This window comes from Crassostrea angulata, chromosome 1, assembly GCF_025612915.1.
Source record: "Crassostrea angulata isolate pt1a10 chromosome 1, ASM2561291v2, whole genome shotgun sequence".
Lineage (NCBI taxonomy): Eukaryota > Metazoa > Mollusca > Bivalvia > Ostreida > Ostreidae > Magallana > Magallana angulata.
This window is the reverse complement of record NC_069111.1, coordinates 8,810,012-8,946,946: the sequence shown is the minus strand read 5'-3', so window position 1 is coordinate 8,946,946 and position 136,935 is coordinate 8,810,012. Positions and strand designations below refer to the sequence as shown.

Genomic DNA, 136,935 nt, shown 5'->3' with positions numbered 1-136,935 from the left:
AGTATAATTCGCAAAGTTGCATTTTTTGCAAAATAAAATTTCAATTTTTTTTTCTTTTCCTTTTATGTTCTTAGAAATCCTTGAAATCTGGATGTAACCAACCGTAAATAATGATATACACAGATTCAACCTAAATTTAATTGAATTAGAACTGACAAATATTTAAAATATAAAACAACTTTTAAAAATTTTAAAAACTTATTAAATTTGTAAAATTTAATAAATTTAATGTATTTATGCATTTTATAGATGAAAAGTTTCGTGATTGTGTTGGCTAAATGAGTCTCTGCAATTTTGTGTATTTTGGAGGTTAAATCTATTCCCTTTGAATTAATCACAGCCAAAATGCAGAGGATCTTTAAAATTTTGGATATAACTGTAGAGAATTAAACGATTTTTATGAATATTTTAGCATTTATTTGGCAGAGTAATTAACTATAAATAATTGTAAGTAAATACAAGTTACCAACTAATTGTATGATGTATGAAGGTTAAGTTTATTATTCTCTAAGCCAAATGGCTCATCAGATACAAAGAATACATACATATTATAAGAAATAATACGTAGCAAAACACGTACTAAATTCATCAAAGTTTTATTGTAATATCAACACTAAAAGTAATAAACATCGGCTGTATTTTTTAATTTCGCCCATGTTGATGATCAGTGCTAACAAAATGATTGTTGTAAAACGAAAAAGTAGTTCTGCGTAAAGCGGATTCAGGTTAATTTAGATTTCAAAGTTTATCTTTAGTCAATGTGGTAAAAAAATTATTCAGTCGGCGGGATTTAATTGGGTCGGTCGCGTTGGGGGGGGGGGGGGGGGGATCGAGATTTTTATTTAGGCCCAACCAATTTATTTTATGAATTCGTTCCAGCTTTAACCAGCTGATGTTTTTTTAAAAAGACTTTCCGAAATTAACAAAAGTAATACTTTATATTAACAGATTTACAGATGAATTACTATGTACGATGATTTTAAAGTAAAAAAAATATTCATTCAAATTGTTTAATAGAAATAAAATATGAACAAGTAAATATAATAATAAATGAAAGAAAAAAAATCAACCGACAATATAAAATAATACATCTGGAAATACTTTAAAAAGTTCAATACAGGTACAGAGATACAATTATATCACCGGAATATCGTTCATGTGGGTATATCTACTCTCACATAGTAAATCTGATAACAATCCAAACTATTTATAGTAAGTCACCACCGGGACCACACCTCACAAGAAAACATGCATTTTTTTTTTTTACACGCATTTCACACCAGTTACATACATTGTATATGACAATTTGTCTTTCTTTGACATACTAGTGTATTTACAAAATGTAGGTTATCTTGCAGGGCAATGTAAGCTTTAATAATATCCAAAATTGGATTTACAAACATCCACTGAACTATAGATTACATATATTATACAACAAAGACTTATGGCTACCCATTTTTTAGTTCATTATGACATCATTTTCTTGTGATTGATTGGGGAAAAAACCCTGATGAATGACGGTAACAGAGGTGAATCAACGTCACTAAGATGATTATTGGCCTTTAAGGTCTGTTATTTAGACCATATGCTTTTGATGCGCTGCCACGCCCCAATGTCTGTATCATCCTCCCCACTGTCGGTCTCTACTGCCTGTGGTTCTACTTCGTCACTTTCCTTTTCAGTTTTGTCTGTGTTTTCAGTTACTTTCTGTCCAGAGGCCACATCGTCATTTTGGGTTGATTCTGTGACATTTCCATTTTGGGCTGAATTGACAATTTCTTCTTTTTCGGTCGACTCCGTGGAATTTCCATTTTTGACTGAATTGACAATTTCTTCCTTTTCGCCGGAACCGGAAGCATCCACTTTTGGGGTAGATTCGAAATTTTCTTTTTCTTGGCTAGATTCGGTCGTCTCCTCATTTGAGGAATATTCGGTTTCTTGATCTTGGCTAGATTCGGTGGTGTCGTCATAATCAGTGCTGTAAGTATCCCAAAAATCTGTCGATTCTTCTTCGTTCGATGATTGTTCTTCCTCAGTGGGTGTGTCTCCGTCTCCCTCACTTCCGCCTTCCCCTTTCTCCATGTCTGACTGATCTGTGGCATTGGCTAGAATTGACCCGGACACAGGGATATGTTCATCATTCTGCAGTTCGCTCTTCTTAGAGACAACAGCGGGCATCTGCAGTGGTTCCAAACCCTCAAACCTGTCGGCGTCTTTCCATCTGATGGTGATGTTGTACGTCAAAATGGCGTACCGGTTCGGAAAATAGGCGTACTTCTTCAGGGTCCGTTTTACAGACGAGTCAATGATAGCGATCCTCGAATTCTCCTCATATTCTGACATGTCAATAGCTCCATACGTGTTGTTTATGTCCAACTTTTTTATGTCGTGGGTCCAAGATCCAAATGTCCAGATGCAGTGGTACACATCCCCGTACGGTTGGCATTGAGTGGTCAGGCGGGTTGGGGGAACATAGACAACATCCCCATCATATTTAATCGTCAGTGGAAGGTTATCGTAGATAAGACCCGAGTTCCCACCAGCACTGAAATTAACGAGTCAGTATCATTTTTTTTCTTAAAATATTTTTATGTTCTTTTTTGTGTGCGTAACAATGAATTTGTTTTTATCAGAACAGTTTCGTATTTGCTCATTTTTACCAAATTAGATATTCGTGAAAGGCAACAGCTCATTGTGCAGCAGACATAAAAAAAATCAATTAAACATAAAAACTTCGTAGTGAATCTTTTAACAAGTGTTTGTTCACACTTGTTTGTTTTTGCTTTTAAATTATTGTTCACCTTACCTCATGAACATAAACACTTTTTAATTTTTTAGCCATAAATATCTAGAGAGCAGAAATTGTATTTAAGTTATGTAAAGTTGTATTTACTTGTGGAAGTTGACAATGTCGGGTTTCCAGATTTTGGAGGGATCCACATTGATGGTTTCAACAAAGTCATAGTAGTTCCTGTCCCACACCAGACGGGGGTCCCTCCAAGAGATCACCTGCCAGGTGTCAATCACCAGTAGATCCTCCCTCTGCAGAGTACATTCAATCAATCAATTTCATATGAAAACACAGCTAAATTACAGGATATCTTGTCCTATTTCTTTTGGAAGATGTTTAACAATAAAATTCGCTAAATTTCGATATATTTCTTGTGGTTTTTTACACAATCAAGAAACTTTTCAGAAAACGTGTAATCACAGAAATAAAAAATTACGGAGTTTTCTTACACAGCCTCCTCTTAATTAAATGTTAATTTACACGTTTCCTTTTTAGTACTGGTTAATATTTTCTATAAAGTTAAATTTAACAAAGTCTTGCGATGATATTGATACCTTGTTTTTAGAAATCCGTCCACTATAAACAAATCCATTTAATATTTTGTGCAACATGTATTGATAAAATTTGCTTACCGGTCAAATTTGACTTGTACGAACGTCAAAGGGTTAAACAAAAGTTGCAAATGTATTATTTAATACTTGTAATAATATTTTTCTAGGAACGAATTCGAACACACCACAATTTTACCAAAGGAGATGGTATTGTAAAAATATTTTGATTAGTTTTCTGATATAGCATTGTTATCAAAATTTTGAAAAAAAAACTGTTGGTTACAATTATAATTACATCTATATAGCTTTGCCAAGAGGAATTATGCAATATCAACACTTCACTAAGATTTAAGAAAACGTCGTGTAAAATAGTAAGAATAAATGTATACAAACTGTACAAGTCTTATAAATGATTTGAGAAAGGCAAAAACATTATATCATAATAAGTTTCATTTATTGAGCATTGGATTGCAATACATGTATATACCAGTATGCATGTAATTTTAGAAATTACAGTGATACGTAATGATATTTTAAGTCAAATTGGAATACTAGTATCTTTTCCAGGTTTGTTGTTACATTATTATACCTTTACACAAACTAGTGAATAGAATTTACATATGCATGTAATAGATTCTAATTGAAGAATGACGAGAGAGAGAGAGAGAGAGAGAGAGAGAGAGAGAGAGAGAGAGAGAGATTTTATATTCAATTTAAAAATACACTGGTATGCAAATGCATGTAACTTAAGTTGATATACTCAAGCATATGCATATATCTTAATTAGATAGTTTAAAAAATAAGTAATTATACAATGAGACAGTACCAGGCTAATGATTCTGGTGAGCGTGAGTTGGTGGGACACTTTGACCACGGGCCGGCGGACGGAGGCCGGCCGGGCCTCGCTATTGTACTCATAGAACAGTTCCTCCATTACGCTCTCCTCGGGCACCTCGTAACCCTCTAAAATAAAACATAGCTGTTTATTGTGAGTGCAACACGTTTTGTTGGTAAACATGGGTTCAATTTAGGGAGAAATGTCATAATGTTTAGTGAACATCTGGTAGGTTCTGTCGTCGCTTCGTCATAATATACCGCGGATAACCACATTGATAAAAGTTCTCACCGTTGCCGAAAACGATGTTTGACATTGAAATTACAGTTTTTAGGCTCGACCGAGAAAAAGTAGAAAAAGTTTTAAAGAAATTACCACAGCTTTAAATTATGATGTATCTTTCGCGAAAAAACAAGATACTTGCAGAAAACGTTCAAGGTCTATAATTAATGTGCATTTCCTTTTCCATAAAACCGGCAATTTTCGGGATTCAAAGCATAAAAAGGGATCGAAGCCTTAAATAAAAACGTGTTCGAACACTTAATCTAGGACGGCGTAATGATAAGCGGAGAGAAAACAGACAGGCAACGATAAAAAAAAAATATGTCAGCCTGAAGCATGGAATTTCAAACATTGAACTAATTTTTGAAAATATTCTTGGACGAGCCAAAAGTAAATATATGAAAGGATACTGTTTCTCAAAAATTATGGTTATATATGATATATCCATACTGCAAATGATGCATTCAGAACGGTGTACATATATGTCATTTACTTATAGAAAAATTTTAAATTTCAGTGAGTCCATGAGCAATTTAAAATTGTTCATTAGTAAAGGACATATATATGGATTTTTAATTTTTCACTATCTAAAAAAATATAAATTTGAACAAAGGTGTATTTTCTATACACTACTCACCGCTAAATACCAGTGCTAGAGCACTCAACAAGACATGAACATATAATATAATCTCCATTCCAAATCCCAAATCTCACAGAATGGACTAAACGATATCACATGAAATGATCACAAATGATAAACACTTATAGATGCTTCATACAGATTCAATATAAGAACACATCTAATGTAGAAGGGAAAATGGTAAACTCGCCAAGGCAGAACGTTTCAGAGCAATTAAACTTGTGCGTTGTGCCACACAACCTTTTTATAAACAAATCAATCGGTGTCAGCAACAGAGGGCGCTCATTTCGGAATTTCAACTCACCCCATGACGTCACAGATAGCAGGTCTGGTGGTGTGATGTCAGTTATATAGGTTAATGTGTCGTTCACCCCAAAGTGGAGTATACTTAAAAACAATTGCATAGGGTTGAGAACATACTGGTGTTGTTTTTTTTTAATTATAAAATTATTTTTTAATAAACAAAATATAAGAATTATACGCGATAAAATATTCGTTTTAGATTATAATAAAATTACTTAAATTACCAGATTCATAAAAAATGTTACCAATGTGTTAATGATCACAACGAGTACTTATGGGTCATTTTCTAAACTGAGCTATCTATGACTTTTTCCCCGGGAAAACAATTCACTATCATTGTTTCAAAAATCTAATAAGAAAGGCATTTTTGATCTAATTAGAAAGGCGTATGAATTGATAGAACAACACTAAACAAACGTTGTAGATCTTTCACAACCATGCTCGCATGCTGTACTTAGATAAATCGCCCATTACCATACGCCTAAACACAGTACTTGGGAATATTCACGAAATATTCCATGGATAAAGTCTATAGGACCGATGAATGAACAAAACAAGGGCGAATGTCTATTGATTTGGAAGTAAGATATAAATCCAAGTTTAGAAATTGCTTTATTTAGGCAATCTGTATAATATCAGAAAAGATGCACATGTTTCTTTCTTATGTGTGCGGAGCTAGGGTCTTTTTTTCAAAGAAAAACAAAAATTGTCCGAGGACTTGGGTTTGAACCTGTATACTGAAAAAACATCCAACTAGTTTTAATAAGCCAAATACCAGATAATTAAATTTCTAACATTACTTTGGAACACCATCCTCTAACATCAATAGATACACTGTTTTTGCCAGATTTATAACTGCTTAACAACTGAACGAACACAACCCCATCATCCACTCAAATTCACGAAAGAGCAAAAACAAAAACAACAACAACAAAACCTCAACAACAAAAACAACAAAATACAGAAACTATTGAGACACGGTGAAAATTTTATATCTTTCTGGATTTACATTTATATCAGGCACGTAGCATCGTTTTTGAAAGTGGTGGGGGCAGACCTCATCAAGCTAAAAAAGGGGGGATGCATGGTTACATTACAATATCCTGAAAATCCTAATCCGTTGGGGGGGGGGGGCATACCTTTAAATTCAACTTCACTGTTTATTTCCTTATTTTCAATTCAATTTTTTTTTACATTGTCACAAAAAAGGGGGGGGGGGGGCGGTCAGCCCCCTGATGTTACGTGCCTGTATATTCCTGCATGCACAAAATTGTGTATACGCACAGAACCTCGACTGAGGAAAACATTTAATCGAAACAAAGAGTTAATTAAGTAAAATATAATTCCATCTCAAATATAAAGACAGCTTTGGGAATCTTTAATTAATTGTAGCTTAAAGAAGTGTGCGTATAAAGCTTTGAAAATATTAAACAAGGGTCTTTGCTGCATGTTCTCCCGTGTTTATCAAATTTTATGAAGATACTAGTCATCATGCAAGAACGTTCTCTTGTACAAATGTACATTATTTGGGTTAAAATGCTCTAAATGGAAAATCTAACCTAGTTTCCCCCATTTTTAATCTTAATTTTGACTCTATTGTCTAGAATGACACCATCATTCGATGGCGTCATGTGATGGCCTTAGAACGACATCATAACTATTGTGTACATATACATAAACCATTTAATGGCCTAAACAATTGTGGTTTGTTTATTTATTTTTTAATTTAGTTGTGACGGTATTTTATAAACGATAATGTTCGTCAATTTATTCTATTTTGTCCACAAAATTAGTTCATCACTATTACGTATTTATAATAAGGAATAAAAGCCGCCATTTTGTGCTCGGGCTATCCTTTTACATATATATAGACAGCCAATACCAGTGACTTTTTAGCAGGTTTGTCAAAAGACTCGTTGTTTTAGCCGTCAATTGATCATGCTTGTTTTATAAACATAAACCGCATAAAAATGATATATCAGTGGACTTGTTCGTCGCTATATTTTATTCCAGAGCTTAAAAAACAATTTTTCTCCGTATACCCGAGATAACACTTTTTTTTAGCACTTTTTCAGTAATCATCTTTTGAAATCAGATCTTTGGAAAGGGTCTTTCAATCTTTCCGCAAAAAATTATGTACGTACCGAATATAAATATTAATTTGTATAGATAATTTCCCTCTTTATACATGTACACTAATTAATAAAAACAGACAACTCGGTCTTGTCGTAGTACCACAATTCTGCTGGTTTAAAAAAAAAAAAAGAACTTTGAGGGTGCCAAAAAAAATATTTAAGTACGATTTCTGAAAACCTAGTCAGGTTTGCCAGTTTCATTTCCACTACTACGTTTTAATTAGTTTTGTTTGTGTAAACTAGGCGAAAACGCAGTGGCGAAGGAGGTATTCAGACTATCAGTTTAACTCTCAAAAGAATGCAGGCGTAGATTAGTTGACTTAATATATAAGAGTAATTATAAACGGTCGAGAAGAAGGTGATTTCTATGCATATACACATGAATATTTTCTATCCTTGTTTACATGCATAATCGTATGTTTCTATTTATTTGTGTACGTAAAGACACTTAAAGCAATATGAGCTGTTTTTTGTTTTTAGAATTTACTTTACTGACAAAACCTGTTAGTATGATAAATCTGCATGTACATGTAATTTAGACTTTAATAATAAATAAAAATCGTTAATATTTGTCAGAAGAAAGAATTCTTTTCCAAGGAATATACAGCTGATCAATTTTCGTACAGGACGACATTTATTCAGTTTTGCTCCAAATAAAGCTTCAAAACGGTTTTTCCCCACAAAAATTAACAATTAGAAGTTTTAAAACCAAGATTTTTTTTGGTCATTTTTGTAGAAAATAACATTTTCTTTAAAAAAAATCTACATGGAAATTCAAGCTCATAATGCTTCAAGCTTACTGCTGGTGTTTGAAATAGATCTATGTCGAAACTGCTTTTGTATGCATCGTGCATCAATACATGTATACTAGCTGTGTACGTGTACGTAGAGGTTTCCCGGTCTGCCACCCCCCCCCCCCCCAAAAAAAAAAAAAAGAAAAAAAAAAAGATAAACTACTCAAAGAGGCCGATAAATCAACGGCATCACTAGTTTAATCTGAAGAAGTTTAGGATTTTCATTTTCAAAGAATTTGTGAGAAAATAAAGTATATGAATCCAAAACTAGCGCAAGTTTTTGCGCCCCGTAATTTGCAACTTTTTGACAAGAAAGGAACTGTAGCTTAGGCTCAGACTCCCCAAAAATATACACCAACTAGATATTATACGTATTCAAAATATAAACCCCTAATTTAGAACCCATTGAAAAGTCACTTATTACAATTTTAAAAAATAAGGTGACATACAGTGTACATGCATATCACAGAAAAGTAATTTAACAAATCTTAGTTCCTGACATTACATAATTTTCTTATTCTATAGTCTGTTCCAAGATATTTATGCCGCACATTTTCTTAAAGTATTCCACATTTATAAATACATCTGGGTTCAAAAGAGTATGAAATAATCCCAATAGTTTCCCCTTTGAAACGCCCCCTCGAGTTTATCAGGTTTCAATACACTGCTAAAAAATACAAAGTGTACAGGTATTTTGCATTGCAGAAGAGATGAAAGTACCCGTTTGATAACGTTGAAAATTTTGCGAGGTATTCCAAGTGACTGATGGAGAAAATATGTCAACATTTCCCATTATAAATCTCAAAAAAAAAGAAATCTGTATTTCTTGTCCCTGTGAATTTTTTCGAGTGAAAAATGATAATGTGTCAATGAAGATACTTGGATATTTTCCTTTCCATCGATTACATGTACATGCATGTGTAATTTTATTAAAAATCGTCCAAAAAAGTGTTTGTTTAATACTGATTTTAAGCTAAAAATTTTGGAAATTTGTTTTTAATTCGATCATAATTAAAATATTTTTACTTTGGAAATGATAATTTCACATGTGCTTGTGGACAGGACCATGCTCTACCTTCCCCCTTATTTCAAGTTTTTTCTATAATCTATTTTTATTTTTTATTCTTTTTTAATTCATTATCGTTAACAACCCCTTATATACATGTTTGTATCCAGTCGAAAAATAACAGAAATATCACGCGACTCGGTGGCATTTGTTATTCTCACTCTCTTTAAAAAGGCTATAAGGGGTTGTTAACGATAAAAAAAAAAATATAGAAAAAAAATAGAAAAGGGGGGAAGGGGTGATAGTGAACGATCTGTCCACAAGCACCTGCACCTGTGGATAATTTTATAAATGTCATGAAAGCCGCCGCGCGGGGGGGGGGGGGGTAAAAATTTTGAACATCGACATTACAGTACTAAATAGACAGCCTATGTTAGTCTTGTTCAGAAAATGCGATTGTTAAATAAGAAAAATATTAATCAATCAGGTTTGAAAGGGAAAATTTTAGGGGAAATTTTTTTCCCCTAAATCAAATGCATGTTTAAAATTCGCGCACATTTTAAACTTGAACATGAATCTCATACCATGTCGTCATAACGCGAGATTACAAAATTAATCCGCAAGCCGGCATATTTTCGAGTAATATACAATTCAAAGATACATGTTACCTTTTTTTAAGACATTTTTCAGACAATATGTAAAATTATACACCACTTTGCTTTATATATATGGAAAAATAATCGTTATTTATGAAAATATTAGAACTATTTAGTGTCCGCCATTTTGCGGAATCGGTTAAGGTCACCGCCATAGCTTCAAAGATGCCGAGAAGTATGGATACAAGATGTAAATTACAATCGAATTCTACGTCTTCTTGTTTGATATAAATGGTCAAATCTGTTTTTATAACCAACATCAATTCGATTAAGATAAATTGGTGTGTTAAAGACCAACGGGGATTGTTTGGTTGTTCAAAAACCTGTCTGTTTATGTACTAGGTAGGTGTGCCTGTTTTTATAAACGTCGAATCTAACACCGCCCCTATTTTTGTGTTGTAATGTAAGAGAGTGGATATATGCGTTTTTCATCGCTTTGTGTGGCGAACCTTCTGTTTTACTTGTAGATCGTTAACTGAATAAGTTTAGATTTCCCTTTTTCTAGCTCGTACACCTTACAGTTTTGGCCTGCTGAACAGGTTTTTGTTTCCTGTTTTATTGTAAACGCCTCGTCATAATTTCAAAATGTCCCAATAACTTTGATTATATTGTCAGGTTAGCACTGAAAGGTTTTTTTAAATGTTATGATTAGATTCTGTATTATTGACATGTTATCATGCACTGATGTATCATATCTTTTGTAAAGTGTCCTCCTTATCTTGACTCGAAAAAGCCTGATTTATTTGTTTATATGTCAGTGGTAGTATGAATTGCTAAGTGTATGTCAAAGTTGTGTAGCACTCTTTCCTGAGCTGCAGATTATTGCCACTGTTTTCATGTCAAGGTGTGCTGTACTGTTTTGGGTTTAAATTTATACCTGCATTTTCACATCTATTTCTGATACTTGCATCCCTCTTTTTCTCTATGCCTTTTAATTTCTAATTAAAACATTTTTGGAATCAAGGAGGAATTCACTTGTAAATCCCTTTTTTTTTCAAACACTCCATGGCCCATCCTGATTAATAACCAAGAAGTGCCATTATGCTTTACTTGTATAATGTACTAATTTTAAAGAAGAGAATGACAAGTTATGATCAATATGATGTAATAATATGCTTTACAAGTTTTTTAGCTTAGGTACTATGTTATAATTTCAAGGGTGTTAACAAAATTAGATGTGTATTAGTCTATCCAGTACTTGAGTTGATCTTTTAGGCCTAACAAAAAAAATAGTTTGTTTCCGCTTTCATGCTGAAAAAAAGTAGGTTCGGTCGGTCGGAATTTTTTTTTATTTTTTCAAATATTTTTTTTTCCTTTAATATTGCAGTATCCATACATGCCGGTTAGATACTGACACTGCTGAATGGTATAAAATGAGAAATACTTTTAATATCATTCCTGATGGTCTTAAGAAAACACAAAAATGATATTATATATCAGATACTTCCTCTGCCAACGATGAGAGCATTATTAAAATTTACAACACATGGAAACATACAGCCATTTTGATACAAAATGTTTGAGTTACACTGATTTGAGAAGAGAAACTGCTTCAAGCGTTTTTGTGACCAAAATTTTGAGTAATTTTTTTTCCAAATCGGATAAAAACGAAAATAAACGATTTTCCATCAAAAATCCTTTAAGAAAGTTTTGAGTCGGGGGGTAAAAGCTAGGGTCGGTCGGGAAAGCGGAAACAAACAATTTTTTTTCTTAGGCCTTAGGCAGTTAGGTAAATTTATGTGTAACTGCTGTTGGAAATTGTGACTACACATTTCTCCATTTCAGTTTTGATTTTGCCTTTTTGTCATTTTATTCAGCATGGGTAGAGACCAGTTTACTTTTTTGTGTATTTTGTTGAAAACATTTTCTAACTCTGACATAATGGACATTGATAGTATCAATAGGATTTCCTGGCTTAAGTTTTTGGTTTAGTTACATGTACCTGATACATTCAATAATGAAAATTCATTTCAAGTTCCCTACTTTCATCTATTTATCAAAATCAACTTTTAACTTAAAAATGCAATATATTGGGTATGTGGAATGAAACAGTAAAAAATGTGTAATCTGTAATGTTTACTCATTAGAACTGTAGTAAAGAGTGAATTTCAATTTCCAATAGGGGTTATGGCAATCGCAACATACTTTCATTACCCAATGTATAGCATGTATTTACAGCAAGAAGTTCGCCAACCATTAACAAATACTTTAGTTTAACAGCTACCTATAGGAGCTTTTGTCTTTCTTGTACTTGAACAGACTACCATCTATGTAACTTTAAGAGAATGATGTAATGTTCCTGATTCTTAAATCGCAGATCAGTCTTGGGAGCATTTACATTAGATTTAAATTAGTACACATTAAAATATATTTTGATACTTGGATATATCTTTTTAACAGGTTTAAATAGTGATTGAATTATCTATAAACCTTTTTTTCGCCTAGAAATTAATTTTTTTTTTGAAAAAGTGCATTTGAACAACCCATGATCCAGTTTTCAAAATCCAAATTCCTTGTTGTAGAATTGCTACCATAATTGATAACTTGCTGAGTCATCATGTGTTCAAATTTAACCCATTTGTAGTCATTTAATACAAGAAAGGCAGTCTCAAATTGTAAACAATGTGTCTAGTCAGTACTGTTTTGTAGTAATTTCACCTAATTTGTACATTAGACTAGATTTACTGCACAATATCTATTTATATAAAGAAAACAGCATCCCATCATTGATTATACGAAGGAAGCGTGTTGTTCTAATTTTAGAAATATCCTCAATGTCCTGTATGTTATAAATACTTATTACACATGTGCGTGTGTTAGTGCTCATGTCAAATGCAGCAACCTGAACTATGTACAGTAATTATCCAGGTGTGAGAAATTCACATACCTTTAATGTTCCTTTAATTATCTTTTCTGCCTCCGAGCTAAAACAGCTTTGTGATAATTGTTGTCTTAACATCTGGGGGTTGTTTTAGTGATATATTTATGATATTGAAGCTGATTCTATTTTCAGATGCCAAACTCTGCTGAATCAAGATGGGGAAGCTACTTTCAAAGATATTTGGGAGCAAGGAGATGAGAATTTTGATGTTAGGGTTAGATGCAGCAGGAAAAACTAGTATCCTTTCTCTTGTGATGAAAACAACCACAACTGTACTTGTTGACTTGTGGTCTATGTTTTACCTTGAGTCTTATACAACGGTGTGGTGAGAAAAATCAAAGTATTTCTAACAGAATGTGAAATATCTAGTATTTACATGTACCTGTATTCAAAATGTTCAATTGATTTTATTAGATTGTCAAGTTTGTGTGTCATACTACACCAGAAAGGATAATTTGAACTGAACTCAATAGCTGATAAAATTGCATTATTGATATCCCAGTATAAAGCAGCAAACTAAATGATTTTTTTTTCAAGAGTTGTCAGCCTTACAAACTATGATAAGTATTATTACTTTTTCATCTTGGGAATTTTTTTTTCCATAAAATATTCCTAAGTGGAGAATTCTGTAGACATTTGTATGTATATTAAAAGTGTGATTGTCTATTGGTTGCTCTCTGGGAGAATCTTACTGGTGAACAATGAATCATTTTGTAAAATGAGGAAAGAATTCATCGTATAAATTTTAACATTCTCTCTGGTATTTTCTACTTGAAATAATGTTGTAACCTGCGAGAGTTTCTAAGTTTGTAGCCTTAACACAGAATAGCTATACTTTACAAACTGAAGCTGGGCCAATCCGTGACCACCATACCAACTGTAGGATTCAATGTGGAGACAGTCACTTATAAAAATGTCAAATTTAGTGTGTGGGTAAGTAGAGAGTTGGACCTTATACACATAGTGTATATATATATATTTAACATACATATTCATACACACACACCCTTTCCCGTCACCTATCTCACACAGTATGAATCGTGTTTCTAAAAGGAAGTGTTATTTTGTACATTTTGATTGCTTAGTAAAATGAAGTGACCATAAATTACAGTGTTGGTTGTAAAATTGTTTCACTTCCAAGTAATTAACAATATTTCATTATTTCCTCTTCTCCACACCCTTGTTCCAGCTTACTATGTGTTTTACATTAAGATACTGTGTTCTTCAGTAGAGGGGAAATGAGTCATCGCATGAGTAGATATGTACATGTATTAATGGAATCTTCGTGTACTGTATGTCTAAGTACATAGGGGAGTAAAATGGTCAAAGTGTATATAGATACAGATTTACTTACTTCAGTGTTTATTTATTGTCAAGAGTGTTCACTCTAACTTCTGATTATATGCACATACACACTTGGTGAAATATTTCAGTGTGACTATTTACAATTGGAGAACTTTTAATCAATATGTCATGATTAGATTGTGTAACTGCTATTTATAGGATTTATAAAGTTTTGTTGAATAAGGCCTGTCTGGACATCCTCAGTGCCAGCTCAATAGATATTTCGCAATTAGCAGTATGATAATGAGATGGAAAAGCTATAATACACTTGACCACAGTTTTAATTGTGTGTTTATGTTATGATAGGAATGCATGTGGTTATATTCCTGCATTGTGATTCAACATTTCCTTGACTCCTAGCAACATTAAGGGAAGTTGTTTAAGCGAGAAACAAAAGTAACATTCCATGATATGGTATAGGCTATGGTGTTTCCTGTTGGTCTCTCTAAATCGTGTGATAGCTAACCAAGTGTCGTATTTCAGCAGGAACTTTTTGAGCTGGTCCTATTTTTATCCCTTAAATACAATGCTTTATATACAAAGCTCACTTTAATGAAAGCTGTTGAATTGGGGAAGTAAATTGGTTTAATTGAATAATTATGGATGTGTATGCTTTGTGTGTTTCAATATCATGCACATGAAGTGGACAACTTGAAGAGATGGTTTATTAGACAATGGTTGAGGGCCAGAAGCAGTATAGGCAGTTAGGCAGTCAATAAATAGGAGATGAGTCTAGTCTCAAGGTCTAGGTGTGGCTTGACACAGATATTGATAGTCTTATTAAATACCTGAGGGAGATAGGGGGTGTCAATAGACAATACATTGTGGACAGATTCCATCAGGAATTAAATGCTAAGAATTGAAGTCTTGTTTGATACTCTAGAAGTCAGGTTGGTGTGTTTCTGACTTTCTCTTTAGTTTAGGAAAATAGATTTTCATAGAGAGTAATCAGTATGCACATTCCCAAGGTTTATTAAATTCTGTTTGTTTTGTTTTTATACTGTCAGCAACCTTTTCTAGTTACATTGGAGTTATAATTGTAATAAACAGAAATGGATTTCTGATTTATGGTGGCTTGAGATTCAGTGTTATCCATGTTATGATAGATATTTCGTTCAACTGTTGTTGACTGTATAATTACTACATGTATAATGGTAAACACTGATTTCATGAATATGCAAACAGATTAAATCCCCTCATCATAAAAAAGTACATATCCAGGTACATTTATGACAGCGTAGCCAATAACCACTGTACACAGAATTATGTTGCCTTATGTTAATTAATCCCAATGGCATGCAGTTGTAAAAGATTTAACCCCATTTTGAATTTTCCCTAACAAAAAATTATGTTTAAAGATGTAAAACTTTATGATACCATCACGAATAAGTCATATTTCTAAATGGTCCTCTGATATACTGGACAAATAGGGCCAAATCATCCAAGTATAAGATGAAGTAAGACAGATATAATCATAAGGTATATTGATTATGTATTCCTTTTCTTTTACAGGATGTAGGGGGGCAAGACAAGATTCGGCCGCTGTGGCGACACTACTACACGGGAACACAGGGCCTTATCTTTGTGGTGGACAGCGCGGACAGAGACAGAATCGACGAAGCGCGACAGGAACTACACCGTATAATTAACGACAGAGAGATGCGTGATGCCATCATTCTTGTGTTTGCTAATAAACAAGACTTACCAGATTGTAAGTATCAAAATAAAACTCTATTTCTAGATCACGTCATGCAATGCTATGTTTAGCTAACTTCTTTCATAGGACTAGGTATGAAATGAAAATAGTTACTTTAGGATTGCTTTCTATAGTTTAATTAAAAAAAACCCCCACATCTTTTTTCAATTTATGATACTAGTAATTGTTATCCGTGCTATTCCCAAATCTCAGAGTAGAGGATATGAAGTTTAGAGGTGTTAAGTATTGTGATTTCCTTATATTATTTCTTATAGATTTAAAGTTGAAATACATCCTACATTTTCATAATTAATGACATGAGAGATAAATTTTCTCGTTTTTCATGTTACACATTTAAAATGAAAATCTTTCGGATATTTATTGTAACTTGCAGTCTAATTAATTTGTTATACAAGAAAAGGTGTCAGAAATGTTTAATGTTTTGGCAATATCAGTTTCAAAATGATCATCAATCAGTGTCTTTATCCTTGTACATGTATTTTAAACAAATTAAGGCCCATGGGCCTCTTGCTTTCCTAAACTATAGAGAAATGAAATTGATATGACGGATTTTTTCATTTTTACTTTACAGCAATGAAACCTCACGAAATTCAAGAGAAATTAAGTTTAACAAGACTAAGAGACAGAAACTGGTATGTTCAGCCAGCGTGTGCTACATCGGGAGATGGACTGTACGAAGGCTTGACGTGGTTAACGTCCAATCACAAATCTTGACCTGCTGATCATTCTTAAGTCTTTGTATAACCTATGTATGCATAAATTGATTCACTTTTTACAACTTGAGCAGTGTTAAAATCTGCAAGAAAGACAAACATTTAGTCAGAAAATATTGAAGAGGTCGCAGGAGCATGGCCCCTGTTGACTTTAAAATGGAGATTCTGAGAGATGACAGAGGACAGAAGAAAGAATTTTAAGTGATCAATGGCATAGGACTTTTACTGTTTCAACACAGATCTGCAAATAAACCAGCTTCCAGGCCACAGAGTAACCAAACACTGATGCCCACATAATAGGGCAAATCAATTTTGTTTCATTTGGTTTCATATTATTGCTGATTACTCTGCTGTTTTTCTAAACCTAAGTTCATAAGTACTGTATATCCTACGAGGTACCAAGTAATTCTTTGTGTTTTCCAATTTTTTTTAAAAAATAAATCTTCTTGGTATAATCCAGAAATTAAAGGTAGTAGAGTTACTAATTAATTTTCGCTGTAGTGTGATTCTTGTGTAGTCTAAGTGATCTAACTATTAACCAGTAGGTAACTGACACAGGTGAGGCGTATGTATGCTCATTGATGTGTGTTTTATGTTGGAGAATTTTAGCTCTTGAGATGAAAGCTGTTTTTACAATCTTTTTTTCGACCTTTTATAATTGACATCAATCGTAGTCTGTTGTTGAGTTTAAAGATTCAGCCATTATCATTTTGCTTTCCTTGTATTTTTCCCCCTATTTTTTTTTTCATGACCTCTTTCTCTATTCTGTGGTGCTTTTTTGTAATACATTGTATATTGCTTTGTGTCGTTAACAGATTTATGTCATGAAGCTTCATGTAGTCAGACTGTTTTGCCTATAATCAGCTCACTAACAGATTTGTATGGGACTATTTGTGCTTGTTCTTATAATGAATGATTGTATTTTTATTTTGGATATTAGAATTAGCGGTGAACATTATTTATGTAAATTGCATGTATTCACAAGAGAAAGAAATTGTTTTATCAGTGACTGCATTTTTCATTATATGGAGTAAATGGAAAATATTGTAATGTTTCCTGTTGAATTTAGCTACCTTTGTATGTTGAAAATATTTTTATTAGTATGATTGTAATTTTGATGGTAAGATTATTGAAAACTTGTCTTAGCAAGCACTTCAGAGTAATATGCTTAAATCGAAGCACCAAATATCCATAGGATTTGAAAGCCTGATTTGTACATTGTTCGTCGTAGAAGTGAACATAAAAAGATGCTCTTATAACAACACATTCCAAGCTGTGGTAATTTATTGGCTTTTTTCATTTTATAAAGTGGTTATATATGGCTAGTATCAGGTGGTCTAAAGCAAGACCTAGCTTGAGCTTATCTGAACAAGCACTTTATCACTATATGCATTGTACACTTAACTACAAATAGATGAATATATTACTTGATGAACTTGGTAACTTTAGTTATCTTGCAGATGTTGGGTAGAAATACTTACCACGCTTTACAAATCCAAACAGAACTGTTTAATTTTGAGTTGTGGATGTACGTCATTCGCGGGAGTTGTTGCTCTTTGTCCATATGCACACTACACGTTACGCTGGTAACGAGACTGGGACTGGGGAATGCACTTGTCTGTGACTAAAGTACACGTGTGTGTGTGAAGCTTGTTGCTAATCGTATACTGATATAGCTCTCCGTCGTGCAATATTAACCTAGATCAAATATGTTTGGCCAAATTGATAACTTGTGAAGAAAAAAAGTGTTCATTCAATAAATGTACAAGCTGCAGGAATCGGAATCACGCTAACTCTACGAAATTGTAAACAAAAAGAAAACAGTTGGAAAATGATATCATTAAGGTATTTCCCCGTGTTGGTAGGTTGTATTCTGACATATAATTATGTATGGATGAAGGATGTAAAGTTGAATTTGACATTTACTAATATTTCTTTTCCTGAAACTGTGAACATGCTGTTTTGTATTCTCTATGTCTGGTGAATGATTTGACATTTTTTGTTGCTTTCATGCTGTGTACGAAATATGCCCCTATAATACCCTTGTTCAGTTACTGTCAAATTTTGTTTAAAATTAACTGCTATTTAATTCAAATGCAAAATTGTCTGGAAGTGGTTCATTTGCTACAGATGTTGATGATTTTATACCAGACAATAAAACATTGTTACTCTACCACTGGTGTTGGTTGATTAAATTTATGTGATGGAAGCCAAACATCATTTAGTTTCCATCATACTTAAAGGGGCATGGTAACGGTTTTGGTCAAAAGTTATTTTTCCAATTTTAATGTTTACAGTGCTTTACTAAGGCAATTTTAGTAGGCAACCAAAATTTGGATGTTGTTCGTTGAGTTAGCGAGTTACAGAGCTTAAAAATCTTTGCTATGTAAACAAAACTTTTTATGTTTGGAATTTTAAAGTGAAAATTCCAGTTGAAGACCTACAATGAATGTGTTAAACGTTAGGAACTGTTTATTTGTGATTAAAATTAATATAAATTCTGATAAACGAGTTACAGAGCTTGAAATTCTTCGCTATGTAAATAAAGCGTTTGTTTACATTTTGAATGTTAAACTTCAAATTCCAGTTTTAAACATTAAACGAATGTGTTAAACGTTAGGAACTGTTTATCAAATGTGCTTCAAATATAAAAAAAGGCAAATAAGCTGGAAAAAGATTTTTTACTGGTATATACCTATGTAAACAAAAACAGGGCACAAACCTTGTTTACATGACAGAATTGTGATCCCTGTATCTGGCTTATAACTCTACGAATGTCTCTTCATTTCATCATTAGCAATGCTTTTCTAGAGCATAATAACAGAAAAATAGAATTTGACCAAAATTGTGACTATGCCCCTTTAATCGCCATATTGTGGATGTTGTGTCATCAAAATTATCATAAGCCTTGATTTTCTTCTCTTCAGAAAATGGGAGATTTGTAGTTTATCTCAGGATAGTTTTTTTTTCTCTCCAACTGGATCCACCCTTATCAGGGATCTCTTTTTAAGTATTTAATTTACTTGAATGAAAAATTGGGCAATTTGAGGACCCATCTTTTAGATTACATATTTTAAAATGAAGAAATGTAATATTTTCCTCCTTGGGTCTCCTTGGGTCTGTGCTGTTTTACAACGAAACACCGATAAATAAATTTACAATCTTATTTTCATAAATCCGAAAAGAAATTTCAATTTCGTATAGGAAAACTACATGTTCCAATTAAATTCGGGCATATGCACTTTTTATCCTGAAGGAAATGCAATAACTGTAGAATTACAAAAAAAATCTCACGATTTTCAAAATATCTTGTAGGAAAAAGTATGGCTTATAGAAATTTTAAGTCAAAAAAATCTTTAAGAGACACTGCAACAGAAAAAAACCCCAATATTTAAACCAAATCTTCTCATGAACTACAATACTACAATTTGTGAGATTACTATGCGAGCATTCTAAGATGTGTACAATCTAAATTGTTCAATCTGTGACCCTAGGCCAATACTAAGGCCTCAGGAAGAGTTCAAAATTCAAATATCCATGTGTAGGGAAAATGTTCTACTCAAGCGCTGCAAAGCTTCAGTTTTAGTATATATTTTAAAGGGTCACGATTTTGGTAAAAAAAAAATTCGATTTTAATGTTTGCAATGCTTCAGTAAGGTATATTTGAGTGTCATTTGATGAGTTATACCTAAAATGAATGTATTAATCGTTAGGGTTTGTTTATTTATGCTTAAAATGAATAATAAGATTTTTTACTGGTATATTGAACCTATGTAAACAAATACAGGGCACGAGCCTTGTTTACATGACGAAGAATTGTGAGCCCTGTATCTTGCTTAAAACTCAAAGACTGACACTCAAATTTCATTTGATAATTAGAAATGTATTCCTAAAGCATTACAAATACTAGTAATAAAAACAGAAAAATAAAATTTGACTAAAATCGTGACCGTGCCCCTTTAATGTATACATGTATTCAGTTTAGATATTTTAAAATACTTCTAGTATGCAAGCAACCTGAAATAGTGTTAAATATGTTAAACTTTGAACAGCACTTGGGGCCCAAGTATTAGTCTGGGGGTCACGATTTTAACAATTTAGAATCTACATTATTTGAGGATGATTGCATACTAATCTCACAAATTGTAGCACTGTAGTTTTTAAAAAGAAGATCAAAAAACATACGGTATTTCCTATATATTTTTCTCTTTGGGGCCCCAGTAATAGTTCAGGAGCTACGATTTTAACAATTTCGAATCTTCCCATATATACAAGTTGTTAATATCGGCGTTTCTGGTGCAGTACGTGGTTCTAAAGAATACTTTTTCAGATGCGCCCCCTATTTTCACTGTTTCGCAATTATCTCCCTTTAATGAATAGTTGTGCCCCCTATTTTAAGGTCAGACGACACGTTCCTCGAGCATCTTTTTTGTATCTCCTCGTTATAAAGAGTTCCAGTAAAATTATTATTATAAAAAATCGTCCTTAATTTGATTTAAATTTTAATTATATATAGATATATGCATAGATGACCAAGTGGTAAGAGCGGTGGCTGCTCCCTGCTAGGATCGCAGGTTTCATAGGTTGTGAGTTCAAGCCCCGGCCCTGGTGAAGCTCCAGTATAGTGAATTTTCCTGTGCTGTAAATTTTTCATATCAGCAGTTTAAGTGTATTTTCAAAAAGATTATATAGGAGATTGCATATATTTTGCAGAAATGTCTGGTAACGTACCCTTATTTTTTGCAAGAAAGCTTGTCAAAGTAATAGTAAATAAATAAAAAATCCTGAAAAAAGTTATGTTAAATTGAGGAACGTGTCGACTGACCTTAACAACTAAGAATTCCCTTTCCATAAGGATAATTTGTACCAAGTTTGGTTAAATTTGGCCTTGTGATTCTAGAGAAAATGTGAAAAAATTACGGGCGGACGACGGAGAACAGGTGATAAGAAAAGCTCATTTGAACCTTCGGTCAGGTGAGCTATAAAGGTTTAAAAATTTTATAATCAGGATCTAAATTGCTACAGTTTGTGAGATAAGTATGGCATATATTCAAAAGTTTTCAAAATGTGACACCCGGACAAATACTTGGGCCCCAGGAGGGCTGCAAAGTTGAACATCAAATCATACAGTAAATAGTTTCTTTAAATCTTCTGATAAAGAAATTCAATGCTATGTTTAGTGATTTTACGATGTAAATATCTTCATATCAAGGTCACGTATACATTTTTTTCACTTTTTAAAATTATACATGTATATAGTTTCATGTTCCAATTGTGTTATCTTTGATTCGTTGAGGCCTAGAGTATCTATCTTCGATCATCAGATATGATGTCCAAACAAGGAGACTTCTTGTTATGTATTGTTTAATGTATGTACGTATTGTTAAATCTTGGACTTTTTGAGATTTTTTGTTAGTTGAACAATTTTTTTTACTAGTATATAAAATTTCAAAAAAGAATAATACAAGAACTATTATTCCGCTGGACGATGTGACCCATGGGCTTCTTGTTACATCAAAGAGCAGATTTTTCAAACTCAACAAAAGCCCCCCCCCCCCCCCCCCCCCCCATTTCTCATTGTATAAATCACTGATAGACATGATGATCCATTTTTTTTAAATTAGACTTGTATAACGTATCGAGCGTAAACGAACGGGTTTACAGATTACTTTTTATTAGATTGGTTAATTTAGGATCCGATGCAGATATAGATTTGCAATCGCAAAGAAACCCCACTTCCACTTACCACTCCCAACCACACTGTAAGCAAGGAAAATAAACCACCCATACAAAGAGTTGTCTATGAGCAACTCGATCTTGTCATGAAATGATTAAGATTGAAACAATCCGCGGAAACACTTCACCAATCCTCTCGGAAAAGGGAAACATTTAAACCAATTCCTGCTTGGAATGTGTGGAAAACGATAGTATAATTTACCAAGTGGGTGTTATTGTGCATTTCATTTACAGAAAGCTGCAATGATGTGCCAGATCATGTGCATAAAAAAGATCGACAAAAATAATACTAGATCTTTTAAATACAACAACCATGGTCTCACTTGTAACCGGATGAGAAAGGACATTATTATATATGTATGCACAGCTATTTATGATAACAAAAGACCCCATGGTTTCATTTCCCATGCCCATGCTTTAAACTTACGCAAAAATTATCCCCCACTGTGGCTTAAATTCGCAATAATTTTTCAACATAAGTTCTCTGTATCTTGTATTGATAAAAAAATTAATAAACATGTTTATTAGGACAAACATTGAGCATCATGTGCAAAGTGACTACCTTATTAAAAATGACAAGATTAGTTAATTCTTAGATTTCATAGGCAAACTAGGAATATACATGTAGTAATTATTGCTTGAGGTTGACCATACATTGTGCTGCATCTCCTCCTTTGGTTTCTTGTGTCTATGTGCGACTACCTTTTGATTTTTCGCTGGTTTAAAATTCAATAAATGTATGTAGTGTTTTTCACCACTTTTCCTGGCCTCTATAAGCGATTTGATTTGGTTTTGAAATTTTTACACAAAAAATGTTAAGAGCACATTAAATTTTTATTTTTATTACTTTATATAAACAAAAAATGGCAGAATGATATTATCCTTTCTCTTTGTTCAAAGTTTAAAAATGAAATAATTCATTTTCTGAAACGTCTCTGGCAGAAAAACCAAATTTGATGTCAACGAATGCAACTTAGCATATAGTGCGAACCACTTACGTACGCACACACGTGTTTCTGTGTACGTGTGAAACTCCCAAATTCGAAGTAAAGTGGTTTAGGGTGAAAATAGTTTTTGTTATACTGTAAAGTAAAAAGTGTGGAAATGAAAAAAAAAACCAACAACTACACAAGGATCACTTATATACATGTATGTGTTCCGGTGTGCACAGGAAACTTTCCATCTTGAAAAGTGATTTAATTAGGGTGAAAAAAGTTGAAGCCAACCCGCAAAAATAAAAATTGAAACGATTTACAAATTTTATTCTTATCGGTGAAAGAAGATGGGTGAATAAGGCGTGTAAATTGCCCATATGAGGAATGGTTAGATACTGCCAAATTAAAATATCATTAAATCTTTTTAATTATAATAATTAAAAACAATGTATATGTAACGTAACATCGGTTTGTAACCCTTAAATATTTTAAATACTTGAAATAGGTTTATTAAAACTGGTGTATGTGTGTCAAAACCTCCAAATAGTGTCATTTTTATAACTTTAATGCCTTTTCTTTGATAGAGTGGGTCTGAGCTCCATATTTTTGTCATAGTCTTAATGCGGTTGAATGGAATTTAAACCGATTTTAATCAACAAAAATGTGGAGAGATGACCCACTATACTTCAAAAATGTCATTTTGTAGCCCAACAATTGAACGTTTAAGAAAATAAATGGAAGTCCGTAAATTTGTGGCCAACGTCTCATTTAGCATTTAAACAACGCAATTTGTTGTGAATGAAATGACTCGGTGGTTAGAGCACTAGACATTAGATAACTTTATAGAACTTGGGTTTTTATGTTGTGGGTTCGATACCACCAAAACTTTAGGATATTTTTTTTTCTCATCGTTTTTTTTTTTAAATATTTCAAACTAAATATAGTTAGAAATTACCCTTTTGTAAACTTGTATTATTAATAACATATTAAATATATTTAATTGAAAAAAAAATGTTAAATTTGAAATTGTATTTTACGACTAAGCCAAATGGGCAGTTGCGCCATCTTATTCCCCACTCTTCTTTAGAAACGTTTATGTACTGGAAAAAGGGATCTTTTTCTGCTGATGACGTTTCGGAAAATGATTTAATTCATGTTTTTAACTTTTATCAAAGAGGCGGACCTGTTAAGATACACTTCGTTTTTAGGAAACTGCAAAGTTGCTCCAAGATCGAGCATAAATTAAGCCTCGCAACATGATATACGCTCAGTGAAATGCTACATACATGTGTTCTGTTGGTACAAGGTCTCACAATATAAAATAAATATCCTCATGGAAATGTTGAGAAATTATGTGTTAAATGCAATTGCAAGTGATATATAAAATGAACTATTTGCGGAAGGAGGAAGGATTGAATTTGTTTTGGAATAGATGAATATGTATGTACGAGTAGGTACGTGATTAACTCAACTGATAATATATATGTTGTTTTCACCCCATTTTCATTCACGAGAAAGAGCGGGAATAGTGACCACCTTTTCAAGATTATTCCCTTTGAAAGCTGATATCAAAATGTGCGAATTTCATGACAAAACTAAAGATAGAATTTGTCTTTGGAGGTGGAACACATTTTGTCAACAACTGCATATCGTCCTGTGGTATTTATGTCTTAGTAACTATCATTTTGCTCGGGGTACCGAAACGCCGTCGATAACTTTATCATCAAGTTTGGTGGCAAAGCACATTTTATTTATTGAATCTAGTAGAAGAGGTACTGATCATTCTGTTCCATTCGTTGACATTAAACAAGGTTTCGATATTGTACAGCACACACCAAATTTCATAAACCAAGTTGATGAACATAGAAATACACGGAATCGACACATCTTCTTTGTGACATCAGATACAAAAGCGACAACGGAGGATCTGAGGCAAGCCTTCCTTGACAAAATCGAGCAGCGTGCTGTCAAAGAGAGAAATACACACGATTTTATTGTGTACAAAATCTTGTTGAAAGAACTTCGGAGTCATGGCGTGGATGCTTTTGACTTGGATATTAAGTATGGCAATAAGAACTACACTATCAAAAACTGCAAGCAATCGGATTCAGGAACTTTTAACTTGGGCGCCAAAGTGAATTGGTCTACAAGGCGGTATGAAATAAACCACGTTGAAAAAGTAACATTACAGAATTTTAAGTCTTGTAAGGACTTCTCACTTCAGAACCCGCCCGGCACCTGTAGAACATAAGGAGAATTGTACAGCACATACTGTGACCCAGTCTTAGGTGGGGATGTAGAACCCGAAAAGGGTTTGAAACGAACAATCTTATTTGAGGCACATATCATATGAAAGTGTAAAATCAAATGTAGTTTATTGTTTTTGATTATATGTATTATTTAATTGTTTTATTGGTGGCAGGGGTGGTTTTTTTTTTTGGGGGGGGGGAGGAGAAGGAGGAGGGGTGTGTATGTGAACATTTACACTACATTTCTAATCTTCTTTCTTAAAACGTGATACTCAGGAACATTTGGTCGAAAGTTTAGGTCTGGTATTATGATCTATTTAACATAATGGGAAAATATATCTATACTTTGAATAGTTTTTATTGTTACCTTTGGGTTTACTATCAACTTAAAACGCCATGTTATTATTATTATTATTATTATTATTTTTATTATTAATAACAAAATATGTTGGATATATACTTTAGGGTCATTGAGATGATTGAGCTGTACAGCGTTGTGTTGATAATCTGCAGATCAAGTTTTATAACCAAGAGGTACATAGAATGAATATCATACAAATGCTAGAGACTACATGTAATAGATATCATACAAATGCTAGAGACTACATGTAATACATGTAATAGATATCATACAAATGCTAGAGACTACATGTAATACATATAATAAATATCATACAAATGCTATAGACTACATGTAATACATATTATATTTATCATACAAATGCTAGAGACTACATGTAATACATGTAATAGATATCGTACAAATGCTAGAGACTACATGTAATACATATTATATTTATCATACAAATGATAGAGACTACATGTAATACAGATAATAGATATCATACAAATGCTGGAGACTACATGTAATAATATTACTTATTAGGTTTGTTACTGACTGTTTAAAGAAATTTGTGGGGTCGGTAAAGTCCATAGAAGGCGAGGCGGAGCCGAGCCTTCTATGGACTTTACCGACCCCACAAATTTCTTTAAACAGTCAGTAACAAACCTAATAAGTGTTTTGTTTTGTCGAGGACCTAAAGTTTGATATGTAAACAAACGTTTGTGTCGAAAATCAGTTCAAATAACGTTACGTCCGCCATGTTGCGCTATAAATTTTGACGCTTGCCTTTTAAAGAAATTTGTAAGGCAGCCACGTGACGCGTTTCATCCAATGACGTCGCGACATTCTAGTCCGAGGCAAAACAATGTATGATAAAAGACGTACTAGTATTTGTTGTTGTTATATTCAGTAGTATATTCTCACTATATAACTCTATATAGACAAATAGTCAATAACTGTAATATTAGCTCGTCCGAAAAATATTGACCGGTCAATATTTTTTTGATATTGACCGGCTAGGAATAATATCTAGAGAACATTCCCTCTATTTCAAATAATCGCCTCTGATTTGTTGATTCGTAAACGATGACGTAAATAACTCTTCGCGACTCCAAAACAAGGTGACGTCATAATAGACAGTCAGTCAAGGCAAGTAAACTAAAGACGCGCATTGCGACGGTTTGCTATCATAACAGATATAAGGATTTGCGAATCATTTAATATTTATTCATTTGATGAGATATCAGCGCTTCTGATAGGTCGAAAAAAATTTTTGATACCTGCATCAATAAAATTTTTGCCGGATCTACTTTTCTCAACTGTTCTGATCTAACACTATTTATACAGAACGGGAATTTCCAAGATAAACACTGTCAAGAAAATGTAAAGTTGTGTCTGTTTTATTGTCAGCAAACAAAATGCAACCTTGTGAATATAAAAAATTGAAAGTTTAACCTTCAAAAATAAACAAAACACATTATTTGATTCACGAAATAGAAAATTAAGCGTCTTCTCACGATTTCGTCTGCTTGAGATCAATCAACATTTACAGCGAGGCTGGCTGTTCCTTTTCCAGGAATATTATAACGAACATATAGGCCTATACACTTTCACGGTAACACTGCTGTTCAAATTTGGTAACGATAATTTTAAAATTTACACACGTACATGATCGGTCATCAGAAGAAGCGTCGTAAAGAAAAGCTATGAGTGATGCATCAACTCCTTCTGCGCATTCCAAGCGGCTGATATACCATTTTAGTACATCACTGGCTATCTAGTTACCACAACGTTTACAAAAGTCGCTTATACATACTATTCTCTGTCGACATATCAGCTATTTTCATCCACGATCGCCTTTCCTTGGATGGTTATGTCCAGTTGCATATTCCAGCGATCTCGCATGAAAACTAGTTTTATTACGAGTTTTTCTGCACAGTGAATAATATCACAAGCTATCGCATGTATTTTCCCTTCGTTTTCAATTCAGCCGGTTCAGATTTTAACTCACTATTTGTGTTTAATCCTTTAATTCAGCTCAATAGCTCTGCATCAGCTGAGGCGCATCCATTTTGAATATTGTTGCTGTTGTTGTTTTGTATTCATACGCGCCGCTTCATTTACATTATTTACATTTTTGATCAATGACGCATCACATTTTTTTATTTGAAAATGTTTTATTAAATGATAAGAAATGAAGATAATAATTTTTCTATTGATCGACGTATCAAAGAAAAAATTGACCGGAAAACTTTTTCATCAATGCGCTACGCGCATTGATGAAGTTTTCCGGTCAATTTTTTCTTTGATACGTCGATCAATAGAAAAATTATTATCTTCATTTCTTAAATTACTGTGAAGTAAAATCAGGTAGAACATCTGTATTTTAATTCCTCCGGTCGGCGGAATATCACCAGTGACCGTTTTATGCTGAGGATATTTTGGAAATGAACTTTGCACAAAATTGAATTCGTGAATTCTTTTTTGAGCTGAGAAAATTACGGCGATCTGTTTTCAATTACTTTCTTAAATTTTGGTTTGTTTCTTCATATAACAAAACAAATGTTGACTGTGTTTTTGGGCAACATTGATTATATTAGCCCCCTTGGGACGAAAATATTGCCCTCCGCTTCGCGTCGGGCAATATTTCGTCCCTCGGGGGCTAATATAATCAATGTTGCCCTCAACCCCAGTCAATATTTGTCTATTATTTTGTCGTGTTAAAATTGAAAAAAGCCTAAGTATATTTTATTAGATATATATATATATATATATATATATATATATATATATATATATATATATATATATATATATATATATATATATATATATATATATATATATATATATATATATGTATTTCGTGTCCATACTGAAAATGATATAGAAATATGTTAAATGAGAGCGGACTCGAATAATCTCGAATTTAAGATTTAGAGCCCGTTTCACAAACCATGCTTAATTAGAACTAAGTTAAATTAAACCGGTATCTTAGGAAAGATAAAGGCAGGTTAGTCGATGTTTTAGGAACAAACATTATATGGCAGCTAGCTATTTTATATAACATTGAAATAAGTTGTATGCACATTAAAGTTAAACATAAAATACTGTATAACATTTCAAGAACTTTTAGTTTTAATTCTTAAGTAGAAATTAGAACCACAAAAATATATACACACATTATTTTATTTAGTTCTTTGGTGTATACTTAATAATACTCTATTCTATGCCATTAAATGTCTTCATTTATTGTCGTGATTACTATGTGCATAGCGACAATACGCAAGGTACTGGTATTTGTACCCACTGACGCGCACTCAACGTATTAAAAATACCTCCCTAACTAGAGAGAAGATATCTCGGAACTTGCGTTATTAGAACACAGGGGGCTCGGTTGTCAGACTCTGAAATTTATAACAATTTTAAAGTACTTCTTTTAAATGTACATATGATACACATTTTTTAAAACGACGTTAAAGGGCGATTTTAACGACGGATTTTATTTCGATACCATAGAACATATATTGAATGACCATTTATGTATATTTTTTATTCGGCAATATATTGTTATAACTTTCAGTGTCTGATAACCGAGTCCCTGTGTATTAGAATAGAATTAGAATTTATTCCCTTTTGCTCTCGTTTCTCCTATCAGCTGAGGTGCATTTGTTTGCGATTAAAAACGCTTTAACTTTAGGTCAATCATTACAAGAAAACACGCGCCAAAATTAAAGTAAGATAAAAAAAAATTCATCTTGCCTCCTTTAAATTCTACCTGTCACTGCATCATGCCATGCGAGTACTGAACTCCACTTAAAATACAAAACATAGAAAAAAAGTCGTAAAATTTGGATTCCTCAACTAAAAGCACATCTTTAATTCAGGAATTGTCATAGATTTGCATATCTTACCACAGACAATGTATATATGTATATAATATATGTTACAAAAAATTATGATGAATGCACTATCTTTCAAATAAAAAAGGTGCAGTGTTGAAAAAGAAATGCGAGTAAATGACGCATTTTTTAAAAATGTAATCGTGTGTGTATGTGAATTGACTAGTATACAATATTTCACTATATTTTAGACACCACGTCTATTTACACATTTTTTAAAGTCCAAGGGACGTTATTGGGTTTCAAATATGCACAGCATAAAACATTTTAAAAAGCCTTGAATTTATCAAATGCAGTGGTATATAACTTATATGTGTGACTGAAAATTGTTCCGTTTTAGACGACTAATTTTTGTGAGTAAGCCTTATAAAGACCTGTGTTGTTATAACAACCATACGACAAGGGCTGGTTCGCGGCAAGATAAATTCGCGACGACGATGATCTCGCGAACATCGCGAATATTTCTCGCTCGCGAATAAAAGTTGGTTTAAAGTAAATAAAAGTACCCTACGGCCTCCTATGGTTATTCACCAAAATACAGGAAACTTAAAAAATCTAAAGCTTTCATAACCTTTCTGATCACAATTTTTAATTTTAAATGCATGAACAATGAACTCAAAGAAGGTAAGGAAAAAGAGAGGAACGGGGGTCCTCGACAGTCAGCAAGTTTGATAAGCAACCTCAATTTAAAAAAATATCAATGAATTAAAAAGAAATGGAAATGGGAATGATTGGACTGGACTTGAAATATGTTAAAAACAAATAAACTTTAAGACAAGATCACGATAGGAACTTTATCTTCCGATCCACTGATTCTACGCGTTATAAAATTGAATATACTACATGAACAGTGTAGGAACGGAAGTGTACGGATTTGGTAGCGCTGTTTGTCGAAGCGAATAAACACTGCAATCATTCGAAGATTTTAATCGAATGATTTGATAAATAAATGTAAAAAAAGAAAACTTCCTTAACAATTCAATACGTTATAGTAATAAACTGGCACAAGTTTAAAAAGATGTTTTCCTTTTGCTACATGATTTTCAATGAACATTTTGACAATCAATATCCAAAGTCACAGTCAAAATTGAAATGATTATTATGTACAAAATACAATCATAACGACTGAACAGAGGACATATAGAGGTATATAGATATATTCCTTTAAGGTGCATGGTCACATATTTGGTCAAAACTTTTTAGAAAGAAATTTAAGTGTTTTTTGTTGAGTTATGAGCGAGTTTCAGGGCTTGAAATTCTTCGATATGTAAACAAAGCGTTTGTTTACATTTTGAGTATTAAACTTAAAAATCCAGTTTTAAACCTTAAACGAATGAGTTAAACGTTATAGTAACTGTTTATCTAATGTGCTTAAAAAAAAAGACAAATAAGCTGGAAAAAGATTTTTTACTGGTATATTAAATCTATGTTAACAAAAACAGGGCACTAGCCTTGTTTACATGACAAAGAATTGTGAGCCCTGTATCTGGCTTTTAACTCTACGAATGCCTCTCAAATTTTATTTGATCATTAGAAATGCATTAAATTTTCTAAAGCATTGTAAGTAATAAAACATAAAAGTAGAATTTGACCAAAATCGTGACCATACCCCTATAAGTGAGTAATCTGACCTGGAGTTTGATGTCATTGCAAACAAAAGTAGAAAAACTTCTCAGAATTACATGAGTTGTCATTATTTCATACTGTACGCGTAGCGCTATTTATAGCATATATTTAGGATTTTACTGTACGCGTAGTTTTATGATCAAGAATTGATTTCGAATGGTAAGTCAATAGAATGACCATTGTATGAATGGACTCATTCAAAAAGAATTTCAATGATGAAAAAAAAATATTTTTGTTGCGATTATTTTTGTAATTTTTTTTTTACAGTTCTCTACTAAAAGGGGTGCCTCTCGCGATTTTACGCGGATATTAATTCTAAGCGTTTATTTGTGAATCTAGAGTATTACATTGAATGCTTCATTTGGCTGTTCCCTGTGTGCACATGATATGAACATTTTGTATAGCTTGTAGTTTTTTTTTTCGCAATATGTAGAGTTTCCATTCGTTGGCATCAAATTTAGCATTTCGATGTAGACGTTTCGAAAATTATTGAATATATCTTTTAAACTTTGAACGAAGTCATGAACCTGGTGGAGTACACTTCCTCCTTATTGTTTAGGAAACTGCACCTTAATGGAGTATATAAATTAAACCTCGCAAAACGATACATTGTTCTGTTAGCGCAAATTCCCACAATATATTAAACTAAGTATTCATTAAAAAAAAAATTGAATAAAATATGTGTTGAATACTATTGCGAGGGGGAGATCAAAATTAACTATTTGCTGATTGAGGAAGGATCAAATTCGTTGCATTGTAGATGTACATGTCTATTTTAGTGTATATGTGATTAATTCAGTTGGAAAAACTTTTTTTCTGTTCACTTCACACCATAGTTAACATTTTTATCTACGAGAAAAAGCGAGAATAGTGACCATCTTTTCGAAAAAATCTTTTCAAACCTGGAATTAAAATGTGCAGATTTCGTGACCAAACTAAAGTTAGAAGTTGTCTTTGGAGGTTTAACACGTTTTACCAAAACCCGCTGATCATACTGTGGTATTTATTTCTAAGTAGATACCATTTTGCATGTGGCATTGACACACTGTCGGTAGATGTATCACGAAGTTTTGTTGAAAAACATATTTTATTTATTAAATCTAGTAGCAAAGGTACCGACCATTCTATTCCATTCGTTTACATAAAACAAGGTTTTGATGTTGTACAAAACACAACATATTTCAAAAACAGTAATGGCAAAAATACAAGGAAACGACATCTCTTCTTAGTGACATCAAACATCGAAGGGACGAAAGAGGATTTGAAACGGACATTCAGTAAAAAAGTAATTAATGGTACCATGAGAGTAAAGGAGAAGTATGATTTTGTTGTGTACAGCATTTCCTTACAACGACTTCGGGGTCATGCCGTGGATGCTTTTGACTTGGATATTAAATTTGATACTATGAACTCTAATTACTCGATCAAAGACTGCAAGCATTCTAATCGTGGAACTTTCAACTTGGGGGCCAAAGTAGATTGGGGTATAAGGGATTTTCAAATAAACCACGTTGAAAATGTAGCATTAGAGGATTCAAAACCCTGTAAAGACTATTTTCTTCAGAACCCACCTGACACCTGTAGAACATAAAGAAAGCTTAGAGAACATACAGTCTTACATGTATAGATATATGAGAACAGTCTGCATACATATACAAGTGTCTACACGTAGATGTTGTTTTTTCGCATTATGTAGAGTTTCCGGTTCTTTGACATCAAATTTAATTCTACCGCTGCAGACATTTCGAAAATTATTGAATTCATCTTTTAAACTTTGAACGAAGTAATGGACCTATTGGAGGGCACTTTTGCACTTTGCACTTTTTTTTTTTTTTAGGAAACTGCAATTAAATCGAGTATAAATAAAGCCTCGCAAATGGATATTGGATCAATGAAATGTAACATACATTCGATCTGTTGGTACAAGTTCTCACAATATGAATTAAGTATTCGTGTAGAAATAGACAAATTGTGTGATGAAATCTATTGCGAGGGGGAGATCGAAATGAACTATTTGCGGAATAAGGAAGGATCAAAGTTGTTGTATTATAGATGTAAAGGAATTTTTTTAGTAAATATGTGATGAATTTAATTAGAAATACTTATATTTTGTTCATTTGACATAAGTTAACATTTTCATCCACAAGAAAGCGAAAATAGTGACTACCTTTACGAAAAACCCGTTTGAAAATTGGAAATAAGATGTGTGGATTACGTGATCAAACTAAAGTTAGAAGATGTCCTTGGAGGTTGGACACATTGTATCAAAAATTACAGATCGTCATCATGATGTGGTTTTTATGTTTATATAACTATCATTTTGTGTGGGGCATCAGACCATCAGTAGTTTTAACACGAAGTTTTGTTGAAAAACATATTTTATATATTGAATCTAGTAGCAGAGGTACCGACCATTCTATTCCATTCGTTTACATAAAACAAGGTTTTGATGTTGTACAAAACACAACATATTTCAAAAACAGTAATGGCAAAAACTCAAGGAAAAGGCATCTCTTCTTAGTGACATCAGATATAGATGCGACAAAGGAGGATTTAGTACTGGCATTCAGTGACAAAGTTATTCGTCGGGTTAACAAAGTAAGATGGACAAACACTTTTGTAGTATACACCATTTCCTTAAAAGAACTTCGGAGTCATGCCGTGGATGCTTTTGACTTGGATATTAAATTTGATACTATGAACTTTAATTACTCCATCAAATATTGCAAGCATTCTGATTCAGGAACTTTCAACTTGGGCGCTGAAGTGAAGAATTGGACTGCAAGGGAGTATAAAATAAACCATGTTGAAAACGTAGTATTATCGAATCCAAAGCCATGTAAGGAGTACCCGCCTCAGAACCCGCCTGGCACCTGTAGAAATTAAAAAGAACTTTAAAAAACATGCACTGTATATACGTACAGTCGTAGATGTAGAACTACGACGAGATATCACAAAGAACTGTCTTATTTGGCACACAAATAAAAGTGTATAATTGAATGTATTATGTTATTTTTTTTATTATCTGATTCACTGAGTAAACGTTTTGGTATCGTTTTTAAAAGCTCAGCGCTTTATTGTCGTTAGACTTCTACTTCCGGTGCAAGGAATAACCGCCCCCTATGAGCAGAAGTTTACATCATTTAAACTGGTTAGGGAACCAGTTTCAGGAGCTGCAGGGGCTAGTACGGGCTACTGTGAATTTGATGTACAGGGCTTACATACATCATTGCAGGGGCTGCCACGCAGTGATGAGGAAATATATCGCGTATACAGAAACTAAAATGTTATATACATACATGTATATCTTTTACAAACAGAAGCTGGGTTAGCGCTTTTCAGTACTATGAGTACTTTGATTCTTAGTCGGGGTTGTACGTGAACATTCTTGGAAAAGCCTACTTTTATAAGTTGGAATTTCCATTCGTAATATTTGAAATCTTTTCCAAGACTTTAGTTGGAAATTCTATGATAAAAGTTGAAATTTCAAAGATTTACACTGGAATTTTGAAATGTAGCGCCATTGTTACTACAGTGTCTTTACAAAAATTGTTTATCTAAAAACATTTGGTGTTATTACTACTTTTGTCATGTACAAATCTTGTTTCTTGTCTGTGCTTTCAGAAGAGCTGAATTTGTTTACCTTTGTTCATTTCAATTTTTGTTTCTCGTCAATCTAATGTTTCCATAAGTTTTAAATAAAATGTAGTCAATAATTAAACAAAGTCAATTCCAATATCCACAGATTTGATTCTGGGTGAAAGTTTTCGGTGGTCATGAAATAACCTGTGTTTTCCTCTACTAATGCTTGTTTTTGTTAGATTTATGAACCTCTAGTTTTGGTTTGAATTCTTTGGATTACGTGCAGTTAACTAATATACTTACTTGTATGATTGTTATATTAACATCCACTGACTCTTTTCTCTTTTATTTCTTAAGCAAACAAATTGTGATTTATAGCTCTATAGAAACTAACAGTACCGAAATCTACACGGTCCAGTTCTGAACAATTTATTATCAATCGGTCGAAACATTCAGTAATCTAAAATCACGGACTGCACAAATAGATGATGCAAGACGTCCATATAAAACGACTTGGCTATTTCTTTTATCTTACGAACTGTTGTACATTAACAATAATTTAATTACTTTTACTTAATTACAATACTCTTTATGATTACTTGAATTTTACATCTTTTAGAAGAAAGATGTATTTTAATAAATTTTTACAATAAAATGCTTTCTTTGATGATTCATGCGGGCTATGAAGGTAATAAAATATATAGAAGATCACATTTTTTAAATGAAGTTTTAAGAAAATGTCATTGAGTATTTTTATATATACTATTACATTCTATTCAAATTTAGAATGAAAACTCCAAAATTTGAAGTGTTTATTTTATCAATTTTGTTGTAAAACATTGATATTGCTATGCAAAAAGGCCAATGTTGTAATTGATTTTTAAATCTATTTATGTTTTTTTTTAAATTTATTGAATCAAATTTGCCCAAAAATTCCATCAATTTATTAACTCAGAAAATTGAAATTGTCATAAAAATTATCAAAGGTAAGAAAGTGAGTGCAAATCTTAAAGTTATAGATACTTTAAATTTACACTGCAGCGTCCTGATCCCCTTTAAAGATTCCACATACAATAAAATAAATTGAAAGCCTTAAACTATTACTCAAATTTTATGAGACTTGTCAGAATTAAAAAAAAAATATTTAATTCATAAAACGAAATTCATAAAATAAAATCGAAAGCATATGGCAAATGCGTAAATATCTACCAAAATACGTCGATAGAAATATTTTAAGAATCGTGAAATATTTTTTTTCGAAATAATTATATTAAATGAAGATATAATTGTATCTCAATGCATGCGCAAAATATATGGAAATTGAAATTTGTTAGGAAAAGTTAGGAAGCTAAAGTTACAGTACTCTAACATTATTGAATTATTTAAAATGTTCATTAAAAAAAAAAACAAAAACAAAAAAAAAAAACCTTCCGCCGCCCGCTAACTTCAGTTTTTTTTTTACTTATTGTATCATACATGTGTGTATTAAAAAATAGGATATTGACGGTTGTTTTTAATTAATGTTGGTCTCTAATCGAATATGACTTTATTATTATATCTTATTCACTGTATTAATCAAGAATAATTACATGTATTTAAATATCGATCACTAATGAAAAAGACACGTTTTTATCATAGAATTTTAATAATAATATATGACGATCGAGCAGTGTGGATCTAGATACACCGTTAGTTAATTTTGTATTAGAGTTAAAATCATAGAATGGGTTTTTTGGTTAGTCCTTTCAAAAACATGAATATATTTTAAAGTAATTAAAATATCCAAAAACATTTGTTTAATAGTTGGTATTTTTTTAATACCAGACTTTGCATAAGACATGCATTTTTCTCTTTTTTTATCGCATGATTCCATTAATATTTTATTAGTCTTGCAAGTTGTTGTGTAAGAATTCTATCATCAGAATACTTTTTCAATTACTTAAAAAGATTAAAATGGCGGATACATCATGAAAAAAAAAAATAACATTTCCTTCTAGACAAATTTCTGTTGATCTTTGATACTTCTAAGAAAATCCATTCTTTACTTTCACTTTAACATCGGGATCGGGATTACAATTTTAGGGAAAAGAAGGGAATTTTGTTGCAGTATTTGTAAACAAACAACGCAATAATACACGATGGAGATGCAGAAACCTTTTAAAGAAAGGAGATCATTAAGTAAGTATAACTCAATATAATATTTGACTTATTTGTCAAAGGATGGGTTGACGATTTCTAACAAAAAATGAAAAAAACTTTGACCAAACAGCATCATCAGTATGAGTAATGTATTGAAATATTGTGAAATGTTGCAACTAGCCCATCTTTGATTGTCAGTTTCATTAAATTACATGCGGTCATTGTATTTTTGTTTTTCATTATAGATTTATCTATATTCATTTAACTTGATAATGATGTAAGCGTAGTAAGTGAGTGTACATATTAAGTTTACATTGTCATTGTGTAATTGAGCAGCTGTGGAGAGGAAATGGAATTTCCAGTGTGGGTTGATGTTTGTTTATAGTCTGAGGAGACGGAGTTTATGTACAAATAGGTTCACCAGGATTGTGTGAAAATGCTTACTCTCATTTTCACAAATGGGATAGACATTGATCATGTAGTGACTAGTGTTGTAATTTGAATACATGCATTGTTCAGTTTTTCCAGAACACACTTTGCTACAGCAGACTGAGACTCTAACATTCGATCTTTAAATCTGACTTATGAATTCGGAATTTCAGCTCAGCGACTGAAAGATGTGGAATCCATCCGTACCCAGCATATGGACAAAATTCCAGTAAGTTTTGTTTATGAATAGCAACTTTGAATAAAAACATTAATTAAGATCAATGAAAATTTATTGCGAAATATAGTAGTTTAATCTATAGTTAAAATCAAATAGTTAATAGAGATTCAGGTGTATATATTACAACATAACTCCTTAGAAGCATTGTAGCTGCAGAACTGTTTAATGGAAATTTTTACCATCAGATTTCATGAGCTTAAATTCTTCAGCCAGAAGTACTATCTTAATGTTTGGTCGGAAAAATTAATTATTCTGATTATGCATGCATTGAAATGAATTAGAATAAAATGAACAAATATGTAGAAGATGAAAGAACTTTTAAGCAATGAAATTGAGTAATGTAATTTTTTTTTGACTGCAGAAACATTGAATTTGAAACTATTTTATAAAGGAGTTGCATGTTTACTGCAAATATATCATAAATATGTGTCCTAGAAACTTCAAATATGCCTAAATACATCAGCTTTCATATGCCATATCTGACCAGCCAACGTTGGAATATTGCTCAGGAATATATACGAAGGGGCGCGCTTTAAAGAGGCCCCAAATCCTCCTGTCATTTTATCTTAAAGCTTCTATACTGTTCAATATTTATAAATGCATGATATGCCACTGACAGACAAGCAAAAAAATTGACAGAAAAAGAACACATTTTGTAATTTTTTTAAATATATGTATGATAGCTAATTTAAAAGAATTTGATGGTTTAAAGTTCTGAGAATTCACCCTGATATATAGAATAGTTTGAAATGATTTGAAATTTCAAAATAATGAAATTTTTTTAATATCTTTAGACTAGTATGTCTTTTCATCAATAGCACAGATAAAATTAGACACCAACGATTTAAATGATCAATTACCAGTGACAAAATGTCCAAACATTAATTTGGTATTTTTTCTGTGTGTGCTTAATATATTAAATTTGCTGTTTATTTTGTTTTCTACATTGTTTTAAATACATGTATTAAGCAATCCAAAGGAAACATTATTTTTGTAAGGGTACGCGTACGTGTGTTAAAACTACACGTACACATACACGTTTTTGTAATTTATCAGTTGAGATTTCTTAACTTGTAGGATATAAATGTGTGCGTAAATCGACGCAGTTTTGTGACATGAATTTATTTAGTTAATTCCAAATAAATGGTAAATTTCTTATCAATTTTCATGCAAATGAAGTTTAAAAACTATATAATGTATGTCTTACGTGTAGACGATTCTCTACAAGTTTAGAGAACGTGTAGAAACCATGTCGTCACAAAAACTGATGACGTAATACGCGAAGTATTTAGGTGATTCCCCTAGTTCACGTACACGTACCCTTACACGTTTGAAATCTCAACCTCTTTATTGATACAGTCATTCATTATTATGAGTGTGGGATAGTGAAATTCCATCGAGGGGACAAGATTGATGGTCAAGGACGAGGCTCTGCTGAACGAATCCTAGACTAGCTGGGAATCTAGGCCCTGAGGTTGAATTTCACAATCCCACATGAGTATATTATGAATGATTATTTTTCTCGCATTGTTTTACATTTAAAAACAATGTTTGACAACTTTTATTTATGATGTTCAAGTTTAAATTCAATTTATTCTTCCGCACACTACTAATAGCGCATGTCAAGAAGAGAGCATACACCAATTTTTTCAATGAAAATATACTCAGTTGTGGCTCGTCTTTAAACCCCAAGGAACCCCATGGAACCCCAAGTAATAAACAAATTAAAGGAATTATAAACAAATTTATAACTCTTCACCCATTGGAACCCAACAGATATACCCAAACAAACCTTAAGGATACCCAAACAAACCCTAAGGATGCCAAAACAAACCCCAAAGAACCTCACAAAAACTTAAACAAAGCTCAAGGAACCCCAAGGATACCCTAATAATACAAAATTTAATCTATGAAAATTAATAACTCTTGATACCCCTTGGGACTCGTTGGTATTCCACAGATACCCAAACAAACCCTAAGGATACCAGAAGAAACCCAAATGATACCCTAATAATACCAATCTATAAATATATATAACTCTTGATACCCCTGGGGACTCGTTGGTATCCCAGAGACACCTCAAGGTAACCCATGGGACCCCACAGTAACCCAAACAGCATGATGACATTAACATTTTGGAAGAATACATGTAGGTTAGATTTAAACATGAATCATATTTTCAAAGTAGGAAAAGACTATTACATGTAATTTACCAGCATATGATCGACTTTTAAAGCAAGCCATCTACTGTATTTTGGCCTTAAAATTGTCACTGAAGAGCCTGATTTGGATTGCATTATAACACTTGCATTCTTTATATGAGCACAAGTTTCATAGCCTGTAAGTGCATGAAGGATACATGTACAGTAAAACACAGTTATAGCGAACATGCTTATAATGAATTGACCCTTATAGCGAAGTGATTTTCATTCCCCGATGACTATATTACATGTTGTAAACTTGACGGATATAACGAATTACGCTTAAGACAAACCAAAATCGCCCGTCCCTGGCGCTTCGTTATAACCGTGTTTTACTGTATCACAATTAGGGTTGCCAAAATTAAGCTATTTCAAATGCAGCATTTAGATTAAATTTCACATTTTCAGTACTGTTCAGAGTAAACTGTATCTGTTATACGTTTCATAGCAGGAAATTGAGATACAAGTACGCTCTACAGATATTAACTGATATTTTACATATTTAACTCAGGTTATCATAGAACGATATAATGGAGAGAAAAGTTTGCCAATGCTTGACAAGACCAAATTCCTTGTACCTGATAATGTCAATATGAGTGAACTCGTCAAAATCATAAGGTAGGCAAATGTTCTACCTTGTTTATAACTATAAATGTATAATTATGATATGCATGTATTGGTACTACCGGTATTTAATTCTATAATTTATGATACTGTGTGTGTTGTACCTGCATGCTTGATATGTAGCTCTATGGGAAAATTTGGGTTCACATGACAGATGCAGCATTTCTTAAAGAGCTATTGATCTGCAGCTATGTACTCTATGTAACTTTGTGTGCTTATAAAATGTTATTATGCTAACTACAAATCTTTGATATAGCTTAAATTCATGTTTGAGATTGGTTGTGGTATTAGAAATCAGTCCATATAATATGATTTACCATGTTTTTGAAAACTTATGCAAGAAGATAATAATTATTCTGCTCCATTAGATCTAGTTTAAATGACAATTTTTGAAATGAGTATGAAATTTTAAGATTTTGAAGTCGGAGGTAGAATCAAATTCAGTTTTTAAAAAAAGCCAACAACTATTTTTGACTTGAATATACATGTATTGAATATTTCATTGCAGGAGGCGGCTGCAGCTTCATCCATCGCAGGCTTTCTATCTGATTGTCAACAATCGCAGCATGGTCAGTAATACTACACCAATAGCTGAAGTGTATGAACAGGAGAAAGATGAGGATGGCTTTCTCTACATTGTGTATGCCTCTCAGGAGACCTTCGGAGGATCTTGTCACTGAAACATTTTTCACCAGTTTGCTTGACAAACATTTATTTTTTCAGTATTTACTGAATTTCGACTCCATGGTTACAAAATTGAACATACTGAAGCTTGAAAATGGGATACATATTTCAGAAAAAGGAGAAATAGTACAAAAGCTGTAAAAACCCCCCAGAAGAAAGCTTTTCAAAAAATCTTCAAAATTTGGTACATGGTATACCAAATGATCATTTGTGTATCTATACATTTATAATATCACTCAGTGTTTTCTCCATTACACTGAAAGCACTGAAAGAAAGAAAGTGCAGTAAAATGTACATCTATTTCAAACTGTATAAGGCCTTAAAAGGTATCAATTCTATATGTGAATAATAATTCTATTAAGAGATAGAATACTACAATAGAAAACTTGTTAACTTGCATACCATTTTAGGGTAGGTGCTAAGGAGAGAAAAATGATGAGAAGAACTTAATATTCCAGTACAATTTAATCTAATACAAACTATATATCGAACTCTCATTTTTTTCTTTGTTGTGTGCAATATTTGAACAGCGATATTTTTTTCTTGGTGTAAAAATGTTGTCTTTATCTGCTAGCATTAGAGCAAACTTGCTTAGGGGATTTTTAAATGTTTTAAATTTGTATCAACATGATGACACTATGTGTGTGTGTCTGTGTGTCTGTGTATTAACCGTTTCTGAGCATTCTATTGTGTCATTGTTAATTCATGGTAGTTAACGCTTATATGAAATGGATCACTAGTGCATCATGTCATTTTGTCATCATTGCCAAATTCAAAATTCAATATTATTTATAGATATTTTAAAATGCTTAATCTTGTGATCTGATTGTAATGAAATTTAATTAAAAAAGTACCAGGTATATACACAGGTAATTTTGCCAAAAAGGTCCACAAACATGTATTGAATTACTCTGATACGAGTCATCTATTTTTTCTTTATTTTTGTGTTTAAAGATTTATTATCCTCATCACTCGGTTACTAGCCATATTCTATTATATAAAACCCTTTTTTGATTGCTTCAAATGGGCAGTTCCTGGGATGTTTTGAAAAACAGGCAATGATTTCATACAAAATTTACAACAAAAGGGAATTCAAGCTAATGATTTGAATTCTTAAAATTTTCAGACAAAAACAAAAGCTTGTTGAGTACAGCTGTTGTTTTAAGATGGGTGTTCAAATGTATAGTGTTCATGAATCAAATGATTGTTCCATTTTACAGATTGTATTAATGACATTTGGAAAACCAATTTTTAAAACCATTTTTATATGTTTTCATGCATATACATGTATGTCTGTGATATGTTAGTTGAATATAAGTGAAGCAGAATAAACGTAAGCTTTGGTTGGGTGTTTGATGATCGTACTTGAGTTGTTGAAGTACTGTACTGCGTGATGTAGATAAACTGGACATCTGGTGGGAACATGTGTTTATCAAGCTGTTACGGATGAGGTCAAATTCAGGTCATTTTATGTGTATTTTACATGTAAGTGCATTTCACAAAAATTATTTTCTCTTTCAAAATCCCAGAATTAAAGGAATTAAATACATTTTTGACATTTCGTATGAGTATGAATTGTATTTCTATATTTTCTACAATGCCCGCAACTAGCCATATAGAAATATAGTTCCAATTTTTCCCAATGTTTGATACCTATACTCCGTATGACCTAAGAGAGCATTTCACTTTTGATACATTTTTGAAATGATTATGCAGAGGCGGATCCAGCAATTTGGAAAAGGGGGGGGGGGTTCCATTCGATGATAATCAATATGTGCAAAATTCATCATTTGTCAATAAACAACGTTTTCCGTGCGTATACAACTGTAGTTAATAAACATTTATCTCATCACTATCTATTTCACATCTATTTCAAAATCAAAGTGCACTCCATTATTGAGCGTTTTGCCGTTTTGATTTAGGTCAGGAAGATTTGCATAATATCTAGCTTTAAGAAACCCAAGTTTAATACCAGCAAGGAGAAAGTGCGTCTATGCTTGATAGAAAATAAACACTAAGAAACAAAAAACAACTCATACTAATTACGACAAACCATTAAAAAAGGATATTTTATAAAAAATTTATGTCTTTGATGTTTTTAAATTCTAAACTATTTATCGATTTTGATTTCTATATATCGATTGCCTTCTTAAATAAAGGTCTAAATGATAGGATATGACAAAAGAATAGGGACAATTTATCTGCTGAAAAGATGGTACGTGTGTAATACAATGGTAAAAGCAATTGTCGTCCCAGGGAACTTGATGTGACCTCTGTAATGGGTGCGCTATATCATCCGGCCTAGTACAGATGCGATCATATTTAAAAAAGTTTTGAAAAGTTATGCATTTTGATAATGGTTTACATATAAACCGTTTACACGGTATTTTTGTAACATAATTTACGATTCTTGGAAACAAAACAAAAAAGGCTTTCTTTTGTGTTTTATGTGGGTATGAAGGTAGCTAGCATTCCAGAAAAATAGCATAACACGCGTAAGCGGGTCATGTAGTTTTCTTTGTATTTTTCGTATGAAACGAAGTTAAATTCATCTATCATAATTTAAGTTAATTAACTATATAATACATTTGAAAGCGGCTTTTTAAAGTAAAACGAATGCGTGTACTCGTACTTGAACGTCGTTTTATTCGATGGCTTGTCAGTTCAAAACTATATGAACTATAATCGATTTTTTTTTTAAAGAAATAGAGTAGAAAATACATTGTAGATGTTATTATAAATCTGTGATACTGCTTAATTTAATGTATTTTTTCTTTAATTTTCCACATGTTTACTCAGTGTAGTGTCCTTTCTGATATATTTCATTTTATCAAATAGTCATGTTGTATATTTTATTTGATAAAATGAAATATATCAGAACGGACAGTAGTAAACACCGGATGCTGAAGGGGGGTACAATGTACTTTCTTTCGATAAAAATCGATAGGGTTTTTTCATATAAGAACAAAATTATGGAACGTAGTACGAAATTCTTTAAATAAGCAATTTTAAAAGCATTTATTTAAGATAATAATAGTATTTCTTTCATAAATGGGAAAAATTGCCTTTAAATACGCATTAAACGTTTTCAAAAAAAAAAAATCATATGTTCCAGATAAAGGGGGGGGGGGGGGGGTTCCGACCCCCGGAACCCCCCTCTGGATCCCCCACTGTTATGAATGGGGTGGGGGAGTGGTGGTACCCCACCACCATGCATTTTGACATGCAAAATATTGTACATGTAAATTAAAAATCCCCATCCTGATGGGTTGGGAGGGGCAAAAATGTTTCATATTTTAAAATTTTGAACGATCTAAATCTTAATGTTATACGTTCAGCTTACCGACAGTATAATTTTACACTGACACTGTCCAAATAAAAGCTGATTCATTTTATCTTGCATAACGCATCATCTACACGATGCGGTAAAAGAAACGCAGACAATTTCTTTATTCCTTCTTGATATTGTCAAGTTGCTATAAAAAGCACATTCCAAATCATAAACATAGAAATTCAAAACCGCGTCCTTGTGATAGTCAAGATTTTATGATCGGGTTTGGAATTCCCAATAAAGTAGTAACTATGACGTCATCTAAGCGTCATTGACCAAAATGCAAAATGGATTTTTATCATTGCATTGTTTTGATGCACTGTTTCATTTCAGGTAAAATTTGTGATTATCCTCTTCATAACTTAAGCCTCAGTCCCACCCCGCCGAAAAACGCCGACGGACTTCCAACGAAAAACATTTTTTTCAATATTGGCCCCAATTCCGATTGCTCGCGATCGTAAGTCCTGGCATGTCGCGTTGTTTTCTCTTGAAAGAACGACGCAACAAGACTTGTCGCTTGTTATGATGCTTGAATTAGTAACATACAACGACTGACTACGGTATCCGTGAATATTTTGCGCGGATCTAAAGGGGGGGGGGGGTGGTTGGGTCGAAAATATGCCGTTCCGCAAACTCAAAATGTCATTCGGAACCCCTTCCCCGAAAAAATACTTGATCCGCGCATGTGTTTGTTTAGACTAGGTTAATTAGGGATTTTTGTTAATCAATCAAAAATAAAGAACCTTTTCTGTATGCTTCTTTTGATGTCCATTGGCAATGGATCCGGATCACGAATTACTTGCTCTACGACGAAATAGGATTTGTTTAACATTGATTCAGTATTCATTTCGAAAACTTTTCCCCACATTTTTACAAGCGGCTGCGTTGTGCATTCAAGATAGTGTTAACGCTAAGTCCGATAGTTAATCAGATCCTAAAAAGAACAGTTACTGTCCGTTTTATACGCTCCTCTGATTACGAAGACGGGATCGAACTCATCTACAGACATCCGAGGCGACCAATGGATTACGTTATTTCGCCGTGTTTATCGTTCGTTGGACGTCCGGATTCGGTATCCGTATTCGCGAGACACGTGCGCTATCTTTTTTAAAACCATCTCAAAAGTTCATGAAACGAAATTCAAAGCAGAGCAACACGGACCTCCAAATAGATAGAGGTAGGATCGGGTGCCTAGGAGGAGTAAGTATCCTCTGCTGACCGGTCACACCGCCGTGTGCTTTTTGTCGTAATCGGGGAAAAAACGGAAAAGTCTGTAGACAAATAAGTGATTAATTATGGTTTAACAATTAGTATGAAAAATGTTAGTCAGCATTCGACCCAGTGGAAGATTGTATTTGCTGACAAGGTCGTTGTATCGACCTTAGATCTTCAAACGAAACTGTTGATAGTCCTGTTTTATCAACTTTGTCAGTAGCTTGCCTCGCCTACGAAGAGCACGCCCTTGCTTATCGAATTAACTGAGAGACAAAAACACCATATGCAGGTGATGAAGATATATTGCTACATAAGTAGGAAAGTTGACTATAGAAAATTGAAGTCATCGCGTTTATCATAAAGTGTTGTTGTTAGGTTACCATCAATGTCCATTTCCAGTATAATATCTAAATATGAAACGGATGACGCAGACTCTGGTATCTTTTATTTCAAGTCCACTTGGATATATCGAGTCGACGTAAGAATGGAAATAACGATTGTTAATTGATAGTGCGTCGTCGATTTACCTTATTGATGAGTTGAATGCCACAGCGAGTGATTTATTTTTTTCACGTACAAGTTTTTGAACAAATTCTGCTTCATAAGAATACAAAAATAGGTCTGCTAACAATCGGGCACAATTGGTACCCATTGAAATTCCAACAGAATGTTGGAAGACTTGATTTCTAAAAAACTACATAGATGTTGTCTATCAGAAACTCAAGCATCTTTTTTTTCAACCTTTTTTTTTTAAACTCCAACCATTTTACATTTTGCAGTCTCGGCTGTCCATGTTAGAGTGCGGGTGGACCATGAAGATGGCAGACCTGTGGAATTTTATGAAGAGGATTTGACAGAAGACGGTACACGACACAATTTTAAAACACTTGTTTCGAATGAAAAAAATTGTTACATTTATGTACTAGTTTACATGCTGAATGAACACAGTTTAACGACATAATTTCTTACTCATATTGGAGATCTATGCACAACTTTCTAATGCTATATATCGCGACTATATACACTGAGTAGTCATGAAATATAGCCTCAGGAAATTGTAAAGAACCATCTTAACAAGACCTTGGACTTTCGGTTGGACGTATCTTTCTATTTCTTGCGTCAAACAAGTTAAAAATGACGCAGTTTCAAGCGAAATATACACCGATTGCGTAGTCTAAGCTCAAAAGCAAGACAAATCTTGTTGATTTCAAAGAGCCATGGCTGAGTGGCCAGCAATGAAATAAAGAGGCCAACGTCACATTGCTGTTTGACACAACTACCCTAAGTCCAAACTCTTGTTAAAATGGTTCTATATGGCATTATAATGCATTACAGTTTACGATCAAAAGTATAGTGAAAATGCTGTAGTTCGTAAAATATTCTTACGTCTTCGAGAATTTACTTTGAAAATCATAGTTAACAGAATATATTCCTTATTCAACTCTTTTTCGCGATTCCCCGTTTTGTATCAAATGGCGAGTACAAAAAATTGCGAGCGCAAAACTTTTGCTATAATTTCACATGTCAGAAAATAAAACGAGACGTAGAATTCGCGTGGAATAGTTCTCGCGATTTTACAAGTGTAAAATATAATTTATTTTTGTCTAGATCTGTGATAAAACTACAACAGTCGCTATATGTTCAAATCTATCATAAAGCCATTCGGTATGGTGTCCGGATAGGGCCATTTGCGGTAGCGCGACATCGCGTTCAGATAAACGAGACATCGCGCTAACACACAACACGCCGTCGTGCTAACGCAACTTTGCACAACACGCCGTCGCGCTAACGCAACTTTGCACAACACGCCGTCGCGCTAACACAAAACATGCCGTCGCGCTAACACAACTTTGCACAACATGCCGTCGCGCTAACACAACTTTGCACAACACGCCGTCGCGCTAACACAACTTTGCAAGTTTCACAGTCTATAGTAGGAAGTCGTGTCCGGAAATATTAGACTGCGCATGCTGAAATTTGTAGGCCTGCATGCAAGCATGGATGAAAAATAAATAAAATGTACATCTACATGCTGGTTTATTTTCTGGTGAAATTTCGATGATTTATCTTTTTTCCAATGGGAGTAAGAGTAAATGTCTCAATAATTTCCGAACAACCCTCGTACGTCATTATACACTATGCATAAATGACGAAATGATCAAACACACCTACAGTGGAGTGTTCGATTTCCGGAAATGGGAACTAATGCTTGAAATAATTCATTAGATGTACAAATTTAAAAAAAAAATAAAACTTTAAAGGCCTTTCAACATAATAAAAAGAAATAAATCTCAAAATTTTCAGTGAGGCATTTGCCTCACTTGCTTCAATGGTAGTTACGGCCTTGGTTGTGTGTTAGCGCGACGGCGTTTTGTGCAAAGTTGCGTTAGCGCGACGGCGTGTTGTGCAAAGTTGCGTTAGCGCGACGGCGTGTTGTGTGTTAGCGCGACGGCGTGTTGTGCAAAGTTGCGTTAGCGCGACAGCGTGTTGTGTGTTAGCGCAACGGCGTGTTGTGCAAAGTTGCGTTAGTGCGACGGCGTGTTGTGCAAAGTTGCGTTAGCGCGACGGCGTGTTGTGTGTTAGCGCGACGGTGTGTTGTGCAAAGTTGCGAAAGCGCGACGGCGTGTTGTATGTTGGCGCGATGTCTCGTTTATCTGAACGCGATGTCGCGCTAACGCAAATGGTCCTATCCGGACACCATAATTCGGGCTTTATTGGATTTGATCACGTTTCCGACTGTAATGATCACATCATAAAGGTAAAAAAAAAATGATTCTTTATCCCTGAAGTTCTATATTTACCAAACATGAATTATTATTATAGTACTATATATTTGTCACAGGGATACAATTGAATATAATGTAGTATTTAGTAATTCATTTATTTACTCATTCATTCATCCATACATTTCATTATTAACTCATTCATAGTTTACTCGTGTTTGACTGGTATTCGTGTTCTGTCACGTGCTTGTGTTATTTTGGGTTGTGATTCACCAAATACGGTAATAGCTACAATATGTCTATATTTAGTAGTGGAAAAACAGGTTTTCATGGGTGTGTATGGTCAGTGCGCAAGTGTGAGTGATAACACTTAATTTATAATGTTTTGCACCATGATTTTAGAACATGACTCGTTTGCCAGCAGACAGCGACAGTTTTACAACTTGTCTGGTTAAATAGTTTGAAACTGTCATTAGTTTCAAACTATTACATTTAAGTTCTACTGAAGGCGAATTTGGTGAGAAATACTTTCTTTAATTGTTTTTATCTTAAAGTTAAAATATTATAAAAACGTATGCGTCAATTGTATGAGTGTTTTCATTTCAGGTCACCTTCTCATCATCATTATTATTCACCAATGCCATAATAAAGTAATGTTGGAAACTGGACCATCCTTTTATTTATTTATTTTGTACGAGGAATAACGACCCCGTGACATATTTTAGCAAAATTTACTATGACATTAATCTACAGAAAGATAAATTTACATTAAGGTGGCTCGACACACCAATGCATTATTTGATGGATCGATGAAGAATTCTCTTTGAGAAATGATTAATCAAAAATGACACCTATATCGGCCTCTGATTATTAGTCCCCTACCGGTTTCACCGGAGGGGACTATAGCTTTCCTCTGCATCCGTCAGTCCGTCTGTCCGTCCGTCCGTCCGTCTGGCCGTCCGTCAGTCCGTCTGTCTGTCTGTCCCACTTCAGTTTTCCAACCTTTTTTTCTTTATGCATTTGATGAATAATATGAAACTTGCTGAACAGCTTCAAAATGTCAAACTACAGATCAAGTTTACACTTTTGTAGCGTCTGATTGACATATTTTCGAGAAAATTAATTTTTTATATTCCAATTTTTTAATGTTCGGGTTCGTTATCGGGTTCGGTGTGTAACTGAATAAACGAGGTCAGTATGTAGTCAGTAATAATATCGTGCGTTACTTGTACCATTCCTTTTCCTGTACCATTCCTTTTAACATTTCTAACAAACAAATAAATTCTATAAAATAGTGTCAAGCATTGTGTTGTAAATTTAATCGGCAGGGTTTTTTTGTATTATTACAATCGGGTTCGTTGTCGGGTTGGGCTGTTTAACTGTTTGGTTTGATTCGGGGTACAGAAGAAGGTAAGAAATGATATTGTGCATAACAGTGCATTGTTTTCACAAATTTTTACCAGCGAATACAAAATAGACTTAGCGAAATTACAGGAGATGAAATAAAGAGTATTATTTTACCTATTTCCTATTTAATTTCTATATCAACTATATAGTTTTAATTTCCTCTGTTCTTTTATCTCTGATTAAGGCATGACATCTCGTTTACAATAGCTCAGAAGTAGTTGTGTGCTTGGAAGCTTTCATAGAATAATACAAACCGGTAGGGGACGTGTATTGCTTATGCAATACTCTCAGAATGCTTGTTTTATATGAATTTTTTTTGTATTTTTTTTATAGAAACCGGAAACATCGTTTAAGCTGCGAACAAGATATATTAGAGCTAAAAATGTGTTATCAATTAATGCACAATACAATTATCTATAAATACATATCAAAAACGGCCAGATTAACTTTGAAATATTTTTGTAAAAAAAATATTTATGAAAATGAAAAAAAAAAGGATTGTAGATATTTTTTAAATCTATGGATAAAAACTGCAGATAAACTGTTACTCGCATTTAAGAATTGTTGTACAATCATATTTCAACAAGAAATTGAAACCAAATAGTGAAATTAAAGTATAAATGGAAAATTTTAAAATCGAACCGATCCCGATTGTAATTAAACTGATCCCGAACGAAATCACATAAAGTTAGAATGAATCAGAATTTTGCAAAAATTTCAGGTTGTTTAGCTGTAAAATGGTTTCGTCTTTTACTAACTTTATAATTTATATCAATTACTTAGAAAAAAACTGCAGTTTATTTGTAAAATTTCAATTTTGAAATAATTCTGATCGGGATCAGGTTTTTTTCAATCGGGATCGGTTCAAATTTGATAAATAGCAATTTTTCCAAAATTTCATTTCAATTTCTTTGTAAAATATCATTGTTTAGTAAATAGTTTATGTGACTATATGTTATTTTTAAAATTTTATCCATAGATTAAAAAGATAATAAAGAATTACAATTTTGATTTTCAGAAATATTTTTTTAATTAAAAAATTAAACACTTGACCAAACGATCTTTGGCATGAATTTATTTATAATTATATTACACATTAATTGACAACAAGTTTTAAGCTCTAATATATTCTGTTTGTCTGCAAAACAGTTTTTCCTATTTCACTGAAAAAATACAAAATATTCGTATAAAATAACTGAAAGCCGATATTGATCTCTGTTTTGTGGAATCATGTTTCAAAAAAGATTCTCTATCGATCCATAAAATAAAATTTTGGTGTGTCGAGGAACCTTAACTTATAAGTGAACTATATTATAAGTAAATCAATTTCGTTTAGCAGACCAAGAATAAAAAAACTATAGTTTATAGTCGATGAACATAGTTTATAAACTTTTAACTCATTTTTGTTGAGAACAAAAGTTTGCGTCTTTTTGCATGTAAATGCACGTAACATGCCTACGTACGGCAAATCTATATATACACTATTATTTTTTTTTAAAGAAAGTGAGCGCACAAGATTGTAAGTTTGCAGGAATCCTCGACACGAATCAATTGGGATTTAAATGTCTATAACCTCGAAAGGCTATGTACAGGTTTCAACAAAAATATATTATGTTGAGAGTCGAAGTATATGGCTATTCCGGTTATTAAAAAACTCAAAAGCTTTCAAAAAATGGCAATGAGAGGTAAACCGATAACTAGTTGGAAATGTTAATGCAAACATATTTTAATGAAGTTATATTGTGTATATCCTAAAAAAGCTACTAATAAGAAAAGAGAATTGTGTTCATTCAGCAGATCTAGAAATCAATAACAACAAATTAAAATATACCGGCATATTATAATTCAACATCATGTTATAATGACAAACATTTAAAACAAAAAAGTTTAAATTTTTTTTTAAAAGACCACCAGTTGGATTTGAACCCAAAACACTGAATGTTTGTATTCACTAATCCAGAACGAAACCACTGAGCCATGCGAGACTTGTCAATAAGCTCTATAAAGTACTGTTTGAAACAACATTGTCATATCAATGGACTTTGTTTTTTATCCTTAAAAAAATAATTTGAAAAAGTACATAATTAGTCATCTCTGGGTCATCTCTCCATCTTTTGTTAAAAAGCGACATTTTTAACGTTGAAATATGTTATCTTTACACGTTTCAAATATGTGGAGAGAAGACCCAGAGACAACAAAATCATTTAAAAACAGTTGTAAATAAGTAGGATTTTGCACGAATTGCATCGTGTTGCTATATTTAGACCCATATTATGATAAAACCTTTTGCATTTCAAATATTTTTCCACTCATTCCACACCCAACAGAAACCAAATAACGGTTATAATATGAAAAATATTCAAAATTAATTGATGAAATTTTCACTCTCCTTGTGCGCCCAGATTCCTGCCGAATGTACATCTTAAGCGCCCACTTTCTTTGTATATTAAGTGTCATACGTTTTTAGCTCACCTGAGCTAAAAGCTCAAGTGAGCTATTCTGATCACATTTTGTCTGTCGTCCGTCCGTCTGTCCGTAAACTTTTCACATTTTCAACATCTTCTCAAGAACTACTGGGCCAATTTCAACCAAACTTGGCACAAATCATTCTTAGGCAAAGGGGATTCAAAGTTGTGAAAATTAAGGGCCACACCCGTTTTCAAGGGGAGATAATTAGAAATTAATGAAAAATTTCGAGAAATTTTCAAAAATCTTCTTCTCAAGAACCAGAAAGCCAGGAAAGCTGAAACTTGTGTGGAAGCATCCTCAGGTAGTGTAGATTCAAAGTTGAGAAATTCAAACCCCCAGGGGTAGGGTGGGGCCACAATGGGGGGTCGAAGTTTTACATAGGAATATATAGAGTAAATCTTTAAAAATCTTCTTCTCAATAACTAAACAGTCAGGAAAGCTGAAACTTGTGTGGAAGCATCCTCAGGTAGTGTAGATTCAAAGTTGTGAAAATCATGATCCCCGGGGGTAGGGTGGGGCCAAAACGGGGGGTCGAAGTTTTACATAGGAATATATAGAATAAATCTTTAAAAATCTTCTTCTCAGAAACTAATCAGTCAGGAAAGCTGAAATTTGTATGGAAGCATCCCCAGGTAGTGTAGATTCAAAGTTGTGAAAATCATGATCCTTGGGGGTAGAGTGGGGCCACAATGCGGGGTCGAAGTTTTACATAGGAATATATAGAATAAATCTTTAAAAATCTTCTTCTCAGAAACTAATCAGCCAGGAAAGCTGAAACTTGTGTGGAAGCATCCTGAGGTAGTGTAGATTCAAAGTTGTGAAAGTCATGATCCCTGGGGGTAGGGTGAGGCCACATTGGGGGGGGGGTGTTAAAATTTTACATAGAAATATATAGAGTAAATCTTTTAAAATCTTCTTCTCAGAAACTAATCAGCCAGGAAAACTGAAACTTTTGTGGAGGCATCCTCAGGCAGTGTAGATTCAAATTTGTGAAAATCATGATCCTTGGGGGTAGAGTGGGGCCACAATGCGGGGTCGAAGTTTTACATAGGAATATTATAGAATAAATCTTTAAAAATCTTCTTCTCAGAAACTAATCAGCCAGGAAAGCTGAAACTTGTATGGAAGCATCCTCAGGTAGTGTAGATTCAAAGTTGTGAAAATCATGATCCTTGGGGGTAGAGTGGGGCAACAATGCGGGGTCGAAGTTTTACATAGGAATATATAGAATAAATCTTTAAAAATCTTCTTCTCAGAAACTAATCAGCCAGGAAAGCTGAAACTTGTGTGGAAGCATCCTGAGGTAGTGTAGATTCAAAGTTGTGAAAGTCATGATCCCTGGGGGTAGGGTGAGGCCACATTGGGGGGGGGTGTTAAAATTTTACATAGAAATATATAGAGTAAATCTTTTAAAATCTTCTTCTCAGAAACTAATCAGCCAGGAAAACTGAAACTTTTGTGGAGGCATCCTCAGGCAGTGTAGATTCAAAGTTGTGAAAATCATGATCCTTGGGGGTAGAGTGGGGCCACAATGCGGGGTCGAAGTTTTACATAGGAATATTATAGAATAAATCTTTAAAAATCTTCTTCTCAGAAACTAATCAGCCAGGAAAGCTGAAACTTGTATGGAAGCATCCTCAGGTAGTGTAGATTCAAAGTTGTGAAAATCATGATCCTTGGGGGTAGAGTGGGGCCACAATGCGGGGTCGAAGTTTTACATAGGAATATATAGAATAAATCTTTAAAAATCTTCTTCTCAGAAACTAATCAGCCAGGAAAGCTGAAACTTGTGTGGAAGCATCCTGAGGTAGTGTAGATTCAAAGTTGTGAAAGTCATGATCCCTGGGGGTAGGGTGAGGCCACATTGGGGGGGGGGGGTGTTAAAATTTTACATAGAAATATATCTTCTTCTCAGAAACTAATCAGCCAGGAAAACTGAAACTTTTGTGGAGGCATCCTCAGGCAGTGTAGATTCAAAGTTGTGAAAATCATGATCCTTGGGGGTAGAGTGGGGCCACAATGCGGGGTCGAAGTTTTACATAGGAATATTATAGAATAAATCTTTAAAAATCTTCTTCTCAGAAACTAATCAGCCAGGAAAGCTGAAACTTGTGTGGAAGCATCCTGAGGTAGTGTAGATTCAAAGTTGTGAAAGTCATGATCCCTGGGGGTAGGGTGAGGCCACATTGGGGGGGGGGGGGTGTTAAAATTTTACATAGAAATATATAGAGTAAATCTTTAAAAATCTTCTTCTCAGAAACTTATCAGCCAGGAAAACTGAAACTTTTGTGGAAGCATCCTCAGACAGTGTAGATTCAAAGTTGTGAAAATCATGATCCTTGGGGGTAGAGTGGGGCCACAATGCGGGGTCGAAGTTTTACATAGGAATATTATAGAATAAATCTTTAAAAATCTTCTTCTCAGAAACTAATCAGCCAGGAAAGCTGAAACTTGTGTGGAAGCATCCTGAGGTAGTGTAGATTCAAAGTTGTGAAAGTCATGATCCCTGGGGGTAGGGTGAGGCCACATTGGGGGGGGGGTGTTAAAATTTTACATAGAAATATATAGAGTAAATCTTTAAAAATCTTCTTCTCAGAAACTTATCAGCCAGGAAAACTGAAACTTTTGTGGAAGCATCCTCAGACAGTGTAGATTCAAAGTTGTGAAAATCATGATCCTTGGGGGTAGAGTGGGGCCACAATACGGGGTCGAAGTTTTACATAGGAATATATAGAATAAATCTTTAAAAATCTTCTTCTCAGAAACTAATCAGCCAGGAAAACTGAAACTTGTGTGGAAGCATCCTCAGGCAGTGTAGATTCAAAGTTGTGAAAATCATGATCCTTGGGGGTAGAGTGGGGCCACAATGCGGGGTCGAAGTTTTACATAGGAATATATAGAATAAATCTTTAAAAATCTTCTTCTCAGAAACTAAACAGCCAGGAAAGCTGAAACTTGTGCGGAAGCATCCTCAGATAGTGTAGATTCAGAGTTGTGAAAATCATGACCCCTGGGGGTAGGGTGGGGCCACAATGGGGGGTCGAAGTTTTACATAGGAAAATATAGAGTAAATCTTTAAAAATCTTCTTCTCAGAAACTAATCAGCCAGGAAAGCTGAAACTTGTGTGGAAGCATCCTGAGGTAATGTAGATTCAAAGTTGTGAAAATCATGATCCCTGGGGGTAGGGTGAGGCCACATTGGGGGGGGGTGTTAAAGTTTTACATAGGAATATATAGATTAAATCTTTAAAAATCTTCTTCTCAGAAACTAATCAGCAAGATGATTCTTTATAATTGTTAAGACTTTGGCTCCAGGATAATTTCTTTGGCCTCACAAGAAGGTTCAGAGTTTGATGTAGCTAAATATCCCATATCTAAACAATTGTAAAGGATCTTTTTTGAGAACTGCAATACTCAACATGTGATATGACTATAAAATAGAAGCAGGCAGCTATTTTTTCATTAGAATCTTTTTGTATTACTGTATTGGGTTATTGCCCTTTTTATTGATTCTTGATTATTTTAATTAATGCATCCACTGTTAACAAATTATTGTGATGATTATTTTTATACAATAATAATATTCAATGTATATAAGTTGTTCTGCATAAGTAGTTTTTGGTTAGGCCGGATTAGTTTGTTTATTTTTTATTTCCAATTTTTAGATACTATGAATTATTTTAGGCCGGCACATATATAGGGACAGTGTCTATTGCAGTGCGAGGAGCGACTGTCTGGGGTTAACCTTGAACAGGTATGGATAGATTGAGTGTGTGGACATCCCTGCTCTATCTAATCTTCGTGTTTTCTAACGTACGATACAGAGTGTGCGGTCATTCCTGCCCTATATCGCATCAATACAAGTGTGCAGTCATACCTGCTTGTATTGGTGGTGGTTGCGGCGGAGCACTAGTGTATGGTCATCCCTGCTGGTGTTCTGGCCTTTCTAGCGCAAATGTGCGGTACTCCCTGCTTGCGTTAGGTTGAGCTGTTGGCGCAAGTGTGTGGTCATCCCTGCTTGCGTTAACGTTGGTACCTGTTCAGACGCGTAGGTGTGCGGTCATTCCTGCCTGCGTAACGTTGAGTCCCTATATATGTGCAGGAGCGGTGATTAAAGTCTGCTCTTGTAAATAATGGCAGCAATCAGGGCTATCCGAGTTCCAAGGGGAAAAAATGGATTTTATTTATACAGGATCTACATGTATTATTGTACATTGTCCAGATTGTTTGTATTATGACTCCATTAAGCTGACTTTATCATACCTATTGTTCCTCAGGTGAGCGATGTGGCCCATGGACCTCTTGTTATAGATTAAGATCGAATTACTTGCGATATACATGTATGCATGTTATATATTTCGGTATGTTTAATGATCTTTATATCTTGAAAAGATTTTGTGGAAAAACCACCATTTGAAATGGTTGACCGAAACAAACGTGCTTCTTATGACGACAGACCCCCTCAACCTCAGAGCAGATACAGGAGAGACATTTACTCGCAAGACCTTAATAGTAGGAATTCTTTTTCAGTATTGGAATGAATTTATTAGCTACAGAATTTATACAACAAAAAACAACTGGATTGGACAAACAATGATAAATAAACCACGCGTGAAGCTTTCATAAAGCGGTTTATAAAATAGCACTAACTGTTACAGCAGAGTTGGTTTGAGTATATATTCTGAAGCTTATTGAATTCATTCATTATAACTAATTCATAACAAGATATTATCCAATCAGGAATTCATAAAAAATGTAAGTTTAATTAATTTTATATTATTGAGAGAAATAGCAAGTTTCAAACTGAAACTAGATTATAGATCGATTATGAATATAAATTGCTTCATGCAAGCATAAAATTATTTTTCAAGTGAGGAGGAAACCAGAATGTGATAGGGATATGAATAAAATGATTAAGGAAAACAAAAATAAACCCATTCAGCTGGCCTATGTTGTGGAGCCGGGAGAAGATATTAAACTTATGTGCCATTACTGGTAAGAGTCTTCCTGTCAGTGCGATTTCTTTGAATACTGGTCTCGCTAATGAACTTACTACACAGGTGAACATCTCATTCCAACTTGGTAGAGAATGGTAAAAAATAGCGATAATATTGAAAGGTTTGAATATTATATCATATATGTTCTAAACACAGATCCATGTATATAACAGGCTTAATAAATGTTTATTATCATGAACTACATTTCTTGGTTTATTGAGTTTATATAAAAGCTAAATTACATGTTTGTCTTCATGTACAAAGGGAAGAGTATAATTCCTTGCAATCGTTATGGTCTATATTTTGTAGTACGTGTTAAATATAGAGTTTCCCGCCATATGTTGTAATAATTTATTTATTATGATCAGTTACCACTATCTTAACTTGACATCGTGTTTGTATACATATTATAGTGGGGATTCGTCAGCATACACTGGGATCATTGAGTGGAAGCGACTTATTCGCCAGACTTCCGCCGACGGTCAGTTTGTGATCAAGACTGTAGAGGAGGACTTCCATGATATCGAGGCTCTGAACCGCTTCACTAAGACAACAGACTGGAGCTTGGTCATCAGGAATATCACGGAAGGTATATATCATGGGATATTAAGGAAGGTATCATGGGATATCACGGAAGGTATCATTGGAAATCATGGAAGTTATACATCATGGGATATCACGGAGGGCATATAATATTATAACGGAATATCACTGAACTTTTTCTCTGAACCAAGTCTTATTCAAAACTAAAACTATGTAGTATACTTCGAATTATTGGAGGCAGGTCTGATATGCCCTGCAAAAAATATTTCTGCAAGATTGGAATTCATTCTTATACTTTATATAAACAACGTGCCACGTTTAAACCAATGAAGTGGGTCATTTCAGTCCGAGGGAAAACAACACTAATTGTTTTGCCTTGGACTAAAATGTGGCAACACCACTGAATATTGAATAAACTGGTCACATGATTGCTGTCTACATTTCTATGTCGCCAAGTAGCAAATATAAGATTCCAACATGGGCGACTTTAACGTCTTTTTTCATCATATATCTTTCTTCAATTTATTGATATACAATAAGTTTGGATCAGAGACAATACAAAACACTTCTCAGGTTTGTTACTGACGGTCTACTGAAATTAATAAGTTGTTAAAGCACATAAAAGACCCAGCTTCACCTTGCATTCTATGGACAATTTGATGTGTAAGCAGATCTATTATTTTATTTGTCAAACAAAACGTACAAGAACCCTGTTATGTCTCTTATCATCAACACTGTCCGACAACAACAATGTATAGGTCTGTCTGACAACAACAATATATAGGTCTGTCTGACAACAACATTTTATAGGTCTGTCTGACAACAACAATGTATACGTCTGTCTGACAACAACATTTTATAGGTCTGTCTGACAACAACAATGTATAGGTCTGTCTGACAACAACATTTTATAGGTCTGTCTGACAACAACAATGTATAGGTCTGTCTGACAACAACAATGTATAGGTCTGTCTGACAACAACAATGTATAGGTCTGTCTGACAACAACAATGTATAGGTCTGTCTGACAACAACAATGTATAGGTCTGTCTGACAACAACATTTTATAGGTCTGTCTGACAACAACAATGTATAGGTCTGTCTGACAATAACAATGTATAGGTCTGTCTGACAACAACATTTTATAGGTCTGTCTGACAACAACAATGTATAGGTCTGTCTGACAACAACATTGTGTAGAAACTATGTAATATCTATACAATACAATTTTTACAGCATAAAAACTATGTTAGCATTGGTACAGTATAGAAACTTTGTAATATCTATACAATAACAAGGTTACAGTATAGAAACAATGTTTTGTCTGTACAATAACGTTGTTATAGTACAGACACTACATGTATGGATAAGAAGCCTGACAGCAAAATTGTATAGAAACTTTGAAGGTCTGATAACAGCATTGTATTGAAACCATGTTTTGTCTGTCTAACTAACGCCACCACTGTATAAGAGCCATGAAATGAATAAGAATGAACCCTGTAAGGTCTGTTATTCAGCCGATGCAGACACCTACTTCTGCATCGATGCTTCCAAGGATGTACTGGTGAAAGACAAGATGAACTTTGCTGGAATGAAGGAGATGTTTACAGCTGACATAACAAGAGAGAAATTTAGACTGTATTATCACCTAGACAGTAAGTATGGATTAATTGATACTCCTCAGTCTGTAAGAAAGGAATTGAGATGTTATTGTTTTTATCACCCAATAGTTGTGTTTGACGAAGTGCAATGTGTTCATAGGCTAATGACGAAATCCAAGGAACCTACATACATACATTGTATTCATGTGAACACACTCACACACGAATGTACAAATACTTTTTAAGAAAGTGCATTATTGAACCTCTTATATCTTCCTTTGCTTAAATAGTTATCTTTAAGAAAAATAAACCAAAAATTTATGCATACAAGTTTTTTTTTTAGTGTATTTGTATGTTTTTACATATAATTACCTTAAATGCTTTATGATTGACAAAGAAAATTATTGAATGTTTATTTTTCCAAAAAAACTGGAAAGATATAAAGTGTTTCAATTTCCAAAGTCTTGATTCAATCTTTCAGTCGTAAAAACAAGTGATATTCCAGCAAAAGTTGGTAAGTAAATTGTAATGAAACTTTGCTTGACGTTTATGTGGTATATGTGTAGTTTTATTTGTTCCATTTAAAATCATATATTTATACGGTTATTTATTTACCATATCTAGTTACTGCCACAGACAGGCTATTGGAGCCAACAAGAGACGGTGAGTAGTGTAAACCTTACACTAACAACAAATAATTTGAAAATGAAAAGTACATGTGTCAAACAAAAAACATGTACTCATTCGAATTCAATTTTTTTCTTCATGAATTTGTAGTCACATTAAATTTGGAGTTTTACTCGGATTGGAAGGAGTGGAGTTCTTGCTCAGTGTGTGGGAAAAAGGGCGAGCAGAGAAGACGAGGTAAGACACACCGGCCCAGTTATACCCGGTATAAAGGTTATTCAGTGGTTTGCCATCACATCTTTACAAAATAATTACACGGGTCTGTATAAGCAGGCACCCTGTATAAATAAGGGCTAAGGCTGTCAGTCATTCTAGGTGAAGACATGGGACCTACACGATACATATGATAGCAGCGGCATATGTAATCTCAGATGTTTTAAAATGATTTTACTTGAGGAAAACTGTATTTCTCTCGTAATTACATGTATAATGACTTTTGCTCTAATATGCGCATCTATGTAACTCTAGATTACTCCAAATTAAGCTCGTAAATGACACTGAAGCAATAGTTATCCGCCCTATATATAAAAGAGTAATTTAAAAAACGTTACATTTCAAAGAGAGGTGCGAAGAGAAATATAGTAATGATTATGAACTTCACGTGTTCATGTATCTATGATTCCAACTGCAAGTTCACAATCTTATCGTTTTTTTTGTGTGCAATAGATGTTGATCAGCTTGTTACTGCCTGAATTTTCAGTGAATATGTTACCCTTAGTGACCGTTATTCTGCTTATACTTTTTTTTTCTTTCTGATAGGTGTATGCACTGTAAGAATTCTTAACAATGAGCAGTACGTAGAGCCTGCTTATGTATACTATGCACTTGGGACGTTCAAGAAAGGGATACCGTGTAGATCTACCATGTTCAATGTGTATGGGGACCGGTTCACGGACAGACCGGACGAGATTGCGATACAACAGTGTAACATGTCTTGTAAGCTAAACAGTTAAGTATAACGGATCCAGAAAATTTTTCCCCGGGGGGGGGGGGGGGGGCGACTGTTATTTGTTTGCCGGGGGGGGGGGGGGGAGGGGGGTACGAGTCATATATTTGTTATTTTTGTAATGTAATTTGAAGAAATTTGAATTCTATAGGGGAGGGGGTTCGGACCCCCCCCCCCCCCCAACCCCCTCTAGATCCGCGCATGAACTAGTCTCTTAAGGTTGATTATTACGACAGAGAGATTCACATTGAAATAAAATCTGGATCAAAGTGACTAACAATTTCCCTCTTGTTCATTTGCAGTTTCGGCCATAAAATTCTCTAGATTGAATTCAGCAGATATAGTCTTTGAAGGAGTTCAAAGAAAATGTAAGTTCTAATAAATCTCTCAAGTTCAATAATTTCAATAGAAGATGCATGTAAATTCCCTTCCGGTTCTGATAAAAAAATATATATTTTAATGAGTTATGTAAAACCCCAAGGGCTGAAATTGCGAGATGTTTCGATTGTGGACATGAACGATTATTCTGAAGTATGACAGGGTGGTCATCATTTTTTAAAGACAGGTCCATAAAAAATGTCCAGGTGTCCCTTATCTGTGTGATGTTAACATTTTGACAGTTTTGAAGATAGAGCAAGATCATATGGCGTGATACCACGCCCTTCTCAATCAGTACTTTAATCAGTCAACATTATAAAAAGGGAATATGAACTCCGTTTGGTTGTTCACAATAACTTAATCAATAGGAAATAAGGTAGCAAAGAAGATTCATATTTCGTCACCATGTGTTCTCCTACTGGTCATAACTTGAGAATTAATTCTACATAATTCTACGGGGAGTTCTTAATAATGGGTAGAAATGAATGTATGTAATTTGATAATTTTGAGAGAGAAAAAAATAGCCTACCGTATTGTCAGCATTGTATGTCTCAAGGGAGGTAGGAATATCAATATTCTTTTCTTCTGATTGACATGAAAGTCGTTAAACCTGTCCGGGCATCGTCATAATGGCATGAAACCAACATACCGGTATTATATATTATGTTACTATCTAACAGAGTTGTTAAACAAGATATTCGGTGTCTAGTATAGAATAACTTTGATTTACAGAATATATATACATTATTCAGGATGCATTGTATGAACTGTAAAACATCACAGTGTGAATTACACAATGCCATCATATGAACCATGAAATATAACTGTAAGATCTGCACAGTAGCATCCTATGAACTGCAAAGTATCAATATACAGTACCATTCTGTGAACACTAGGGATTTTCCTATGAACAATACTGGGTACATCCTATGAACTAGTACTGTTCAGTATTGCCCTATTAAGGAAGGAGTCTTTTCTGGTTTTCGACTCGTCAAACGTAAATTTAATGAATTGTTCATAAAATCAAGATGAAAGGAAATTAAAAAAAATGTGTATTTTTTCTTTCTTTTTTATTATCATACAACTTGGCATAGAAAAAGTAATCAATGTTTAGAATCTAACAAGTACTATATTTTTAACGTAATATATTGGCGTAGGAAAATATCACATGTTTCGCAATTCAGAATTGCTGCAGATTAATGAGTCCGTTTTAGCATTTTAAAAACAATAACATTAATGTTGGATTTTTTTTACTAATGTGAACTAATGATATGATACTTGGGTTTCAGAATATGTTTTTAAAATATGATTTGCCTATGAAATTACATTTTTATAAGCTTTTTAAAGCTCCCATTCTATGCATTGATTTTTGTGAAAAAATCACAAAAATCAGTTTTTCTCTCTTATTAAACGGTCAATATATTAGCTTTTCTGTCAATTTATATCTTTATATAAAGTCTTCATAATACATAAAAATCAGAAATATTTTATTATTGGAAGCATTAAAAAATAATCAAAATTTCTTCAAAATTTAAGAAAATTAGAGGAAATGCGGGCTAAGCAATATTAATTTTAGTATAAATATTCATTCCAATTTAGTAGTATAAGCTTATAGACATTCTTATATTCTATCATTTCATTGAAGAATTGAATCTTCAAATCTTTTAACAAATGTCTACAGAACTACAAAGATCTACTCTTATTTTTATCATCCTTTACGTTGAGGAAAAATGTAGTGACCTTGACCTGACCTTTATGCGAAAACAAAAAGGTCAAATTTGATTAAACTGATAGAATCATTTGGTAATATGATCCGTTTGACTGTGTCAAAATTTCATGAATTTCTTATTTTAAGAAGTATGTTTGATAACGAAAAGACTCCTTCCTTAACTGAACAAGATCATCCTGCGAACTGAGCAGTGTCATTTCTATGAACTAGAAAGAATGCATCTTACGAACTGCAGAATGTATCTAGCTATGAACTATCCAGAATCGTCCGATCAATTGATCCGGATACATTGTTTACACTATAAATTATCATTTTATTAACTATAAAGGAAATTACCTTCAAACATTTTAGTTTCGATTATTTTTAAAATTAACAGAAATGGATAGATACATGTACAATCAATTATAAGCGAAACTTTAGCGAATTGTGGATTTTTAAAGTAAGTTTTTATAAATACTTTCTTTGATGTAGGCCAGTCTTATGAATTATGCAAATAAAATATTAAATAAGACATTATTATAACCTAACCGTTTGTAGGATTCAACGTCACAAATGTACTGTACATGATTATTCATCGGTGTAAAAAACAGTAAAACACCACTTCCAAAACACGTTTCTATTACTGCACTATTTATCGTCTCAGTTTACGGAGTCTTGACATTGAAAGTTGCGATCTGAAAACCCAAAATTCTTTACGAAACTTCCTTTCGTGTGTAAACTACCTAAATATAATATTTTTAAAATCTTTTAATTTTTATTCTGACACATTAAATCAAACTTGCAGTTAGTGTAAACGCTTTTCTCTACGCATACTCTTTCAGTTCCTGTGGATACGGTGAAAGTTCCAGAGGGGGGATCGACGGTCATCAAATGCAAAGGGCAAGTTTTGCACTCCCATTATATCTACCAAAACTCATAAAGTATTGTCTCACTTCAGTGAGACATAGGGCGGGCGAATATGAGACAACAAATTAATATCTGGTCACGATTTTCAGCTTAATGACTAAACGATAAAGAAATAAAATGTAAAAATAGGGAGATATCCATTGATGAATACTGTGACATTAACATAATAAACGCTGTTCAAAGATTGCTATCTAAAGTACACTTTATATGAATAAAACATTTATTTTTACAGGGCCAGTCTGGACGACATAGTATACTGGTTGAATAACTCGGAGTACATGACGTCATTTGCTGTTTCCCACAACACTTCCGGTCGCGTAACCATTGATGTATACGGTAATCTGAGGATAACCGATGCAAAGAGTTACGATGGAGGCCTCTTGGAATGCTGGATCAGAATGAAAAAGACCAGAGCTGTACAGTTTATAGGTATCGCTGCACAATACTACAACCTCTCTGTTGCTTTATGTTTGTTGTTTAAAATCCTATCGAGAATTTTTACCTCATCGTCACCAGCTTATAAAGAGACATTGGATAGGACAATTAATGAACCGTACAAAGACATTATCATGACGTTTTGGACTTCGTTTTTGTCCTATTTGATAAATTACCATCATGTCTAAAACGCAATTTGAATTCACTACTAAGGGATTACGATCAAAACATTAATGTTAACTATATCGCCACGTTTTATTATGGAAATTCCCAACGCTATTTTTCTAAATATAATCTGTCCAGCAAATGTTTTCATTTACATAAAGGATTTGTATTTCTAATAGGACAATTAAGGAAATGAGTTTCCTCAGCGTATAGTTACATATAGTTATTAGGTTGAGAATTTTTCGAGTCGAAGTTACACTGTGTTTGTGCCATACAGTATGAATTAAATTTTATGATAAATCCTCGACCTCAAAGCTCAAACAATCTCTTCATTACGACCGTTACTCCCTTAGAATACAATCACACATGGTTTTGTTCGATGAAACAGATTCCCACCAGGAATGAATTAAATCACGCTTGTGTCTACGAAAATAATTTACTAAATGCACCTTCCAATAAAACAACCAACATATCTGGTTAATTTTCTCTAAGTATACAATATTGAATACAGTTATAAAATATTCATGTAGCAACAGCGGGAATTCTGGTAAAATTAATAACAGTGAACAAAATGAATCAGAGACTGCTAAATCAGTAAATATAACAAACTGAAGATAATTTTTCCCCAAAAATAAAAATTATACGAAAATAAGCCAGAATGTATAGATTTTGCAAAAACAACAGATCATAATATAAATTTTGAAACTTCCATTACGTAAGGAAGAATGTGAAGACGGTAATTAGAATAATGACCACGATAGCCAGGAATGACGCCGCGCAGAACGAACCGGTGTTACAGTTGGCGCATGCGCCGTCTTTCTCTTCCTCGTCCTCCAACTCATCGGTATCTGACACCCTCTGTAAAATGAAGATAGAGTCATCATACAACAACAGCATTTCAGCTTTATATTTCCTATGTCATATGAAAATCTAAAGAATTGACCAATATTTGATACTACTAAGTATAGTTTTAATATTGTTTCCATGGGAACGCAGATATTTCCAGGGGGTAAAACAATAAAGGGGAGAAATCTAAGAAGATAAATGTACACTGATTTTCGAACATTAGTGATTAATTGCTAACAGCTAGCTATGCAAAATAAAGGTCTAGAGTAGAAGGAAACCCTTTTATTAAGAAACCAAGACTTTGCAAGATGCAGTTTTTCCCAATGGAAATTGCTTTTAACGCTATCAAAAATCAGATCTTATGGAAAATCGTTTGTGTAAGCCTGGGGGACAATCTTTGTTCTTGGAAAACACATAAGCTTAGTATAAAGAGAATCATTAAAATCGCTATTTCCGATGCTATCGGCGGTGCATTTTACATGCTTACTTCAATACCAATTAATGATCATGGTAGATAAGCCACTCAGAAGACTGAAAAATGGGTCATTTTAAAAAGTTGTAAAGATTTATATCAATTTTATGTGTGACAAAAATACTATATGTCTGACAGGCAGTTTTACTTTAGACAGTTAGGTCTTAAATGCACCCACAAAATGATGGTTTAAATAATTCTAGCCATTGATGATCTTGTCTAGCCTGGCCCGGCGTTTTCAATCAATATATTTACTGCAGCTCAAAAATTGATGCAGAACTGCAACAAACTCTTTGTTCTTAGCCTACACTTGATTTTAAATGAGTGAATTGTGTAAACCTGCAAACCGAGTCAAGCCTAACCACACCAGAGAGTGAGTGACAACAACACACTGGGAATGTTGATGGACCGTCACAGCCTTACTTGCCACACAGGCAGTGCACAGAATTGATGTTTCCTTTATCTTTTCTAATAATAAATAAGTAACACAAGACTGAATAGTATGGTTTGAGTTTTAAGTCGAACCAATGGTTTTACAATTTGACAAACGGCGGCGTGCAGGATACATTGAACCCGTTATCAGTGAATGATAGTGTGTTGATGAAGCAGGTTTAATGAACTTTATTTATTAATGATATTGCTTTATTGCTTCCATGCATGACATACTGCATGACAATAAAGCATGTATGCTTAAGCTTGTATTTAATTTGGGAAACTTACATTTGCATTGGAGATCATTGGTTCGCGTTCAGCACTATCTTCTGTTCCCGAGGAAACAAGGGAACTCACTGTTCCTTTAGCGGAATCAAAATGTACCGTTACGTCATTTGATACCGATTGGTGACAATGCCCTTCACTATTGACTTCATGTCTTTGCACTTGTGGATGAATACTAGTGTCGGCATGAGTGTCTAACAAATGACGTTGAACGATGACGTAATTGCTGCAATGTTGACATGGCATTGCTTGAATTGTACCGGTCTCTAGCCCCTCTCTTCCACATATACACACATTCAGCCGAGGCACAACACCGTGTTGTGGACACACACATAGTTCAGGGATTCGCGCACCTGTCGAATTAGAATCGGGTGAACTCTGGGACGGATAGGTAAATGAAGACGATGAAGAGGGTTCAGAGTTTACCGCTTCATGGTATGAGGGGGGTGGGGCTTCCATTCCCTGTAAAGATCAGAACAGAAACTAAAGTACACTTTCCAGTCTTTAAAATATACATATTTACTTTAAGAACATTTAGTCTTTTTTTCGATTTCACCCACTTAGGAGTCATTCAGTTCTTTATTTACCCACCGACAACATTTTCCACCATTGTCTCCAGCAAATTCAAACATTGATTAGGCTCGGAGAGTCAGCCATGCAATATCCTTAAGTGTATTTACTTGACATTGTAGTGGGCTTTGAAAGAGCTCTTTTTTCACCACTCGAATCTGAAGCATTTCAAGATGTGTATCTACACTGTTAAGAGTATCTCGGAAGAAGGAAGACAGAAGTCTTCCATCCTCAGACTCAGTATCGGAGTAATTGGCAGTAGCATTTCATTTAACGTGGAGAACAAATTCAATTTTATACACAGGATGTGTTGGAAATTGAGAAATCAATGCCACCAGTGCCAGAAAGTACAACATTCTGTAGTCATAGAAACCAATTAAGTGAATCGTTAAAAGTAAAGAAAACACTTTGGTTTCACTTTACGCATCGCATGTATTTTATAAATTGGGGAACCCGAATCTTTATTCTCGAAATATAATATATCAGATATTTAATGAACAGTTTGAATACTGGAATACTTCGATGGAATATAAAAACAATCTTACCTGTTTTTCCAGAACGACATTTATTCAATATACAAGATGTCGTCTGCATGCCGTGACTAACCAGTACTTTCAGCCATTGTCGGCTGCTGCTACGGCTGCTGTGAAAATGTACACATTATGATAACTATCTTCAAGAACGATAATCACCGCCACCAGGAGAAGGGCGATCGATCGCGCGAGCCGGTGAACCCTATCTCACGCGCATGCACACGGCAGCTGTCAGCACTGGGAAGCCTCAGCATTGATTGCATCCGAATAAATATTGTATAATTCTGCCAGATTTTATTTTGAATGGAGGACATAATTCCCCAATTACAAGTTGATTTTTCATATCGACGGACAGGTTATGTACTTGGGGCCCAACCTTACGCTTATTGATTGTGTTCCTTGATGATCGCGCGTTGTCAAAATCAAAGCAGTTTTACAATGAATTAGTATAAAGCAAATAGGAAAATTATATACATGTATAATTATCTGTTACATACGTGGGTGTTTATATTTGTTTAGGCGTTTGAAGATTTGCGTTAATTGGTTGCCTTTAATTTTAAATTGCTTTGATTTGAAATGATACCTAACTTTAAATATTTTTTTAAAAAGATGGTTAGGGTTTCGCCAGAAAAACCTTCGACAAATAGCTTTCAAAGAGAAAAATCCATATAGAATTCGGGAGCAAAACGAAAAATGTTTTCAAATTGGACTATTTCGTGCCAAAGCCAATTTAGTGTTGCAAAACCATTCCTTACGGCATCGGGTTTGTGGTCTCGTTATATGACGTGACATTTTTTGAGTGGTCTGTGGGTTGCCACAGCCTCTTCGAGATCATAACGAACTATCTGTACATAGAACAGAGTCAACGGCGGGATTAGACAACTTCTCGACATGATGTTAAACAACAAACAAACGAAATTTATTAAACATATTTCTATATTTGTATTATTTTTTGCATACATTCGCTTTGATTTCAAATTTATAAAAAAAATTCCAGACATTAATAACTTATTTATATGCTGTCCTCGTTTTCAGTGACATCAAGCGATCCTGGTAAGTTGTTTTCAGCCACTACATGTACAATGCTGATAATGAATCTATATAATTTTCATCTGATCTAGTCTATTCACAGACATAGGGCTAGATTTTTAGAACCTCCTCAAATTTTTTAACTTCAAATTAATATCTGTCATTTGTGATAATCGTGTTACCCAAAACTGTCCATGATTTAAACAGTGAATATTAGTTATTTCGAGACTCCTTTGACGTTTACTCTTGATGACTCTGGGAGTTTGTGCCAGATTAGTGTTAAATGAGTCTCCAATTCAGGCACCTAGCATAAGGGGAGGGGGGGGGGGGGCACTTTACTCGCAGCAACTAATTTTCTTATAATTTTAGATTTACCTATAACAATTGAATTATAATGGGGTTTTCAAAAACGATGCTACGTGCCTGCAATTATCGACAATCAATAGCGTATGTAATACAAATAAGATGAAGTTATTATTGGGTAAAATCCAGTTCAACTTAATATAAATGACCAATTTTTTTTATTTTTAAAAATGAATTACGGTATGTAGAGAACTTGAAAACCAATAAATCATTTCATCGACAAAAACGAAAACTAAAAGAAAAATTAAGCTAGATGTTCCTCACACAAAAAATAATTATTAGTCTCATATCATTAGAGCAATTCTTACAGACAATCGATCACATCTTAACTAATTTCCCGTTTGTTTTTACCAGACGCCTGGAAGCGACACCTGAAATATGTAATGTACAGTTACTTCATCAATTTCTGTGTGTTCCTCGCCTTGGTCTTCGTCAAACACTGGCACCGCCAGGTCCAGACCGTCACCGGATACAAGTACCATGCGCTCCACAAAGACGACCTGGACTACTATACGGAGGAGGGGGGCAGGCCAGACACTAACGTCAATGCGTGGGACCCGCGCGATAGTACGGCGGAACTTAACGAGTCTGACGTCAGTGCCCAAAGTTATTGTGAGCACGTGCACGGGTTCCACGAGCTGCCGACGTCGGGTGGTGACGGACAGGCGTTTTACATGCGGCACTATTAGAGGAAAATATTTATTGTGATATTTACGTTGTTTTTTTTGGTCCAGATTGGAAATTATGAACGTAATTAACCTTTAAATAAACTTAAGTTACGTCTGTCTTATTCTTGTTTTTTAAATAATTCATCTGAGCTGGACTGAAGGATATACATGTGGTCTTTTTTTTATACACACACACACACACACACACACACCGGTATATCGATTGGTCGACACCTTCATCGATCTAAGAAAAATCACAGACTGCACGAAATAATTATGATGATGTCAGACTTGAATTCATATATAGAGGACGATTTAGTTGTTTCTTTAAACTACCGTACTGATGTAATGTACATTAACAATAATTTAGTTTATTATACTTATTTTATGCTATCAATTTATTAAATGTAATTTGTTAAATGAAGGATGTAAATATAAAGAATAATATGCTTTCTCTGATGATGCATGCGGGTTATGAAGATAGTGACTAGCGATCATTGCAGATAAAATGTACATCCCCCGCAATCGCAGATGCAATTTTCGCTACATGCATTACCCGCAAGAATCACCAAAGAAGCATTTCATTGTTTTTTTAAATGATTTAATCCAGACCCTCCCTCTTTTTAAGTTAAGGTGTGGCCGCAACAGGGGATCAGAGTTTTATAAAGAAAAACTAACTTATAGGGAACTGTTAATATTGAGCAACACGGGCAGATTTCTAGTGTTGAATTTCTAGCATTACGGTATTGACCATTCCTCTCACTATAAACTTGACTGTATTGTATGACAACAAAAACACAATGGATAAATCTGTTTCTATATTTAATCGTTGCTATCGGAGTCTAGCTCTATAGCATCAACCATTGAATTTCCCACACCATTAGTCTCACTACATATTCCATTTTCTCCGTTCTCCTGAGAGGAAGGGGAATGACCAATGTACCGTTTTTTCACAACCAAACTCTCTGAACTCTGTTCTCCAAAGTCAAGGTCACTGTCATCTGAATCAATTATAACAGGCTTCTTCCTCTTTAATGGCAGCTTTTTCTTCTCCGATACCTTTTCTCTCTCTGTGCTTGGACCAGGTTCACTAGAATTCTGTGCCTTCACTATAACAAGTTTAGGTTTTGTGCTGCTGTTCTGTTTTTCACTTTTACTGAGTCCCGTTTTGCATTGGGGTTTTGAATTGTCCTTCGTGGACTTCTGTCTTTGAATACACTCCAATAAAACTGTCGTGGAATCACACTTCAGTAAACTCCTCTTGTCACCTAAAACATACACAGAATTCAAACTGACATGCTTACCAATGTAGAGTATAGGATACAACATGATCAATCCATTGTGAAACTGATTTTTTTCCAATAGAGAAGTAATATGCGAGCAATTTCATCATGATTATCTTGCAGGGATAAAAATCAACCAAAATATATCCTTGACAGTTCTAAATGTCAATAGTGATTAATCTCTGCAAGAGTTTTCTCTCTTTTCAGATGGACCTTTTACCATAATCTTTATCTCACAATTGAATTTACTTAGTAAGTAAGGTATATCTCAAATAGATTATTCTTTTACAGCTTAATGTGAGCTAGCCCATATGCAGAAAAGCCTTTAAAAGCCAAAAAAGAAAACAAAAACACAAAAATGGAGGCTAGCTCTAAACGCTTGAATGACATTTTGTAATTGTTGGTTCTGGTGCTTATGTCTTCACAAGTATTTATATTCACAGTATATTTTTCTGGTATATCAGGTAGAATTAAAAGCAACAGCCACATGTTGTACCTGGCAGCAGATAGCTGATGGTGGTGTAAGCTGTGAAGTGGAAGTCCTCCCTCAGGTAGCCTTTGATCAACATCAGGGCGATGATTCTCTCCAGTACGTCCCTAGTTACCGGGGCCAGGTTGAGGCCACTTACACGGAATCCCCCCACCTTCTTCCCTTGGTAGGCGTCCATTAGTTTAATTGCAGTTAACCTCTCCTCCAATCCAGAAGCCTGATTTAGAATCTCTATCAACTGCTGGCATATCTGTTTGACGTTCTTCTTCTCAGTCTCAACTGTGTAGAAGTTTTTACCATTCAAAAAGATAATTCCACACAATAGCCGAATGTTTTGTGGGAGGAAACTTTTTTTAAGGCTTTCAGTATTTAACATTGTTTATTCTCATTTAGTATAGCAGTTTATTTTGGTGGGGTGCTACATTTTGGCAGTAAATACATACTGTAGAATCCTTATTTTACGCAAGTATTTAACTCCGCGATTCAGCCATTTTCTATCAAATCGCGAGAACATAAAATTGCGAATGCCAAATTTTTATCATAGTTTCATGTAGTTTAAAATGTCCAAAAATTAAAAGCCAGATTTTTATTTTTTTTGATATACGGTTCTTGCAATTTTAAGCAGATATTAATTCCTCTCGCTTAAATAGGAATTTACAGTTAACTTAATTGCCAAATTTAATACTACCAAAATCAAATTACCGACAAGCTTAATATTTTCTCACTGACCTGGATTTTGACAATGGTCACACATTTCTTTGCAGTGAGATCTGTCCCACGATTCTCCGAAGTGTTGTGCAATTACTGATCTCCTACACCTGAAATTTTTTAAATATAATGTGTTAATCAGGTATTTGTATCTAACCGTAATTACATTCAAATGTCAGCTTGAATACAAATTACCCAATATTGTTAGTATCAGAATTTATTTTATGAATATTTAAATTCATAAGAATATTTAACAGTATAGTGATAAAAATTTCCTGTGAACCTTGTAAGATCTGTACAGTAGGCCATTATTCCGTACAGATTATCCAGGCCTGTTTGTTCCGTGAACACCATGCAGCTCTGTCTGAATATGTCTGCCAGTCTGTAATAGACTATGCAGTGGGACTTCTGGTTGTCTCGGCCAGCCCGCCCACTCTCCTGGTACAAATTCTCCATGGACTTGCTCACAGAGTAGTGGATCACAAAGCGGACATTGGGCTTATCAATGCCCATACCAAACGCTGTGGTGGCCACCACTACCTGTCACAAAGACATAATGAGTAAAGTGTCTAATATTATAAATATATACACTGTCAGGATTAAAAGATGGTTGGCATTGGGTACTATGCCTACAGTAGGAAGGATATGAAACTGTTTTAAAAATGGACTATAACAATATTCCAATTCTTTTTTAATCTGCTCTTTGGCATCCTCATAAGTGTAAACATTGAAGCCTATTGATACAATGTGGATTAAGCATATTAAAATCTTCAAATAATGTCATTTTTATTAGAATTTCAATGCTGTAAGTAACTTTGCTTGCATGCTTCCAATGCTGACTGATCTAATTGCATTTTTTATGACTACAATATAATTAATCATTGAATGATGCACTAGCTAAGCAAAACTTTGAAAAAAAATTATGCCGACAAAAAACAGAAAGTTGATTAGATATATCAAAGAATTGCAATTCATTTCATTCCAAACATAAATCATTATGTTTGTCTTGCATGCAAATGAAATTTGTTTTACAGAGGCGTGTTCAGCAGAGCAAGCGCTTACCAAAATTTATGTTACTATTTGCTTTATTTGGAATTTTGGAGAGCTGTGTCGCAAGTACCTGCCCTGTTGAACAAGCCTCTGTATCCACATTTAAAATATCTTGTGATGAGAACAGAAAAGACTCTGGTGCCTCGTTACCTTAATTTGGTCTCTGAGTCACATTTTGTGTACCTTGATTTGGTCTCTGAGCCACTGAATGTGTACCTTGATTTAGTCTTTGAGCCACAGTTTGTGTACCTTGATTTTGGTCTTTGATCCATTTTTTATTACCTTTATTTGATTTTTGAGCCACTGTTTGTGTACCTTGATTTTGGTCTTTGGTCCATTTTTTATTACCTTTATTTGGTCTTTGAGCCACAGATTGTGTACCTTGATTTGGTCTTTGATCCATTTTTTATTACCTTTATTTGGTCTTTGAGCCACAGTTTGTGTACCCTGATTTGGTCTTTGATTCACAGTTTTTATTACCATTATCTGGTCATTGAGCCACAGTTTGTGTACCTTGATTTTGGTCTCAGAGCCACAGTTTGTGTACCTTAATTTGGTCTTTGAGCCACAGTTTGTGGACCCGGCTCCTCTCCTGTCCGCTAAGGTCAGCATGATAACACCCAGTCTTTATCCCCCTCTGTTGTAAATCCATGGTAACATCTTGAGATTCTTTTCGGGAAAGGCAATAAATAATTCCTACAAAATGTTTTAACAATTTACATTTCAATGCACTCAAATATAAAAACTACCTTTACTTGTCAGACTAATCACATTTTTACCTGATTGATTGATTACCTTTTTACCTGGCTAATTAATTACTTTTTACCTGACTGTTTTGTGTAGCTCTTACCTGACTGGTTGGTGAACCTCCTCTGGATAAGCTGCTGAATATTATCCATGGCTTCTTTATATTCAGAGGACTTCTGTTTTATCTAGATCAAATATATCAATTATACATTATAAATGTATACAAAATATTTAAAGAGACAGTACGGCGCATCTTATAAAAAAACCGACTTGAAAAATGTTTCCGTATTTTTGTACTACTCATGAATGTATAAACTTTCAGAAAATTACAAAGTTCTCCATGAAATAAATCTAATTATTTCAATAAAAATAATAATTACGTATAACCTATACATAATAACATCGCAACGTGTTACAGGGTTTAGCCTTCTATACTAATACACATGCATATTTACTGTAAACAAAACACATGCAGGGCTCGTGATGATGTTTATCAATATAAATATGTCATTTCTACTTCTCCCAGGTAATAATTGTTCAAAGATTTTAAAAATAACCACAATTATTATTTTGTAAGCATGTTTTTTGCGTATTTATCATAGGAGTTGCTACAACCTAAATTCATTTTTGTAAATGAGGCCCCTTGAGGGGTTATTCGACATATCTATGTCTGTTCATTTTAAAATGAACCGAAATTGATAAACCATCATTAAATTATCGTGGTAGTGATGTATACCATGATGACCTTGTAGTTTTCAGCACATGTCAATTACTGTCAATCAAAGTCCATGTAGTACAAATAAACGATATACGATTATTCAGGTTTGAACGACCCTTTAATTTCCGGAAGCTCATAATTACGTTAATTAGGTATGTGAAAGGGATTTTTATGTATTTCAACTATTACTATCAACAGTATTTCTTATTTCCTAACGATACAATGGGTAAATCTGAAGTTATTTACACATGTGTTTTTAGCTGTACTGTCTGTTTAAATGAGTACACTGAACCATTTTAAAAAGACCTTGGACTTTCATTAAGATGTAACTATCTTTTTCTAAGTCACAACTACCAAAAGTCCAAGCTCCTGTTAAAATGGTTCTATCTTAAATCATCTGTTCTCTAATAAGTTTATCCATTATATTCAGCAAGTTCTAAAATGTGAATACACACTTTCAAATTGATAAAATCAATGCTCTCATTTAATGACATGTTGCTTTATGACCTCATAATGACATATCATTATTCAGGAGTAATAAAAATCTCATTTTAACAAGATTGTGTAAATACAGATACCTGGTATGTTAATTGAAAAAAGAACCTTTTTTGTGTTTACCTCATAAAATAGATTGGGTCTGTTAAAAGATGCTTTGAATAATGTGCAGACAGGAATATTGAGGATTTTTTTCACGTCCTCAATAACATTTTTTGTGGCTGTTGCAGTGAGTCCAAGAATTGGTACTTCTGGAAATTGCCTTTTCATAATGCCCAAAAACTTGTAATCTTAAAAAGAAATCAGAAATGACAGAATGCCAGTAGGAGTTTTAGTTTGCAAATACAATTTATAAACAAAGTATTAACAAACAAACCAAATCTATTTTTTTTTTAATTTTTGATTTAATACATTAAATAATCCTTTATGCTAGTAGAACAGACAACATGTACATGCATGTATCAATGCAGATACAAATATTAAAAGATTTGATATGCATTTAATACATAAACAAGATTTGAATATAATATCTCTTTTTATGTGCAATTCAAATTTTTCTGTGGTGCTGGCTTTCCCAAGTTACATTTCATCAATCCTGAAAATCTCCATCAAAGGGTATCAGAAACTTTAATTTCTTACAGAAATCATAAAATACAGCAAACAGATTTGATTACACTATGCATAGCATCTGTTACCTGGTCGAAAGTCATGTCCCCACTGGGAACAGCAATGAACTTCATCTATAACAAGGCGAGAAAATCTGCCCATTGCGTACATCTTCTCTAGCTTTGCCATGAAGCGTTTACTTTTGGCCAGCTTTTCCGGGGTCACATACAGAAGTTTCATGGTCGCTGTTTTATCTGTCATGGCGTTCTGGACTGCCGTCACTCGATTTCTGTCTGTGGAGGCATTCAACATCACCGCATCAATGTTGTAGTTTTCCAGCGCGATAACTTGATCCTCCATGAGTGAAACCAAAGGGGAGACAACCAGTGTCACACCTGGCAAAAGATTTTTTTTTCCAGTTTCAGATTAATAGTGATACTGATATTTCAGGTGTTTATTTTTATTCTGATGAGAAAATAACTACCAGAGGTATAAACAAAAAACATGCCCATGTATTGTTTTCTTTGTGACTTATAACCACTGAAAGTTTTATATGCATCTTGAAGATGAGATCTAGGTAAGCATAGAGCTTAAAATCAACAATACATGTATTAAATGGGTATGATTTGTAATACAGAACTCAACTGCAAAACTTTTTTTCAGCTCAGTTTTTGTTTTCAATTAAGCTTTATGAATTTTAATCATAATCATCTAAAATTGGCCCTCAATTTCAAACATTTTGTAAGGCTAAATTCTTGTGAATTTATTGATAACAATTAAGGTTATCGTCTTTCTGACAACATTTATCTAATTAATCTACATAAAGTAATTCAATTCAGGTTAAGTTCAGTAAGTAATAGAAATCTACTGACGTGCATGTTTAAAAACAAGGACTGGTAATCCCTACACTTTAAGAATAACCAAACAATTGATAAACCTTTGCTGAGCAGAGCAGGCAATTGGAAACATAAGCTCTTTCCACCCCCAGTGGGCATGATCAGAATGCAGTCTTTACCAGACATTGTCACATTCATGGTCTGTAGCTGCATGGGTCTCAGTTCACTGATACCAAACACTGACTTCATCTTCTGTTTCAAAACAGCACTCCACTGAAAATCTGAAAGAGAAGATTCTTTCCTTTAAAAAACATCTATACAAGAATAATGATTATCACCAATCATGAATAACGGGCATCAACTACATAATCTAACCAAAGTTAAACATTCAATTTGTTTCAAAATTATTGTGAAAACTCGTAGATGTTCATCTTTCCCTACATTTCTACATTGCTTATGTGATGATCAGATAAGTTTGAATACTCCGTTGGTATAGGATCTGACTTCAGATTCTGGGGGCCCAGGTTAAAATCCTGGTGAGGTTCATTATTATTTTTCTCATCTAGTTACACTAGTCTAATAATTACTGTATACAGGGTTATTTTTGCCCCTGTGTTATTTTCACCCATACTTGCAAACCTTGAATTTGCCCAGAAAAAAGTTGTCACAGTGTTTAAAGAGAGACAATATGAGACATTGTATTCATCCAGTCTTAAATTTGCCCCCGACAATGAGGGCGAAAGAAGCGAGAATAAAATGGGAGGGAATATTTAATATATTTCCCTGTGTACAGTATGTTATCAAATAGGGGGATGTCCACAACTAAGCTCGTTTTTTATTAGATTATTTATTTCCTCTTGTTAAAAGGGATAGCTTTTTCATACATTTTTAATCTTGTGTAGTTAACTAATTTAGATATAAAGAAACATCAATTTTTACATAGTCTTGGAAATGGGGCAAAAACAGGTCTCAGGGTTTAGATATAAAGAAACATCAATTTCGGTTTCGAGAACTCCGTCGTAATTATGATCAGATCAGGGTTATAAAGTACAAATATCAATTCTACAATAATTTCAAGATAGTAAAATCCGGTTCTTAAAATGGTGAAAATGGCGGGCGGGCGGGCGGCTGCCAAAAGGGTACCCTCATTGTAAGGATAACTCCTCCTACAGTTTTCAAGATAGGAAGTTGTTGTTTTGCAGATCAATTGTACATATATCAGAGGTGTGCATATTGCTAGGATTTAGATTTCCGATAATTTATGAAAAAAATACCAGCTTTTGAACTTATTCATTTTTTGGCAAAATATTGCATATAGGGTACCCTCATTGTACGGATAACTCCTCCTACAGTTTTCAAGATAGGATGTTGTTGTTTTGCAGATCAATTGTACATATATCAGAAGTGTGCATATTGCTAGGATTTTGATTTCTGATAATTTATGAAAAAAATACCACTTTTGAACTTAAGTCACTTTTTGGCAAAATATTGCATATAGGGTACCCTCATTGAACGGATAACTCCTCCTACAGTTTTCAAGATAGGAAGTTGTTCTATTGGAGATCAATTGTACATATATCAGAGGTGTGCATATTGCTAGGATTTTGATTTCCGATAATTTATGAAAAAAATACCAGTTTTTGAACTTTGTCACTTTTTGGCAAAATATTGCATATAGGGTACCCTCATTGTAAGGATAAATCCTCCTACAGATTTCAAGATAGGAAGTTGTTCTTTTGCAGATCAATTGTACATATATCAGAGGTGTGCATATTGCTAGGATTTTGATTTCCGATAATTTATGAAAAAAATACCAGCTTTTGAACTTAGTCACTTTTGGCAATACATTGCACATAGGGTACCCTCATTGTATGTATAACTCCTCCTACAGATTTCAAGATAGGAAGTTGTTCTTTTGCAGATCAATTGTACATAGGGTTTATCAGAGGTGTGCATATTGCTAGGATTTTGATTTCTGATAATTTATGAAAAAAATACTAGCTTTTGAATTTAGTCACTTTTTGGCAAAATATTGCATATAGGGGTACACCATTTCACTTGATATGGGTTGACATGGATTATGGAGTAAGTTCACATAAAAGAAAACCCGGTTTGCTGTCACATTGACAGCTTTTCACTTGTTTAAAGGTTTCATAATGATACATCAGGTAACATCATAGATATATGAAATTAAAAATGACCTACGAAATCACGTACCGTGTGATTTCGGCGAGACTTGCGATAGTTGCCTATCCCATTAGTATACAGTAAAACATGGTTATAACGAAGTCTCAGGGGCGGGCAATTTTTAGTTTGTTAAAAGCGTAATTCGTAATATCCGTCAAGTTTTCAGTATGTAAAAGAGCCTTGGGGAATGAAATTCACTTCACTGTAAGCGTTAATTCATTTCAAGCGTGTTTGCTATAACCGTGACTGTATACTGTATACGTCCCTGGCAGTACTGAGCCAATATTACACACTCTATCAGAATTACTTCCTTCTGAGTCCCATTTTTGTGAGTTATCCTGTGACTGTGGGGCTGTGCTGACACTGCTGGTCTGGATCAACGACTCTAGTTGCTCCTTCCTGGCCGCTAGGTCAGACTGGGTCTGTAGAAGAGCCTCAATCTGAATCTCTATGTCATCAAGCTGCTCTTTGATTTCTTCAAGTTCCTTTTTGTGCCCTAGTCACCATAACGTTAAACAATTAAAATATAGATCTATCTCAGTGCGTTTCATGTTGTTTGATTTTATACACTGAGTAATAACAGTAAATTAAATCATAAGTCTACGATCAAAATATGCATTATAAAAAATTCTGATCTACATCATTCCATAAAATTGGCACCTGTCGAAAATACTTTTCATTAATTTGCTTTCACAATGTATCAAAAATTGAACTTGCCCATTGTACGTCACATAATGTTCTACCTACCTTCCATTGCAACATTAATCAGAAAATTGTCCGTTTTAATTTTTTCTTACAAGGGCGCATCCATGTTAGAATTTCCCGGATTTCTTCTAGACTAAATTTAGGTTTTCTAAGATCGGAATTGTGAATTCCGGATTTCAATGGAAATTGGTTTAATCATTTTAATAGATACATTGTAGGTTTAAATAGTGATTATGATATTTCTATACTCTGTGACTGTCTAAATATATATTTGCGTCACATTTTGAATTATTTGATACCAATGCCTCTGTGTACTAAACCTGGATAATGATGTATGCAAAATGTACTTCTGAATAAATATTAGACCTTCATAAATGAACACAGCGAGTGGACATTTCAGGAGGCAATCAGCTGTTTTCCTTCTTGTCAAATTTTCTGGGTGGAAAGAGATGATTTGTAAATGAAAAATCTAATTTGTCGATTTTATATCATTTATTGTAATCAATTGTAGTCCTCTGACCAGTACATGCATGTATATTTCATGCAAAATTTTTAAATTACAGAACTTCAGATAATTCAAATACATATTTCAAATAAATTATATAGCTTCTTGTTTTCCCTTATCAATAACTTCAAAATATAGAAATTAAAACATATTTTTTTCAATATATATATTAATTCATTGCAACATTCTGTTGATATAGCTATATACTCGCATTTATCAGTAGAAAATTATAGTAATCATAAATTATTAAAAAAAATTTCAATACAATTTACATATTTTAGGTAAATGTACATCATTTATTGGATAGTTCTGCAGAAATCATAAAAATAATAAATGTAGTTGATAAATTAAAATTGGACACACCTAACCATGTTAACCCATACTTTGGTCCAAATCATGTTGTAATGGTGAGTATTTTGATGGAGTAAAGGAATTAATCAGTGCACATTCTGAGCTGTACTGTCTTAAGTCAGCACTTTACAGCCGAGGGAGCAACAAAGACCTTGATGTCCTATATTACATGAAGTAGTAGTTGTCAACATCTTTCCTATTCTTCCTATAACATATAAATCAATCACAATGTTCTATTGACCTCCAAGGGAATCATATGCGTGGATCAGGATTGGGGGGGGGGGGGGCGGTGTAGGGATTTCGAGCAATGATCTTTATCATTTTTTTTGCCAAAGGGGTCGGGTCAAAGGCCTATTTTGTTCATTTACAATTTGAATATAAGAAATTTGAATTTATCTAGGGATATGGACACCCCATTCCCAGGGAGAATTTTGTCATAATAACATGATTGAAGCATGCATTCATTCATTTTCGCTAGCCAAGGGTGACAAAGATGACATTCATTTCCTAATGACAAAATTGAGTACTGTTGCTGAAAGAAGAGAGAATAAATTAGTATTTTTATAGTTGTCGAACTACAAGTATTTGTTTTACTTCTGAGACAGTGCCCATGCACCTACAGTACATGAAAACACTATCAGCTCTCTTGTGCATGGTCCAATAGCAAATCATGATCAAACAACATTTTCTTTAAAATCAGTATAAACATCCAATAAAGTTTACACCCATGTTCTGCATACTGGCTGATTTGAAGATTGTTAGTACATGTGCAAGCTATAGTAGATTGTATTTACTACTTGATCAATAAACATAAAGATCAATTAACATATACATAAAAGGACAAATGTTATTGAAAACATGCAGAAAGGGTCTATATACATGTATTGTTAACATCTCAAGTCAGTAAACAATTCAAGAACAATAACTACTTGTATATATCAATTTGGTATCAGTATAAACATATTAAAATGCTGAAAAAAATATTTCATTTCACTTTAAAATTAAAAAAAAAAATACACTACAATATTATATTCAAACACATGTAATGCAATCTTAGCTTTATTACATATCAAAATTAATGGTGCTTAAAGCTAACATAGGAATTATCTATTTAACACATACACAGTAACATAACACAAGAATCTAAAAATAAAATCTCCTTAGTGCAAAAACAAAGCAGTCCACATGGGGGAACCATTCTGTTACTTTAAAATGAATTCTAGGCCCAGCTGTCTAAATGGCAGCTAATTACACATTTCTGGGATTGTGATCACAGAAGGAAAAGCCAAAATTTGTCAAAGTCATTCTAAGATGAAGAATATAGGAAAGATGAATATCCATTTGTATGTACTCATATGGAGTTGGATACATTTTCAAATATGACACATATTTAGGTTTTACCCTTTATGTACATTGCTTATTGTTGCCAAGTGTTGACAGGAAAGCTGTGACTGAGTTATACAAATGTAGTTGATAACTGGTTCTTGTACTTACTACAGATACTTATGACAATAACATTTAAACTGTCTGACAGTTGACTTTTTATTAATTATAATAGTGTCATTCTACAGTATTAAAAGAAATACATTTTAGTTTTGTGTACAAAATTGTTCCCTTAAAACATACAATTTACATCTGAAAGACAGACATATAAGGTAATCATGTTCTGGAATTCACAAGGTAATTCATCTCATTTTCTACCCTTTAGTGTATGTTCTTATCACAGTGCCAAAGTGGCAGTCTGTTCCTTGAAAATTACATTGAACATAAGTGTGCAAACACTGGACCTAAAATTATCACAGAGTTTGTTGCATCAACATTTGAATGTGCATCAGCTGATGGCCTTGACATTTTCAGTGTCCTTGGCCTCTGTGACCCCAGCAGTGTCCCTCTCTGTATTCTCTGTAATGTCACCGGTCTTCTCGTTTGTCTCCATCTCCGACTCTTCAGATGAATCATCACTTGATGGCACCTGTTTTTCATCTAATCGTCTCTTTATTGCATCCAGCCTTTTTTCAATGGATTCATAATTAAAACAGCCTCTCTTTTCCCCAAATGGATCCTTTAAAATATCATATAAAAAGAAATGCTTTTTCATTACAGGTACTTGGATTTTAAAATAATAATTCAGATAAAAATACACACTACAACAAACAAAAGAATATAGTTAAGGTATTCATCTATATGACTTCATCAAAAGTCAATAAGATTGTTATAACCTTTAATTTGCACTCAATTTTATAACAAAGACTAAAAACGAATGATATGCACTATTAATTACCTAAATTCCAATATATAAATATGCTATTTTTTTTTTCAACAAAATCAGTGGTCTGGTTTATTTTCTGTTACTAAAATTTTCAAATATTTGTAAAATACATATTGGCCACACTTAAGTACCTCTACGAAATTTTGCAGGCAAAAGCATTTATTCAATATCTTTCAGTTTTAAAAGTTTCAAAGAGGTACTCAAGTGTGGCAACATTCAAATTTGGGAAATACTGCAGTAAAATCTACAATTTTCAGCTATTTTTAACGACCATAGTATATTTGATGATGCGCATGTGATAAATGGTGGGGCCGAAGTAAAAAAATTTCATATGCATAGAAGCAGAATATTTTGCCCTACATTATAAGTAAATGCAATTTGTATTGTTTCAAACTTAAGTTTTGTGAAAATTTTAAGGCATATGTACATTTTGATGCTTTGTGGCTCTAGCTCTTTGTCTCCCAAAATAAATGTACTTTAATCAATCATTATCAGACATTTATGCATAAACTATTTCAATTCCTTAATAGTAATATTAATATCTACTTTAGGTACAACACAACTGAACAGACCTGCATTGTTTGACCCTGTAGGTGTCTCTTTGAGGAGCACACAGATTTATAGTAGTCATAATACTCTAGAAACGAGGTCTCCATAACCTCTCTGAAAAAAAAAACCCAACAAATAAACATGGCATTACAAAATTCTAAATAAAAATTCAACAGCAAGTTAATCTATTAAAAGCTAGACAATTATCTTCACATAATCATTATGTATGACACATTAAAACTCATCTCAAGGCTTGGAAAGCTGCATAAATCACAAAAGAAGAGTTATACAAGAGAAAATCTTTTTGATATTCAGAAGATAACAATCTTGCAAAATAGACAAGACCCAAAACCTCAGTGTGTCTGGACAACTGCACCCTCCATCCAACATATCACAGACGGCCACCCTCAGGGTTTCATGTTGAATAATCTCATTGTATAGTTTCACATCCCCAGCCATCCTTTCCTGTAAAAAAAACGATTGAATCATTGCATTGTGATGAAAAATCTGCTACTTGCACTGTTGGTGTACCATATGTGCAACATAGTCAATGCAAACCATTGAAAATGCATACAAACATTCAATCACTGTTGTTTTGCCTTGAAATGAACCTCTAAGGAAGTAATGTTACCAGTGTATTACATTGGCATGATATTTGACAAAATATACAATTTGCCATACAATTCAACAATAAAAATAGGGGGAAATTCTCTCTCTCTCCTCTCTCTCTCTCTCTCTCTCTCTCTCTCTCTCTCTCTCTTACATGTACATGATTTTATATTAATTTATTTGAAGAAAATAATAAAATTTTTGAAAGAAACATCCCTAACATAAATCCAAAGAAAAAATGCATACATAAAAAAACACTTTCCAGCTCTGTACAAGATTTCCATTAAAGGAATTGGTCGTTTTTTGACCTATGTCTGATATATATGACAGCAATAAGTTTAAATTTGATCAATATCAGATCCTCAGTGCTCCCGTTTATATGATATAGCGACATATCATATAAACAGGATTTTCAAGGATCTGATTTTAATAAGTTATGATAATTTTACAGTTACCCTTTCAAAACCTGGTTCATTGTGGTATGGTTTTTCATTCATCAAGGATTGGATTGAGATCAGAACGCTGGAAAGACTCTGAGCTGGGCTCCAGGCAGGCCCTGACCAAGTTCTGTGACAAGGAATGAATAGACTCTGAGCATGTTTAAAAGAAATGTCTCTCATTTAATATCAAAGCTATACATGACAGTCACTCTTGAAATTTTTATTTATGACATACCCCAATATGCTGAGGCAGACTTTCCCATTTTTGTACAGATTTGGATTAAATCTGACTTGGTTATCCCCTGTTGTCATGAGCTTCACCCGCGGTGCTCTGATTGGATAATCTGGTGGACAGCGAATCACAAAGTAGAAGAATCCTCCCTCATATGGAGTATCAAATGGTCCCGTTATCAAAGCATGGATCTGGAAATCAATTGCCAATCAGCATACAGCGACTCAAACACATGTATGGTACATGTACTTACATGCATGTAAGTTATAATTCATATTAAAAACAATTCAGGAATTATACGGTCTTCAAATACAAAAAAAATTTCAGAAGTACATGGTTATAAGAATGATGAAGAAAGTTGAATGTTCATACAGTAATTTTTAATATGATACATGTATCAATACATATACACGTTAACAAGTAAAAACTATACCAGCAAAATATTTCTAAATGCAGAAAACTGGAACATAAATCAGTAATTTTGAATTTCATTTAAATTAATGCCCAATAGTGTCACTTCATCAAATTACTTGACAAATAAATTTAAACAACCTCTAAAAATAGTTTAACTTCTTTATTAATAATTATATTATTTATTTAAGAAATGAACTCAATGTCTACCCAAGTTATACTCGTATAACCTGGGTTGGGGCAATTTACGCTTTATAATCCGCGAAGCGGATTATAAAAAAGCGTAAATTGCTCCAACCCAGGTTATACGAGTATAACTTGGGTAGACATTGAGTTCATTCCTTATAATTTAATTTTCTGGAATTTGCTGTACAAATTGAGTCCGTTTTACTTTTAAAAATGATATAAATCTGTTCAAAATTCAAACGTAACGTCAAGTGAATTAGTACGTTGGTGCATTGTGACGTGTCTTGTGACGTGCAAACCAGGTTATACAAATTTAACTAAATTTTTCTATCCAATCAAATGCCGCGTTACAACCATAATTAAATTATTTCCTTATAATGATAGACCTTTTGGTTTACATGAAACAGTTTTAAAATAGCCCCAAAACCATCACCAATTTTACAGATTATCAATTTCCCCTAAACACATGCTCCATCTGAACCATGGCTCAGATAATGGCTCCCTTGGGACAAATGAATTCAGCCACACTTGTCTTTGATGTTCTCATTAGCTCCTAAGAATTTATCATTGACAAACAAAAACTTTGCATTGTCAGTTGATAGAATACTTATAAAAAATAATTTTTTTTTATTAATTAAGACATAAAGACAAAAAAACTCCATCTGGATGTATTTATATAAATATATTTTAGAGTGTTTTCTATTAATTAATTAATAAAATCTGTAAGGATTACCTCCCTTACTTTTCAACATTAGTGTACAATACATAGAATTAGGAAAATGAAAACTGTCATAAAATCATTAAATCTTGTCTGATCTTAAAAAAAATTGCAGGTGCACATCTTCAGATGGTGTTCAACATATGTACAAATTTTCAAACTGTTCCATGCAGAAATAAAAAATTCTATAGGGGGGACAAAGTTGCATCTACAGACAGACGGACAGACGGACGGACAGACAGACGGACAGGGTGAAACCAATATACCCCCCTAAACTTCGTTTGCGGGGGTATAATAAAATCAAAACAGTTTGAGCAAGCACAAGAAGATGAATCATAGTTTCCCTGACAGCATAAGTAGATGACATGGTGTCTTATTCTTTTTATATACTCAACTTTTCCTCAGTCTACTGTATTCATAAAGTGCATGGAACATAATCAAAATGTAGGTCCTACAAAAGAGAAAAGACTAAAACACAAATGAAAGCAAAAACAACTCACCATTGTCATGTCATCTTTGTGTGGCACAATACACATACATGGAGGGGGTTCGTTGTATATTGACATGATGTCTCTGGAAATACATCAAAGAGTTGTTCATTTTTTCTTGATTATATACATTATCATTTCAAAACAGTACATCAAAGGAACAAGAAAAGTGCTTCTAGGAAAATGATTTCTTATTTACCCATTAAACACATTTTAGATTGTAAAGCGCTTTTATTTTTTTAACACTTTGTATCCATCTTTGCTAAAATGTTTGATAAATAAGATGAAGCCCTTTATGCTCTTATGTCACATTCCACTAAATTGATAAACAACCCTGTCAAACCCCCTAGTACAGAGTCAGCAATTTTCCTACCGTTTGATTCTTGTTAAACATTGTGGCGTGACTTTTTCTCTTTCCCAGTCAACAGAGTTTGTTGGATCCCACGAAGAACCAATGTTATTGATCACCTCGTCGATAACAAATCCTAAAGTTTCGTTTCCTTCGTCGTCAGCTTCCTCCATGGAGGCTGCCATATTTAAAGATTCGACTAATTGCACGAAAAACGGCGAGAGGCCATTTACGAATCCTCAATACACAAGATTTAATGAAAATGGATTTTTAAATGCGAGAGAATCATATCACATGAAGGTGGGTATTTTTGCTTTATTTATCTCAATTTTTACATATGGAAAGAGACATAAATAACATATAATCTTAAAAGACAAAATTACTATAAAAACTAATAGCACCGTGCGGCCATGTGGTCATGTGTTTCAGATAGTTTATTTTAGTCACAGTCTTTATGTACTTCAGTGATAGAATATGAATATAATTATATATTGAAATGTCCCTTTTATTGTAATTCAAGAGAAACACTTCCTAAAAAGGTTTTATTATACGATACTAATCCTTAAATTAACCCAAACAGAAAAAATAGCCTACGGGATCATATCAATGGCTTGTGTGTAAATCATGGTTTTGAGATGATTTCGGTATAGGAAAATTTCACATGCAAATGAGTTAATGGATCATGATTCTCGGGTGATCTGTTAAACTTAACGAATTGCAAGAAAACCATGATCCTGGTATGATCTATTGTAACTAACAACTCATATCAAAACCATGGTTCTGGTATGATCTGTTGTGACTAACAACTCGTATCAAAACCATGGTCCTGGTATGATCTGTTGTAACTAACAACTCGTATCAAAACCATGGTCCTGGTATGATCTGTTGTAACTAACAACTCATATCAAAACCATGATCCTTATATGACCTGTTAAAGGACAATTATACAATAATTTCTTAAAGAAAAAGATGACCACTTATATATATAATTAATATTTTGCAACAGAAAATCATATACTTTTAATATTTGAAATACATTGTCAATTACCAAATATGAAAAATAGTAATATACATATATGTCACATGAACTGTATCGTTAAGCCAATATAATCTGAATTAGAACGCAGGATCAAAGTCTTCCATAATTTAGATGATAATTATACTGTTGTTTCAAACTCTTCTAGCAATTATTACATGAATTGTTCAAATTAAAATATCATGTATGCATTTCAAAACCTAGCTGCAGGTCTGTAGCTCCCAGTCTGAACTAATGATACATGTACATCCATGCATTAGTTGCTTGCTTCACTTAAGTCATTTAGTGTCCACACAAAATGTAAAAAAAAAACTACTGCAATTTACGTGTACATTGATTTGTTGATTTACTGTAAATTGTAAAGTATGGTGGTATATCTCTGCCCCTTGTGTGCAAGTTATTTTTCTATTAATTATGTCGACATGCAAGATAAAGATGTTGGCATGCAAGATAGTTATGTCAACATGAAACATGACTATGTTGACAAGCAAGAAAACTGCAACCAAATAAGAGTTATAAAAAATCTCAAGTATCGCCAACATGTGACATCCAAGATGCTAGATACGCTACCTATTGATGTCAACATGCAACTTATTTATGTTAACATGCAACTTCTTTATGTCGACATGCAACTTATTTATGTCGACATGCAACTTGTTTTGTTATACTTTCATGTTAAATACTGAAATCTGATTGGTTAAGACGCAGTTTATAATATTTACTATTACCCTCAGCGTTAGCAACGCACTTGGCAACGGGTAACATTAAAAAATGTTACATGCGCGAAAATTATGCGCGTACGGTTCGCTGTAGAATTCACGTTATTCCTATATAAAAGCAGTAAAATTTTCTTAAAAATTTTAAAAAAGACATTCAGTATAACAAAATAAATAGTGCCTGTTTGGGAGGATAACAGTTGAAATTGACACCCCTCGAAAACCATTGTCAACCTCCGCTTCGCGTCGGTTGACAATGGTTTTCTCGGGGTGTCAATTTCAACTGTTACCCTCCGAAACAGGCACTATTTATATAATGTTAACATGCAAGATAAATATGTCGACATGCAACATATATATGTCGACATGCAACTTAGTTATGCAGATATACAACTTATAAGTTGCATGTCAACATATTTATCCCACATGTAAACCTAACTAAGTTGCATGCCAACATATTTTTCTCGCATGTCAACATACTTAAGTTGCATGTTGACATAAATAAGTTGCATGTCGACATAAATAAGTTGCATGTTGACATAAATAAGTTGCATGTCAGCATACTTATCCTGCATGTTAACATGAATAAGTTGCATGTCGACATAAAGAGGTAGCATCTAGCATCTTGGATGTCACAGGTGGGCGATATTTGAGATTTTTTGAGATTTTGTTTAATTCTTATCTGATTGCAATTTTCTTGCATGTCAACATAGTTATGTTACATGTTGACATAATTATCTTGCATGTCAACATATTTATCTTGCATGTCGACATATTTGATAGAAAAATAACTTGCACACTAGGGGCAGAGATATGCCACCATAGTAAACAATAATTTACAGCATGTAAAGACAGTGAGCGCACAAGATTGTAAGTTTGCAGGAATCCTCGACACGAATCAATTGGGATTTAAATGTCTATATCCTCGAAAGGCTATGTACAGGTTTCAACAAAAATATATTATGTAAAGATTCGAAGTACATGGCTATTCCGGTTATTAAAAAACTCACAAAGCTTTCAAAAAATGGCAATGAGAGGTAAACCGATGACTAGTTTGAAATGTTAAAGTAAACATATTTTAATGAAGTTATATTGTGTATATCCTAAAAAACTAGCAATAAGAAAAGAATTTTTTATAGTGTTCATACAGCAGATCTAGAAATCAATAAGAACAAATGAAAATATTCCGGTATATTATAATCCAACATCATGTTATAATAACAAACATTTAAAACAAAAAAGTTTATTTTTTTTAAAAAGACCACCAGTTGGATTTGAACCCAAAACACTGAATGTATGTGTTCACTAAATCCAGGACGAAACCACTGCGCCACGGAGACTTGTCATTATATGCTCTATAAAGTACTGTTTGAAACAACACTGTCATATCAATGGACTTTGTTTTTTATCCTTCAAAAAATAATTTGAAAAAGTACATAGTTAGTCATCTCTGGGTCATCTCTCCATCTTTTTTTAAAAGCGACATTTTTAATGTTGAAATATGTTACCTTTACACGTTTCAAATTTGTGGAGAGAAGACCCAGAGACAACAAAATCATTTAAAAACAGTTGTAAATAAGTAGGATTTTGCATGAATTGCATCGTGTTGCCATATTTAGACCCATATTATAATAAAACCTTTTGCATTTCAAATATTTTTCCACTCATTCCACATCCAACAGAAACCAAATAACGGTTATAATTCGAAAAATATTCAAACTTAATTGATGAAATTTTCACTCTCCTTGTGCGCCCAGATTCCTGCCGAATCTACATCTTAAGCGCCCACATTCTTAAAGCGTTAACCTTTTAAAAGATAACATATGCTACACAAATGTTAACCATAAATTAACACAGAAAATAACCATGCATTTGCATGTTTATTTTACAAATACGATCAACTTTAAACTACTTTGTGTAATATTAACGAATGCTAATCAATGTACAGTTTAACGTTTGTAAAGAAGACTTTAATAAAGACGAATTTATTTACAAAAATGTGATATAAACACAGTTTTACATTTGAAAAACACATGCAGTTTAAGCACAGATCGAGTGTCTGAATAAAAACTATTTTAAAAATACACGTTTTGTTCGTAAATTTAGACCGCTTTATTTTCAATTATTTAAAATTTGAACATTCGAAAAATACGAACAAGAAACAAAGGAATGCCCTCTCGTACATGTGAAGTAAAATAGTTGTATTTGTACTTTAAAATGGCATGATCACGATTTTGGTCAACTTGATTAATTCCGTTTTCCTGTTTTTATTATTTACAATGCTTTAATTTTGGAATTCATTTCTAGTGGTCGAATGACATTTTAAGAGTCAGTCGTAGAGTAATAAGCAAGATACAGGACTCAGAATTCTTTGTCATGTAAACAAGTTTCGTGCCCTTTTTTTTGTTCACATAGGTTCAATATATCAGTAGAGAATCTTTGTTCAAGCTGATTTGTCTATCTTTTTATTCATTTTAAACATAATAGTGGAGTGACAAAGATACAAAAAGTCGCCTATTTTTCGAGTTTAATGGACCGGCATACCTCACGGCTAAAAGTTATTTTTTCTTAGAGATATCACCCTCTTCAAAAAATTTTGCCCGGTCGTAGAGTTTTCTCATGTCAATCTTTTTTAATATATGGGGAAAAAAATGAAGATTTGAGCGTTTTTAAATGTTTGATTATTTCACAATGTTGTTAACCATTGTTCTTTATTTTCGAAAAGTTAGAATTGAAATATTTTCTAGATATAATAGTAACTGTTGTCTAAATGCCCGATGGAAGTACATTTGTATATATTTCTAATATTTTTCATATAAATAAAACAAACATGATCATCTCAAATTCTGGTGTTCATGAATTGTTGAACGTGCACAAGGCGGATTATTCATGCGATAGAAGTATATGCATTGTATGCTAAAACTATGATTATTTATAAGGATGAAAAACATCGCATCCACAGATACCTATGCACTCCACTAATGATTCATATATGTTTATACAATATGCACAGTGAAGTGATGAAAAACCTATAAAAATATTATTTTTACTTTCGTAAATCGACATAGTGATTGGACTGATTAAAATCAGATCATTTGATCCGCTCACAAAGATCTTAGTGTAGCGATCTTCGTGAGTGGATCAAAGGTATCTGATTTTAATCAGATTGAATTTTCCTCACACTCCTCCTCAAACAGTTTTGTCCGATTTTACAGATTTCTCATCAAATATCAGTCTTATGAGACAATTAAAATGAAGTAATGAGCATATTTCGTATTTTAGATTGCTTGTATAAAGAATTTCTTAAAAAATAAATCATGTCTACTTGTATTTATGATTGATTCACGACGGATTTGAAGATTTCTAATATAACAACTTAATATATCTTACCACACACGAAGAAAAAAAGCGAATAATACTGTACTCTAAGTTTCATTAAAATATGATAAAATTATAATCAGTTTGACATATTTTTTTATAATCTGTAACATTATTATGCAGTTCTTCTTTAAAAACATTCAGAATATTTGAGTCTCTGCATGTATTATTATATAACTATAAATACTGCATCAACAATTTTAACTCTACTTAGATATGTTTTTTTTACAGAGTTACATGTGCATACAATTATCATTCGTAAATTTCAATTTGATGAAAATGATAAAAAAAAAAAATGAATCAAACAATTACCTTTTACTTTTCAATGTTGCAAAAGTTATTAAATTTCTAGCATATTTCAAAATCACTATACGCAGACTCTAAATAACACATTGCATATTAAAAAGTTATACATTCATTACTGACCTATTAATTATTGCATGAATTATCCTGCTGGTTCAAAATTGCTTTGTGTCCCATCGGTAAAAAGTCAAGAAAACTGAAAATTCTTATTATTCCATTGACATTTAAAGTCATAATATTTCCAGGTAGTTCATAAGTAGAGACGAACATATGAAAAAAATAATGTATTTCATGCCATTTTTTCTATCAGGTATAACATATCCCTATGTACTTGGATCACTCGATTTTTTAAGTGTCAATCAAACCTTACAATATATACGGGGTGTCCCAGAATAATATTTACTCTTGCCACTTATAACTTTTAATTAAATTTATGAAAAAGTTTATCAAAAGAAACTTCGTCTTCAATAGACTTATTAAGATCTACTGGTTCTCAAAGTACAACACAGAACCCACGAAAGTTTGTGACGCTGGAACAAAGAGATCCATTAGCATTTGACTCTGGGAGCTAATTTTAATTTATGCGCATAAATGCTGTTTATTTTTTATTTCTTTGTATAATGTTCAACATTTATCTGTCTTTATCTCATTTACAAGCTGTTTTCCAATCATGTTTATAACAACAGAAGCAAAATTCTCTCTTCTATCACTCTCTTGCTGTAAAGCTCTTTTTTTTCATTTGGTGGGCAGACAACTTAGGGGATTTACCTTTTACTTTTGTGTTTAGAGGGAACATCTACAAACCCCGTCTCTGGTGTAATTCTAAAACCAGGAAAAATTCAAGCTTATCCGTAAATATCAACAAAAATTCGCTCTACTAAAAGGTATATCTAATCATATAGACATCACATTTTCATATCAGTATTAATATTTTTTATTGATAGAAAAGTATTCTAACCTAATAACACATTCTCTTTTGAGATTATCCCTGAGTGCGCTTTCAGCGAAGGGTATTTTTAGTATTTATGAGAGTTCCGCTTAAATAAACTTCTTATGTCTTAGAAGCAAAGGTCATAACAAGTTAAGAATGGAACGTTCAACTTATTTTTTTTTTAAAAATTTACAACTGCGTAAGATCATATTAATACAATTTGGTCAAATTATAGCTTTGTATTACATGCAAAGTTAAATGCAAATCTCATTTTACCCATTACCAATCAAACTTCCTCTTTCGATAGCGAAAATATTATTAAAAACTGGGAAGTTATTCCAAATTCCTATTCCGATACTTTTTCAATATTTTTGAAAAAGACATTGTATTGGATAGATAATTTAAAGGTAATTTTCATTTCAGTTCTGCAAATTTCTAGTTTACTAAGACAAGATCCACACGTGAAAAAGTCAGATGTGTAACCTTGCATGTGTACACAACGTCCGTTTGGAATCCCGAAGTAGAGTAGTCCAGAACATGTATATTGACAAATAACGAATATCATTTTGTAAACAATCCAGTATTGTATATGTCAATAGACTATACTTGATACAACCAATATCAAACAGTTGTGTAGGCGGACCCAATACACACTCGCATTAGGCACACCCATTCACTTGTTGGGTATTTCCAAAGTGATCAGAAAACATGTGTACAATTCTGACAACTAGTTTTTGTTTAAAATTGGACATTGGTTATTCATTGGACGTGGTTACTTACATATGTAATTTTGAAATGTAGTTTCTACCATGTAGTATAGGTGGATTGTAGGTGGAATCATTAATAACCAATTGATTGGCAAGCTGTTTATTACATGTGAATAATAGTTAAATATAACTCTTGTAAACAGAATTTTAATGCTTGACACCACATGTGCATGTAGATGTTACTTTGTTGTTTATTTTGTACCAAACCCACTGAATAGCAGGTTTGTTTTATGTTTTCTAAACTGATAAGTTTGAGAGACAAATGAATTTATAGTTGAGTTCATGGTGATATATATATATGCAACATTATGTAGTTCTTAAATGAATTAGAAGAAAGATGTTTCCTAGAGAAAAAAAGAACGCTTTATATATCATATCAAATAATGCAGTATGAGTTAAAAATTTTTACTTTGTTTTCAACAATTTTGTCTCTGAAAGGTTTTTAACCACGAAAAACTCTACTGGTTTTCAGCTGTGTATATAGTATATGTGTACAATTGTCCAATCTATAGCAGACGTTGTAGAGAGACTTATGATCTGTTAATGGTTGTCAATCATTTACCAGACCTTTGTACACCACCGTGATCACTAACTTTAATTCTTATATACAGCTAGGAGAGATTTTTACTTATCTGCAGTTGTTATATCTAATCTAGGTTATAATTTTTTAAAAATTGAAATTGCATGTATCATTTTACATTTACTTTAAACTCACAGGGATGAAGTCTTAAGAATAACTTCATAATTATTCATTTAAACAAAAAATGTCAATGAATTTTCGCAGGTTTTGGAGGAACCACTTTCATGATATTAATAAAGAAATGCTCTGTGGACTAAGGAATCGGCATTCACTACAGTACAGAACAAAAGACATTGCTACAGGTATACACTTGTTTTTTAAAAAATTAAACATTTTGTCAAGTTTTTATAACTGTAAAATAAATGTAGTAACATTTACACTGTAAATGATTTTTTTTCATTTGCTTTAGAGTTTAGACGTCCCAAATAACACCTGTAAAGTCTCTGTACATGATCCTTTCCTTAAACAATCATTTATCATTCATGCATGCAATAGTAGACTACTGTATATGCATCTCATTTACCACATAAGTTACTATACAGTAAATTGTAGTTCTATACAAATATGGTCACAGCTAGTGTACAGTGCTGTACAGACGTCATTCTCTTTTAATTGATGTACATGTATGTCTTCAATACATGGAAAACTGCATGGTAAGACCGCGGAACATTAACTGGCAATATTGGAAATATACAGCTTACATCAGTTTCACTTGTTACAGTCAAAACATTTGAAATGGGTGGGAACAAATTGACTCGGACGTCTGAGAAAACATTGGATTAAAACTGTAGTTATAAGAAATGTATTTTCAATTCACCTCAGCATTTTTTACTTGCTAAATAATTTAAAGCGATCGAAAAACATTTTAATTAGTATCAAAAAAGCGGTTGAAAAACATTAATTTTTATTTCATCAATAAGCATATAATCAGCAAATGTGAAAAGATACCAATTCGGAGATATTATACGCAGGGCAAAGCATTGTCCAATGACTTCTTATATGAAACATTTTATATATTTCATTATTGGATATAATTTTAATCTAATAAATGGGAACTTTGATTGCTCTTCTCTGTGAATAAACCCCGTTTCAACTATGGCCCCACTTGATTTCAGACTTGTGATGACTGATTCTCTGAAGTCATCGGACAGTGCCTTGCCTTGCGTATTATCTCTCCCACATTGAGATCTTCTCATATTTGCTGATTATATACTTATTGGTGAAATAATTTTTTTTCAATCACTTTGCTGATACTAAATATACCCGGTAATGTTTTCGATCGCTTTAATTATCATGTATATGGCAAGTTAGAAATGATGAGGTGGATTGAAAATACATTTCCTATAACTACATGTATAGTTTCCAGGGTTGTCTCAAAAAATTGAAGTAGAAGGGAGAAATAAAAAAGTAGAAGGGGGTCTGGAGGTCTAGCTTATAGCTAGATTGTGTTTGAAATGCAATAATAGCCGGGTAATTACGTCCCGCCTCCCGGGTCTTAGAGACAACCCTGAGTTTCAATCCAATGTTTTCTCAGACGTCCGTGTCAATTTGTTCCCGCCCATTTCAAATATTTGACTGCAACAAGTGAAATTGACGTAAGCTATATATTTCCAATCTTGCCAGTTAATGTTCCGCGGTCTTAGTACCGGTACTATAAGATTCAGATGTTCATCACAGTTAGTATATTTAAAACATCTATACTGGTCTTTATACTTGGACTGGTACTATCAGTTACTCTATTTAGTATGTACATCTTTTTACTCAGACTAGTACAATTAGTTAGGCAGTTGCTTATCTCAGTACTATACCATGTATACAGACATTTCTATGGGTCTCTACTCTTGAACTGAAACTACCCATATTAAATTAGTTATACCTGAGCCGATCCAATAACTCTACTGCACAGGTATCATCCCATATTATGCATCATTCATTTATTATTAGGAACAAGATCAAATAGCCGCATAATTATATGGGCATCAACTGGGTCGGTTAGTTTAAGATTCATAAACTGCAAAGCTTTGTATGAAAAGGTGAATTAGGTCTGACCCAGTTGACATGAGTATAAATTTTGAAGCTATTGGGTTTTATTCCTTACAGTTTATTTTTCTACCTTTTGAATAAGTGTAAAGAATTTAAATAAATTGTTATTAAAATGCCATTAAATTGTGTGAAGTTTAAATCTGGGTAAAAGGTATTTCTAAGCAGTGTGAATTTATTTTAGGATCGTCATATTTCATTTTGTGGTGTAGACAAACCACTCTTTCAACTAGAATCAAATTAAAGGAATTTATGTTTAAAAATCTTGGTACACATCATGTTACCAATAGTATGATTTAATTTGAAAAAAGCATCCATTCTGAGCATTGTGCCTTAAAAATATTTTTAAAAAGTATTTAATTCAAACTGAATTATATTCAGTTCTTGTCAGTTTATAACATATACATGATATATATACCAATACATGTATATGTAGTAACAGTTGTAGAGGCTAGTCTGCAAATTTACCGGTATATGATAAAGATTTTCAGTTGAAGGGGATATTGCAGCAAACTTTTGCATAATATGCTAATTTAAATTGATAAAGCTAATCTGTCAGGTGATTTTTTTGTTTTTAAAAATAGTTTCCTTCGCATTTTTGAAATTCATTCTTCAAACTATAACCATACTAAACATATTAGGAGATACAAATTCATGTGAGGTTTAATTTCATTTAAAAATTATGTAATCAAACAAATATTTCTGCATCAGTGCTTTTTTACAGCCAGTATAGGTCCAAATTTTGGCCCTTTCCCTTGCAAATATCACAGATTTCTTTTTACCAATTTAGCCTGTACTTTTTTCAAATAATTTTATATATTTCCCCACCCTAAAAAAATCCAAGAATTGTTTATTATTTTTAGGAGTTAAAAAAAATCAATTTAATTTACAGTATAGTTTATCCATACATGTATAAACAGTAAGACTAGTTTTCCCCATTTTACCAACACTTCGATTATTTTTCCCAGTTCAAAAGCCACAGTCCACTTTTGAAAAACAGAAAAATCACTGCATTTAATATAGTACATGTATAACTGTAAATTCCTTATTAATTGCAAAGAATTAATATCCATGTTAAATTGTCAGAAGCAACTTTCACTGCATATTCCATAAAATAAAAAATTTACAGAAGTGAAAGAAACATTTTCATATACCGGTACAGTCGAACTTTGTTATCTCGAACTAGATGGGACTGTTTAAAAACTTCGAGATATATCCGCGTATTCGAAATATCGAGGATAAAATACTTTTAAAAAAAGGGGTTGGGACTTACAAATCACTTTGACATATCCATTGTATTTGAGATATCAGTGTTCAGTAGTTCAGCTGTAGTTCAACTGTACTGTAAACCCAACTTTTATTGGTGACAACTTCATTTCCTGATGTACCAGTCTTGGACTGGTTCCAGTGATCCTGGTTATAGATCTCTAAACAGTTGCAAGAGACACCAAAGAGCTGACTGGCACCGCAAATTATGTGGGATGAGGTTTCCTCCTCACAGAATTTTCTTGCATGCCAAATAAATGTTGTTTTTCAGTGATGCAAAACTTTGGTTGGTATTCTTTCTCATGGCCATGAATTGCAATATAACAAAATCTGTGCATGGGTGCACTACACAACCTTATTTTTGAATTTCCTTACATATCACAGTATGTACAAATTGCATGTCCATGTAATCTAATTTGTTTATAGTCAATTTACATGTAGAATCATATTTCAGACTCCTTTCACATGTATAAATATTTGTGCATAAACTATGATAATGACTTAAATCTCATACTTGTAATTGTTTTATTTTACAGAAATCATCCAGGATTGATTTGCCTTCAAATATACCAACAGAAAGACATTCTTGTTGTGATGATTTAATGGATGAACCTTTGATTAGGTAAACTATCTAAGCATATATTTGTGTTCGTAACAAGAGAGAACTTTCTGTATTGTGACATTTTAAAACAGACACATTTACATGTATTATAGATTACGTTGTTTTTTTTCCACATTTATGTATTGTGGCAGATTAAAAAAAAATATTTTTGGTAAAATTCAAATATTTAAGCTACTGTAGAAGAAATAAAATTCTGTCTGCATTTAATTTGATCATATTGTAATCTCTTTGTATTCATTAATACTTTGGTTAAAAGATTCGTCCTTGATTTAATTTTGATTGATTTGATACTGCCAACGAAAATAACGAAATTATATCCTCAACGAATATTTCTGCTTCTACAGTATTTTCACCCCTCTCCCCACTTTTTTTTAGCATCAAATAATCTTTAAAGTTGGTCATTTTGGTATTTTAAACAGATAACAAGAGGTACTGAGCATATTTATCCCCCCTTCTCCCTTTTGTCACCCTCCCCCTCCCCCCCTGCAAAACTCGAAAGAAACATGTCCGAGTAGGAGTAAATCAGTAATTTTAACTGTTGCCTGTATTGAGTGCGATAGGAATATTAACAAACCTTTTTTTTTTCAAAGCTGACCTTTACACTGTTGCCTCAAAAATTGAATGGTAAGTCAAATATCATAATTTTTTATTATATTATTACTTCATTTGATAAAATGAATAAATAAATGTTATATTCTACCATATTTCTAATATTCTATTTTCCTAAAATGTTATGATATTAACTGAAACAATGAATTGCTCTGATATTTTATTGTTGCTATTTTTAAACTTTCCAAGGTTGATGGCAAAAATTGGGAACAGCAAAAATACACTGTAATCTATATAAAGGTGTGTCTCTGTGTTTGAAGGTCTCTTCTTGCTGACAAACGTTTATTTACAATATGTATAATGCAGACTGTTTGATGAGGACAGTTGCTGTCTACATTTATAGGACCAAGTTAAAAGCATTAACAATTACGGTGATATTTTAGTGAAGAGCAAACAGTTTTTATTTTGATTGATTGACAGTCCAAGAGAATAAATAAGTAAACATGAAGATAATATCAGACTGACAAACTTGTCTTAAGAGAGAAGACAGCAAAGCTGATCTAACCTTAGATTGTCCTGCAGTCTATCATTACGTTACATTGATCACTAGTCTATCATGATGCAAGATGAATCTGCACTCTACGAAAACTTTATATGGTTTGAGAACCTGCAGTTTTTGATAATTAGTCTATCATAGTGTAATATGAACCTGAAGTCGTATCATGATTTGAGAATCTGCAGTCTATCAAGGCTTATTAGTATATGGATCAGTTGTCTATCATGGTGTATGGACAAGGGTGCTTTTTACCTCTTGCTTAAAATAAAATAGGTTTTAACATTTTTAGTGCCAATCATTTTGCATTTTTACAAAGATATCAGTCTTTTAGACAAGTCCTTTGTCACTGTGGAAGCTGGCATTGTCCCTCTCTATTTTTTGTTCAAGGCACTTAATGAAGACTCATCTTAAGATTTAAGACTCCTTCACCTAAAACTAGTGAAGTCTGATTGGAGATAACACACTGTACAGTCTATCATGGAAGTACATATAATTGGTCTGCAATCATCCCAACTGATTTTCTTAAGTTTCTCAAAGAGTATTTCCAAACCAACCAATTTTTTGTTAATGCAAATCTCTCAAATTTTGCTAATACAAAAGAGACAGTAAACCCTCAAAGGATTATCATAATTTAAATCATGAAATAGACAAAAGAAATAGTTGCATACAGGTAATTATGCAATTTGTTTTAAGAATAGAGAAAAAAAAGTTTTCAATTACCGAAAAAAAGAGAAAAAAGAGCAAACTCAATTCCCATGTTCGTTAATTACGTGTCCATTCGCTCACCATTGTGCCGTCAGACTTCTGCAGTAGACTTCGCGCCATATTAGGAAGGCGGGATTGGCAAATTTAGGAGTCTAATTTTCTTTACTAACTGTTCGCACGAGAGTAATTGAGAGTTTTTATGCCACAGGACGAATAAGCTATTTTTACTTGTGTGGCTATCTTTATGATGATGAAATGGTAACTTGAAAAGTAGGGTCAAGGTTAATGCCTGGCAACGTTTAAGGCCATTTATCTACTTCAGTGTCGAGTGGTACTGATGGCAGGCATATTGGGGACTCAGCGTTTAACGAACTTTCCTAATTAGATGGAGTTCTGGATTTTAAACTAGGCCATTTCGAATTCCTGACGGTAATACCTAAAAAATAAATCACCATCACTGCCTGTTTATTTGTGCATACTATATCCCGGAAATGGAAGTTTATCGAGTGTATAATGTACACGCCAATATTAAAGAGGCTGCATTTCATTGGTTGATCCGACCGCTTCCGGGATGCAGCCTCGCGACGTATTTATCAATACTGGATTTGATGATGTGAAGTCTCATTCATGAAACACTGGCTCAATAGTATTTCCCATTGATTATTGTGATATACAAACAGTGGGAAAATCCCAGTGATATCGAGGCTCTTTAGTTGCCTCATAGTGACATACTGTAACAGATGTAGCATGTTAAAGGATGATACACAGAACAAACTATTTAGGTCTCGGATAATGTTTATAAACCATATAATCATGCTTCTTTTAATTAATCAGAGTAACAAATAAACAAGACGCGATGCAGTAACTCATCATAGTTATTGATCTACTAGGTTGCATCGTCATATAAGATCCTATATTGGAATGATCTATTTTAAGTTCGTACTTCGCTAGGTGAGCTCGTCACGGATTTAAACCACCCGACAGATAATGTTTGATCTACACGAGGCTTTATATTATGCCAAAAATTTCAGCCAGGACTTATTTACACTTCCTTGTTTTAAAGTAGCAGAGAATTTCACGACTTATTTTGAAGTTCCTGTTCAATAAGCAAGACCGCTTTACAAGCCCAGGATAATAGAGCTTAACCGTGCTTTATGTTTTCAGCTCAGAGAAACGATAGCAAGGATGCATGTACAGAGAAGGGGTTCCAAGAGGACCGTGTATTGCACGTAGTACAAAAAATGACGTCAGAGCGACCTTTGTCGTCTGGTCTCTATGAGTATACCAACGAGCCCCGCCATTCATCTCCCGTCAGTTCCGGAAGCTTTACTTCCGGAGAGGGACTTTCCGGTCGGGAGGAGGGATATGACTTTGATTTCATCATCAGAGACGAAAAGTACGACTGTCCAATTTGTCTCCTTGTTTTGAGGGATCCATTGCAGACGACATGTGGACATCGCTTTTGTAAAAACTGCATCAACAAATGGCTCAAGTAAGTGGATATGTACATCATTAAAATTTCATTCAAAAATTTCAATGCATATTTAAATGTTTCGAGGAAAATCATAAAGCTTGCTGATGAGACGTACATTGTAGTTAAATTTTACTATTTTGGGTAATCAGTTGTGCATTTCAATGCATCACTTTTTTAGTCGATCATTTCCTCTACGTAAATTCCAATTAAAAATGAAGGAAAATTTTGAGAAGGAAATAAATATTTTTTTATGGTGTGTATAAATATACAAACTGTAGTGATGCATTTCCAAAAGAAAGTTTATGAAAAAATATAATGGAGGAAAGAAATAATTTTATGTAATGTAAATGAATGTACAAACCGCGTGTGATGCATTATAGTGTTGTTTCATAAAGAGAGAGAGAGAAAAAAAAGAGGAAAAGTCTTGTCATTTGCTGGCTATATATTTTATTTAAAACCACATCTTCCTGTAATCATCTGATTGGATTCCCCCAATCAGGAAGTGAAATCACAGCTGTACAGGTGCATTCCGCTTTATCTGTCAGATCGGGTGGCGTTCCCCGAGAACACAAGGCGGAAGTAAATCGCACCAGTTCAGCGAACTGACTCTGTTTTATATTTACACTTAGCTGTCACTCATAATTAGGGAAGTGATTTATTCACATTTCTGCAATGTTGTTTTGTCGCGCTAAAAAATGAATACAATGCATTATAGAAATATTTATATTGTAGACGAAGGTGTGTTCTTTGAAGCATGCGGTTAAAATAATTTTAATGGTGTTAAACATGCATTAAATGTATTACAAACGAGACGTGAAAAGAGATGGTAGTTCTTTCCTCACGTTCATTGGTGAATTTGAAGTAGACCTCAATTGTAGATTATGGACTAACTGCTATGAATATCATGTAACATATGGCTCACTTTAATCTGAGCTCAACATCTTGACCTATGGTCTTGACCTTTGATTTTGACCTTTGATTTGACCTGTGGTCTTGACCTTTGATTTTGATCTTTGATTTGACCCGTGGTTTTGACCTTTGATCTAACCTGTAATTTCTGCTCCTAGGGAGTCCGACCAGAGGTGTCCGATAGACAACATGCCGATCACAGAATCCCAGCTGTTTCCGGACAACTTTGCGAAGCGCGAAATTCTGGGCCTCAGTGTCAAATGCCCCAACTCCAAAGAAGGCTGTCAAGTGATCGAGACTTTGAAAAATATCCAGGTATTGTTCATAGAAAGTGATTAAAAATCTTAATGGAATTAATTGATTTAATTTAATTTGAATTGATTTATTTGATAAAACCATAATGATTTATGAAGGATTTAAAGGTTTTTTTATTGCGTCATGTCAAAGATATTTCAGCTTTACAAAAACCTCTATTTAACACATAAAGCGTTATGAACTAACTTGTAAATATCATGTAAAGAACAGTTTAAAAATCAGAGTGCGAAAAGGTTCGGGGTCTTTCTACCCTTCGGATATCTTCAAATGAATAGACTTTAAACTTTTTATTTACTCTTTGTTTTTTTCTTTCCTTTTGAATAATAATTTGAATTTAAATGATTTCATTTCATTAAATGATTAAAAAAAATACACTGTATATTATGATAAGCTGCAAAGTATGAGATTATTTTAAGGTAGACCCACTGGCTTTCGTGTCCGGTTCTTTTTTCACACAGCGTGATAAATTTCCGGTTATAGTTTTGGATACATCAATTATGATTTAAAAAGACATGTATTTGATTTAAATTATTGTAACGCGATGTATTGTTTTTTGTACAGAGACACCTTGACGAGTGCCAGTACGTGCCCATACCCTGTCCCAACAGATGCAGCCACATCCTCCTCAGGAGGGACATTCAGGAGCACCTATCCCACATCTGCCACAAAAGAACCCTCATTTGTAACCAGTGCAGCTCGGAGGTGTTAGCTGAGGAGATGCAGGTAAAATTCACTTCTTTGATATGAATTCTTTATCTTTTTTCGATGAAATATGTCACAATAGCTTTACAATAGCGATTGAAAATTAACTACATGTATATTGTTAGAATACTACGGAACACATTGATATTCCAGGTTACTAATACTTGTTTTCTACAAGAAATGTGTGCTAGAGTTTAACAGAAAATCAGAATATAACAATGATCATTCGTATGCTAATTTTAACTTGTTATATCTCAATCGCAATAAAAACCTAAGTATGTCGATGGTCCCTGCAAATGCCGCTCCGAGATCCGAACCCCGTGTTCTTAATGTTCTGCATCATCAAGTGTGGATTAACGTTTGCCCATTTTGGCTGTTGTAACAATTCACTGGGTCTGTAGGTATTTAATGATTTAGATATTTCTTTCAGGAACACGAAGATGACCAATGCCCCATGGCAATGGTACAGTGTCCGCACTGCGCCATGGAGTTAATGCGTGAACAGGTAGGCTCAATTCACTTGTACAAATTGTATAAATACTCAGTTCACTAGTACATATTGTATAAATACTCAGTTCACCGGTGCATATTGTATAAATACTCAGTTCACTAGTACATATTGTATAAATACGCAGTTCACTAGTACATATTGTATGAATACTCAGTTCATTAGTACATATTTTATAAATACTCAGTTCACCAGTGCATATTGTATAAATACTCAGTTCACTAGTACATATTGTATAAATACTCAGTTCACCAGTACATATTGAATAAATACTCAGTTCACCAGTACCTTTTTTATAAATACTCAGTTCACCAGTACATGTACATAATGTAAAATTTTTATCTGAATAACTGTATGAAGACAGAGCCGTATTCTTGCGTGATTAACTTCTTTTGTAGAAACTTTAATTTCGATTTTTTTACAGCTGCAAAGACACTATGACCACGATTGTATGCGGCGGTCCATAGACTGCGTCTACTCCAAGCTAGGCTGTAGTGTAGGAAAGGTACGAAACTGTCTCTGGAAACATCTTTATTATGCTGTCACTTTCCTGAAAGTAATGAAGGATTATAGACATTTGATTATATCATTCGATGCCCCGTGAAACGTATTGTGGGGATGTTATGTTTTTGACTTGTCCGTCAGTTCTGTTCTTTCAGCGCAACTCATCTTATTGATCTTAACTGTTATTTAATAAGTTAAATACGACGCAATGTGTAGATATATATGCATATTTACAGAAAAAACGGATTCCGTTACTTTTGGGGAAATTTTGCCATTTTTGAACTTCGGTCATAATCGAACATATTACTAAAATAGTTCCTCAGCGCAACTTTGCTGACTCAAGCGAATAGAATTTTGCGAAACTTTGTACTTTATATTGACATTATTTGTAGATTTGCATATTTACAGGAAATTCTAGTTCTGGTTTTTTTTTTGGAATTTTACCACTTTAAAGATTTGGCTATTATTATATAAATATACTATTTAAATAGATTTAGGCACACCTCCTCTTAAATTGCTGCACAAAATTATATGATTTTTATAGTTGAATAAGATATAGTAAGTAGATGGATTAATTTACAGGAAAGCTATTTCCTGATTTTTTTTTCTGGGAATTCTGTTCCTTTTAAAATAGGAGGTTTGGTCACTATTTAAAATAATATTGAAACGTTTGTCAACAGAACTTCTCTTATAATACTGAACTGAATTTCAAGACGTTGCAATTGTAAATAAATTTAAAAGGGCACCTGTGTTGATGTAAATTTTTTACAGGAATTTTTATTTAGTAATTTATAAGGACTTATTTTATTTTTTTGGATTTTATACATATCTTGCCATTCATTATGTGTAGCATTGTGAAATAATATGGGGACGTACATGAGCTTGCTCACATTAATATCATTTACTTTCATATTTTAATGCGTTTTAATATTTTGTTTTAGATTCCTAGAAGCGAAATGGGCAAACATATTCAGGAAAACCTGCACAACCACATGCAGCTTATGTGTCAAGCATTAACCAACATCCACCGGCGGCTAAACATTCCCGCCAATAATCAGCTCACCCACAGCCATTCCTTACCCGACCGAACGGAACCATTCACGCCGGAAGACAGGCGCATGGTCGAGGGCATCGGCAACGGACTAAGCCACGCAGTTAATCTCTTGCATTTATCCGATAATCCATCACTCGCAATACCTCAAGCAGGACCACATTCTCTCGACAGCTTTTGTCCACCGGATACAAGCCTTCGGCAACTGCGCGGTGCCCAGGGAAGTGACGAAAGATTCGGAAGTGAACGAACGCAAATCGATACAGAACTTACTTATACCTCAAATCCGTCTAACAATTTAGAGGGGTTTCCTAGAGTCCCTTTTGATGATGAATTCCAGTCGCTAAAAAGTCAGAACTTATCTCAAGATGAGAGTTTAGCAAGGCACGAGTCGGCACTTCATGACATGAAACACAAGGTGGAGTACCATGAAAAGAATAACGCTGCTCTAATTAAAAGAGTAAAAAGTCTGGAGAACGCCCTCACTGAGCTGGAAGGGCGGTGTAGCAATGGTGTATACTTCTGGAGAATCAAAAGTTATTCAAAGTTTAGAAACGAGGCCGAGTCGGGCGAGGTAACGGCAATTCATAGTCCGGCGTTTTATTCTAGTTGTTTTGGATATAAAATATGTATTCGCGCAAACTTAAACGGAGTTGATTCCGCCAGAGGAACACATCTCTCTATATTTGTTCATTTTATGCAAGGTGAATATGACGATATCCTGGAGTGGCCCTTTAGTGGTCGTATAATGTTAAGCGTTCTGGATCAGAACCCGACCTGTGAGTTACGATCGCACGTGATGGAGACTTTGGTCGCCAAGCCAACGCTGGCAGCCTTTCAGCGCCCCACCACCCCTCGTAATCATAAAGGCTTCGGCTACATGGAATTCCTTCCACTAAGTGTCTTGGATAATTCTTCGTACATTAGGAATGATACTTTGATAATCAAAGCTCAGATCATTGGGAGATCGGAGTGAGTGTAGGAGTGCGCTTGTAATACCCTGGTAGTATTATTATTATCATAGTGTGATAACTCAGTTTGTGAAACCATTATTTTGTCAATATTTAAGTTGATTGTGTATATCATTAACAGAGAATGCTTGATTAAACCCTGGGATATGTATCAGCCATTTTCCTCACTGTTTCTAGTTCGTGTTGTATTAGTTTTCAACTATCCAGAGTACTAGTATATTATTATTCAAGAGGTGTATGTACACAATTTGGTTTACGTGGTTAAACCTTGGATAAACCGTGAAAATCGTGAGTTATGAGCTTATACTTTCCATGGTATTTCTTACGAGATATGAAGGTAGCGAGCATTGCAGGAAGATAAGTGAATATTAACCAGGATCACCAAACTACAAATAATGGTATTTTGTAATTGCAGCTTTCGCTATAGTAAAAGTACGTATGAACAGCCAAATAAAGCTGTATACTTGTGTATCTGTCCTTGAATATTTCAAAATCATTATGGTAATGGAGTAAAAATTCTTAAAATTACTGAATATATATATAGCGATCAGAATGTTCCCAAAACATTTGGCGCCAACCCGCACAGTCCGTTGCTTTCAATGTTACCATATTGTTCGAACCTAAAATAAAGTGCAAAAAAAAAAGACTAACAAAGAATAAAATGAGGCATAGTTTAAAAATGTCAACGTTATAAAAAAAAAAACAAAAAACATTTGAATAAAGTGATCAATAAACAAGTAATCTAAGACTTATTTTTAAAAAGTGGTTCTTCAAGTATTTTGTAAAGGTTATTCGATCCTCTTAATTTCAAAGCACTGTCATAATGTCACTTAAGATTTCAGACATTTTACAAAGTTGTAACATATTTGATGTAAGCTTAAGCTGCAATGGAAAATAAATGAAAAGATATGTATAAAACTTTTGATTGGAGAATCGATCCAACAATCTTCAGTTTACAATTATCTCTGGTCTCTGTGATACTGCAAATGGCAACTCTTGGTATAAACATATACATGTATAATGAATTGTCGTGTAACACCATAACACTAAAACGCGTTTTAAAAAATCTTCATTACTGTATATCAGACGGATTAGACTCGGGTTTTCATTTTCGTTTATAGCTTAATCTGGTGGAAATACAGACATAAAGGTAGCAAACACTGCAAGAAATACATAACTAGCGTAGCGGCTCATTAATCACTTTGGTCTGCAATTTTCTTTACCATAACATCCCGTATTTGTAACCCCAAAGATCAGAGCATGTTTGAAGCAGAGTTGCTGTCTAGACTGGACTGAGGCAGAATTGCCGTACAGACTGGGGACGATGCAGAGGTAATACCGGCTGTACGTACGTGCAAAAACCAAACGAAGATCAAATGAACCAATCAGAAACCTCTTGCCATGTCATAGGATGTTGAACTTAAAATATAGCTATTGATCATTAAGTTGAGCCAATGACGTCTACAGCTATGGAATATCTAAAGGACTCAAGGTCATATGAACCTATAAAAAGGTTTTTTTCCACGCTTTAAGATGATAAAACATCAAAAGTACTAGACCTTAGTCATAGATTGAGCCGTGCAATACATCAGTCTTTTAATTATACATCCTGATTTATCTACTAAAAGTCCATTGAATTAAGCTCGAATACAAGATAAAGCAAAATACTCTTAAAAACACATATAACCACAAAAAAACCAACAAAAAAAAAACCAACCGAGCATAACAAAACAAAGCCTCCCACCCAAAAATTCACCCTTTTATCCAAATCAAAAAAAAATAAAAGATAGAAAAAAAAATAAAAATGACTATGGACCCCCCCCCTAAAAAAAAAACCTCTAAGGAGGCTGGATGGTCAACAAATTACCCATCAAATATGTCTTTATATTAAACATAATATTTTGGGCCATAAATTATATAAATTATTTGATACTTAAAGCAAAATCCAAATATTTTGGATTTAAAATTTAAGTATCTTCATACAGAGTTCTTCATATGAAGGAGATTAATTAATTAATATAATCTTAAAATGGCCACGAAAATCCAACCCTCATGAAATGAATTCACAGTATTGTCGCTGGAAGATTGTGTATGTACTGACAGATCTACTAGTATGTAGATCTAACCTTTATTATTAAACTAAAGTCTTATCAAATATGATTCGATCATTTTTCGATTCAATTTAAAGGGATTTTGTCGTGATTTTGGTCAGAAGACATTTTTCCGATTTTAATGTTTACAATGCTTCAGTAAGGCATTTTTGAAGGAAAAAAATTTGAGTGTCATTCGTTGAGTTATAAGCGAGTTACAGAGCTTACAATTCCTTGAAATGTAAATAAAGCTTACGATTACATTTTGAATGTTTAGATAAAAATTCCAGTTTTTTTTTTTTTACCTAAAATGAATGTGTTGTTTAACATTAGGAAATGTTTATTTATGCTTAAATTGAATAGGAACATAGACAAATTAGCTAGAAAAAGATCCTTTACTGGTATATTGAACAAATGTAAACATCAAGGCTTGTTTACATGACAAATAATTGTGAGCCTTGTATCTTGCTTATAACTTTACGATTGATTCAGAGAAATAGAATTTGACCAAAATCGTGACCATGCCCCTTTTAAAGAGATGCTATGGAACACCTCTATATTGGGACGTACTTCCCATCGAAATAAACAATAAAATCTAGTATAATATTATTATTTTTTCTTTCACAACATTGTTACTGTACCTAATGGGTTTAAGCGTTAGCTTCGAATCAGTAAGTCATGAGTTGGAGTCCCGCTGATAGTCTTTAAAAAAAATCTTAACCTTCCAAAAATTTTGAAAACACATTTTTTTGGGGTCAAATATCGTAAATTTTGAAATTTCTAAAACGTACTTTTATTTACATTAATATCTACAGGTATCCTATACCACCTCTAGTGTTTATTTTTTATTTTTTAGAAGATAAAATTGAACCTTGTCCTTTATCTTTAGAAGAACCAAACCTCCTTTTATGAAATTTACAGGAATTAGAAGTTAAAGTTGTCTTAAAATTATTATTCTTTGAAAATTATAAAAAAAACCCATATGCAATGATATGTGGCGTTTTGCGTACTCCTGTTCCAGGATACCTGAATGAATCTGAAATGACAACACGATGATCTACGGCCCTTGTCACTTTCCACTTATCAAAAGGCAGAAATTCGGAACATACATGTATGTCAAAGTAAAATCTTGTCAATACTCACAACGCCATAGATTGTTCACGTTCTTGCTTTCTGACCCCGCCACTGGTCCAAAATGAAGACTTCAATGATCTAATCACTTGTCAATGGTAGTTGGATACGCTTGCATGCGCTTTTCTACTCTGGATAAAGCATGTCCGGAGCTATTAAGTTCATAATATGGTAAAGTGACCAAAAGTCCCGGGACACACGTTCATAAAAAAACCTTGAACTTTATTAATATATGAAATAATATGAAATAAAGAGGTTTTTCCATGTGAAAAGCCCAACATACCCAAGTTACTCCGTAGAAACTTTTTTTCTGTCCGAGCCGGAATTCAGGGGCATTAAAAAAATATCCGGATCCGCTCCTGGCAATATGTGTATTGTTTGTCATACAGCTTAATTAGAGTATATCTCATTCCTTACAAAACTGATTAATGAGACCACTGCTATGTAATGTTCGGGAAATCCTGTTGTTAGTTTTGTTATGAGTTTTTTGACCGATAGTAAACAACGATAATGTGCTTTGACAAAATGAATGAGATCAAGCAATCGTTCATTTCTGACTTTTACTACTTTTCAGAGAGAGAGAGAGAGAGAGAGAGAGAGAGAGAGAGAGAGAGAGAGAGAGAGAGAGAGAGATATGTTGAGAGGTTTTTATGCATAAACTCGTTGTAACTTACAAATACAGTCACATAATGTTTCCTTAGTAAACTGTACCCGACATCAGTTCAAGCACCAGCTTTAACCTATGAATTTTAGGCGTAGATCGAGGGGGTGGTGAGTAGTCTGCATCTAAATCTATATAATAAAGTAAAATTCCTTTGCAAGTTAAAAAGAAGAGTTATACCTGGTAGTTGAAAAAATTATATGGGTTTTTGGAATTAGGAATAGAGATTTATTTCTTTTGCCAATATGATCGTCAAAATGAATTGAATTCATATTCAAAGCAATTTGAGCTGCATTTCTATGCTGAATTCATTTTTTACGAAAATGTTATTTTTTACTGACATGACAAGAAATATTATAGTTTTAAAATTTCTGTTAGCCATATTTTTGTGAGGAAAGCCTTTGAGAATGTTTAATTAAAGCAAAATTGAATTAGTGTCGTCCTGTACAAAAATTGATCTGCTATATATTCCTGAGAAGAGAAATCTTTCTTTTTACAAAATGAATGTTTTTTTTAAACTTAAATATAATAAAAGTTTAAGTTACATGCAGACTTATCATACTAGCATGTTTTTGCAGCAAAATAAAAATTTAAAAAAAAATGCAGCTCATATTGCTTTAAGTAATACCGGAATATTCATAGGCATGATATCTTCATCTTGTGTTGGATCCAAAGAAGATGTACATCCTGCCTGCCATAAAGGCTAATCAAAATAATCATTTTGTCCGTTTCCTAACAAACACCAGTTTGTACCGGGTTGTTAAAGGATGACTTCATCAGTCTCTTAATTTGTAGCAGAAGTTAAGTAAACCTTCCATGAAATATTTTTAGATTATTTTGACATTTACGACTACATGATAACCGATTCCATTAGGCGATACATCACAAAAAACCCCGATGACTTCCATGTAGATACTGATTTTTATGTTACAAAAGTCATGTTCCTTAATGATACGTATGACATGTACTCTGGCCAAACAAGGTCAGCTTTGTCTTCTCCTTCCTTCTTTAGTGGTCAAATCGGACGCTATAAAAGGGGAGACCCGGTTGTGGCTTGCAGGGACCCGGTCTGAACTGGTCATAGACTGATACTGTCGGCAAAGAATGGAACGGACGCTGTTGGCTCTACTTCTGGTCATTGTTGCCTTCGCCATTGTTGCTGAGGGTAAGCATCGATGTAGCTTTTCTTTCAATCTCTTGTTTTATCAAAAATTTCTCAGCTGAATTTGGTATACTATTTTCAAGAATTGTACGGTATTCTGACTGGAAACACAAGCTGTAGTTTTACTGTAGCTATATATATTGTCTTTATGCTACAGTTGGATTTGAACCATTGGCGTAAAGATTACGTTTTAGCTTGCCCTCCTAGAACTGCGCAACAAGTATACAGCATAGACTGAAGATGACCTTTTAGCTTGCCCTCTGAGCACTGCGCAACAAGTACAGCATAAAATGAAGCGTGCTTCCAAGTTGCTTGGAGCACAAGAGACAGACAGACAGACAGACAGACAGACAGACAGACAATGACTAATCCAACGTATTACATGGTTTTTTTAATTATTAAATAATTTTTATCTATTTATCAAGTATTTATTTTCATATAGAGTACACCGAATTTAAATTAAAGTTATCAAAGAACGGACTCTATAACAGATGTTTTAAAACAGTGAACGTATTTTGTAATGTTCGTTGCCAAAATCCCTACAAGTCATAGGTTCAACATATTTATATGAATTATTTGTACAATATAAGTATAGACATAAAAATAATCACAAACTTAAACTAGAATGCAGGATAGTAATTTATTATTGTTGCATCTTAGTTATATTATGTATTATATAATGGCAATAATGTAATGAATACTATTACATGTAACGAACATTAATTGTAGACGATAGGATAAATTCCTAAAACATAGAAGATTTTTATTCTTATGAAATATTTGCCCAAATAACATTTCATGATTCTTGAAAATTTTCCGTTGACAGCAATTGGACTTTGTAAAATGGACAAACAACTAATCTTTAGACTGTGCTAGCAAATAAAGTTTACAAATCTTTCCTTCTTGAAAAATTTGAAATCTTTCACATATTCTTAAAATAAGAATATAGCAAATAATTAGGTAGAATGCAATAGGAACGAAAAATTTGCTAATAACTCTTTCACACAGTTTATTTTTTCCTATTTCTCAAAACCTTGTTCACAAAAATTCATTACTGACGCAATTCTGACCATCCTGGACATTTCTGTAGGCTTCAACAAATATCAGCCCCAGTACTGTCCGTACGGACAATGGCCGAGGGGATATTGCTATAGCAGCTGGGACTGTTACTATGGCTCCTACTGTTTCCGTGGTTACGGCTATGGATATGGTTCCGGTGTGTGCTGCCCCACCGGTAAAGGTTAGTGATTAAGCAAACTTAACACCAATCACATATATCCTGTCTATTTCGTTAGACCTACCATCAATAGAGTACCAGAATTTTCAAAGCCGATGACGGAAGATTTCTCACACAACAGTAAAATCATTAAAAAGTTACAGACAAAATAAAGAGGGAAGATCTAGTTCCAGACTATTGCAATTGAAACTTGCATGTAGGTCTCTGACTGAACGATGAGATTGATACATCTTATTTGAAATCAGTTTTTTAGCTCACCTGAGCTGAAAGCTCAAGTGAGCTATTCTGATCACATTTTGTCCGTCGTCCGTCTGTCCGTCTGTCCGTCTGTCCGTCCGTCCGTCTGTCCGTCTGTCCGTCTGTAAACTTTTTACATTTTGAACTTCTTCTCTAAAACTGCTTATCCAATTTCAACCAAATTTGGCACAAAGCATCCTTATGGGAGGGCGAATATAAATTGCAAAAATTAAAGTCCGATCTGTATTCAAAGCGGAGAAAACCTTGAAACTGTAGAAAAAGGGGGTGCATTTTTAAAAATCTTCTTCTCAAGAACTACCGAGGCAAATTCAACGTAGTTTAGCATAAATTATCCTTATGGGAAGGAAAATATAAATTGCAAAAATTAAGTGGTAATTTTGTTTCAAATCGAAGTTATTACGAAAATAATAATAAAGGAAAGGCGTATTTCAATCGGGCTCGGCATCCGGTAAAATGGGTAGGCAAGACTTGGCCTGGGCAAAACAAAAGATTGGCAGTTATTGATCTGCCAATCTCATTAAAATTTCAGGATATTTGATGGACTAGTATATTTGTATTCGCTGTAGATATTGCTGCAAAATAATGCGTATTTGGAATTGACAATTGCCGATCTGCCCTGGCATTTATTTTGCAACGGCCCGGGTTTGCATACCCATTTTACCAAGACTCGTATTCCATACTTCTAAAACGAGGTTCTTTGTTTAAAGCAGCCATGACATTATACGAAAAAGGGTCGATCTGACTATGATGAATTTGCTTGTTGTGCAACAGTTCGCGTATGAAGGGAAGTTTTGAAACATGAAAAATATATTGGTGCCGATTTTGTGAAGTAAATTGAGGCTAAATATTTCAATGCGTTGACAGTTTTCACACATGACGTTGGTGTTAGCTTGTTCTGATTTTCGTTTCGTTTTCATTATTTATGCTTTGTAACGTGGAAACTATCGTCTGTATTTCGTGATTTTTCGTATCAAATCAATCAGAGACTTCGGTAAATCAAACAGTTACGTTAACTGTTTACCTGCGCATATTAAGCAAAGTCTGATGTAGGGGTACTGAAATACAATTCATTCTATCGGTAATTCGGCATTATCTTTTGCGTAATGGTAGATTAATGCAATAGGTTTTGTTGAGATGCTCGGCATTTTCTCTAGTTTATTCAGTTTAAATAGAGTTTAATATCGCTTACGGAAATATGTAGGTATATCCATGTATATATATATATGATTCATTTCGAAAAAATAAATTGTTTTCTTTATTTGTTATACATGTAGTGCATGTTGTTTACAATTTCTATTTACTGACCATATTTGAGTGTTAAGCTTCGAATTATAAGCAAGATACAGAGATTTGCTCACAATTCTATGTTTGTACACAGATCTTAAAAGCTAAAGATTAAAAAAGTATAAAAAAAATTGTCAATATTTATTACGAAAATTTTCAAAATCTGTTCTTCCAGAAACCCACTTATTGAAATGTAAACTTAACCTTTTTAGCTCACCTGAGGATGGGACCACAATGGGGGGTCGAAGTTTAACATGAATATATAGAGTAACTCTTAAGAAATCTTCTTCTCAGAAACTAATCGGCCAGGAAAGCTGAAACTTGCGTGGAAGCATCTTCAGGTAGTGTAGATTCAAAGATGTGAAAATCATGACCCCTGGGGGTAGGGTGGGGCCACAATGGAGGGTCGAAGTTTAACATATGAATATAAAAAGTAAATCTTTAAAAATCTTCTTCTCAGAAACTAATCGGCCAGGAAAGCTGACACTTGTGTGGATGCATCCTTAGGTAGTGAAGATTCAAATTTGTGAAAATCATGACCCCCGAGGGTAGGGAGGGGCCACAATAGGGGATCGACGTTTTACATATTAGGAATATATACAGTAAATCTTTAAAAATCTTCTTCTCAGAAAATAATCAGACAGGAAAGCTGACACTTGTGTGGATGCATCCTCAGGTAGTGTAAGTTTTAAAGTTGTGAAAATCATGACCCCCGGGGGTAGGGTGGGGCCACAATGGGGGATCGAAGTTTAACATAGGAATATATACAGTAAATCTTTAAAAATCTTCTTCTCAGAAACTAATTCGCCGGCAAAGCTGGAACTTGTGTGGAAGCATCCTCAGGTAGTGTAGATTCAAAGTTGTGAAAGTCATGACCCCTGGGGGTAGGTTGGGGCCACAATGGGGGATCGAAGTTTAACATATGATTATATACAGTAAATCTTCTTCTACTAAACTAACTAGCCAGGAAAGTTGAAAGCATACTCAGGTATACGTAGTGTAGATTCAAATTTTTGAAAATCATGACCCCTGGGGGTAGGTTTGGGCCACAATGGGAGGTCGATGTTTTACATAGGAATAAACAGAGTTATTCTTTAAAAATCTTCTTCTCAGAAACTAATCAGCCAGGAAAGCTGAAACTTGTGTGAAAGCATCCTCAGGTAGTGTAGATTCAAAGTTGTGAAAATAATGATCCCCAGGGGTAGGGTGGGGCCACAATGGGGGGGGGGGGTCAAAGTTTAACAAAGGAATATATAGGGTAAATCTTTAAAAATCTTCTCAAAAACTAATCAGCCAGATGATTCTTTATAATTGTTAAGACTTTGGCCCCAGGACAATTCTTTGGCCTCACGAGAAGGTTCAGAGTTTGATGTACGTTTATATCCCATATATAAACTATTGTTAGGGATCTTTTTTAGATCTGCAATACTCAACATATGATATGACTATCAAATCATCCTGTTAGAAAAGGGACTAATGATTATAAACATAAGAATATCCAGGGGAAAATGGATTTTATTTATACAGGATTTACATGAATTATTGTACATTGTCCAGATAGTTTGTATTATGACTCCATTGAGCTGATTTTATCATACCTCTTGTTCCTCAGGTGAGCGATGTGGCCCATGGGCCTCTTGTTTTAATTGCTCCTTTTCAGCTAGCTTAATTGTAAGAATAGTCTTAAACTTCTTTTACTTACTTATAGTACAAATAATGTTTGCAACGCAATACTAGTACACTATGAGCAATCTGATATTATAGGTCACAATTAGCGCTATTCTAAAGAAAATTCGATTCATACAAGCATTGTACATGTTCTTACATTAAACACATTTCTTTCTTTCCTTTATTTTTTTAGGAGGTGGATACTACTGAAAACGCAACCAGCATGACCTGCAATGAAGACTGTAAAAGATGACTGTAAAAGATGACGAACCAATAAAATTATCAAACAAGAAGCATTTAGCATTTGTATTACATACACTTTGTTTTAACGTATAAAAACATGTCATCTGGGAGCAGTAGAGGAAATGACCCTCCACTATATTTGGCAAAAGACGTTTTCTGATATTATATGAAACTTCTTTACGACCTCTCCATGGACTTTGGAGTCGGTATATGGCATAGTATACATGATAATGAGCCTAACCCCTCCCTCCAATGTAATTAAGAATTTGAAATTTCGGAAAAATGTATTTGTGGAGTTTTAAAATTTGATTTATCGGATACTAGTAATCATGAATAGGTACCCCCCCCCCCCCCCCCCGTTTAAATAAAATGGTATGTGCCGCTCGTTAAAGTACAAGCCAGGGCGTGTTCATTATTTCTGGTATCTGTCCATTTCGCGTCAAAGAGATACCGCTGATTTATGATAATTAGTTCCTACATACTTAGATATAAGGAAACAACTATACTGGATTCCTTGATCATGATGTATGGCCGGTAAACCGCGAACCACATTAATGAACCCCAGAACCACCACAGTTTGACCGAATCTTAAAAATCATTCACTTTTTAAAGGATTTAAAGATAGTAAAATGATGTTTGATGAAAACATTGTTTTAAGAGTTTTTATAGAATATTATGCATATTTTACAGAGCCAATGATACTAGATTTTCTCTCTGTACTGTAGAATCACTCATGAAATACTGATATTTGAAGCTATTTGATTTAACATTTGATTTGATTTTATGTAAAATAAGTGATTTTTTTCTTGTTTTCTTTGTCCCAAGCCCGTAACATCGTAATTGAGAGTCTGTTCTCTGTGTGTGTGTGTGTGTGTGTGTGTGTGTGTGTGTGTGTGTGTGATTATCCTATTAAATTTATACATGATTCCAAAACAAGTTGGAAATCAGCTCCTTCTAAGTTCAATTATTTGTATGTGAATTTGAAAAAAATTCTGGTGTGAGGAAAAAAGGAATGGGTGGGGGGATACGTGTCAGTAAACACGATTTTAATAAAGTTTGTCAATATGGTGTAAACTTGCCAAGTATAGCCATTCATTAGAAAAGAATATTTCACGGCCTAATGTTAAAAACACCACAAAACTTGAATTATATCATTTTGTTTGAAAACCCAGCATATTATCCTTAAGAAAAAAATGGAAGTTGATAGATCAAAATAAAAAAATAAAAAAAAACTAAAATAATAAAACATAAAAAAAGGAAATTAAAAAAAATGAATAAAAAAAACAACAAAACAAAAACACAAGAACATCTGTTATATGTAAAATTTGATATAATTTCTTCAGAGTATTATAAGCTTTAACACCGTGAAAGTTTTGAAAAGTATAACAGACGAGATCGAAAAACTCAAGGGGGTTTCCAGCCAAGGTATGTATTACGGCGCAATTATTCATAATTGTAGATACACTCTCAATAATGGTCAAAGAATTAACAAAGCGTGTCAGAAATAATCAAGAATTAATGTTCATGATAAATTGATTACCGTATCAAGCAATTACTCACAAAGACAAACAACATCTATTAGGTTTTTATGCTACACAGAGATAAAGGTTTTACGACAAGACCAAAACAAGAGGTTTGTTTGTTTGCATATCAGACAAAAAGTAGTTCATCATTTTTGACCATAACATTTTCCTCGTGATTTTTTTTTATGTCGCTATAGAGTGTATATATATATCGGGTTATCTGGCCTGACCTAATGTATCGGTAGACACAACCTAGCACCATGCACAAGTTCTACGCATCTGCAGTTGCTCTTCTTGTCCTCTGTAGCTTGTTAGTTGTTGAAGGTAAGTGTAAAATACAATATTCTTCTACAAAAAACTTTATATCCGGTAACCCAACGTAAGTATATATTTTTTTTATCGTAACTAGATACCCATTTTAATAATGGATTGTAAGAAAGTCATACCATAGATATCTCTAAAAAAGCCTTCTTGTTGTTGAATTATCATAAGACGAAAATAAAACACCCATGAATATCATTTATCTATCTTTTAAATATGGTTTATAACATGCGGAATATTTATAAATACATGCAATGACAGATAGCAGTTGACTCTACTTTCGATTTTTATTTTCAAATTAAAACTTTAGCTTAAAGAAAGTTTACAACTTAAAGACTTTTATAATCCTACTTAGAAAAAAAGTCCACAATTCTTGAAACTTTTTTTTTTATTTTCAAATTTATCCTCAAATACGCAAAAGAACCCCTCAGATAAAAAAGAATATTTTCTTGTTCTAGAAAACTCATTTGGGCAAAATGCCTGTAGTAGCATCGTTATCATGTAAAAGCCAAACTATCCTCATTAAAACGTATCCCCTCGTATTAAACAGCACAAATCGGCCAGTCGTTTCACGGAGGCGGTGGCGGATGGAGACGGTGCCCGTGGGGCTACCGCCCGCGGGGTACGTGCTATTCTGAATGGGAATGCGGCTATAGAGGCTTCTGCTACAGGGGAAACAACATCGGGTTCGGCCGATACGGAACTTGCTGTGTCAGGAGATGGAGAGGAGGTGAGTTCATGTAGAAACCTCTGTACAGGATTCGTCTTCATACTTTCCAAAATTGCTTACATTACCATTGTTCTATATAACTTCTTTGGACTTAGATTCCAAAGCATAGTCTTGTTAATATGTCCCTTGTTTTTAAACATTCTTTGTATAACTAGTATATAATTGCATTCAAACATGTTCGATTCATTGTTCGATACTTTTTCGAAAAATTGTGAATGTCAGAGCAGTCAGCCCCAGTATTACAAACGCATGTTGCTTATCCTAGTATGATCTATTTAATGTTTTATAATACAATCGATCTCTGCTTTTTGGTTTACCTGTCCGTCCGTCCGTCCGTCCGTCCGTCTGTCTGTCCCACTTCAGTTTTCCACACTTTTTTTCTGTTTTGGTATTATTACAATCGGGTTCGTTATCGGGTTGGTCTGTTGATTCGGGGTACAGAAGACGATAAGAAATGATATTCTGCATAACAGTGCATTGTTTTCACAAATTTCTACAAACCGGTAGGGGACGTGTATTGCTTATGCAATAGTCTTAGAATGCTTGTTTTTTTTTTTTTACAATCTAACCAAATTAATTTACTTGTTTACTGTTTACTCCTTTACACATCAACCTACGAATTTTACCTGTTTATTGATTACTATTCTACTTTTCAGGTTGGAACGACAACAACAACATGTGGTGAACAAATCAGAATTTGTCATATTGACAAATAAATCTCTATTTATTTTCAAATTATGTTTCTTATTCTTTCGTCAGGATGAATCATCTCTTTTTTCTAGTTTGAGATTTAATCTAAAATTAAGGAAAACTACAAAAAGCATAAGGTTGCAGTGAGATTTAAAAACACATCATCTATTACTAGAATTTCAGTTAAGCATTGGATGGCTTTATGCTTATTGGGAGTTGATTTTAATCAACTCTCCTATGCACTTACTCGGGCAAAGCGAAAGTGAAAGTGTTTGGACCTAAGCAAAAATCAATACCGCTGACAACACTTAGTTCTTGAAAATAATCGATAAATTCGATGCTATGTTTTCTGAAGCATTGTTTTTCAAGAAAACTTATTTATTAATACCATGAAAATAATAAGATTTTAAATTGTACAAACAGTTAAAGTCGTATATATTCCTACGCTAGTCTCGTTCAACCAGACGCTCGGCTGTCTCCGTAAATCTCCGACGAGCAGAGAGTTATAGAACCGAGGACATCCAAAAAATAAGCATTCAATCCATGTCTATTTGTATGAAATATGTGTGTTGTCGTTATAAAACCATTACATACGTTCTTAGTCACGGACATGAAACATACACGGAACAGCCAAATTAACATGTTATTTAGTTCGCTTCCGCGACTATAAATATAGTGCCAGAAACTTTTTAGAGAAAAATCTTCTTCATTTGCGAGTAGATATGATTATTCTTAAGCACATATCAAACTGATTATGTAGGATTTAACGTTTTATTTTATCTTAAAGAAATAAATATGCTCAAAACGTGTGGTGAAGTTAATATTATTTTGTGTTCATGGCGCATGAATTAACTAAGTGTATTCAAAGGAAAACATTTACATCTACCAAGTATTATTTCTTCAATTTCTTACTGAAACTTATAGTTAATTCATAGCTCTTTAGAAAAAGCCGGACTGAAATCTACACGCCCCATTTATCGATTGGGCGAAATCTTCAGCGAACTAAGAAAAATCACGGATTGCACGAAATAACCATGATGATGTCAGACTTAAAGTCTTGCAGGAGACGATTTGACTGTTTCTTTTAGCTAATTATTTACAGTAATTTATTGATTTGTGCTTATTTTTCATAATCAATTTATTAATAAGTTACAAGAAAGATGTTAATATAAACAATTAGATGCTTTCTTTGATAATTCATGCGGGTTATGAAGGAAGCGATCATTTCAGAAAAAGAATTACTTAAACGGAAAATCTGATGACCTTAGCGATAGACATGATAGAATGAACGCAAGGTATAGAAGTATACACATACACGATAAGATATATGGTAAAATTGTAAAAAAAAAAAAAAAAAAAAAAAAAAAAAAAAGATGGTACTAACACGAAATGCTCTCACTCATGCTTAATTCCCTTTTTTCTTTTTTTGACCATTTTCAATGGGAAGTAAAAACGTGAGGTTAACATACATGTACGAGTAAATACAAAAACCTGATAAAATGATTAGACAATAAAGTAGTCAATAACTTGAAAGAAATCAACGCGTCCCTGTTCTTGTACATGCAGATGTATGATGTATGATTTACAAAGAAAAACAGAGTGTAGAGCTTTTCTTCTACTCACTGAAACGGAATCTCAGTTTTAATGTAAATCAATTAAGAAATAAACAGCATGTTGAAAAGTTTAACAGCTTAAGAAATTAAAGTGAAGATTTATTATTTATTTTTCAAGTCATTTATTCAGGACAAAGTCCCCAGTTAACATTTATCAAGAAGGCCTCAGTAGAATCCACCTAAAATGAAATTGTTAAATCATTTTTGAGATAATTGTTGATATATAATGATACATCAAATTTGCAGTCAGGAGTAATATACGATGACATTTTTTTCTGTTTAGTCGCAATTATGTACGAAAACATCTTGCAAGCAGAAACCCCGAATAGAGAACTGCCTAGAGCTTATTCAACAAATTTAAACAACAATACACAAAAATATTTCAATCGAGGTTTTATAAAGTGATTTTGAAGCAACAAAATTTAAAAAGAATTAACTAAGTAACTAAAAAATTCAATGAATAACAAGCACTGTTCTAACAAAAACATGATAGCAATGTGTTGAGGCAAAATTAAAAAGAAAAAATATAAATATTTTCAAAATTTCGTGATCAAAAAAGTTTAATTAAAAAAATAAAAATTAATACTTGATATAAAAAGTGTAAAAATTAACTCACGTCCTTTGCAGCACACTCCGTAGCCATTCGGCACTATGGGAATACAGACCCCGAGATTGCACTTATAGTATGGGGGGTAACAAGTACCCACCCGTCTAGTATTTGGGGGACATTCGTCCAAAGGCGGCATGCGAGCTGAAATGAGTTTCATTCGAACATTAAAAACCCCTTTTGTTCCTTTCTATTAATTAAACAGACTACTTTAAAGGCAATACAAGTGTTTATATTTCATATTATCAAAGTCGACTAAAATTAATAAAAATGAGATGAAACTTGTTGCATTTCGCAGACCTTACCTTCAGATATTAACACTGAACAGCTGACTAGGAGGAATACGACAGACAACACAGCTCTCATTGTGAAGGTGACTTAGAAGAAACGATGACATTCCAACTTCAGCGTCGCCCTTCTTTCATTTTATACTAAAAACTAGCAGCAAACGTGACCCCAGCCTGCCGGGACATTTCGTGATGGTTGTGTAGAAGTAGACGATCGCATTTCTGTTTAATGCTTTGTCATGGCGTTGCACTTGTAGATGTTATGTAATCGTTTGATTTACTTTCTTTTTACATTGCATTGTTATCGATTGTCGAATTTTGATAATTTCATTTCAAAAGGAAGCTATCGACCAATAACGACTAACTGTATAAAGTAAATGTATGTAAGGGAATGAGTGTTTTAATTAAGAGAATCTTTGTCGAAATATTTTTGGCAAACCATTCATTTTTTGCTTTAATTTCAGAGTAAATGAACACTCTAGAAAAAAAAAGATTATAAAGCCATTTGATTTTATCGAATGGCATTATGTGTTTTCATACAGTTATATTGCAGTAGGAAATTTCATTTGACATTTGAAAATGGAGAAACGACCCTTGGTTTTTCATATATTGGAGATTAAAAAATTATCAATGCAAAGAATATATGAGAAGAAGTAGAAATTGTTTTTATATTTGATCATCAATAACAGTATAAGTTTATTTTGACCATTTCATAAAACGCGCCATTTTGCTGATTTAAGACGATAAATCCCTGAGTTTCCCTTGGAGTAATTGTCATCTTCCACTTCTCAGAAGCCTTATAAAACGTATGTCCAACTGGGTAACAGTTTTGACTCGCGGGGGGGGGGGGGGGGGGCAAAATAGTCATAAATTGATCTTGTATATCAATGTTTAAAAACTTCATTTACGCATAAATCCTGTGGGAAAAAGTACCATTAGTACATGTACCATTAAATTCTTCATGAATTTACTACTTATTTTACTGTTAACGAAGTGCGTTTTTAGAAATAATATACAACTCTTTTCAAGATATTCCTTAAATGAAATATAGACAGTAAACAAATTGCGGGAAAATTATTTCCTTTAATGATTAAAAAGGCATGGTTACGATTTTAGTAAAAGAAAAATCCGATTTTTATATTTACAATGCTTCAGAAAGGCATTTTTAATAGGCAACCGAAATTTGAGTGTCATTTGTTGAGTTATAAGCGAGTAACAGAGCTTGAAATTCTTCGCTTTGTAAACAAAGCGTTTGCTTACATTTTGAACGTTGAAGTAAAAATTTCAGTTTTAAACCTAAAACATTTGTGTTAAACGTAAGGAACTGTGTATACAATGTATATGCTTAAAATAAATAAAAGGATAGACAAATAGGCTAGAAAAAAGATTTTTTTACTGGTATATTGAACCTTAGTAAACAAAAACAGGGCACGAGCCTTGTTTACATAATAAAGAATTGTGAGCGCTGTATCTTGCTTATAACTCTACAATTGACTCTCAAATTTTATTTAATCATTAGAAATGCATTTCTTTAGCATTGTAGATAATAAAAACAGAATTTAATCAAAATCGTGACCATGCCCCTTTAAACTTTTGCTCCTATCCAACTTCTCTGCATCTATAGCTATGACTATAACATACCTGTAATATATATATTCAAATTTCTTGGCTATTTTACATTCGTTTTAATCAGTTACTATTCATGGCATGCCAAATGATGTAATATTTTGAATTTGCATTACTTTATTTTCGAGGTGTATTATATAATTTTTTTTATACACTATTGTCAATTTCATCGTATGATTTTTACTTTTCGCTGCAAAATCGTTCATTTGTGTTTCTGATTTTTCAATTGTAATTAATTCATTTCTTTAAGATTGTTTACAATTTGTTTGCTTTTAGAGGATTTCGTTGTTTCTAAACGCGTTTATTCGGGATTTTAATAACCTGGAGTTATCATTCGTAACACGAGTTATCTCTCCATTAGAGCAGGTTAAAACACTGTGTTGCATGCTGTAGCCTGTATGTTATAATTTTCTTTTGTCTGTATTTGATTTCATTTGTACTGTATGCCAACATGGTGATGTCAATAAACCATTGAATTTAACCAGTCTAAACAAATGGTTAAGATTAATGTTTTTTGTCTTGTTTAATCGGTTACTGATGTATGTTGTCAAAGTAAAAAGACAATTGTGCAATCAAAGGATGCTGTAATACTACAAAAAAAGTACGGAGAATTCACTTGCGCGTTTAATTGTAGCATCTTTTTTGAAGTGTGTGTGTGTGTGTGGGGGGGCTCATTACTTGTGTGTGGGGGTGGGGGTGGGGGGGGGGTGGGGGTTTAGCGTAGAACTTCGATTTCACTATTTATTTCCTTCTTTTCACAGATTCACTTCAATTCTCCCATGATGCTTCCCAAAATTTGGTTGGGGGAGGGGGAACTTCATGTTTATTAACTTTTTTATATGTAAACTTATGAAAACTATCTGCTGCTAGAAGAGGTGGGGAGGGGGCTCCCCTGCCCCCTCCTTTTCCTTGATGCTACGCGCCTGCCATCTACCTATAATTAATGCAGTTGCTGGCGGTGAGTGCGTGGTTTTAGCCAGCTGATACATGTGCATTATTTTTCGCAGTGAAGTAGACATATGCAAAACAATTATAAAGACATTTCTGTCCACCTCTCTAAAAAAATATTTTATTTTATCAGTAGGTCGAAGTACAAAGGTAGGCATTATACTGTACGTACGTATCTGCAGTGATCATTGGCGGACATTACTATACTTCCACTTGATGGATTTCATTTGGATTAATTAATGACTAATTTCAATTTTATCATGGGAATTTAAGAGATATTGGATGAAAACATTTGCAACTTAGCTTTTGCGTAATTTTTCGCATATAACTTACAATCATGTTTTCATTTAAAGTGCGTTTCGAATTTGATCGACAATATTCTTGTTTATATTTATAAATACTTCATTCCATTGTTAAATTTTCATGAAATGTTTATTCCGAAACATTGTTTTTTATGTGCATGGCTAATTGATATTAATTTTGCTCTCTTGCATTTCTTTTTAGATTAAACTTTAATATTCTCTCACGCTTTACCATATATTTGTTTGCTATAGATGGTACGTAAATAAAGTACAACTCAATTATATAAAGGGCGCTATGATAAATGATAAAAGTAATAAAGTAAGTAAAAGTAAAACGAACAAACTAAAAAAATATCGTGCAGGTATACCTTAATTGAAGACCTTCGATACCTGTTTAGATAATAATAATCACTACGTATACGTCTATATTTGTTTCATGAATGCATTTCGAACAAGTATGCATCTCAACAAGCTAGCGCAAAAATCGTATTTTGAAAGTGTGTGTGCGTGGGAGGAGGGGCAGACCGACCTAGAATCTTGTCGAAAAACAATTTTAAAAATTAAAATCAATAAGTAGTTCACAAATTCCCAAAATCCAAGTCCTGTTGGGGGGGGGGTTCTCATAAAAAAGATAGGGACAATTCGTTAGGACTTTATATTTCTATATTTGATTTCTAGAAAAAAGTTGATTTTCAATTCCAGCCCTTTTTAAAATTCATAACATCTTTTATTTCTGCGTATCAGGTGGGGATGTTTTATTAGAGATATCACTAAACCACCATCCACCCGTTAGCTCTATTAGGTACTAGCTCTAAAATTGACAAAAGGAGTAATAATGTTTCAAAAGTATGAATCAAAATGTCTTTCATTCACAATGTTTCCCGATTGATCAAAACATGTATATCACGTTATAAATGTTATTGTTTGTAATCAAACGCATTCTTTGCTTTCTTATGATATGCTGACTTAATTTTTTTTTTATTTTTTTTTTGAATTTTCATTAACTGTTGATATTTTCTGTTTTCAAACAATATCAAATGTTTTTGTCGGATGAAAACTCGTATTTGTAAACTTCCGCACTACTTACTAATCTTTGAATACCCGGAAGTAATGCATGCCTGCCAAAGGGGAAGATAACTCTTTCAGTAACGATAACTCTAGTTTATTGGAAGACGGAATAGGAAATAAGACAACTACTGCATTGGTAAGAAATATCAAATGAGAAACTATAAAGAACAGACTGAGACCAAGCTACACGTACTCAAGAAACCCCGATCATCCTTTTTCTCCCTGGTGCACTGTTACTTCATCACACATGCGCTGTAGTAGATCCTGCGATAGCTACACGAATTTAAAAAAACCAAGAGTGTTTATTTGTAAACACTGATACTCGTAAATGTTACTCTCTTGGATTTAAAATCGCTTATTTATAATGTTTGATGTAGAACAGGAGTCTACAATATGAAGCAAATGGTATGCACTTTGTATGAATGACACACGTGTTCGATGTACCCCTAACTGCGCAAGAAAATTCGGACACCTGTGGAGTTCATGGATGTTTTTAAGAAAGGAATGTTTGTGTTATTTAATCAAGCTACATAATTTATAAACTTTCTGAAAATTATACACGTAATCCAAAGGCCCTAAAAGTTTTAAATAATTATAATTTCAAAATACCTTTTAACATTCCGGTTCGGAGGTTTGAAATATTCATTATTACATGAAGTCGAAAGGTTATGTTATATAAACAAAAATTCATCGCAAAAGAGTGGTCGGCATGTTTGTAATGGGCTAGCGTATTCGAAAACGAAAGAAAATATACGGAGACATAAGTAATGTTTTGAGTCGAAGGACCAAAGCAATAATATTGACTTTCTCTTTTACTTATTCTCTGATCAGGTATGAAAATGGTGGTCTTTATGTTTATTGATAGCGTTAACATTTATTTTTTTAAAAGAAAATTAACGAAGTCCTGAATAGATGTTTTCTTCTCGTCATTAAAGTATATAACTATGGAGGGTAATCGTGTTCAAAAATCCAGACATGTAAACTTGTAAATCCGAATATGTAATCGTGTTGGTGTGTGAGTCTGAGTATGAATATGTGTAATTCTGACCGTGTAACCTATAAAACTCGGGCATAAACACGTGTAAGATTTGAATCAGTTCCTTCGCATGATGTACAATTCGCAGCTTTATTGCTTTCATCAGTTAATTAAACCTTCAACTTTGCACACTTTCAATCCGTAGTTTCTGCATTTGTATCTTCAGGCTCGGCAATAGCACATCTGACATGATACAAATTGACAAATGTAAAGTCTACAAGTTTGTCGAATTTTGACATGACCTTATATGGCAACTGCTTTGCTGCGGGGAAACGGCATGCCGTAATCGCCGGAATGGATAAATCATTAACATAATATTCAGCTTAAATGTTGCAATAAACTTTTAATGAAGGACACTTATCTATTTTCTATCGAAAATACCGGTATTATTTTTAGAATTTTTTTTAAGGTATGATTGAAACTGGACCAAACAGGAAGAGGGTTATGCACATAAAAATCGTCGCCGATGTGACGAATGCGCTAATTTCTGTAATATAATTCTCATGGTATTGTATGATAAGGGTTAAAAAGAAATGCCTAATATCTTATTTCTCTAAAATAATTTGACATGTAATTTAAACTGGAATATAAGTAAATGCGTGCTCTTTTCTAGAAATGAGACGGATCAAGAAATTTCTTAAGGGGGTAAATATATTTTGAGCGGCATGAGGTTCGGAGACCGCCGTGAGGTCCCATGTTGTAACTCCATTGCTTCTGACTTCTAAAAATTTTTAGAGAGAATTTTAACCGGGTTTTTCGATTATTGAAAAAGTGCAAATGGCGGGCGGGTGAGTGGCTGCCAAAAAGGTACCCTTATTCTACCAATAACTCCTCGTACAGTTTTTGAGATAGGAAATTGTTCTTTTGCATAACACTTATACATAAATCAGAGGTATGCAAATTGCTAGGATTTTGATTTCTGATAATTTGTCAAAAAATATCAGCTGTTGAACTTAGTCATTTTTTGGCAAATGCATTGCATATAGAGTACCCCATTTCTTTGGATAGCTAGTATTTATCAAATTCAGGATTGACAAATGGATTATAATATGGATACTGTAACACAAAAGAAAACCCGGTGTTACATTGTTACATTGACAGCTTTTCTCTTGTTATTTTTAATTTTTTGCGGAAAAATGTATGTAACTATACAATGGCATGTATTTATACTTTTTTGGAAAAAATTCCAAGATTTCTCAGTCGAAACAACCCTGTTAGCTTATCAGGTTTCAATACAATGCTAAAAAATGTGATGTCTACGGAGATTTTGTATTGCAGCAAGCCCGGATGATAACGTTGAAAAATTGTGCGATGTATTCCGAGAGTATTCCAAATGGAGAAAAGATGTAAACATTTCCCATTATAAATCTCCGTAAGGAATCTGTTTTTATTCCTGTGAGTTTTTCCGAGTGAAAGATGATAATGTGTCAATGAAATTATCTTGGAAATTATCCCATTCAACTATTTCAATTGCACTTCTTTCACAGGTATGTGTATTTTAATTAAAAAATCGTCCAAATGTGCTGCATAAATATCTTGGGACAGACTATAGTTGCTTATGGCAAACAATACATGTTCACAATTGGCTGTAAAGCTGTATTATAATAGCTCTCCGGGATTTTTTTATCAACCAATTTCACAAAGTGAGTCTGTATTGAACCGACATTCAGGACTTCATGCTCATATTCCGTAATACTTGCTTGAAATTTTAAAAAATGCCAATTTTCACCTGCATGATAGGCTTTTTTCCCTACATATTGCTGACAATGCAAAATGAAAAATTTCTAAAAATAATTTATACACATTTTAATTTCACGACAGTTAACCTTATCTTTGGAATTTTTATTTATTTATTTTTAAAGGGCGCTTTTTATGTCTCATGTTAATCAAAATCTCAAAACCAATATATGTCTTTATATTCTTTGTTTTTCTTATCGATAACTTTCCGAAAATATAGTACTTTCTAAGAAAAGTTGTTATCCAGAGATATTATGATTTAGACCATCCTTATATTTTTTTGATATTTATTCCGTCCCTATTCCGGCGATTACGGCATGCCTTTACCTGCAGCTAGCTTTTTTCTATCGGTGACGTCACTGTTTCCATATATGGTCATGTCAAAATTCGACAAACTTGTAGACTTTACATTTGTCAATTTGTATTATGTCAGATGTGCTATTGCCGAGCCTGAAGATACAGATGCAGAAACTACGGATTGAAAGTGTGCAAAGTTGAAGGTTTAATTAACTGATGAAAGCAATAAAACTGCGAATTGTGCATCATGCGAAGGAACTGAGTCAAATCGTACACGTGTTTATGCCCGAGTTTTATAGGTAACACGGTCAGAATTACACATATTCATACTCAGACTCACACACCAACACGATTACATATTCGGATTTACAAGTTTACATGTCTGGATTTTTGAACACGATTACCCTCCATATATAACACGGGGATGTAAGGTATTTGACAGGAACAGCATGAAGAGGGGAAGGATCCAAGGCATATCACCGCCTCAGCTTTTTTATTCGATTTTAAGTTTGAATATTCCAGTGTCGATATCTGCGCATGGCAAGAAAAAATATAATTGGAATGACTAATTAAATAATTTAATTTCGACCTCATTTTTTTGTTGTGCAAAATAAACTGATAACAAGAATTTTTTTTCTTTTGCTGGTATTCATGAGTGATATCTCATCAAAATGTGTTTTTCGAACTTGGACTATCAACGACACCTTTCACTTATTGCAATAACAAGACGAACCTTTGACATACACTTTGAGTCTTTCGTACAGTATAGATTGGATTCTTCTGCTAATTCGTTGTTTAATGTTAATTTTTTCTGGAACCAGCTGATATTTCATTAAACAATAAAAATAAAATCAGTAAAAGTAAAAAGAACACATGTGACGTTTATTTTTATTAATTCATCAAAGTACGTGTTGTACATGTAATAAAAGATCTGCCGTGCGTCTTTCTATCTCCCATACCTGTAGTATCCAGCTAAAACAAAACAACGACATATAAATTAATAATATAAATACACAATCTTCTGCAAGTATAAAACCTTAAAGTACTTGCAAAAAAGGTGTTATATGATTGAAATGAAATGAATGATTAGATGCAAAACTTGATGACTTGGCTTCTTTTCCATGCAAGGGTTCTTTTCTATGAAAGGTCATATCCTTAGGTATTATATTACAAATATGTATGGCTGTACCTTAAAGATGTTAGTGGCTTATTGCTTTGCTCATTTTACCTCCCAAAACACTTACTATTGTATTGTTTTGATAGCATCAACCATTGCTTGACTACTTAACTATTTGAGTAGATATTCTCTTATGTACATTGATATCTGACTAACAATACTGATTATACTTACGTCTTACACAACATAGACCACTGAATATGCTTTCTGGGTGTGGTTCGTAACAGTTACCCACGGCACATCCTCCAAACGGAAATGAACATTCTCCCACGAAAACTAAACCCGGTGGACAGCCGCCGCTTGAAGGCACAAGGCGGGCTGTAGTAAACAAAGTGAACGTTGTTTGCAAAAAACAACAACAACAACAACAAAAATATTCCCTTTTCACATAAATATTAATCATTTATCTAATTCATGATTACATACATCGATCAATCTAAGTCGATCACAAGAAGTTAGCAAATTGTAAATCATATTTTCGGATAACAAAACGGAACAACTTGCAAAGATAAACAACACAGTGATCGCTTAATTTAAATCGATAACAAGAAAAAAGCATTCTAAACTATACCTTCGGTTAACAAAACGGAGCAGCTTGCCAACAAAACCCCCACGATGAATAGAGACTTCATTTCTCAGGTTTCCAAGATTAAAGACGTTTTCCTTATTTATATAAAAATCTAGCAGCGAACGTGTTGCAGTCTTGTCGGAACTTGATGTTAAAGTTGCAGAAGGTTATTCCAAAAATGTGTTTTCTCAAATGCTTTCTTTTGCCATCGTGTAATTCATGCACTGATGAGTCAAGTAACACTCTTCAGACACAAAAAGTACTCAGACTTTAACACATTTTTAATGGCCATTTGAGATAACATTCAAGTGAAAAAGATTTTTTAAGAAATAGAGATTAAATGCATTCAATACAACAGCAAAGAGACGATTGAATATTGAATAAAGGCAGATTTTTTAAGCTTTTAACAATTACTTAAAAAATGCATTAAAGTTAAAAAACATTACAAGAACATTACAAGAAAAAAACCATAACTGTTGTAAAAGTCTCATTTTTTGTTGTTGCAAAAATTGTTTCCTTCGTAAAACAACAGTCCAATTAGTCAAAGTGCAAAGGTAGTGGAATATTTTTCATGAACATTTTTTTTATAGTTACATGTATCAATAAAGTACAGCTGTCATTATTTACTTGATGTTAAAAACAGGATAATGCAAACATTTGAAACTTTACATGTATATTATGTACATGTACCATACCATACCAATTTTTCAATATAGCTATGAAATATATGTAACAACCTATGACATAAGATGTTTGCCTTGTGCAAATAAAGAATGAATGAATAGCAAGATAAGTTTTGGCCTACAAAATTTCATTTACAGCACACAAAATATCTATATCAACCCAAAAAAACATTAGCTAGATTGCGGAAAAAAAACCGACAAGAAAAAAATTCTTCTAAGGAACTTGTTTAAGGGACCAGGCAAAATTTATCACAATGATGGGACTGGTACGGAAAAAATGATGAGTCATTTACTGTACATCAGGTGAACCGGCGTGACCCAAGGAACAAGGATATATATGATTTATGGGCGGGGATCTCAATCCCACCCTTGGGGCCCATGACCTATATACTATTTGATGCTCCTTGACACAAGGAACAAGAATATATTTGGTTTAGGGGTGGGGATCTCAACCGTTATCGAGATATTTTGGGATCTGTTCAATGGGGATCAGGACAACCCCCAGGGCCCATAACCTACATACCATTTAATGCCCCTTAACACAAAGAACAAGAATATAAGTAGTTTGGGTTGGGGATCTCATAGGAATTTAATGAGATATTTAAATTATGGCTCTTCCTGTTTCAGGGGTAGACGGAACCACCCCCATATAGCCATAACCTATATACCATATGATGCCCCATTACACAAGGAACAATAATATATGGTTAGGGGTGAGGAGTCACGGTTTTTTAAATATTAAGTAATTACACAAACCAGGGGGGTGGGGAATATATATAGTCCCCAGAGATCATATCTATAATGTACCATATATTGACCATAACACTCAATATATTTAGCATTTGAAAACCAATGTCAATATCTTTAACGGTTTTCAAGTTATAACCATTTACAATATAGTGTATAATTTTTCCCTAAGGATTGAATGTTAGACCCCACCCCTATTTGACCCCCCTCCCCCAAAACTATGGTTGCCCAACCCAAATTAAAAACAAAAGTCGTTATAATCTACAATTTTAAGACCGCCAGATCTATAGTCTTGTATAATAGTTTGTTTATTAACTTTGTGTATTTTGCTTCCCCAAAGATAAAGGTATAATTCTCTCTCAAAGTTTTCTCAGAAGTCTTTACTTGGATTTGGTTATGTAAGTATAAAATGATTCTTTTTGGAATTATAAGGGATTTTATGACAGTTAATCTTCCTAATATTGTTAATTTACGTAGTTTCCACTGTTTTATTAGTTTTTTTTATATAGTCTAGTTTTACATTGTAATTTAAGTTTATCATATCATCTAAGTTTACCGAAAATTTTATCCCTAGCAAGTCAAAGTTTGTATTGTTCCAATCAAGTTTCCATCTCGAGTGATGAAAAGTTTCTTTTGAGAAATTTTTACTTCTTATCCACACCATCTTTGTCTTAGAAAAGTTTATATTTAGTCCTGATACATTTGCATTCTCTAAAAATACCGTCTAGTGTTTCTGGTGATCCATTTGTAAATAAAGTGTCATCTGCATATTGTGAAATTTTGTATTCAGTATCTCCTATTTTTATACATTTAATGTCTTTATTATTTCTTATTATTTGTCCTAATATTTCTGCACAGTACAAGTAGTCCGATATTATTCCATTTTGAATAATACATGTTTTTATGCCATTATAAAAGGTTTGTATTCAATCTTTTATTGAATTTCCAAAATTAAATAGGTCAAGTGTATGAAAAACAAATTCCCATGGTATAGAATCGAAGGCTTTTTCAAAGTCATTTAACATAAGTAATCATGGAATATTGTTTCTTTCGGTATAGTTCATTAGATCATATACTAATCTGATAGTTTCACCTATGAATCTACCTTTTAGGAATCCAGTTTGATCTCTGCTAATTAATTTATCCATGTATAACTTTAACCTATTAGCAATACAGCCTGATGCAATTTTATAAATAACATCTAAAAGGCATATTGGTCTCTAATTTTTTAGATACTGTTTAGATTTACCACTTTTCGGAATGCAGGTTATTATACCCAATTAGTTGGGCTCTGAAAAATGTTTAACTTGTTTAGAAAAGTTAATAGCTCGTGTAATAAATGACCCCAGGTCATGCCAGAAAAATTTGAAGAATTCACAAGTAAAACCATCAGGACCTGGGCTTTTTTCATTTTTCATATTTTTGAGAAAGGATAAAACTTCATTTTTTGTTATGGGCCCTTCAAGACTAATTGACTCATTTTCACTTAACTTTGGCAAGTTACAAGCATTCAGTTTGTCATTAATTTCACTTAAATCTACATAATGCTCTCTTTTTGGTTTAAATTCTGATAAAAGCATTTTATTTTATTTAATATATCAAATTGATCATATAGAATAGATCCATCATTTTTAACAAGTTTTGGTATTTGCTTTTTTGATATAATTCCTAGATTCTAGTGTAAGGAAATATTTACTAGGTTTTTCTCCTTCATCAATCCACTTTACCGTACACACTTTGATCGTACACATTGGCCTTGAAACTTTTTTTTCCTTATATTTTCTAGCTCTTTCTTTTTAATACTATATTCATTTATATTCTGATCTGTCAAATTAAGCTCTAAGTAAAGTATGTCCCTTTCCAATTGTTTTTCTTTTTTATTTATTTGTTTTTTCTTAAATGCTGCAAAAGATATTGATTAACCTCTAATTTCTGTGAGCAGAATATCAAGGAAGGTTTGATCAGTAATTGTAAATGTTTATTAAATCCATATTTAAGAGAGAGTTCCTTTTTTATATTATTCAGCAACCATTTCCCTTTAACTTCGTGATTTTATTTCATATACTGGCGGACCAGAGTCCCTTTTCCTCGCTATCATATTTTCTGTTACTAGATAAATTCTTAATATATTTATTACTTTTAATAGTGTTGATTATAGAGTTTTTTTCTGCGTCCCGTTTACAACAATTATGTGGGTAAAAAGTACATAAAATTTAAAAAAAAAGAAAAACGACAGCATTTAGAACGTCTGCTAAATCACATACATACAGCGAAGAGCGGACACTTGTCCAATAAAATGATAATTATCGCTATTAAAATCTATTGACTTATTGTGTATATCCAATTGTGTACATATCGTAAGAAATATGTTACGTGTACATGTATGGTTTAACGGAATAACAAAAACTAAGAGTCATGTTTTGACTATAAATCGATTTTATTTCAGGTAAAAGTAGCAAAACATATTAGAATCAATGTTTGAATGAATAAAAACATGTGTCGAGTAACTTGATTACAGTTGATTTCAAGATCTCTAAACTGAAATTCATTGTTATCTTGTAATTAATTGCCTGTATTTTAACATCGTCCATTTACCTGGGGAATTCGGTCGGCCAGCAAAAAAGAATTATCATAAGAATTATGAATAAAGAAATCGAAAGATGCTTGTAGAAATAACAACTGGCCGAAAATCAAGACATCGATAAAGTAAAGAATTATCGGAATAAGGTCGGGCGAATTTTCATAGAAATTTTAAATGGATTAGATATATTTAATGACTTCAATACAGGTTCCTGTATAGAAATAGAAATATGCCTGTAAGAAGTATCGGCAGAACAAAAATATATTGGATTAAAGTCAAACAGTTCATTTAAGCAATTTTAATCCTTATACTAATTTAAAATTAAATACGAATAATTCCAGACTAGTCAAAATCAAAACTACCACCCGTTCCCCGGTATTCAATGAGTATACGTTTCACGCGACATATCAAAACTGGGCAACGGTTGGAAATTCTAATTTGGATCAAATTGAAATACATATGTAATATATCATATAAATAAAGAAAAAAATGCTTATTATATTACCATCTTGCCGACGTCAATCAGGCAGAAATTAAACAAAACTATAACGGAAATAGTCGGAGCGTTCAGGCCCTGCCTACCTCATAAATAAAGCGCACAAACCGTTCACAAAGCGTGCAGCTATTTTTGGCAAAGCGTATCGTGCAAGAGACGAACCGTATCGTACACAAAATGAACAGTTACGTTCACAAAGTGAACCGTATTGTTCAAAAAGCGTACTGAACCGAACCGTGCAGGTGGTGCAGTAGCACTTTTCTGGTAACAAAAAAAAGAAGAAAAAGAAGAAAAAAAGAGGTAATAAAAAAACACAAGAAAGGTACGTAAAGTAACTTTATTAGTATTCACAAATGTAGATGCTGGAATAATAGATCTGTCATAAATCTTACTATCCCCGTATATAGTTTGATCCAGCTGAAACAAGACAACAACATTTAAATTAATGCTATATATAATTACACATGCAACGTTAACATCTACTTGAATATGACGAGACGACGTTACGAAAAAAATTAAACGTATGATTTAGTGCAACGTGGTCGATAATTGTTCCATTGGAATCATAGGATATTTATTGAAAAAAAGTTTAGCACAGTTTTCAGTTTGACGGTATTGGAAGAAAGGCTACTCACTAACACTTTCTAATAAATTGTTTTGTTGACTGCCAAGTGCAATGAATATAACACAACAACTAACAATTAATTAAATGGCCCCTAGCTATATTAAGCAGTAATTAACTAAAATGACAACTAACTTCGGATGCAGCATACGCCCGGTGCTTCCGCTATCTTTTCTGGATCTTTGTAACAGAAACCTATGCTACATATGTCATACGGATATAAACATATTCCTACGCCAACGAACCCCGCTGGACATTCGAGATCGTATGCAGGAGCAACACGGGCTGTAGTACGCAAAGAGAACGCTCTGTTAATAGTCGTGTTTAGATTGAGGTTATGCAGTAAGTAGACAAAATATTTTAAAAACTAAGCTATGAATCGTTTTACATTAACATAAATACGTTACTCAAAACAGATCAGAAACAGAAAAGTAAAGCAAACCCCACCTTTAGATAACAAAACGGAACAGCTCGTAAAGACGAAAACCACAATGAACAGAGTCTTCATCTTGGGATTTTCAAGATAATAGACGTTTTGATATTTATACAAAAATCGAGCAGCGATCGTGATGTAGTCTTGTAAGAACTTGACATTACAGTTGCAGAGAAAGTCATTCCAGAAATATGTTTTCTTTAATGCATTTGTTCGAAAAGATGTTAC

At 33.5% G+C, this 136,935-nt stretch overlaps 9 protein-coding genes and 3 long non-coding RNA genes across 13 annotated transcripts; 5 read left to right on the top strand and 7 right to left on the bottom strand.

Annotated features, from left to right (window-relative positions):
• Window positions 1-996: 996 nt before the first annotated feature.
• LOC128167275 (neuronal acetylcholine receptor subunit alpha-2-like) lies at window positions 997-5,341 on the bottom strand. The gene is made up of 4 exons (XM_052832888.1): window positions 5,097-5,341; window positions 4,169-4,305; window positions 2,894-3,042; window positions 997-2,545 (listed from the first exon to the last, which is right to left on the bottom strand). Exons 1-4 carry the CDS (start codon window positions 5,152-5,154, stop codon window positions 1,573-1,575), a joined length of 1,317 nt encoding a protein of 438 aa, XP_052688848.1. The 5' UTR covers window positions 5,155-5,341; the 3' UTR covers window positions 997-1,572.
• A 4,783-nt stretch (window positions 5,342-10,124) lies between these two features.
• Window positions 10,125-18,821, top strand: LOC128184161 (ADP-ribosylation factor 6). The gene is made up of 5 exons (XM_052853525.1): window positions 10,125-10,335; window positions 13,007-13,111; window positions 13,704-13,807; window positions 15,731-15,929; window positions 16,507-18,821. Exons 2-5 carry the CDS (start codon window positions 13,030-13,032, stop codon window positions 16,647-16,649), a joined length of 528 nt encoding a protein of 175 aa, XP_052709485.1. The 5' UTR covers window positions 10,125-10,335; window positions 13,007-13,029; the 3' UTR covers window positions 16,650-18,821.
• An 18,256-nt stretch (window positions 18,822-37,077) lies between these two features.
• Window positions 37,078-42,679, top strand: LOC128161412 (microtubule-associated proteins 1A/1B light chain 3A-like). The gene is made up of 4 exons (XM_052824697.1): window positions 37,078-37,199; window positions 37,763-37,818; window positions 40,540-40,646; window positions 41,161-42,679. Exons 1-4 carry the CDS (start codon window positions 37,160-37,162, stop codon window positions 41,330-41,332), a joined length of 375 nt encoding a protein of 124 aa, XP_052680657.1. The 5' UTR covers window positions 37,078-37,159; the 3' UTR covers window positions 41,333-42,679.
• A 1,904-nt stretch (window positions 42,680-44,583) lies between these two features.
• Window positions 44,584-70,179, top strand: LOC128187706 (uncharacterized). The gene is made up of 14 exons (XM_052858169.1): window positions 44,584-45,000; window positions 46,662-46,745; window positions 56,874-56,993; window positions 57,353-57,476; window positions 57,892-58,067; window positions 59,539-59,676; window positions 60,104-60,136; window positions 60,247-60,285; window positions 60,400-60,486; window positions 61,069-61,257; window positions 61,558-61,623; window positions 64,184-64,241; window positions 64,501-64,697; window positions 69,753-70,179. Exons 1-14 carry the CDS (start codon window positions 44,955-44,957, stop codon window positions 70,085-70,087), a joined length of 1,692 nt encoding a protein of 563 aa, XP_052714129.1. The 5' UTR covers window positions 44,584-44,954; the 3' UTR covers window positions 70,088-70,179.
• Window positions 65,286-68,205, bottom strand: LOC128187707 (uncharacterized). The gene is made up of 3 exons (XM_052858185.1): window positions 68,019-68,205; window positions 66,907-67,365; window positions 65,286-65,726 (listed from the first exon to the last, which is right to left on the bottom strand). Exons 2-3 carry the CDS (start codon window positions 67,360-67,362, stop codon window positions 65,580-65,582), a joined length of 603 nt encoding a protein of 200 aa, XP_052714145.1. The 5' UTR covers window positions 67,363-67,365; window positions 68,019-68,205; the 3' UTR covers window positions 65,286-65,579.
• Window positions 70,180-70,871: 692 nt separating the features above from the next.
• On the bottom strand, window positions 70,872-80,020 carry LOC128187701 (ATP-dependent DNA helicase Q1-like). The gene is made up of 11 exons (XM_052858152.1): window positions 79,934-80,020; window positions 79,499-79,682; window positions 77,101-77,282; window positions 76,253-76,558; window positions 75,681-75,847; window positions 74,448-74,529; window positions 74,145-74,293; window positions 72,831-73,087; window positions 72,569-72,657; window positions 71,846-72,118; window positions 70,872-71,334 (listed from the first exon to the last, which is right to left on the bottom strand). The coding sequence occupies exons 1-11, from the start codon at window positions 79,938-79,940 to the stop codon at window positions 70,889-70,891; spliced, it is 2,142 nt and encodes a 713-aa protein (XP_052714112.1). The 5' UTR covers window positions 79,941-80,020; the 3' UTR covers window positions 70,872-70,888.
• A 1,773-nt stretch (window positions 80,021-81,793) lies between these two features.
• On the bottom strand, window positions 81,794-87,194 carry LOC128158502 (ubiquitin-conjugating enzyme E2 Z-like). The gene is made up of 7 exons (XM_052821374.1): window positions 87,023-87,194; window positions 86,662-86,734; window positions 84,850-85,037; window positions 84,630-84,741; window positions 83,918-84,030; window positions 83,589-83,679; window positions 81,794-82,809 (listed from the first exon to the last, which is right to left on the bottom strand). The coding sequence occupies exons 1-7, from the start codon at window positions 87,181-87,183 to the stop codon at window positions 82,579-82,581; spliced, it is 969 nt and encodes a 322-aa protein (XP_052677334.1). The 5' UTR covers window positions 87,184-87,194; the 3' UTR covers window positions 81,794-82,578.
• Window positions 87,195-93,624: 6,430 nt separating this feature from the next.
• On the top strand, window positions 93,625-107,173 carry LOC128190467 (TNF receptor-associated factor 6-like). Of its 2 annotated transcripts, XM_052862549.1 has the most exons (10): window positions 93,625-93,769; window positions 94,914-95,011; window positions 98,552-98,637; window positions 99,228-99,261; window positions 101,612-101,939; window positions 102,989-103,145; window positions 103,707-103,868; window positions 104,278-104,352; window positions 104,780-104,860; window positions 105,801-107,173. In XM_052862549.1, the coding sequence occupies exons 5-10, from the start codon at window positions 101,689-101,691 to the stop codon at window positions 106,884-106,886; spliced, it is 1,812 nt and encodes a 603-aa protein (XP_052718509.1). In that variant the 5' UTR covers window positions 93,625-93,769; window positions 94,914-95,011; window positions 98,552-98,637; window positions 99,228-99,261; window positions 101,612-101,688; the 3' UTR covers window positions 106,887-107,173. The 2 variants fall into 2 exon arrangements, with proteins under 2 accessions (XP_052718509.1, XP_052718500.1); XM_052862540.1 differs by lacking the exons at window positions 93,625-93,769; window positions 94,914-95,011; window positions 98,552-98,637; window positions 99,228-99,261 and having other exon boundaries at window positions 101,433-101,939.
• Window positions 104,765-110,482, bottom strand: LOC128190483 (uncharacterized). The gene is made up of 3 exons (XR_008244357.1): window positions 110,386-110,482; window positions 110,115-110,254; window positions 104,765-104,905 (listed from the first exon to the last, which is right to left on the bottom strand). It is a non-coding gene; the product is annotated as an uncharacterized LOC128190483 (long non-coding RNA).
• Window positions 110,483-111,769: 1,287 nt separating this feature from the next.
• Window positions 111,770-116,665, top strand: LOC128163777 (keratin-associated protein 21-2-like). The gene is made up of 3 exons (XM_052827467.1): window positions 111,770-111,928; window positions 113,016-113,165; window positions 116,566-116,665. The coding sequence occupies exons 1-3, from the start codon at window positions 111,868-111,870 to the stop codon at window positions 116,580-116,582; spliced, it is 228 nt and encodes a 75-aa protein (XP_052683427.1). The 5' UTR covers window positions 111,770-111,867; the 3' UTR covers window positions 116,583-116,665.
• A 4,652-nt stretch (window positions 116,666-121,317) lies between these two features.
• Window positions 121,318-122,562, bottom strand: LOC128184513 (uncharacterized). Its single transcript, XR_008243747.1, has 3 exons — window positions 122,405-122,562; window positions 122,109-122,243; window positions 121,318-121,671 (listed from the first exon to the last, which is right to left on the bottom strand). It is a non-coding gene; the product is annotated as an uncharacterized LOC128184513 (long non-coding RNA).
• Window positions 122,563-130,280: 7,718 nt separating this feature from the next.
• On the bottom strand, window positions 130,281-131,338 carry LOC128176587 (uncharacterized). Its single transcript, XR_008242795.1, has 3 exons — window positions 131,149-131,338; window positions 130,752-130,895; window positions 130,281-130,372 (listed from the first exon to the last, which is right to left on the bottom strand). It is a non-coding gene; the product is annotated as an uncharacterized LOC128176587 (long non-coding RNA).
• Window positions 131,339-136,935: the final 5,597 nt, after the last annotated feature.

Excerpts from the sequence above, each read along its gene's own strand:
- LOC128184161 (XM_052853525.1), top strand. The coding sequence starts at position 13,030 with ATGGGGAAGCTACTTTCAAAGATATTTGGGAGCAAGGAGATGAGAATT. Across the intron at positions 13,808-15,730 it reads ATGTCAAATTTAGTGTGTGG|GATGTAGGGGGGCAAGACAA; the intron begins GTAAGTAGAGAG and ends TTTCTTTTACAG. Across the intron at positions 15,930-16,506 it reads TAAACAAGACTTACCAGATT|CAATGAAACCTCACGAAATT; the intron begins GTAAGTATCAAA and ends TTTACTTTACAG.
- LOC128163777 (XM_052827467.1), top strand. The coding sequence starts at position 111,868 with ATGGAACGGACGCTGTTGGCTCTACTTCTGGTCATTGTTGCCTTCGCC. Across the intron at positions 111,929-113,015 it reads CTTCGCCATTGTTGCTGAGG|GCTTCAACAAATATCAGCCC; the intron begins GTAAGCATCGAT and ends ACATTTCTGTAG.
- LOC128167275 (XM_052832888.1), bottom strand. The coding sequence starts at position 5,154 with ATGGAGATTATATTATATGTTCATGTCTTGTTGAGTGCTCTAGCACTG. Across the intron at positions 4,306-5,096 it reads TCTAGCACTGGTATTTAGCG|AGGGTTACGAGGTGCCCGAG; the intron begins GTGAGTAGTGTA and ends GTTTTATTTTAG. Across the intron at positions 3,043-4,168 it reads TCACCAGAATCATTAGCCTG|AGGGAGGATCTACTGGTGAT; the intron begins GTACTGTCTCAT and ends TGTACTCTGCAG.
- LOC128187701 (XM_052858152.1), bottom strand. Across the intron at positions 77,283-79,498 it reads TCACAAAAATGGGACTCAGA|AGATTTTCAGTGGAGTGCTG; the intron begins AGGAAGTAATTC and ends ATCTTCTCTTTC. Across the intron at positions 74,294-74,447 it reads GAGGTTCACCAACCAGTCAG|GAATTATTTATTGCCTTTCC; the intron begins GTAAGAGCTACA and ends AACATTTTGTAG.
- LOC128158502 (XM_052821374.1), bottom strand. The coding sequence starts at position 87,183 with ATGGCAGCCTCCATGGAGGAAGCTGACGACGAAGGAAACGAAACTTTA. Across the intron at positions 86,735-87,022 it reads TGTTTAACAAGAATCAAACG|AGACATCATGTCAATATACA; the intron begins GTAGGAAAATTG and ends ATGTATTTCCAG. Across the intron at positions 84,031-84,629 it reads ATGAACCAGGTTTTGAAAGG|GAAAGGATGGCTGGGGATGT; the intron begins GTAACTGTAAAA and ends TTTTTTTTACAG.
- LOC128187707 (XM_052858185.1), bottom strand. The coding sequence starts at position 67,362 with ATGGAAGCCCCACCCCCCTCATACCATGAAGCGGTAAACTCTGAACCC. Across the intron at positions 65,727-66,906 it reads CAATGATCTCCAATGCAAAT|AGGGTGTCAGATACCGATGA; the intron begins GTAAGTTTCCCA and ends TTCATTTTACAG.
- LOC128187706 (XM_052858169.1), top strand. The coding sequence starts at position 44,955 with ATGGATTTTTATCATTGCATTGTTTTGATGCACTGTTTCATTTCAG. Across the intron at positions 60,286-60,399 it reads ATTGGAGCCAACAAGAGACG|TCACATTAAATTTGGAGTTT; the intron begins GTGAGTAGTGTA and ends ATGAATTTGTAG. Across the intron at positions 64,698-69,752 it reads CAGAGCTGTACAGTTTATAG|ACGCCTGGAAGCGACACCTG; the intron begins GTATCGCTGCAC and ends TGTTTTTACCAG.
- LOC128161412 (XM_052824697.1), top strand. The coding sequence starts at position 37,160 with ATGGAGATGCAGAAACCTTTTAAAGAAAGGAGATCATTAA. Across the intron at positions 37,200-37,762 it reads TAAAGAAAGGAGATCATTAA|CTCAGCGACTGAAAGATGTG; the intron begins GTAAGTATAACT and ends TCGGAATTTCAG. Across the intron at positions 40,647-41,160 it reads GAACTCGTCAAAATCATAAG|GAGGCGGCTGCAGCTTCATC; the intron begins GTAGGCAAATGT and ends ATTTCATTGCAG.
- LOC128190467 (XM_052862540.1), top strand. The coding sequence starts at position 101,602 with ATGTTTTCAGCTCAGAGAAACGATAGCAAGGATGCATGTACAGAGAAG. Across the intron at positions 101,940-102,988 it reads TGCATCAACAAATGGCTCAA|GGAGTCCGACCAGAGGTGTC; the intron begins GTAAGTGGATAT and ends TTCTGCTCCTAG. Across the intron at positions 103,146-103,706 it reads AGACTTTGAAAAATATCCAG|AGACACCTTGACGAGTGCCA; the intron begins GTATTGTTCATA and ends TTTTTTGTACAG.